We start from the raw sequence: 144,179 nt of genomic DNA on the forward strand, positions 1-144,179 counted from the left end.
TACTGGTAAAGGACTGCACCAGTATATTGTAAAAGAAGTTTCTCATTAAAGAAGAAAGAGACGAATTGCAGCAGGTGGTTTTCACCCACATTGGGTTTCCACCTTATATCATGGTGTTCATGTGTGTGGCTCTTGTGTGATGTTCTGTTCTGTTATACTGCACCTGTTTACTGTTAAATTGCTTAATAATGTTCTGATGCATTTACTGAAGATAAGATTAACTGAATCATAAGATATCTGCATATACGCTAGTTGCTTTAGACACAGTCGCGTGTACACGCGGATTCACTTAACTGAAGTCGCGTATATGTTTCTGAGTTTGAAATTGAAAAGGTTTTATTGATCTGATAATACTGATTCACCCCCCCTCTCAGTATTATTTCCAACACAGGGTCCCATGAATAATTTTGTCTTCAGGAGTTTGATGTAGGAGCAGGAGACTTGGAGGTAAAATCTTCAAACTTATTCCAAAAATACAAAAAAATCTACAAGAAAAGGAGTGGGATCCTTTAGCCATCAATTTCCATGTTTTTCTAGTTTAGCATAGAGATAGAATCTAGGAATAAATCATGTTGTAATAAATGTTAATAGTTAAGATATAGTGGAGGTCCTCGAGGATAATACCTCATTCAATAGATGGGATTAGTTAAGCATAGTGGAGGTTCTCGAGGAGGATGTCTCGTAGAGCTGATAGTTGCAATAAATTAAGCCTCTGTTTTAGGCACTGGTTGTTAACACGAACCAGTACATATGTAAGTTTGATGTTGTTGTAAAGGGATTTTGACTGAATGTGTTTATACCATATTGTTGAAGAAAGGAGTAGATATCCTTTTGTATTTTTCGATCCCAGAGAACTTGTGCTCTTTGAAACCCTTTTTATGCATCTGAATGCCTGTTTGGTTGTAAATCTGGTATTATGTGTGTATTCGGCTTTGCTTTTCTTCTGAGCCTTTATAATATTGATTTAGCCTTGTTTTCCAACTAATACTTCGATTTAAGCCTTTGGAGCACGGGTTTCCTTTATATCAGCATGCCTATTTCCCTTATATGCATTGTTGACTTCCACAGGTAGAAACTCTGTTCCGAACTTGAAATATTATTAGACAGGGCCAATACTCATATCGGGTCTACAAGTGTTATCGCATCGCAGTGTTGGAGTGAAGAAGGACTGACCCTTTAAAGTGCCAAAGTCTGAAGTTGCGACATTTAGACCCGAAACCTTATAAGGGTGGTTTAATAACATATCGGGTCTGCGGTTGAATCAGATCGCAAGACCTAAGCAAAAAGAGTTTGGCAGGGGAGTATTGGAATCGCCGATTGCAATTGTCAATAGCTCCATGTGTTATCACATCGAAAGATGTAATGTTGTGTTCCATTCTTTGGGAACTTCCAATAGTGATTGTGATAGTGTATAACGTTTTCCCTTGAAAAGGACCCCCTGATAGTGTATTTCATGTGAAATAGCATTACAACAGTGAAACTCCACTAACAGTACATTTCCGTGTATAATCGCATTATGGTTGTGTGAGACCATCGATAGTGTATTTTATGCACAATTGTGCTAATTCCACCCAAATGCCCTGCCGATTGTGTATTTCGTAATTCCCATGGAATTACAGTTCTGATAGTGGAAAAGAAGCCCGGTTGTGTAATTTGTTCCGATAACAAGGGTTGGGGTGATTATTGGGAAAAGAGTGGTGATAGTGATTAAAAAAGGGGAATTTATGAACAGTCAGTCTAAAATAGATGGCTGATACTCCAGTGCAGGAAGAAGAATGATTTCAGCCAGAATTAGAGAAAATTATGTGAGGATTAGGGCGTTTGTCTATATCACCTGCACCCAGGCCACCAATTAGAAATATTACTTAGAGGGCTACTGCAGGAAGAAATTTCAGACCTTGGAGATCTAAAATTACAGAAATACATCAGATTCAATATCAAGCTCCTACAAAGTGAGAAAAAAGGTGTGTAGTTTTTATTTTTTTTTATTTTTTTCATAAGCTTGGTTTGAAAAATTAGTTTGAAGGAATTCAAAGGGAATGGTGAAGCATTGTTATCAGTAATTAATGCCCCGAAGAAATACAATGGAAACATCTAGTAAGCAACCTGAGAGCTCTAGCATGACTCATGAAGAAGAGGAAGAAATGCAACATGATATATCAAAATTACAAAACCAAGTGCAACAAATGTCACTCGCACAAAAAGTAACAGAATCTAAGATGGATGGTTTAAAGAAAGGCATAGAAGCTAAGATGGATGGTTTAAAGAAAGATGTAGAAGCTAAGATGGATGGTTTAAAGAAAAGCATGGAAGCTAAGATGGATGGTTTGAAGAAAAGCGTAGAGACTATGATGAATGGAGTGGAAGCTAAGATGGACAATTTGAAGACAGATTTGAAGATAGACATGGAAGATTTGAAGACAGGCATGGAAGAATTGTAGATAGATTTGAAGACAGATTTGACAAAGTTTCTACAAGAAATTCTTACTAATGGCGAAAGGGTAGTAAAGGAAACTCATGATGAGAACAAAATAAATGTTAATAATGATTTCATAGACTCTAACATTGGATCGAAGAACCGCCATGTTCCAAAGATCGATATGAGGAAGTTTTATGGCAAGGATCCCGGAACATGGATACTACAGATGGAGCAATTTTTCAATCTCCATAATGTGCAAAGCACACAAAAGGTACGCATTGCAACTTTATATTTGGAACCAAGTCAGTTTGTATGGTATTGATGGCTTTTCTCTTGTAAACAAATTGTCACTTGGGCTATTTTTACAGATGAAATGATAGCACATTATAAGGATACAAAAAGCAACACTTTTTTTAGCCAATTGATAAATCTCAAACAAAAGGGTTCAATGATGGAGCACATTGAGGACTTCCAAAAATTGAATATAAGGGTAAAAGAAATTCCAGAGGAGCATAGGATTGATGTGTTCATAGGAACATTAAAAGATCACATCCAACATGAGGTTTGCCTTTGGGAACTAGATTCATTGGAGAAGGCATTCAGGTTGGCAAGAAAAATGGAAAGTAAAATTATGGCAATAGGAAATCCTACCACTCACAATCATAAAGATGGAAGTGTTTTTTTTTTCCACTGGAAAAATCAGTAATTTCCATTAATAATTTGAAAATTACATATGGTAGATGCCATTGGCATTGCTGTATTTTTCGTACAAAATCACCTCACAGGGTACTACCCCTAGCCATCCACAACCTACAAGGTTGACACCACAACAATGAAAAAAGAGCAAAAGGGCTTTGTTACAGTTGTGATAACAAATACACTAAAGCTCATAAGTGTGCCTAGAAGAAATTATTTTACATAGATTGTGAAGAGGAGGAAGAAAAGGAACAAGAAATGTCAAAAGAAGAGGATATACACCAAGAAAAAAACCTTTGAAAAAGAAGAAATGAATCCGACCATATCTTGTAATGAATTGGCTTGAATTACCACTCCTCAAACTATCAAGATAGAAGGGCATATCAAGAAGAAAAAGGTAATAGTGTTGATTGATTCAGGAAGTGCCCATAATTTTATTCATTGTAAGATAACCAAGGAATTGAATTTCTTCCTATATCTAGCACCAGAGTGTCAAGTGATAGTTGCAAGTGGAGGAACCATAAATTTCTCACGAAAGTGCCATAATATCCAGCTATTCGTGGGAGAATATGTATTGAATAGCCCAATGATTTCCATTCCAATGGGTGGTGCTGATGTTGTACTAGGAGTCCAATGGCTACAATCCTTAGTTACAATAGCTTTTAATTTTCAATAACTTTTCATGAAATTCTCTTTAAAAGGAAAGGAATTTGAATTAAGGGGTATCGCAGGGAAACTGGGAAAGATAATCAGCTCTAACAGAATGAAAAAGCATCTAAAGAAAGAACAATGAGGAATAATTGCACAATTACGTTCACTAGAGGTTCCCACATCGAAATCATCCATTTCTCCAGATCTCCAAAAGGCCTTGGACAATCATTCCAAGGTATTTGAGACTCCCAAAGGCCTCCCACCTATTCATGATCATGATCGTGCTATTAATGATCATGATCATGCTATTAATTTGATTCCAGGAAGTTTTCCTCCAAACATCAGGCCTTACAGATATCCCTATGTCCAAAAAGTGAAATTGAACGTATGGTTGTAGAAATGCTAGAGGCTAGTATAATTAAACCTAGTCCAAGTTCTTTCTCTGCTCCAGTAGTATTGGTTCACAAGAAGGATGGATCATGGCGCATGTGTCCAGAATATAGGGAGCTCAACAAGCTCACTATTATAGATAAATTTCCCATTCCTATCATTGATGAATTATTGGATGAATTGCATGGATCAATTTACTTCACCAAGTTAGATATCCATTCAGGATATCATCAAATCAGAATGAAGATTGAAGACATTCCAAAAACAGCATTTAGAACTTATGAGGGTCATTACAAATTTTTGGTCATGCCTTTTGGCCTTACTAATGCACCATCTACATTTCAAGGTTTGATGAATTCCATTTTCAAACCCTTCCTTAGAAAATATGTGTTAGTATTTTTTGATGATATACTAATCTACAACATGTCTTGGAAGGATCATGTCCAACATGTTGATATGGTGCTCAAACTATTGGAGGAGAAATAATTATATGAAAAATCTCCAAATGTTTCTTTGGAGTACAAGAGGTGGAATATCTGGGTAATATTGTATCTCATGAAGGTGTTAAGGTAGACCCTAGCAAAATTAAAACCACTAAGGAATGGAAAATCTCCACATCCATAAAACATAAACGAGGATTTCTTGGGTTGACAGGGTATTATCGCAAGTTTGTTAAGAATTATAGGAGAATAACAACACCTCTAACAACATTATTGAATAAAGATGCATTTTCATGGACTCCAGAAGCAACAAAGGCCTTTAAACATCTTAAAGAGGCAATGTGCCAAGCACCAATCTTAGCTACACCAGACTTCACAAAAACCTTTACTATGGAATGTGATGCCTTAGGAAATGGAATTGCTATTGTTTTAATGCAAGAAGAAAGACCCATTTCTTTCGACAGACGTCCAATCAAAGGAAAGTATTTACACAAAGCTATTTATGAGAAGGAAATGTTGGCAATACTACATGAACTTAAGAAATGGTGACCCTACCTAATGGGAAGACACTTCAAGGTAAAAGAAGATCATGTTAGTCTTAAATACTTCTTAGAACAAAGATTATCTTCAGAAAAACAACAAAAATGGGTCACAAAGATGTTGGGTTATGACTTTGAAATCATCTACAAAAAAGGGAAGCAAAATGTTGTGGCGGATGCACTTTCAGGAAAGGATGAGGATGTGGAAGAATTTCTTTGCACAATTTCTATTATCCAACCAGATTGGATAAACGAAGCAAGGGATGAATGGAAGAATGATGAGGAAGTGTGGGCACTCATTCAAAAGATACAAAAAGATCCCAGTACATCTAATACATTTAGCTGGAAAAATTATTCATTACAGTACAAGGATCGGTTATAGCTATGTAAGAATTCCCAACTCAAACAAAAGATTCTTATGGAATTGCACACCTCTCCCTTAGGAGGGAACTCAGGATTTCTAAAAACCTACCACAGGGTTAAGAAGGATTTTTTTTGGGATGGCCTTAAATCGTATATTCAAAAGTTTGTGGCGGAATGTTTGGTTTGCCAACAAAATGAATTTGAAGAAGGTTATAGGTGACAAGCTTAAAGAAGGTTATAGGTGACAAGCTTCCAGTTCAAATAATATTGCCAGAACTTGATGAGGAAGAAAAAATCATATTGGAACCTGAAGAAGTATCTCATCAACTAGAAGAACTTACCCGTTGAAGATTCCACATGGGAGGATGAGAATTTTATACAAAAGCATCCAGAACTACTCAAGCGTTGAGAACAACACTTTTTTGAAGGATAGGAGCATGTTAGGTCCCTATAATACTAGTGATTCCCCCATTACTATTGTTGTTGTATCCCTTATTATTATTCTTGTGCCCCTATTTTCCCCATATTGTTATTATTGTGCCCCATAGAATCCCTCTATTGTTATTTTTGTGCCTTTATATTATTATTGTTAGGTCGGCTTGGTTATATTTTGACCCCTTAGACTCATATATATAGAAAGGAGGTTTTGTAATTTGAATCATCCAAGAATTGTTCATTTGTGTAATATAAAGGAGGTTTCCCCCTTGAAGAGGCTTATTTCTAAGGTGTTGATCTATCTTTTCTATCTTTTTTTGAGCTGGTTTCATAACACATACATTGTATTCATTGTAAAAGGAGGTTCCCCTTGAGAATGGATTGTAAGTTCCAGTCATACAATACAGCCATGATCAACCACTAGTTCTGATAGTGGGACATTACAGTTACTGTCGCCTGCTCCTCCAAAGAGATATACTAGCTCTGCACAATGGATAAGCCAAGGCTCGTTACAATAATGTCCAAGCTTTCTCTAACATACTCCTATTGGAATCTTGGTTGACCAAAATCCTTTACAATGAGTTATGAGGGACTATTTATAGCAAAGGGTGGGATGGCCCTTGACATTCCCCTTTGTGACTGTTTACCTATCCTCATGACTCTTTATCATCTCTATTACTATTACATCTAAATATCAACACTTCAACATACACTTGACAAGACATCACATAAAATGTACACATGTACCCATGTGAGACAAAATAGGCTTGAGCAAGCCATGCAAGACATCACTATGACTCCGAAAACTATGGAAAGACCAGCTCTTCGACATCCTCATGGTGGCTAGCAGTAGCAAATTGATGCCAAGCTTGGTAGTCTGTGACGACATCCGCATACTCTAAGTTGAAATCTTTCTGGAAACAAACTCTTGCCTCCATAGCATCCGGGTACACTGCTCGAGCTCCTCTATCCAACTCATCTGATAACATGCACATCATTGGCTTGAGTGTGACTAGACAAGGAACATATTGAGGGATGGTGTCTACACTGATCACCAAATCTGGGCTAGTGGCTATGCACATCAACTCGTCAAAGTACGAATCAAGCTCTAGTTGGACCTGTTCCTTTGTCTTTTCCTGGGTGAGTATCCAAATACATGGGATCGCATGTGTGCACACAACAACATCCATACTCCTAAATACCCATGCATGGGAACCCTTTAGACTAGTGATAAAGCTGTGGAAGATCTTCATAGTTCCGGATCTGATTCCGAATGCGTGACTTCAGGTCAAACACTCTGGGCTTTATCATCTTGGGCAAGTGTTACGGGGCTCCCATATATCTCATTATCCATGTTTGCATGTAATGAATAGAAACATGCACGTTCAACAAGATACGTGCTCTCCTCACACATCGTTGTTCCGAGCCGTTGAGATGGACAACTTCCTTATGCATGGTACCAAACTCAGACTATAATGCCCACATGACTATGTTAAGGGAAAATACTTCATCTAGTATTTCCTTCTTCAACTCTCCTTGGGTGTACGTTGTAACCAATTCTCCTCCCCACTTGGCCATATATAACTCCTTCGCCCTTCGCTCGCTCTCACCTATCAAGAAGAAAACACTCGAGCTAGTGGCTTCAGCATATGCTCGGTAGCCTCGGCCAATGCTGTTAGACGCATGTGCATGTCAGACATGACCACTCATTCCTCAAACTGCATTGGAGATGTGTGATCATCTAGAGTCAACACTCTACAAAATTGCACAACTCTATTATCTCTCCCTCTGAATTGTCTCCAAGGATTTCAGTGTCTCCTTGGTTGCTTGCGACTTGCTCCGCTTCTAGATCCAGTGAAGCTGGTGGGTCGACCTCTTAGTGGTGATGCATGAGGTCGATGTCTTGCTCTGACTCCTACTACTCCATGTCCATATCCATCTGCTCAAGTGCTTGTTCAATCTCTTGAGAGAAGGTCGTGCTACTGTGGTTTCTCACCCTGTTTGCTTGGTGTCAGTTGTTCAGATCAGTTGACTACCCGTACAGCTGTAGTTTCATCTATCTATACATGTTGTGCCCCCCGTTGTACATGTTCCTGTTGTGCTTCCTTCTCTTGTCTTTGCAACTCCTGTTCCTTCTAGAGTTTCTCCTTCAACTCAAGCAACTCCTCTATTTCCTCCATTCTCTATTTTTCTCTCTACCTTTACATGTTCCTCCTATCACGTTGTTGCCTCCATTGCCAAAGCTACTTTCTACACAAGTGGGTCTACTTGGAACTTGCAGCTTTGCTCTACCTCCACGCTATCGACAATCTTCCTCTTGCCTTTGTCACATGCTAGTATGTTTACCTCTGTTGTTTCTGCTATTAGTTCTCTCTTGGATGTTGCTTCGATAACCATTCTACAGTGATTTTGGCTAGTTGATTGGGACTAGAGAAGCTGTGACAATATCTCTATGCATCCTCCTCTGCCCAATGACATGCCCTATGGATCCACTAAAATTGTACTCTCGCACAGTGATCTTTTAAAAAACAATAAAGGTCGTATGGATTATAGCTTTGGGCATCGAATGGATATTTCTTTATCTCCTCTGCTTCAATATCCAAATGCTTGAAATTCCATATCTCGTATAACCTGATCCAGAATGGAAGAGCGGGCCAAGGTGCCTTCTTCTTCCAGTGCAGCCTAGATGACAGTCCTGCCGAGATGTGGTATGATACTTCTTGCATGACGAGCTTGTCCAAGGCAAACCTCGATAGGACATGCGGAGGCTTCTCCGCATTGTACATTTGTATGAATGTGTCAAATTGGGAGGCATACCAATATGCTATAACGATCAGTGCCTCCATTGCTTCCTTTGACATGCAAGGTTGATCCTGCTCAAATATCACCTTGTACACTAGGGTGACAAAATCATCGGACTGCTCATGTGATAACTCCTATGAAGTTGCATTCAGAAAAATTTTACAATAAGTGTTCATAGGGGTCTTTGCCAATGTCCATGCCCATTTCAAGCCCAAGAACTCCTAACGGGCACAGATTGCATCCAAGATGTAAGCAGACATGTAGATTTCAGCTTACTAACCTTTTGGTTGTTGTCGAGCTCTTGTTACCTATTCCTTTAGCCGATGAGCCAACATGTCAGACCAGTTTCATGCTTTGCCTTCACTGGGCAGTTGGTCTAATGTGATCACCCAAATATACAGGAAGGTTTCCCTACTCTCTTGGCCATACAGCCGAAGTGCAAATATGACCAAGTATTGGTACGCCTTCTGCAATATCTTCGTCTTGTAGACCTAGTTGCATGTCATCCTGAATTTGGTTAGCTCCTTTACCCGATTCTTCAAGGTACCCCTGGATTTGGCATTTCTTCTGGGTATGCAGAAGGGTGTCTCCATGGTGAACACTGGCTTCAGCATATGATACATATGTTCATAATGCTATGCCGTAAGGGTAGAAATCTCCATCCTGCTGACATTGCTCAGTGTCATCGTCTCGGGGTCAGTGTGTGAGATGATCCAATGTATCATGTCCATGCATGGGAACACTAGATACCTGCATGCAATCCGGTACAAGACAAACTTGTGAATGTTCACATAGACTTGGTGTTCTTTGAGGTCTTCCAGAAATGTGCCTGCAAATGCATCGTTGACCTCTTGCCATTTCATCTTGATGTCCTTGTCTACAATTAGCTTGGTGTCTTCGTAGATCAACAAACTTGTAGACACTCGCTCAATTGCTACTCCAATTGTCCTTCCGTCAGTGTCCTTTGATCCTTCTCTCTTAGAGGCCATTGATCCTAAATTTCTGAGCAAAGGATGGACACCTAGTAGATTTGGAGACATGGTGACATGCATGGCAATAAATATTTCAGCTAAAAGCAAAGAAAACTTGAGGAATGACATGCAACATAACTAGGGATTGACTCGCAAGGATTGTGCAATTTTTACTAGGAGGCCAGGAGACTGGCTACCGAAACTACACAAAAGGCAGTTCAGATTATTGGGAGGCTAGATGGTTGATAGAATTGTGCACTGCACAATCTAGACTGGCCTGTTGGCTAATAGGATTGCGTAATGTGCAATTACAGCTAGCAAGGGTTGCAGGACCAGTGACTACATTGCACAATTTCTTGGGCTAGCAGTCATTGCCTCTTAGAATTTTGCAATGCAATATTGGAGGACAATCACTAGGAATAAATGCGCATTTTCTAAGAGGAAGGAATAGGCTTCCCTCTCAGGATTGCACAATGTTGTCATGATGAGGCGGAGTTCGGGCCAAGGCTGCCTAGACCCGCCGACAAGTAACTGAAAGAAAATGTGGATGTGAATGCATAGCAATACTGAGTGTAAGTAGGAGTGAATTATCGTGCATGAAAACAGTGAATGCAAGATTCAGAAAATGGAACAACATGCATGTGCATGAGGCGAGTTGTCGAATCGACGACTGTTTGTGAAAAACAGTGTCATGCATGCTTCAGCAGTGAGTTGCTAACGAAAACTGAAACAATGGTAGTAGAAGCTAATATGGATGTAAATGACAAGAAGCATTCACATAAATCAAACGGACAACACTCACACAAGTTAAAAAACAAAAAGCGACAGAAATGCTATAAAACACAAGTTAAGCGAACTTACCCATAAATAGCTGAGCTAGATTTGTCGTAGACTCTTGGATGTACTGTGGGATGTTAGAGCTCCAAGATCGATGTGAAGAAGTGAGCTCTAAAGTGTCAAATAAATAAGTTTTAGGATCATGATGCGCATGCCACGAATCTAGGAAAAAGCGAAACTTGGAGGAAAGTTTCTAAAACAATCTTTGCATGTAACCTCTGGCTGCGAAAAATAGCTCCCTAAATCTATGGATGCTTTTTGCATGTTGCTTTTTCTATTTCAAGAAAAATCATCCCATGCATGCAAGTCAAGTTTTCTTGATCCCGGGTGGAACCGGTCAACCCGATGGCACATGCAACCGCCTACTTTTTTGAGGGGAAAACTTGTGCATTTCTTGGAGGGAGCTGGGTTGGTTGCCCAAAGGGATTGTGCAATTTATGGGTTAAGCAATTGACTACTGGCCAAAATTGCACATTTTCTGGGCTGAGCAGTCCTATTGGGTTAGATTTCACAGTTTTCTTTAGGAAGGTTGACACACAGGATTGCACAGTTTTCTAAGCCGGACAGGCTGCCAGTCAGGATTGTACAATTTCTGGAGGGAAGCTTGGTTCCCCTCTAGAATGTCGCAATTTCTTGAGGGATATGCTCAGCCTACAACTGAACCAAGTCTGAGGAAATAACCTATGAGGGGGATGCAACGAGCTATTGTGCCTAGGCTTTCATCTTGCTAGAAAACAACTGAAGCTCATGTACTTGACAGTGCAAGACATGCTGCTGAGGATGGTTGGTAGGGATGCTCCAAAATAAAGCTAAGGCAAAATTTTGGAGGGTGGTTGTAACCGCTAAAACAAGCACTGAAAAATTTGCTCATAGATAACCTTACCATCCTTAATCTGATGGGAAAACTAAAATTGCAAATAAATGTTTAGAAGGATATTTATGTTGCTTTGAATCTAATAAATAGATAATGTGTCAAATGGTTTCCATTGGAAGAATATTGGTACAACACATTCTTCTATACTTCATAAAAAATGTTAAGATATATGAGATATTATGGATATCATCCTCTATCCATCGCATCACCCTTAAATGGGACTATAAAAGCTTAATCGGTAGAGTACCACATACAACAACAAGAGCTTTTCAAAGTATTGAAAGGTAATTTGGTTATAGAACAAAATAGGACGAGACAGCAAGCAGATCAATATGACAATGAAATGGAATTTGAAGTTGGGAATGGGGTATTTGTGAGACTACAATCATATAAATAGATGTCCCTCAAGAAACAAAAGAAGGACAGTATATTGAAAATGAGGTAATATGGACCCTTTAAGGTTTACATAGGATTGGAAGTATGGATTACAAATTGGGTTTGCCTCCATCTTCCCATGTACATCCATTAAATGTTTCTTGGTTAAGCGAGGTAATTGATGACACGATCAGAGTCCAAACCATTTTACCAAAGATTAAATAAAAAATAGAAAATGAAACTGGAACGGAAAATAATCTTGGGAATGTGGATTATTAAGCAGCTAAGAAATCGAGAAATTATTAAGTAGACCAACAAAAAGAAAAAACTACTAGTGGAATACATGACATGGGAAGATGAGTTGTTCATGTATAAACACTTGTCGAGATTCAAGTATTTCAGACAACACTTGTTTGAAGGGGAGTGTTATGTTAAGCACTATATAAGCCTCATGTTAACTCTAAAACCCCTTACTAAGCCCTATATATTGAATTATTACATTTCTATTGTTATATTGTTGTGTAAGTTAATACCTTTCATGGTCTCATTTTATTATAATTGTACCCTTTGTATCCTATATATATATATATATGTATACACACACTAGGGAGACATGGTCCTAGAATCATCAAATCTTGTCACATACTATTAGGACCCTATAATACTAGTGATTCCCCCATTACTATTGCCGTTATATCCCTTATTGTTATTGTTGTGCCTCTATTGTCCCCATATTGTTGTTATTGTGCCCCATAGAATCCCTCTATTATTATTTTTGTGCCTTTATATTATTATTGTTACGTCGGCTTGGTTATATTGTGAACCCTTAGACTCCTATATATAGAAAGGAGGATTTTTCATTTGAATCATCCAAGAATTGTTTACTTGTGTAATGTAAAGGAGTTTTCCCCCTCAAAGAGGCTTATTTCTAAGGCGTTGATCTATCTTTTGTATCTTTTTGTGAGCTGGTTTCATAACATTTGGTATTAGAGCTTTGGATTCTAGGGTTTTGCTGCTCCAAACATATCATCGTGAAATTTTTGCTATAACTTGTTTTCTGTGACGTTTCAGAAGCTAAAAACAAAACCCATTTGAGAAGAAATCCCATTGAACCTTGGATCCAAATTTCATATCTTGTGTCGCTATATTATGGGAGATATGATCTGAGAAAGTTAGGGCTTTTGCAAGCTCCAGAATTTCATCTAAAACAAGTCATCATAGAATTTGCGCTATAACTCTTTCACTACAAAGTTTCAGAAGCTAAAAAAAAAAAACAATTTGAGAAGAAATCAGTCTAAACCGTATCTTTGAATTTTAGATCTAGTCTCGCTATATTTTTGAATATATAATCTGAGGAAGTTAGGGTTTTTGGAGACCCCCAAATTACATTCCAAACAGGCCACCTTGGGAAAATCGTCATAACATTCTCTTTGAGCATCAGATTGAATTTTCATAAGAAGTTAGAGAAACAGAACGAACTGTAATTTTTTGGATACCATTTTTAGATCCTAAGGTTGAAACAGTGACCCGTAGCATGTCATGCAAGTTCACTCTACTGAACAAGTCTATACTCAGGTCATCATGGGAGATTTGGCATAACTCTTCATTGGAGAATCCAATCTTGATCAGACTTGTGGAGTTAGTGATGATGGAGCAAGAGACTTGGAGGGAAAATCTTCACACTTATTCCAAAAATACAAAAAAATATACAAGCAATGGAGTGGGATCCTTTAGCCATCAATTTCCATGTTTTTCTAGACTTTTAGCATAGAGATAGAATCTAGGGATAAATCATGTTGTAATAAATGTTAATAGTTAAGCTATATTGGAGGTTCTCAAGGAGAATACCTCATTGAGTAGATAGGATTAGTTAAGCATAGTGGAGGTTCTCGAGGAGGATGTCTTGCAAAACTGATAGTTGCAATAAATTAAGCCTCTATTTTAGGAGTTGGTTGTTAACACGAACCAATACATATGTAAGTTTGATGTTGTTGTAAAGGGATTTTGACCGAATGTGTTTATGTTGTATTGCTAAAGAGAGGAGCAGATATCTCTGTGTATTGGTCAATCCTGGAGAACTTGTGCTCTTTGAAACCCTTTCTATGCATCTGAATGCTTGTTTGGTTGTAAATTTGGTATTATGCGTATATTCAGCTTTGCTTTTCTTATGAGCCTTTATAATAGTGATTTGGCCTTGTTTTCCAACTAATACTTAGATTTAAGCCTTTGGTGTGGGTTTCCTTTATATTGGCATGCCCTGTTTCCCTTATATGCATTGTTGAGTTGCACAGGCGAAAACTTTGCTTTACACTAGAAAACCGTGAAAAACCTTAGCCGAAATTGAGTTCCGGACATGAAATCTTATTAAACAGGGCCAATACTCATATCAGCTTTGCAAGTGTTATCGCATCGTAGTGTTGGAGCGAAGAGGGACTGGCCCTTTAAAGTACCGAAGTCCGAAGTTGCGACATTCGAACCCAAAACATTATAACGGTGGTTTTATAACATATCGGGTCTATGGTTTAATCGAATCGCAAGACCTAAGCGGAAGGAGTTTGGCAGGGGAGTATTGGAATTGCTGATTGCGATTGTCGATAGCTCCACGTGTTATCACATTGGAAGGTGTAATGTTGTGTTTTGTTCTTTGGGAACTGTCGATAGCAATTATGATACTGTATAATGTTTTCCCTTGAAAAAGACCCACCGATAGTGTGTTTCAAGTGAAACAGAATTACGAAAGTGAAACTCCGCTGATAGTGCATTTCCGTGTATAATCGCATTATGGTTGTGTGAGACCACCAATAGTGTATTTTATGCACAATTGTGCCAATTCCACCCAAATGCCCTGTCGATAGTGTATTTCGTAATTCCCATGGAATTACAGTTCCGATAGTGGCAAAGAATCCCAGTTGTGTAATTTGTTCCCGATATCAAGGGTTGGGGTGATTATTGGGAAAAGAGTGGTGATAGTGATTAAAAAAGGGGAATTTATGAACAGTTAGTCTAAAATAGATGATTGATACTCCAGTGGAGGAAGAAGAGTGGTTTCAGCCAGAATTATAGGAAATTATATCAGGATTAGGGCATTTGTCTATATCACCTGCACCCAGGCCACCACTAGTGGTATGAAAGCAACCTTTTGACACTGAATTGAATCTGAGAAGCAAAATAAAGAAAGCTAATATGGCTTTCAAAGTTGGACGATAACGTGGTAGAAGAGGATGGCCAGTTGCAAATGTTGAAGTGATGGAAGTTGTGCAACAGATGCAAACGAGGTTGGAGGCATTAACAGTAGGGAGAAATATAGATGATGGAGATGTTAGTGAGCCTGAGGTTGAAGATGAAGGAGAGGAGGAAGATATAGCAGTTACTCCTGAGATGAGATTCTTCCAGTTAGTGTTGAGATCCACAGCTAAGGGAAAGACTGAGGTTTCAATATATGAAGAAGGACTGAATCCAGAAGAATTAATAGACTGGATTAATGGCATGGTGAAATTCTTTGACTATAAAGAAGCAGAAGATGAGAAAAAAGTAAAGTTTGTTATCACTTAGCTAAACGGACATGCAGCATTTTGGTGGGATGTTGTGCAGGTATAAAGAAAGAGACTTGGCAAGCAACCTATCAAAAATTGGAGCAGGATGGTAGGAAAGCTAAGAGGTAAGTTTCTACCAAGTAATTATCAGCAAACCTTGTTCAAACAGATGCAAAATCTTAGACAAAGGTCTATGAGAGTGAAAGAATACACAGAGGAATTCTACAAGGTAAGCATAAGAGTTGGACAAACTCAAGATATAGATGAGAAGGTGGCTAGATATGTGAATGGCCTTAGGATGGACATTCAAGATGAAATAAGTATATTGTCTCCTAAAACAGTAGAGGAAGCTTATCAGATGGTACTGAAAGCTGAAGAAAAACTCATGAGGAAGCAATCTGCCAGAGGGAGAGGTACTTTCCAAGGAAGGGGAAGTCAAGGTGGTAGAGGAAGATCTACAGCACCTAAAGATGGAGCTAGCAGTAGCTCAACCCAGCATGGTGATGCAAGTGGCAGAGGGAGTTTTTCTAGAGGAAGAGGAGGTAGAGGAAGAGGAAGAGAAGTAATATTTTACAGATGTAACAAACTGGGACACAAAGCTTTTGAGTGCCCAGAGAATGCAAGAACAAATCAGAGGAATGTAATTGTTGCTCAAGTTGAGGGAGAAGCAACAGCAACAACAGTGGCAGAAGAAGAAAATATACCAGAAAGAGGAAAATCTTTGGTAATCAATAAAGTCTTTCTCAAGCGAGCAAAGGAGATAGTTGAACCATCACAAAGAAAGACCTTGTTCAGAACAGTGTGTAAGGTTCAAGGGAAATGCTGTCAGATGATCATTGATAGTGGCAGCACTGATAATTTGGTCTCTATAGAAGTGGTGGAGAAATTAAAGCTGAAGACAATGAAACATCCAAAACCTTACAAGGTGTCATGGTTACAAAATGGACATTAGTTGTTAGTGAATGAACAATTTGAAGTGGAGTTGTAGTTGGGAAAATATAAGGAAAAAATTGTATGTGATGTGATGCCAATGGATGTGTGTCACATATTGCTTCGAAGACCTTGGTAATATGACAGAGGAGCTATGCATGATGGGAAAAGAAACACCCACAAGTTTGGTAAAGATGGTATCAATCATATGTTGCTGCCTATAAAAGAAGAAGATGTATCAGGAAAGAAAAATGATCCAAAAACTCTATTACTTGGAGGAAAGGAATACTAGCAAATTGAAGAGAATGAAGTAAATTTTGCTGTAATTTGCAATCCCAAGGTAATAATGACTTCCACTAAAGTTTCTGATTTACCCATTGAAATTCAATAAATGTTGGATAACTATTGTGATATGATTGTTGATGATTTGCCTAATGAGTTTCCACCCACTAGCAAAATCAGCCATCATATAGATTTGATTCTTGGAGCAAATCTACCTAACAAAGTAGCTTACAGAATGACTCCTACAGAAAATGAAGAGGTTAGGAAGTAGGTGCAGGAACTGCTTGGCAAAGGACTGATCAGAGAAAGCTTGAGTCCTTGTGCAGTACCAACAGTGTTGAGTCCAAAGAAAGATGAAGGCTAGAGAATGTGTATATATTCAAGAGCCTTCAATAAAATCAAAATTAGGTACAGATTTCCTTCACCTAGGATTGAAGATTTAATGGATTGCTTGAGTGGGGCAAAGTGTTTTTCAAAACTAGATCTTAAAAGTGGGTATCATCAGATAAGGATAAGAGAAGGGGATGAGTGGAAAACTACCTTTAAGACAAATGAGAGATTGTATGAGTGAAGAGTAATGCCTTTTGGGTTGTCAAATTCTCCGAGTACATTTATGAGACTCATGAATGAAGTTCTTAAATAACTTATTCGTAAATCTGTAATAGTATATCTAGACGATATATTAGTTTATAGCAGGTCTAAGGAGGAGCACATAAGGCATCTGAATTATGTCTTACAAAGGCTACAGCAAGAGAAATTACTGCTGAATTTGAAGAAGTGTTCATTCATGAAAAAAGAGCTAGTGTACTTGGGTTTTGTTATTTCTACTGAAGGGCTGAAGATGTTTCCAGAAAAGATCAAGGCAATCATGGAGTGGCCTTCCTCAAAAAGTGTTTTTGAGGTAAGAAGTTTTCATGGCCTTGCTAGCTTTTATATAAAATTCATAAATAATTTTAGTAAGATCAATGCACCTATTATTGAGACCATAAAGAAGGATAAACAACCATTTAGATGGACTGCTAAAGCATAAAATAATTTTTAGCTACTAAAGAAGAATATCACTGAAAGGCCTATTTTGGTTCTACCTAATTTTAGTAAGCCTTTCCAGGTGAAATGTGATTCTAGTAGAGAAGCTATTGGAGGTGTCTTAAGTCAGGAAGACAGACCTATAGCTTATTTTAGTGAAAATTTGAATGATTCAAAGAAGAAGTATTCTTGTTATGATAAGGAGTTCTATGCAGTTGTGCAGTCATTGAAGAAGTGGAGACATTATCTGATATCAAAGGAGTTCATACTTTATTCAGATAACCATGCACTACAGTATATTATGCAGAAGCCAAAACTTAGCTAGAAACATGCTAAATGGTTAGAGTATCTTCAAGGTTTCCATTTTGTCTTGACACACATAAATGGCCAATCAAATAAAGTTGCAGATGCCTTAAGCGAGAGAAATGTATTACTTCAAGAGAGTCAAATTCAAGTGTTAGGTTTTGATTTTCTTAAAGAATTATATGAGACAGATCGAGATTTTAAAGAGGCATTTAAAGCTTGTAAGAATCTTGTTTTGATGGATAGGAGTAAATGGTTGGATTATTTCTTACAAGATGGACTGTTGTTTAATAGAAATTAGTTGTGCATACCAAACCATTCTATGAGGGAGGACTTAATCAAAGAGAAACATAGTGGTGGACTTGCAGGACATTTTGGTATAGAGAAGACTTATGAACAGTTAAACAGATTTTATTTCTGGCCAAAAATGAGATTAGATGTGGAAAAGCATGTGAGAACTTCTAAAATCTGTCAATATGCAAAGGGAAGAATCCAAAACATAGGTTTGTATGTTCCATTACCAATTCCAGATAGGCCTTGGCATATGGTAAGTATGGATTTTGTTTCGAGCTTACCAAAGACTCAAAGGGGTAATGATTCAATTTTTGTTGTAGTGGACAGATTTTCAAAAATGGCACATTTTATTCCATGTTATAAAACTAGTGTTGCTACTCACATTGCTAATTTGTTTTTCAAGGATATAGTAATATTGCATGGGTTGCCTAAGAGTATTGTCTCAGACCGAGATTCCAAATTTGTTGGACATATTTTCAAAAATGGCACACTTTATTCCATGTTATAAAACTAGTGATGCAACTCACATTGCTAATTTGTTTTTCAAGAAGATAGCAGGACTACATGGGTTTCCTAAGAGTATTGTATCAGACAAAGATTCCAAATTTATTGGACATTTCTGGAGGACATTATGGAAGAAGTTTGGAACTAAACTAAGTTTTAGTTCTGCCTATCATCCACAAACTAATGGACAGACTGAAGTTGTGAACAAGAGTTTAGGCAATCTTTTCAAGAGTTTTACTGCAGAAAATCCAAAACAGTGGGATCAAGTGTTGGCACAAGCTAAATATGCATATAATGACTTACCTAACAGGAGTACAGGACAAATTCCATTCCATATAGTCTATGTAATGCATCCAAGAGGAGTATCTGAGTTAAGAAACTTGGGAAGAGATGAGATGAGAAGTGCAAAAGGAGAAGATTTTGTTTCCGAAATGCAAGCAATACATGAACAAGTGAAACAATAGCTGCAGGATATCAACATCACATACAAGACCAGAGAAGACATGAGAAGAAGAGAGGTGAACCTTGAAGTTGGAGATTTGGTTTTAGCACACCTCAGAAAGGAAAGATTTCCAAAAAGGGAGTATAATAAATTAAAGTTCAAGAAAATTGGACCATGCAGAGTATTAAGAAATTTTTTTTCAAATGCATATGAAATTGAATTACCCCTTGATGTTGGAATATCTGCAATTTTCAATGTTGCAGACCTGTACAAGTATGAAGGTGAAACTACAGATGATACAGCACAAGATCAAGAGACACAAGAGATTGACTGGGTAAAATAGTTACCTATGCAAAAGAGTTACAACCAGAAAGGATTTTAAACAAGAAAGTGTTCAAGAAAACCATAGGACAGGAGTACTTTTAGCATTTGGTCAAATGGAAGGATTAGCCAACTACTGAAGCTACTTGGGTAGCAGAAATCATGCTACAGAAGCTAGGTAGTTCTGTAGAAGAGCTCACGGACAGGAGCCCATGAAGAATTTTTTCCTCAAGACTCTGATGCAGGAGCACGGGACTTGGAGGGAAAATCTTCAAACTTATTCCAAAAATACAAAAAAAATCTACAAGCAAAGAAGTGGGATCCTTTAACCATCAATTTCCATGTTTTTCTAGTTTAGCATAGAGATAGAATCTAGGAATAAATCATGTTGTAATAAATGTTAATAGTTAATCTATAATGGAGGTTCTCGAGGAGAATACCTCATTGAATAGATAGGATTAGTTAAGCATAGTGGAGGTTCTCGAGGAGGATGTCTCACAAAAATGATATTTGCAATAAATTAAGCCTCTGTTTTAGGAATTGGTTGTTAACACGAACCAGTACATATGTAAGTTTGATGCTATTGTAAAGGGATTTTGACCGAATGTGTTTGTGATGTATTGCTGAAGAAAGGAGCATATATCTCTATGTATTGGTCGATCCCGGAGAACTTGTGCTCTTTGAAACCCTTTTTATGCATCTGAATGCCTGTTTGGTTATAAATCTGGTATTATGCATGTATTCATCTTTGATTTTATTCTGAGCCTTTATATTAGTGACTTGGCCTTGTTTTCCAACTAATACTTCTATTTAAGCCTTTGGAGTGGGTTTCCTTTATATCGACATGCCATGTTTCCCTTATATGCATTGTTGAGTTCCGCAGGCGGAAACTCTGTTTTACACTGGAAAACCATGAAAAACCTTAGTCGGAATTGAGTTCCAGACATGAAATATTATTAAACGGGGCCAATAATCATATCATGTATACAAGTGTTATCGCGTCACAGTGTTGCAGCGAAGAGGGACTGACCCTTTAAAGTGTCGAAGTCCAAAGTTGCGACATTCGGACCCGAAACCTTATAAGGGCAGTTCTGTAGAAGAGCTCATGGACAGGGGCCCATGAATAATTTTGTCTTCAGGAGTTTGTTGCAGGAGCAGGAGACTTGGAGGTAAAATCTTCAAACTTATTCCAAAAATACAAAAAAAACTACAAGAAAAGGAGTGGGATCCTTTAGCCATCAATTTCCATGTTTTTCTAGTTTAGCATAGAGATAGAATCAAGGAATAAATCATGTTGTAATAAATGTTCATAGTTACGATATAGTGGAGGTCCTCGAGGAGAATACCTCATTGAATAGATGGGATTAGTTAAGCATAGTGGAGGTTCTCGAGGAGGATGTCTCGTAGAGCTGATAGTTGCAATAAATTAAGCCTCTTTTTTAGGAACTGGTTGTTAACACGAACTAGTACATATGTAAGTTTGATGTTGTTGTAAAGGGATTTTGACTGAATGTGTTTATAATATATTGTTGAAGAAAGGAGTAGATATCTTTTTGTATTTTTCGATCCCAGAGAGCTTGTGCTCTCTGAAACCCTTTTTATGCATCTAAATGCCTATTTGGTTGTAAATATGGTATTATGCATGTATTCGGCTTTGCTTTTCTTCTGAGACTTTATAATAGTGATTTAGCCTTGTTTTCCAACTAATACTTCGATTTAAGCCTTTGGAGCATGGGTTTCCTTTATATCGGCATGCCTATTTCCCTTATATGCATTGTTGACTTCCGCAGGTAGAAACTCTGTTTTACACTGGAAAACCGTGAAAAACCTTCACTGAAATTGAGTTCTGGACTTGAAATATTATTAGACAGGGCCAATACTCATATCGGGTCTACAAGTGTTATCGCATCGCAGTGTTGGAGTGAAGAAGGACTAACCCTTTAAAGTGCCAAAGTCTGAAGTTGCGACATTTAGACCCGAAACCTTATAAGGGTGGTTTAATAACATATCGGGTCTGTGGTTGAATCGGATCGCAAGACCTAAGCAGAAAGAGTTTGGCAGGGGAGTATTGGAATCGCCGATTGCAATTTCCAATAGCTCCATGTGTTATCACATCGGAAGATGTAATGTTGTGTTCCATTCTTTCGGAACTGCCAATAGTGATTGCGATAGTGTATAACATTTTCCCTTGAAAAGGACCCGTCGATAGTGTATTTCATGTGAAATAGCATTACAGCAGTGAAACTCCACTAACAGTACATTTCCGTGTATAATCGCATTATGGTTGTGTGAGACCACCGATAGTGTATTTTATGCACAATTGTGCTAATTCCACCCAAATGCCCTGCCGATTGTGTATTTCGTAATTCCCATGGAATTACAGTTCTGATAGTGGAAAAGAAGCCCGGTTGTGTAATTTTTTCTGATAACAAGGGTTGGGGTGATTATTGGGAAAAGAGTGGTGATAGTGATTAAAAAAGGGGAATTTATGAACAGTCAGTTTAAAATAGATGACAGATACTCCAGTGCAGGAAGAAGAACGATTTCAGCCAGAATTAGAGAAAATTATGTGAGGATTAGGGCATTTGTCTATATCACCTGCACCCAGGCCACCAATTAGAAATATTACTTAGAGGGCTACTGCAGGAAGAAATTTCAGACCTTGGAGATCTAAAATTACAAAAATACATCAGATTCAATATCAAGCTCCTACAAAGTGAGAAAAAAGGTGTGTAGTTTTTATTTTTTTTATTTTTTTCATAAGCTTGGTTTGAAAAATTAGTTTGAAGGAATTCAAAGGGAATGGTGAAGCATTGTTATCAGTAATTAATGCCTCGAAGAAATACAATGGAAATATCTAGTAAGCAACCTGAGAGCTCTAGCATGACTCATGAAGAAGAGGAAGAAATGCAACATGACATATCAAAATTACAAAACCAAGTGCAACAAATGTCACTAAGGTAGACCCTAGAAAAATTAAAACCACTAAGGAATGGAAAATCTCCACATCCATAAAACATCAACGAGGATTTCTTTGGTTGACAGGGTATTATCGCAAGTTTGTTAAGAATTATAGGAGAATAACAGCACCTCTAACAACATTATTGAATAAAGATGCATTTTCATGGACTCTAGAAGCAACGAAGGCCTTTAAATATCTTAAAGAGGCAATGTGCCAAGCACCAATCTTAGCTACACCAGACTTCACAAAAACCTTTACTATGGAATGTGATGCCTTAGGAAATGGAATTGTTGTTGTTTTAATGCAAGAAGAAAGACCCATTTCTTTCGACAGACATCCAATCAAAGGAAAGTATTTACACAAAGCTATTTATGAGAAGGAAATGTTGGCAATACTACATGAACTTAAGAAATGGTGACCCTACCTAATGGGAAGACACTTCAAGGTAAAATCAGATCATGTTAGTCTTAAATACTTCTTAGAACAAAGATTATCTTCAGAAAAACAACAAAAATGGGTCACAAAGATGTTGGGTTATGACTTTGAAATCATCTACAAAAAAGGGAAGCAAAATGTTGTGGCGGATGCACTTTCAGGAAAGGATGAGGATGTGGAAGCATTTCTTTGCACCATTTCTATTATCCAACCAGATTGGATAAACGAAGCAAGGGATGAATGGAAGAATGATGAGGAAGTGTGGGCACTCATTCAAAAGATACAAAAAGACCCCAGTACATCTAATACATTTAGCTAGAAAAATGATTCGTTACGGTACAAGGATCGGTTATAGCTATGTAAGAATTCACAACTCAAACAAAAGATTCTCAGGGAATTGCACACCTCTCCCTTAGGAGGGCACTCAGGATTTCCAAAAACCTACCACAGGGTTAAGAAGGATTTTTTTTGGGATGGCCTTAAATCGTATATTCAAAAGTTTGTAGCGGAATGTTTGGTTTGCCAATAAAATAAATTTGAAACAATTAAGACACTAGGACTATTACAACCTTTATCCATTCCAAGCCAATGTTGGGAGGAGGTTTCAATGGATTTTATCACAGGTTTACCCAAGTCTGAAGGAAAGAGTGTTATCATGGTGGTAGTTGACAGACTTACCAAGTATGCACACTTTTGTGCATTATCTCATCCATTTAAAGTGAGTACAGTTTCTACTGCATTTATCGAAACAATTCAAAAGCTACATGGAAATCCAAAGATTATTGTAAGTGACAGAGATCCCATTTTCACCGGAAATTTTTGGACATAATTATTTTCTTGTATTGGTACTCAGTTAGCTCATAGCTCATCTTATCATCCTCAATCTGATGGGCAAACTGAGATAGTAAACAAATGTTTGGAAGGATATCTATGTTGCTTTGTATCTGATAAATAGACACAATGGGTCAAATGATTACCTCTGGCTGAATGGTGGTATAACACTTCCTTCCATACTACAACAAAAATGACCCCATTTATGGCACATTATGGATATCATCCACCATCCATCACAACATATTTAAGAGAAAATTCTAAGCTTCAAGCAGTGGAAGATCACATCGAGCATCAGCAACAAGTTCTCCAAATATTAAAGGATAACCTCATCTTAGCATAGAATAGAATGAAACAGCAGGTAGATCAACATCATAGTGAAAGGTGATTGGGTATTATTACGGCTACAACCTATAAACAAATTTCCCTCAAGTAAGCTAAGAAGGATAATAAGTTATCACCAAAGTATTATGGTCCGTACAAGGTGTTGCAAAAGATAAGTACTATGGCGTACAAATTGGAGCTTCCTGCATCTTCCCAAGTGCACCCAGTTTTCCATGTTTCATGCTTAAAGAAGGTTATAGGTGACAAGCTTCCAGTTCAAATAATATTGCCAGAACTTGATGAGGAAGGAAAAATCATATTGGAACCTAAAGAAGTCAAAGAAACAAGAACTCGACAGCTACAAAATCGATCAATTTCAGAGTATCTCATCAACTAGAAGAACTTACCCATTGAAGATTCCACATGGGAGGATGAGAATTTTATACAGAAGCATCCAGAACTACTCAAGCTTTGACAACAAAAAGTTTTTGAAGGATAGGAGCATGTTAGGTCCCTATAATACTAGTGATTCCCCATAGAATCCCTCTATTGTTATTTTTGCGCCTTTATATTATTATTTTTAGGTCGGCTTGGTTATATTTTGACCCCTTAGACTCATATATATAGAAAGGAGGTTTTGTCATTTGAATCATCCAAGAATTGTTCATTTGTGTAATATAAAGGAGGTTTCCCCCTCGAAGAGGCTTATTTCTAAGGTGTTGATCTATCTTTTCTATCTTTTTGTGAGCTGGTTTCATAACACATACATTGTATTCATTGTAAAAGGAGGTTCCCCTTGAGAATGGATTGTAATTATTGGTTTCTTATCTTCTCTAAGGTGTATGGTTCATGACAATCTCAAAGACAACAATTAGGTAGTTTTGCAATGAAGAATGTAAAATTGCATATAAAAGAGTGTTTAAATGTAATTTCACTTGTTAATCTCCTTTGGATTAAGTTTATTTTTATATTAATATTATTTAATAAATTTTCTAAAAAATAATTACACTGTAATACATTCCTCTGGGGAGAACTCCCCTTCTATGCCACCTGTATCTTTCTCTGTCATTCATTTGGGCATTAGACAATTGAAATAGCTTAGGCCATTAGATTGATTTGACTGGTGTTAGTTATGAAATCCTCCCTTGCACAACCTGTCACAAACGACTCTAAAAATTAGCAATTGGGGTAATTAAATGTGAGATTCAAGTCGGGGGTTCTCAGGTTCTCTGGTAATTTCTATCTAAAACACTTTAATTAACTTGCAGTCAAAGCAATGGCCATTTCTCTGCAACCTGAAGGTTGTAGAAGAAAAAAATAAAATTGCTACTAAGTCGAGAAGGGTAGTTGTGATGGGAATGGGAGTGGCCACAATCGAGATACTTTCTACAAGAATCTTCTTCAGGGACAGAGTGATATCAGTGAAATTGAGACCTTTGATTTCTCAAACTTTCCAACTGTAATTATTTCTACATTTTTGTTTCTCTCGTTTGCTGCTTATAGACTAAGTTATGCTACTAATAAACTGAGTGACATTGAGCCATTGATAGTCTTATATAACCTATATGAACCATGTTGGAAAATATCTAAAGATATATTATAGTTCAGTGGGTGGCCAGTCAAATGAACATGATCATAGTCTTTTATTGGAAACCATATCACTAGTTCAAATTGATTGAATTTCTGACACTGTGTTGTCATTAAAAGTAGTATCAAATCTAGATTTACTTTTCCAAATTTAGGTTGCAAGAAAAAGGAGTATTAAATATAGATCCACTTGATACAAAAGGAAGACATCTCCAAACTGGTTACAGGTGTTTGTTGAAATTTAATATCACTTTTCCAGGTATATGGCCTATGATATTCATTGGAATATCTTAGTTTTGTTCTCTAGAGAATAGTTGGTGAAATAAAGTCATTTTCCACAGATGGTTGGTTTGCACCAAAATTTTCAAGACACATGGATAAATTCATGATTTACTTGCTTACTACTGGAAATAAGGCAGTAGCAGATGGTGGAATGAATGAAGATGTCCTTAAAGAATTAGACAAAGAAAAGTGTGGGGTTGTAATTGGTTCTTCATTAGGTGGAATGAAGGTAATATTACAATGTTGTTATTTTGGAAGGCAATAATGTTGGAAACATAAAATAAGGCACATACTTCTTTGATGTTCTATAAAGTTGTAATTTGTAAGGTAGATAGATTTTGGATAGTTAAAGGTACGTTTAGGTCCATGATCATGGCATAGACTATCTTGGTGCAGGTTACGTGTACTTATACACTAGTTGCTTATCTATCAATATTACATCATGTTTTCAATGATGCATTAGAAGAATTAAGAATTTCATACAGGAAAATGAACCCATTCTGCGTACCATTTACAACAACAAATATGGGATCCACAATTATGGCCATGGATTTGGTTTGTCAAAAACTTTGGATACATTTCCAATAATGTTTGGAATCGGATAAAGTTGATACACACTTATTATTTACATGTTGAATGCCCCTATTGCAGTGATGGATGGGTTCAAACTATTCCATGTCCACTTCTCGTGCTACAAGAAATTTTTGCATCATAAGTGTTGCAAATCGTATTTTGCATGGTGAAGTTATAAGCTATTTGAACTTTGCAATCCACTGCATTTGTTTTTGCAAAAAATATATTAATTTCCTTGTATAGGGCCTGATCTTATTTCTTATCAAATCACTCCATGCATAGGATTTCATGCTCTCTGGTGGCTCTGATGCTGCAATTATTCCAATTGGGAAGTTTAGATGGGATTTATTATCAAACCCACTATTCTGCCTTTTTCTTAAATAGTTCATGATTATCTTCATGTTTATGTGGTTACCTATTATTTGTCAGATGTTTTATGAGAATTAAGCTTATTCTAACCAACTATGAGTGATTAAGTCTTGAGTGTTTTTTTTAAGCATTTTCTTCCAATAAATATCATATAATGTGTGATACCAGGCTCGAGAGGAAAGTGTCTCTCCATGTGTTTGAATTACCTCATGGTATATAATGACAAAGCTCATGATTTGTGTTATTCATTTTGAAATATATACCAGCTATTTGTGATGAATTTTAGCATGTGTAATTGTTACTTTCCAATATGTACTTTAAATTCACTTAATTGGTGTCTAATTGCTTTTGAATGAAAACTATTATTTGATCTTGAAGTGGAGCTCATATGTGATTGTTACAAGTGTGGGAGGATTTTTAGCTTGAAGAGTATTATCACAAAGAAATGAAGATCCTACAAAAGCATCTCATCCCTGGGATGTGGTATTGTTATTTTCTTGTTCCTTCTATATTTTGTATTTTGTAACTTGTGAATCGATTATTATAATATATATTGTCTTGTCTTTTCTTCCATGGATATGTATTGTCTTGTTATTCTATAAATTAAAAATTTAAATACAATTTCCAAGTTATTGATATATCATATAATATTTTACCTTATATTATCGTGATGGATTTGTTATGGGAGAGGGAGCAGGAGTTCTTCTCTAAAAGCATTAGAACATGCAAAGGTACAACATTTTGTAAGAGAGGAAATTGAACAAGTAATCTAGCTTGTGTAAACAATTTGTATTTTAATATTAGCATTATATAATTTGGAGTTTGGACTTTTTAATATTTTACCAAAAAAGGGGAGCAAAGATCTATGCATAGTTTCTTGGAGGAAGTTCTACTTCTGATGCATATCATATGACAAATCCTCATCCAGAAGGTATAGGATGTCAAACACTTACTTCAATGTTCATAATCCTCCTGTTAAATTGCATTCTTATTGACCTAATCGGATATTTTTAGGTACTGGAGTTATTTTATGAATGGAAAATTCTTTGTGTCAAGCTTGGGTAGGAAGAGAAAATGTTAATTATGTCAATTCTCATGCAAAGTCAACTAAAGATGGCAATTTGAAAGAGTATTGTTGAGCTCCAAAACTGCCCTATCCTTAGCAACTTTTCTCATACATTCTTCTTTGCTTTTCCATGAAAAATGCATACTTATCATCAATCACCATTATACATTGCCTCAAGGAGAACATTTTAGTGATTTACATGTTATAATTTTATGTTTGTTGTTTGAATAAGTTTTTGTCTTTTAGCTACGGAACATAGCCACATTCTACAGCTAATCGGCTGTTCCGCAGCTACTTCCACGCTTTTATAGGTTCCAGGTATCAAGAGGGAAAAATGACTACATGGGCAGCTTGGAAAACATCATGGCATGGATCATGTCCTATTCACCTGGCCTAGGTTGACATGGAAGACTCCAGTCAAAGGGAAGTGAAACATAGAAACCTAAGGCAAACAGGACTCTGTTTTATACACGTTTCTCAGTGATGGGATCCAAAGCAGTTTCCTAAGGCCACGGACTTCATCAACCACTTGTGCGAACTGAATCCAAAAACCATTACCTTAGATTTATGTCTCCAAGAAATAAGGAAGAGGATTCCGTGTACTTGTCTACCTACATGTTTTGTTGTAGCTTATTTTTCTCCTTAAAACAGTTGTATAATTTCTCTATAAATACCTATGTGAAGAACACAGAACCAGTTTGATTTGGCTCATGAGTTAAGTTCATATTACCGCTTTGTAATTTTGAGAATTCATTCTCTATTTTTAATATGAAGACTATGTGTTTCATGGATACCTGAAAGCGTTTGTTGGAGTGTTGATTAAGTACATTTAACCTCAGCAGTTGCAGAGGGCCCCTGCACTGGCTAAGGTTACATTTCATTTTTGTTTTGTCTTTCATAGTTGAACTGTAAATTCACTGTGTTTTTCCATGATGTTTATAACCATTTTCTAACTTTGTTCATAATGTAGTTTTTTTCATCTTCTTACTAACGCAGAATAGTTTTATTTATGTTCAATATAGTTCTTTTGTTCACTTCCTTTTAGTTTCTTATCAGTAGCTTTAAGTTGAGTTCAGTAGTGTAGAGTAATTTATTTCATTTGTTGTTCTTTAGTCTTTAAGTCTTTAGTTAGAACTGATCAGTGCCATTATTGTTTTGTCATTTTATTACTAGTTTAGTGATTCATATTGTAAGTGAATATTTCCAAAAAACCCTTCTGGTTGATGGTTCATCTTAAACCAAGTGGTTGGACATTTCATTTATGGAATGAATCTTCTCCTACATTTTTGTATTTATTTTCTATTAGAATGATGAATTACGAAGTTCCTCACAATGTTATCATAAGGAGGTTGTTCTCCCAAAATTTTGTAGCAGAGTAACAAAGCACTTCATCTAGTTTTCCATAGTAGACTAGTTGCAATTTCATTTTCAATCTTAGTTTTTCATTTAGTTTTGTTGCAATTTCATTTTCAGTTTTTGATTAAGTTTTTATTCTGCCATAGACTAATCAATAGTTGTAATCTCACTTTCAGTATTTAATTTCAGTTCTGTATTCGTAATAGATAGTTGCAATTTCGCTTTTAAGTCCTTTTAGTTCATGATTTGGAACAATAATAAGAGCAGGAATAGAAACTCTGTTTTCATTTTCTTGGTTAAAACTGTACTTCCAAATCTGGCTTAAAGCACTTTTAGTCCTCATTTCATTTCTCTAGATTCTTAGCAGCAGTAGATTTAAGATTTTGTTAAGTACATTGCAAAACATTAGGAATTAAAAGATCAAATCCCAGAACAACATAAAACTCAAAAACAGTGAGGGAAGAAGGGTCATCTAGCACATATAGTGCACTACACTTCGTTATTTTATGATACCCAGATTGATAATTTATGTAGAGAAATTTAGGACACTAAATTGACCAAACATTTTTGTGTCGTTGCCAGGGAAGTGTAACTAGGTAGCCTTATCTCTTACATTCATAAAAAAAAAAAAAAAAAACAACAACAACAACAAAATAATACAATGACATGCATAGGGAAAGAGACTCTATGGGTAGATTTATAGCTAGGGGTAGAAGTTCGATTCCTACAACTCCACCTACTCCACCAAGAGTTAGAAAAGACACACCTCCATCCCAGACTCATACTCCCATTGATAGGATTCTTGGAATTCAAGGGGCAGAAACTCAATCAAAAGATTCTCTTACATCATCTACCAAAATAGTCCTAGGAGAGAAAAATTTTGAAACTCCAACAACAGGGATAAACGTTTTCACCTCCACAAGGGAGCCTATTGTAGTTGAAGAATTAGGAATACCTGGTGAGGAAGAAAAAGTAGAAACTCTCTCTCATAGTCCATTAATAGAAGAACCAGAGGAAGAGGGAATAACCTTGCAGGTTGAGCCCTATACTAACTCAGAAGAAACTATAATGGTAGAAGAAGAACAAGATGGAGAATTCTCACTATTTGGAGGAGGGGGTAGAGGGAGAGGTAGAGGAAACAATGGAGGAGGTAGAGGTAATAATGGAGGAGGCAGAGGAAATAGGGAAGTAGATAACTCATTTGGATTCCCTATAGTGGATGAAGAAACACATACCACAATGAAAAACATCTCACCATCTGTCCTCCCAAACTTTTATGGGTTGAGAAGTGAGGACCCTAAAACATTTTTGTTTGAGTTGGAAGTCTTGTGTAGAACCTATGACTATCTAGAAGACTCTCAAAAAATCAAATTTTTTCTCTCAACACTAAAATGGGCTGCTTTGAAATGGTTCATGGGGTTAGCCACTCAATCCATTAGAACATGGAATGACATGAAACGGGAATTTTTGGATAGATACTTGGATTGTTGTATGCCTACCAATCATAAAGATGAGGTGTTCAAAATGATGAAATAAGAGGATGAAAATTTAGAAGATTTGCTTGAGAGATTAAACTATAATTTGAAAAGAGCAAAGATGAAAAATTTAGATGAATAAACTTTGAAAGCTCTTTTGTTAAAGGCCATTAGAGATGAATGGATAGATATCCTTAACATGATGGGGAAGGGAGATATCTCTGAACTCCCATTGAGTGACATAACAGAACTCTGTGTTCATCTCTCAAGAGGGAAATCTAAAACAGGTAAAGGGCCGAGAGATCCTTCTCTTGTTAGAGCAAACAAATCTGCAACTGGATCTGTAAGTAGGGAAAAAATTGGCAATATGCTTGATGAGTTTAAAACTGACATTTTAGGGAGCCTTAGTGAGCAACTAGACACCCTTAAAATTCAAAACAAGCAGAAAACAGAGGCTGATGCTTTAGCCATTTTTTGTCCAAAATGCAGAAAGAAACATGCTCTAAGGGAATTCCCTTTAGATGCAAAAATTGTAGAAACTTGTATGATTTGTTCAAAAAGTCATGAGACCAAGGATTTTCCTTCAATCCCAGGTCTTAAGGTTGTCTTTCAAGAGGAAACAGTCCCAAATCCTATAGAATCTCTTTGTTTTGTTGCAAGAAGACCTTGGCAGGGGCCACAAAATCAAGGATTTAACAATCCAATGTATCTTCAACCCCCACCAAACTGGAATTCTTGGCAGCAACCTTGGCCTCAACCTCAATCTTAGTATCAATCTCAACCGTGGGCACAAGGGGTACAAAATCCTTATGGGAGGTTTGCTCAATATTATCAATACCCTCCATCCTATCAGAATTATCCTCCCCAGAAAATTAGCAACAAAATCAATAGCCACAACTTCAAAATCAGAACCCTCAACTTTCATTATTCTTTCCACAACAACCTCCACAACAAAGTCAAAATCCTCAACTCTTACTGCCATTTCAGCAGAAACCAAATCAGCTACTTTCCCAACCATTCCCAAACCCCAATAATAAAAACCCTTAGAATGCTTACATGGTAGAAGGACAACAATTTCCAACTTACATGATTACTCCTCTAGTTTTTAATGATGTTCAACTTAGATCTGGTAGGATATTAGAAAAGGAAAAACCTTCTATAGTTATTCAAGAACAAGACACTTCTGAGGAGGATTCTCTGAAAGTCAATATAAGTTTTGAGGGAACATCCCTCCGAAACCAAAATATTGAAAAAGAAAAACAAAAAGAATCAATAAACACAACTCCTATTATTGAGCAACTAGCTTCTACTTCTACACCTTCTTTTCCTAAGAGATTACAAATTGATAGAGGAGTAGAAAAATAGATCTTGTTGCCCAATTATGATTTTCTAGGTGAATTGAAGAATTTTTGTATCAAAATTCCTTTGTTACAAGCCATTAAAGAAATTCAAATTCTAGCCAAGACAATAAAGGAGTTGAGCATCAAAATACCAGGAAGAAAACCAAGAGAAACAAAAGGAATTCACCTGGTAGGAAAGATAGTGGACATCATGATGGGAAAGATTTCCATGCAGAAATATGTGGATTCGGGAAGTCCAATTTTCAAGACATGTATAAATGGAATTGAAATTCCAAATACATTGATTGACGTAGGGGCAGCAATAAACATTATGGGTGGACAAACTATGGAGCAGCTTAAACTTCCTAACCTTCTTTACACACCTACCTTACTGCAACTTGCAGATAGATCAGTAATCAAACTAGATGGTGTGCTAGAAGATATTTCAGTCTCCTTAGATTCTTGGGAAATCTTGTTGATTTTATGATTTTAACTCCCAAGAATAATCTAGGAGGACACCCACTCATATTAGGAAGAAATTGGTTGGCCACAACTAATGCTTTTATTTGTTGTAGATCTGGTGACATGTATATTTCTGATGGTAATTCAACAAAGAAATTTACTTTGTATCCTCCAGCAAAAGCAATAACAGAAATAGATAACAAGGAATGGATTGATGATGAAGATGATATTCAACCTCTCTTTTCTATGTCATAAATTAGTGAAGATAGTCAAATTTTGAACACATTGGAAAACTTTGAAACATCTTCAGAATATGATCATGCACAATTCCAAGAAAAATCTAATGTTGAATACTTGTCATCTAGGTAGATGTCTCTCTATTCTATGGAAGAGTTTGGTAGCTCTACAATTCAAATTTTTCCAGTTAGGACATTGGACATAAACAAAAACTTAGAGAAACTACAACAAGAAGAGCTAACCAAAATATTACAAAAACATTCTGCTGCATTTGCATGGGAGTACACCGACATGAAAGGTATTGATCCTAAGACTTGTATCCATCATATCTATATTGAGGAAAATAGTAGACCAATCAGACAACCTCAAAGAAGAATGAATCCAAATCTTAGGGAAATTGTGAAAGAAGAGCTCCAAAAATTACTCAATGTAAACTTCATTTACCCAATTTCAGATAGCCAATGGGTTTCTCCTTTGGTAATTGTGCCTAAAAAGAATGGTAAATGGAGGGTGTGCATTGATTACCGAGAATTGAATAAAGCAACCTTGAAATATCACTTTCCTTTGCCCTTTATAGATCAAGTGTTAGATACATTAGCAGGTAAAAAGTATTTCTCATTCTTGGATGGTTTTAGTGGTTATAATCAAATTCAAGTAGCACCTAAGGATTAGGATAAAACCACATTTACTTGTCCATGGGGAACTTTTGCCTACCTAGTGCTTCGTTTTGGGTTATGTAATGCACCTGCAAGATTCCAAAGAGTAGTACTAGGAATTTTTTCTGATCTAATACATGATTTTGTAGAAGTGTATATGGATGATTTTACAGTTTATGGTAACACATTTGAAGAAACTTTGGAAAAATTGGAAAAATTCCTTAAAATATGTAAAGAAACAAACCTTTCACTAAGCCATGAAATTTTTTTTATGAGGTTTACATAAGGTATTGTTTTAGGACATCACATTTCGGGAGAAGAGATTAAAGTTGACAAGTCTAAAGTTGAAGTTATCTCTAAATTGTCAATTCCAAATTACCAAAAGGATGTTAGAAGTTTTCTAGGATTTACAGGATATTATAGAAGATTTATAGAAAACTTCACTAAAATAGCATCTCCACTCTTCAAATTGCTTACAAAGGATTGTGAATTCCAGTGGAATCTTGATTGCCAACTAGCATTTGAAACCTTGAAAGAAAAAATATCTGAAGCACCGATTTTAAGAGGTCCAAATTGGAAACTTCCTTTCCATATTTCTATAGATGCTTCAGATACAGCTTTGGGATCTGTATTGGGACAAAAAGATTTGATTCCTTATGCCATTTACTATACAAGTAAAAATTTGACTCCCACTGAGTTGAATTATACTGTGACTTGTTAGCACCTAAATCTACCCTACGCTAAAGGAAGGCAAAATTCAAGGTAACCACAAACCACGCCCAGTTTGGTAGCTAGCCCTACCAGAACAGGAGAGGGCTCTCTCTGAGTCACGCTCCGTGAATAGATAAGCAAAAAATGGTCTGAGATGACTTACAATGAAATATTGATCTTAGGCTAGTAAGTGAATATGGATACAAGAAACAATTTTTATGAATGACCGAGCTTCTGGGATGGTATGGGACTAATGATCAGCAAAGAACAGAGAATTTAATACAAAGGCACAGATTACTTCGTGAGGCAAGGCAGGCGGAAAGTGTAGCAATTTAGTTTGGAATAACGCGGAACGGAGAGATTGCTGAGGAGTGTGAAAATGGCATAGGAACATGAATCCTTTTCAACAGAAGAACACTGAACATGAAATTTTCCCACAGGCAAAGCAATAAAATTGAATTCTACCTAATCTCACTCAGAAAATTTCACTGGAAATGAACATGATTTGAATTATAAAACATAATGAAATACATATGAAAACATAAGAGACACATTTTCTACACTCACAACCACAAGAATCTCATGAAACAGAGCCGCTGCCTTTCATTAATTCTCTGTCAAAAATACACAGTGAAGAAACAGAGTTTCTTTCCCACAGTCTCCCAGAAGTTACAAACCAACCAACCCTATGCAAATAGCTTACATACAAAAAATAGAATGTGCCATGAAGAGATAGAACGCCCAAGGGTTGGGGAGTTACTCAAATCATTACAAAATGGAGATGAAGAGCCAACCATCAGCTACAGGTGCAGCGCTACAAACATGACATTTGGCTTGGGTGACCGTTTGCCTTCCTTCGCCACGTGGATAGAAGTCCATCTGGAAAGAAAATGCTTCAAATGCCACCTTTTGTGCCAAAAAACCAAAGTGTAGATGAGCAGGCCCACTTGGAGAAGTCGCGAATCGAAATTTTGCGAAACAGAAGCAAATTTGGCAATTTTTCCTCTGTGCGCCGCGCCATTTTCTCTGTGCGTTGCGCTACTTTGGGGCCTGTTTTGGGGCACTTGCAGGTGTCCAAAATGTTCCCAAGTGGTCTTGTTGAAAATCCTGTCCTATCTACTTTCTAACCCAACTGGAATTTATGAATTTTGTGCTCATTTGCACCTCCAAATCTTCATTCTCCCAAGACTGCTTCCTGTGTGTCAAAAAAGGGGCAGAGAGGCCATTTTTTGGGTGTTTTTGACCTCCTAGAGACTCAGATCTTGCCCAAATTTATTTTTCGGGCACCAATAGTGGTGATTTTCCATGCTGAATCAAAAAATGCAAACCATTCCTCATTTGGAGCTATAGATTTTTACCGTCGTGCCGCACAGGGAGAAAAACCCTGTATTTTGCCAAAAAATTTGTCATGTGACCCAAAATGCCCCAAAAATGCTCCAAATTCCTTGTCCAGGCACCAATAGTCATGATTTTTCGTGCTGAATCCAAAAATGTAAACCTTTCTTCATTTGTAGCTCCCAATTTTTAGCGCCGCACCAGTGCGCGGTGCACAGGGAAGTGGCGCGACGCACTGGGCTTGAGGCGCAGCGCATATAGCCTGTGCGTAGCGGTTTTTGCAGGAGACTTTTGGAGGCCTTCCTGGTGTCCAAATTGGGCATAGGATAGCACGTTGAAAAGGTATTTGAGTCTAATTTCTAACCCAACTAGAATTTTTCAATTTGAAGTTCATTTCCCTATCGAAAATCAAATCTCCCAAGACTGGTCAAAATGTGCCAAATGAGGTTGCCTAAAGGCAGAGTGCTGTTACAGTCAAATTTTAAATGCCTTCCTCAACTCCAAATTGAGCTCATGATAGCTCATGGAAAATATCTTTGTGTCTAGTTATAATTTGACTCATCAAGAAAGTCATTTGGCCAACTGAGCTAGGAGAAAATTTGATTTTCCCAAGGTCACTTCAGAGGTGCATCAATTCTCCCGAGGCAACTATATTTTTGACATTTCTCCAAAACCATGACACCTGTGTAAAAAGTGAATGAGGTTTTTCTTCCTTGGAATTTTTTGGACAAAAAAAGCTCTCCGTTTTCCCAAATTCATCTTTTATTGCTCAGAAACATCATTTGAGTGAAACCTATCCCGATGTGTGGAACAAGGGATTTATCGAAATGAAGTGAAATAAAGGGGATAGGGAGCTTCTAAATTCTTTAGGAAATTGCAGGAAGTAGGGAGGGATGTTTGGAAGTAGGGGAAAGTGAAATCTCAGAGATTGAGTGAGGGGAAGGGGTCCAAAAAGGCAAAACACAGGCCTAGCCTAGAAAATTTCCAAGTTGTAGCAAGAAACTAGGGTTTGTGCGAAAATGAGGAATTTGGGGGATTTTAGTGATGGGAAGTGTTTAATAAGGTACATTATGGATAGGGGAAGGTTTATGAACATCAGGATACAAATTTTTCTGATGATTTGACCATCTAAGAGAAATTAGCTTCAAAACGCTAGGAGAGGGAAATGAACCTTGCCTAGGCGCAACTAAAGCATGAACAAGGTGTAAAATGACCCACTGGAACTTGACATGATGATGAAAACCCTTTGAATGATGGTACACTCAGTTGAATGGTGACATGGAACGTCATTTGGACAACTTTGACAAGGGTAAAATCAAACCCTAGACCTAATGCCTAGTGACCAAATTTTGCTTGAAGACTCACTGAAATGACAAAATTTGACCTTGACACCTTAAAATCACTTTGTAAGAGCATGTTTGATCACTGGAGGAAGGCTACAAAGACTGACACTAACATTGGCTCCAATGGGGATGGCAGCTCCAGCTCCTTGGAGGTGCCAAGAACTGCAGATCTTTGGGTGAGCAGACAGTGCCTTCGTCCATTAGACTATGGAGCCAAAACACGGAAACTGACATTATGCAGACGAACTCTGACTAAAGACTCAAACTGAAAACCATAATAAAACTAGACATGACTAAATCCTAACTAACAAACTGAAAAGATGCTCATATTTGAGCTTATTCAGCAAACCTACCCTAATTACTCTTTCCACCACTCGGCCAAGTGAGATGGAATAGCCAATGCAACCAGGTAAGCGTTATGGCTGATATTTGGTTTCTCCCCAAATGCTTTCTGATGTGCAGGAAAAGGGAAGAATTGAAAGGCAGCTCCCATGGAAACTTGGAATCAAGTTCACTGCTGACAAACATGCAAAGCATGAATTGACTGGATGACTTCAAGAATACTGCAAAAGGATCTTCATAAGCATCGCCATTGATTTCCATTAACACATTACTGCTCTGGTCCAAGTAATCTTCATAGCTGGATATTAAACTTTTCCTCACATCTGCACTATCTTTCTCTGATGATTGCAACAAGCGGTCAAAAGGATCCTGAATTTCGTGAAGAACCAAACTCTGTTGTTGATTCCAAACAGAACCAAAGCCTCCTTTATCAATATCCTCATATGACTGCAAACTTTGGTATGGGCTATGAAATGAGCAATCTGTTAAATAAGACAATGAAGGTGACCCTTGAAACAGATGATTATCAACATTCTCTTTTGTCTCCTAGTTGGCTGATGGAGAAGAAGTTTTACAGCAAACAAAATCTAACACATGAGCAAAAGGATCATCAAAAACTTGAGGAGACTACTGCGATGTATCTATTGAAACTGTATGACATCCTATTGGTTGTTCATCCTTTTCTTTAGAGATATTACGAAGATTCTGCCTTATAAATTGAAATGCTTCGTAACACAAGGGTACAGAATCCTCTTGCATCATTAAATCATGTATTTCGGCTGCCTCACCTTCATCTGTAATCTGACCTTGAATTGTGTTTGGTGGCTGCAAATCTGGTTCTGTATCCAAAATGATTTCATCAATCATTTCAGGGGAAGATTTCTTATTAACGACCTGCTCAAAAATTTCGCCATCTGTTTCATCTTCAACATTAAAACTGAGAGATTGTTGATTTCCTACAAGCATTTCGTTTGAAGATTTACTATGCAATTTACCCCGCAAAAACTGAAATGATTCAAAACAGAGAGGTAAGGAATATTCTTGTATCGTTTGATCATATAAGCTAGCTTCTATGTCTTCATGTGCAACATGACTATTAATGGCATTTGGGGGCTGGAACTCTGCATATAAGAAGTCTGGAACAAAATTTTCATCTCCCTCAAGAGGATCCAAATCAAGATTTGTCAATAGCTGATGTCTAATTGCATGGAAATTATCTCTAATGAACTGACATGAATCAAAGTACAAAGGCAAAGATCCTTCACTTACCTCAAAATCTGCTGCACTTTCCTCATCGTTTCCATAGCTGATATGCCTTAGTTGATCATTGTACTCGCGCTGTTGTAAGCAAACTTCCTCATCCCATAAACTGGCTGCTGATTTGTCTGCAAGATTAGCTTCTGTTTGGAGAGCATAATCATCATCATCATACTGATCAAACTGAGGAAAATCATCAATATAAAACATGTCATCAAGCATACATGTCATATCAACAGGTCTTTCTTCTCCAATATGATCTACAAAAAAATCCTTATGACTACTAAGATAAGAAACAAAATGTTTTGGATTAGCCACTTGTTCATGAACGCCATTTTCATTTTTGCAGTCATTTTCCTCACCATCTCTTCTACTGCACTCACCAAAATGTCAAGATTTTCCTCTGAAGGTGTAGTTTTCTCTGGATCCACATTTTTCATCTCTTCTTCTTTCAACCTTGCCCTTCTGATCAACAAATGAGCCTCTACATTTATTGCATTGTTTTGCATCTCTTCAAGTGTTGTGACATTCTTTTCTCTTAGTTGAAACTCCATTTCCGGATCAAAGGCACCCAGGTGGTGTAAGAGGGAAGATCCAAGAGGGGGTCTTATATCAACCGGCATTGAATAATAAACTTGATTAAATCTGGCTGAAAACTATTGTACTATCTCTCTTGGTAGTCTCTTCAGCTGATTATACTCTTCTATGATAAGGAAAAGGTTCTGTCCGATCCTCCACCTGTCAAGAAAAATTTTGATGAACTGTTGTAAATCTATGATGCTCTCGTCGGGCAGGGCTTTGAACCAACTCTTGACTTTGCCTTGCAAAGAAAGAGCAAAAAGCCTTATACTAACATCTCCTTCATTAATTTCAAAAAGGTCTAGAAAAGTCTCAACATTCTGCACATGTTGCTCAGCATTGACATTCTTACATTCACCATCGAATCTTGGCAAGTATAGATCATAATTTTTGGGGAAAGCATGAAGAACAGAAGGTAAAACAAGAGGTTTATACCTATCTGGGATTATAACAGCTGTAGGGATATGTACAAGAGCTATGGGATCAGTTTTTTTTTCTTTAGGCTCATCACTTTGTAGAGAATCATCATAAGATGTAGGAAAAGTAAGGAGGCCAGGATCAAAGGGAAATTCATTATTTACACTTTTTGAATAGATCGAGTGAAGATTTTGATTACCTTTATCATACAACAAGTTCTGAAAAACTTTTAGGGCAGCTTCAAGAACAGTGAAGAAGTAATTTACAAGAAAGCAGAGTAGAACCTGAATACCATTCCACTTTGGATACCCGAACTTTGTGTAAGATCCTTCCATTTTCCTAGAGAAAGTGTTAGTCCTCCAGTGGAGTCACCATGAAGCACCGATTGCTAGATTCTTCAGTGAATGGAGTCGCCAGGTGAATGATTTCAATCGTCTTCTTATGTCTGATCGTTTTTCACCATCAACCATCAGATCTGAGCTTGATAGATGTACTGGGGCAAAACAATCTTCAAGCAAACCATTTTTTCCCCAGTGGAGTTGCCACTATGTTAGCACCTAAATCTGCCCTAGGCTGAAGGAAGGCAAAATTCAGGGTAACCACAAACCACGCTCAGTCTGGTAGCTAGCCCTACTAGAACAGGAGAGGGCTCTCTCCGAGTCACGCTCAGTGAATAGATAAGCAAAAAATGGTCTGAGATGACTTACAATGAAATATTGATCTTAGGCTAGTAAGTGAATATGGATACAAGAAACAATTTTTATGAATGACCGAGCTTCTGGGATGGTATGGGACCAACGGTCAGCAAAGAACAGAGAATTTAATACAAAGGCACAGATTACTTTGTGAGGCAAGGTAGGTGGAAAGTGTAGCAATTTAGTTTGGAATAACGCGGAACGGAGAGATTGCTGAGGAGTGTGAAAAGGGCATAGGAACATGAATCCTTTTCAACAGAAGAAGAACACTGAACATGAAATTTTCCCATAGGCAGAGCAATAAAATTGAATTCTACCTAATCTCACTCAGAAAATTTCACTGGAAATGAACATGATTTGAATTATGAAACATAACGAAATACATATGAAACATAAGAGACACATTTGCTACACTCACAACCATAAGAATCTCATGAAACAGAGCCGCTGCCTTTCATTAATTCTCTGTCAAAAATACACAGTGAAGAAACAGAGTTTCTTTCCCACAGTCTCCCAGAAGTTACAAACCAACAAACCCTTTGCAAATAGCTTACATACAATATATAGAATGTGCCATGAAGAGATAGAACCCCCAAGGGTTGGGGAGTTACTCGAATCATTACAAAATGGAGATGAAGAGCCAACCATTAGCTACAGGTGCAGCGCTACAAACATGACATTTGGCTTGGGTGACAGTTTGCCTTCCTTCGCCACTTGGATAGAAGTCCATCTGGAAAGAAAATGCTTTAAATGCTGCCTTTGGTGCCAAAAAACTGAAGTGTAGGTGAGCGGGCCCACTTGAAGAAGTCACGAATCGAAATTTCGCGAAACGGAAGCAAATTTGGCAATTTTTCCTCTGTGCACTGCGCCATTTTCTCTATGCATCGCGCTACTTTGGGGCCTGTTTTGGGATACTTACAGTGTCTAAAATGTGCCCAAGTGGGCTTGTTGGAAATCCTATCCTGTCTACTTTCTAACCCAACTAGAATTTCTGAATTTGGTGCTCATTTTCCCCTCCAAATCTTCATTCTCCCAAGAATGCTTCCTGTGTGTCAAAAAAGAGGCAGAGAGGCCATTTTTTGGGTGTTTTTGACCTCCTGGAGACTTAGATCTCGCCCAAATTTATTGTCCGGGAACTAGTAGTCATGATTTTCCATGCTGAATCCAAAAATGCAAACCATTCCTCATTTGGAGCTTTAGATTTTTAGCGTCGCGCTAGTGGCGCGGCGCACGGGGAGAAAAACCCTGTATTTTGCCCAAAAATTTGTCATGTGACCCAAAATGCCCCAAAAATGCTCCAAATTTCTTTTCCGGGCACCAGTAGTCATGATTTTTCATGCTGAATACAAAAATGTAAACCTTTATTCATTTGGAGCTCCCAATTTTTAGCACCGCGCACTGGGAAGTGGCGCGGCGCACTGGGCTTGAGGCGCAGCGCATATAGCCTGTGTATAGTGGTTTTTGCAGGAGATGTTTGGAGGCCTTCCCGGTGTCCAAACTAGGCGCAGGATAGCTCGTTGGAAATTTTTTTGAGTCTACTTTCCAACTCAACTAGAATTTTTCAATTTCGAGTTCATTTGCCCTATCAAAAATCAAATCTCTCAAGACTGCTCAAAATGTGTCAAATGAGGCTGCCTAAAGGCAAAGTGCTGTTACAGTCAACATTTGAATGCCTTCATCAATTCCAAATTGAGCTCATGATAGCTCATTGGAAATCTCTTTGTGTCTAGTTATCATTTCACTCATCAAGTCATTTGGCGAACTGAACTAGGAGAAAATATGATTTTCCCAAGGTCACTTTAGAGGTGCATGAATTCTTCCGAGGCAACTATATTTTTGACATTTCTCCAAAACAATGACACCTGTGTAAAAAGTGAAGGACATTTTTCTTCCTTGGCATGTTTTGGACAAAAACCTCTCTCATTTTTTCCAAATTCATATTTTATTGCTCAGAAACATCATTTGGGTGAAACCTATCCCGATGTGTGGAACAAGGGATTTGTCGAAATGAAGTGAAATGAAGGGGATAGGGAGCTTCTAAATTCTTGAGGAAATTTTTTGAAGTAGGGAGGGATGTTCGAAAGTAGGGGAAAGTGAAATATCAGAGATTGAGTGAGGGGAAGGGGTCCAAAAAGGAAAAACACAGGCCTAGCCTAGAAAATTGCCAAGTTGTAGCAAGAAACTAGGGTTTGTGCGAAAATGAGGAATTTGGGGGATTTTAGTGATGGGAAGTGTTTAATAAGGTACATTATGGATAGGGGAAGGTGTATTAACATCAGGATACAATTTTTTCTGCTGATTTGACCATCCAAGAGAAATTAGCTTCAAAACCCTAGGAGAGGGAAATGAACCTTGCCTAGGCGCAACTGAAGCATGAACAAGGTGTAAAATGACCCAGTGGAACTTGACATGATGATGACAACCCTTTGAATGATGGTACACTCAGTTTAATGGTGACATGGAACGTCATTTGGACAACTTTGACAAGGGTAAAATCAAACCCTAGACCTAATGCCTAGTGACCAAATTTTGCTTGAAGACTCACTGAAATGACAAAATTTGACCTTGACACCTTAAAATCACTTTGTAAGAGCATGTTTGATCACTGGAGGAAGGCTGCAAAGACTAACACTAACATGACTGAAAAAGAATTCTTAGCTATTGTTCATGCAATTAACAAGTTCAAATACTATATAATAGGCTATGAAACCTTTGTTCATACAGATCACTCTGCAATTAGATATTTGATGAATAAACCTATTACTAATGGTAGAGTTACCATATGGCTTTTAATTTTACAATAATTCAACATTACTATGCTAAATAGACCTATGAAATGAAACATAGTTGCTGATTTCTTGTCCAGGATTCAGAATATCAAAGAAGACTCTCTGATTGATGATAAGTTTCCTGATGAATATCTCTTTGTAGTAACTACTCAAACTCCTTAGTTTGCAGATGTTGCTAATTACTTGGTTACAGGGAAGTTACCTTGACATTTGTTTCCTAGAGAGAAAACAAAGATTATTCAAGAAAGTGCAAGATATTCATAGATCACTAACGAATTGTATAAAACAGGGCCAAATCTTATGATCAGAAGGTGTGTCAGGGAAGAAGAGATGCTTGATATTCTCAAAGCATGTCATGATGAGTCGTGTGGTGGACACTTTGCTAACAAGAGGATAGCCTATAAAATCCTTTCTTTATTATATTATTGGCCATCCATCTTCAAAGATGCTAAATAATATGTCAGAAGGTGCTACAGTTGCCAAAGAGTACGGAAACCTGCTCCCTCAAATGAAATGCCATTACAAACTCAGGTACTTATCGAACCCTTTGAAAAGTGGGCTTTAGACTTTATTGGACCAAATAATCCTCCATCTAAGTAGAAAAAGTATATATTGGTATGCACTGAATATGTTACCAAATGGGTAGAAGCCAAAGCTTTGCTCTTTGCTAACGAAAAAATTGTAGTTAATTTTATTTTTGAGGACATCTTCACTCGTTTTGGTGTTCCAAGAGAAATTGTGATAGATCAGGGATCTCAATTCACATCCAACATGATGGAGAAGCTTATTGAGGAATACAAGATCAAGCATAGGAAATCTACTCCTTACCATCCACAAGAAAATGGTCAAGTGGAGTCTAGAAATAAAGTGATTGAATGAATCCTCACCAAGACTGTACATCTACATAGAAGAGATTGGGCAGAAAGGCTTCTTGAAGCCTTATGGGCCTATAGAACTACATGGAGGAACACAACTAGACATACACCCTATGAACTTGTTTATGGGAAGCAAGTCTTGTTCCCTATAGAGTTCCAAGTCAAAACTTTCAAGATGGCAGTTCAATTGGGGATGGATTTATCAGAAGCTCAAAGACATAGATTGGAGCAATTAAATGAACTTGATGAAATCAGACAAGAGGCTGTTCAAAGAACTGGTCTAGTCCAGCAACAGAGGGCTAAATGGCATGACAAATAGATCAAGGACAAGAATTTTTAAGAGGGAGATTGGGCACTGTTATTTGATTCAAAGTTTAAATATTTTTAAGGGAAGTTTCAAACTCATTGGCTTGGGCCATATGAGATTGAAATTTTTTTCAATAATGGAGCAGTAAGGATTAGAACAATAGATGAAAGTCAAACTCCTCTCCTTGTGAATGGTCATAGATTGAAAATTTATGAAAAACCAATCTCAAAGGAGGAGTTCATCAAGATCTTTCAGAACAATTCTAAAATGAAGTTGGTGAAGAAGAATCCTTCTTATCCACCAACTTAGTCTTTGTTTTTTCTATCTAAAAAATAAAAACAAAAAAATAAAATAAAATAAAAAATAAAAAAATTAATTGTATAAGGTTGAAAAGCAATCACTCATTGGCATGCTTATACAGAAAATACAGGGTGAAAATTAGAAGCTTCTGACACTCTATATTTTCGATTTCCTTTTCTGAAAAGAAAAATGGTGACTCACTCTGCATTCTGCAAAATTCATTGTTTCATCTCATTTCACTTTGTTTTACTTTTACAATTGCACTTCACTCCACTGCCATATTTCAACAATAAATTTTTCCTTTTCCAAAATTTCTTTCATCTCCATTTTCATTTATCATCTTGTCATATTTTCACTCACACGGCAATTTCCATTTCATTCATTCATAAGTCATATTTTACTCTTTGTTTTACATTCTGCAGCTGACTCCATTCCATAGCTGATCCTGTTCTGCAGCCAATCTGATTCTGAAGCAACAGTTTGATTATCAATCCAATCACAAAGAGGCTAGTTCATAATAAAATCTCATATGCAGGTAATTGAAGAGAAAACAACTTTGAAGACCAGTCACACCTAAAGCACCTGTGGAAGCAAACATCAAGATATTAGCAAGAAAAATGTATGGTTCCAAAGGTAAAAACAAAAACTTATTTGAAAAAGCAATACAAAAAAATAAGTTTGTATAACTTGTATGATCACATGTCTCCTTGATTAATCATTATGAGATTTGACTGCCATGATGACTTAGCCACACCTTCCGTCTTCAATACCAAACGGTCCAATGATGTCTTCATAACTAATCTTCATTTTTAACTCCATGACTCGTACTTAACTAGACTTATATAGCCACACCTGTTAACGGTTAGATTAACGACGTGACCTATCTATATACGACTCTTCAAAACCCTAATTGTTCATTTATTACACCAAGTTTTTCTCTCATACTTCCGCAGCCTTTTTGTGCATACAGTCATTTTGTTTTTCACATAGCTTACATGTATAGCTACTCTGTTTCCATATATTTTGTATATACAGTCATTTTATTCACAGTCATCCTGCCTCCATATACATTTTCATTCTATTTCCGTATCCATAATCATTCTATTTCTATCCACCTAGTTGTTCCATTTTCATATACACAGTCCTCTTTATGTAGTCACTCCATTTCTCAAACAGTGAAGGGAATTTTGAAGAGTAGCTAAGAATAGAGGTGATGGGGCTCATTGTTAGAACTAAACCCATACGAGTGAAGTACATGGAGGGTTATCCGCAGCTGAAAGGAATGTTACAAAAGGCTGGTTGGTTGAGTTTTATTGAAAAATTCAATGGTTACCATAAGGAAATCACCAAATCCTTTGCCAGGTCATTTGATGGAATGGACGTGGAAATAGGTGACATCAAATTTGTAGTTACCGAGTCTTTTATAGCTGAAGCAACAGAACTTCTAAGGCTAGGAGAAAGGTGGTTTAAGAACAAAGAGTTCCATGATGAATCCTAGAAGGTCATTCTCAAAAATCCAGGTATGGACACTTATGTTTTTAGAATAGGGATTCCAATCTCTGCACTTAAAAACAAATGGAGTAGCACGTTGTTAATTTTGCAAAATTTTATTACATGCGAAGGGAGGTTTGGTTCTATGTATGTATATCACATATGGCTGTTAATGAATTTTCTGGAAGATGGAACCCTTAATCTACCCTTTTTCCTATTGAATAGTCTGAGAAGAATGGCAACTAATGTTTAGAAGAAATTTGACTCAATTTAAACCACTCTATATCACCATGAACTAGTGAATATTTTAGTTGAATTTCATTTGAGAAGTGTAGGGGACACATGGGAGGACTTTTTGGTAAGGAACTTCTTCCAAGATGCTCTAGAATTGCTTGAGGGAAGTTCTATAAAAAGAAGTATGAGAAGGAAGACCAGTCTCACCATTCAAAACACCCCTGAAACTTAGCACAGAAAAATGATGAAGAAGAGCCAATCTCTGAGAAATTAACAGAGATCAAAAAGAAGACTAAGCAAAGGAGAAAAATTAAAGAAAAGGTTGAAGAAATCCATAAGGATATTCCTAAACCTTCATCACCTATGGAGGATGAACAACTGCCTTCTGAGAGACTAATCAAAATCATAGAAAAAATCAAGAAGGATAGGGAGAAAGGAAAGAGGAAACAGGTTACAGAAGAACAGATCATAGGCTCCAAAAACTTGAGGAGGAGTTCTAGACTCCGGGGCAAAGTAAAGAAAATGAAATCAAAAGAAACCCAGTCTATAGATTTAGAGGGAGAAACTCCAACTCAGTCCCCTGACAATATTCCATATGAGCAAAGCCCACAGAACACTCCTCCACATAACTTTGAGGGCAACCCAAGAAGAGTTTCTCCTAGCATTGATCCAGTCCAATAGAAAATCTATGACTACATAGAGTCATTGGAGAAAAAGAGTACATCAGTAGACCCAAGGGCTTCATCTAATCCAGAGCAGCCTGCCACCTCACAAGAAACTTTAACTAGCTCACTTGAACAAGAGATCTATGAGCTAGAAGCTCTGAATAGGCACATCCAAAGAGAAAATGAAGCCTTCAAAGAAAAGAACAAGTTGGATAAGATTATCCATGATAAAACTATGCTTCACTTGGGTTTATGGCACAAGAAGAACAGAAAACTAAAAAGGAAGAATAAGAAGCTAAACAGGGCACTTATTAACCTCAAGTACAAATTTCTCATGAGGAAGCCAAGGACGACAGTTGGTGCAAAGAAAGGCAAGAAGAGGAAGTTGGATGTTTTGGCTGAAGTCTCAGAAAAAATGCAGTAGGAGGAGGAAGTTCACAATTTTGATTGCATGGGGACATGCAATAATCTTGTAGCGGGCGTATGTTGAGCTCCAAGACTACCCTTTACTTAACAACTTTTCTCATACATTCTTCTTTGCTTTTCCATGAAAAATGTATCCTTATCATCAATCACCTTTATACATTGCCTCAAGGAGAACATTTTAGTGATTTACATGTTATACTTTTATGTTTTTTGTTTGAATAAGTTTTTGTCTTTTAGCTACGGAATGCAACCACATTCTGCAGCTAATCGGCCGTTCCACAGCTACTTCCATGCTTTTACAGGTTCCAGGTGTCAAGAGGGAAAAATGACTACATGGGTAGCTTGGAAAACATCAAGGCATGGATTGTGTCCTATTCACCTGGCCCAGGTCGACAAGAAAGACTCCGGTCAATGGGAAGTCCAACATAGAAACCTAAGATAAACAGGACTCTATTTTATACACATTTCTCAGTGATGGGATCCAAAGTAGCTTTCTGAGGCCACAGACCTCATCAGCCACTTGTGCAAACTGAATCCAACAACCATTACCTTAGATTTATATCTCCAGCAACTAAGGAATAGGATTCAGTGTACCTGTCTGCCTACGTGTTTTGTTGTAGCTTATTTTTCTCCTTAAAACAAATGTATAATTTCTCTATAAATACCTGTGTGAAGAAGCAGAACCAATTTGATTTGGCTCATGTGTTAGTTCAGATGATCACTTTGTAATTTTGAGAACTCATTCTTTGTTTTTAATATGAAGACTGTGTGTTTCATGGGTACCTGAAAGCGTTTGTTGGAGTGTTGATTAAGTACATTTAACCTCAGCAGCTGCAAAGGGCCCCTACGCTGGCTAAGGTTACATTTCATTTTTGTTTTGTCTTTCATAGTTGAACTATAAATTCACTGTGTTTTTCCATGATGTTTATAACCATTTTCTAACTTTGTTCATAATGCAGTTTTTGTCATCTTCTTACTAACACAGAATAGTTTTATTTCAGTTCAGTATAGTTCTTTTGTTCATTTCTTTTTAGTTTCTTATCAGTAGCTTTAAGTTGAGTTCAGTAGTGTAGAGTAATTTATTTCATTTGTTGTTCTTTAGTCTTTAAGTCTTTAGTTAGAACTGATCAGTGCCATTACTGTTTTGTCATTTTATTACTAGTTTAGTGACTCATATTGTAAGTGAATATTTCTAAAAAGCCCTTCTGGTTGATGGTTCATCTTAAACCAAGTGGTTGGATATTTCATTTATGTAATGAGTCTTCTCCTGCATTTTTGTATTTATTTTCTATTAGAATGATGAAGTACGAAATTCCTCAAAATGTTATCACAAGGAGGTTGTTCTCCCAAAATTGTGTAGCAGAGTAACAAAGCACTTCATCTAGTTTTCCATAGTAGATTAGTTGCAATTTCATTTTCAATCTTAGTTTTTCATTTAGTTTTGTCGCAATTTCATTTTCAGTTTTTCATTAAGTTTTGATTCTGCCATAAACTAATCAGTGGTTGTAATCTCACTTTCAGTATTTAATTTCAGTTCTGTTTTCATAATAGATAGTTGCAATTTCATTTTTAAGTCCTTTTAGTTCATGATTTGGAACAATAATAAGAGCAGGAATAGAAACTCTGTTTTCATTTTCTTGGTTAAAACTGTACTTCCAAATCTTGCTTAAAGCAATTTTAGTCCTCATTTCATTTCTCTAGATCCTTAGCAGCAGTACGTTTAAGATTTTGTTAAGTACATTGCAAAACATTAGGAATTAAAAGATCAAACCCCAAAAACAACATAAAACTCAAAAACAGTGAGGGAAGAAGGGTCATCTAGCACATATAGTGCACTACACTTCATCAGTTTACGATACCTAGATTGATAATTTATGTAGAGAAATTTAGGACACTAAATTCAACAAACAAGTACCAAGCCTTCATTCATTATTTTGGATAAAAGTGTAATTTACTTATCTTAATGTTACACAGTAATTTGTCACCGACCCCGCATTCCCTGATCCAAGACACTGTCAATCCATGTTATTGGCATCTGCTTTGTGTCATGTAGCAAATTATGTGTCAATGTCTTCCTTGTCATCTAAGGAAGAATACCTAAGCTCGTTACTCCTACAGCAGACCATTTTTTACCTATGTTTTTGGGTCATTGCGGGTCAGCAGTTGTTCCACCCACGAAGATGGCCAAGATTGAACTAGCCCTAGCGAAGTCATCACTTTGTCTCTGTGTTGCACTCATGATGAGCTACTTTTGGCGAGTTTTTTAAACAAATCGTCGAAGCTTCAAAGTGTAACAGCTTCATGGGTGGTCCTAGGGTTGGTTGTTGGATTAGATGAGCTCGCCTCTCTCCTTTGGGATGGTTGTTCCACCTTTTGTTCAGCCTCTCAAAGGGATAAGCTCTTTCTCCCATCTCTCATGGAAGCTCCTCCTCCTATAAATACTTCCTCCATGGCTGAGATCAATTAGCTTCAGAGTTCAAGAGTTCAATAGTAAAAGTAGAGAGTTTTGCTAGAGTGTGGAAGTAACCTCTTATGTAACTCAGCCTGGGATAGTTTTTAGTGGAGTTGGCTCGATTGTAAGTGTGTTCTAGCATCAACCTTTTGGGTAGGAGAGAGAGTTATTCGTCCTTTTGGGAGATAGTTCATGAGTGAATGCTTGCAGAGACATGCTGACAGGACCCTTCAAGGAAACTTACGACGTCAAGGCTTGGTTGTAAGTTTTACTTATGTTTATATTAATACAAATCAATGGCTTATTTCCTATATCTTATGTTGAATTTCATATTGATAGCTTAAAGCTCCTTGACTCTTTAAATAGATCGTTTTTGTCATATTCTATTATGTTCATGGTTGTTCTCTGTATGTTTTTTTTAGGTACAAGCGCTTAGAAGAACTAGAGCTGGAGAAACACAACAGGGACTTCATCAAATGATGATTTTAAGGTAAGCCTTCATGACATCAACTATTTAAAGAAATTTTCCTTGGTATTGTCTTTGCTATGACTAGACCCACTCCAGGGCTAGAGGCGTTGCCTCTGTCTGCATAGGAAACTTGCCTGCATCACAAGTTGGCGACCATACAGGGGAGCCTTTGTCTTTTGTCTCTTGATTTAATTTTGTTTTCTTGTTTATTGTCTCCTTTACTTTTGGGTTGAATTCTCTATATTATAGGTTGTTTGACTACTCCTGGTAGTCTTCCAACTATAATAAGTGATAGGTCTGGCCTTTCCTCAACTGAATTTTGAATTTTTTCCTTTGATTTAGGGTCATCGTTGTTTATTTTATGACAGTGACAAAGATATTCGTATTTACACTATCTGATTAGTTTTGCCTTCTATTGTTTGGCGCGATTAAATCACCTCATAGTTGCGAAGATCTCTAGAATTAGCTCGACGCTATTAACTGGTGTACTTCCACGATGAAGTCGCAAACTGGCTAGTTAGGGAGGTGTGACATTTCATTGTCGGTGCATGTTGTCAGTTTTATGCTCGCGAATATTCCTGTAGGTTTCAATTTTGAAGTTTTGTTTGTTGATTGGCCAGTGCGTCCTATCCTTTTGAGCTTGTCTTCTGCCTATTTACTGTGTGTCAAATTGTTGATTTCTAAAATATTTGACTCTAGGGTTCATTCCCTTGAAACTTCTCCTTTTGTATTGTTTGACCTGTTTAACTTAGGGTTTCTTGAGGCATTAGCTTTTCTTGGATGACTTGTTTGTTTGGACCTTTGAGTTGTGTTTAGAATGATCCCTTGCTTTGTTTGAGGCATTTCCCTATTCGTTGTTCTTTCATCTTCCTGATTGGTACGTGATGTTTGGTTATCAAACTTGCAAGTCTTGTTTGTTTGGTTTCCTTCCATCACTTTGGCATAGATCACATTACTTCCTGGTCAGTGAGAAAGTTTTCCAGTTTTTGCAAAAAGAAACATATTCTTGGTTTTGAGTCTTTGATTCGTTTTAGAGCAGAATGTTTCTCTTTACTTATTAAATGATTTCATTTGAAAAGGGCTTAAAACTAACATTGTTTTGAGTTCTGCATTTGGTTGTTTGTAATTTATTTGAAAAATCAAAATATCACATTCATATTGCATTAGGAAATGAAAACAATATTTTGCATTAGCAAATTATTGACATTCAAAAGTTGAGAAGCAAAGGATGTATTTTCCATTTTCTTAAGTAGATTGCTTACAAGTTAGTGAAAGTTAGAAGCATTTCATTCTTACATTTTCTTGCTTGTTCCTTTGATTAATTGGAAATGAACCTCTCACTTCTCTTTAGTTAGTTTTTGATTGAAAAGAAATGGCTTCTTTACTCATCTAGTTGCATTCTAGGAGTTTTTGAAGATACATTCAGTAGGGCCTTGAAACTGAGATTTAATTCAAGATTAACTGCTAAAAGTTATTGAATTAATCTAAAAATGCATTGGAACATAATGCTTATATCTATAGGTCTAGGCTAGAGACGTGTTAACATCGTTAAACCTAGTGGTTGTTGTTTTCACTAAATTTGGGTGATTCCTCCTTTTGTGATTTGATAAGTACTAGTACGGACTTGTGTTCCATGTACCGTCATGTATATGATGGGAGACCCCATTAGGTTGCAATCTTGTTATCTATAGGAAGCTGAGTCTACCGCCTTACGAATTGTAACGCACTGACAAAAACATTCTGGAAGATTAGCTGTCGTACGGGAAGTCCTTGGTCATTTCTCTTTCAGTTTATTACCAAGGTGTATATGCAGTTTTACGATCTCTCTGGTAAACCTTTTGCCTAGAGTTCTAGAGTAGTCACTTTCATTCCTTTTCAACTTTTTAAGAGTAAAAAGATCATCGGAGCACTTGTCATTTCAGGCTCATTAAACTTCGAAGGAGACTAAAGTCATCTTTTGTCATTTTTCTCGACTCTATAAACATGAAAAGGCAAAGTTTTGTTCCAGTGTCATGAAATTTATTTCCCCGCGATAAAATCCTACCTGTTAATTTTGGTGACATCGTGATTTATATCCTTGGAAGGAATTTAAAGCCCTCTTAATTAAATCTTCTCTCCTGGTCTTTTGAGTTTAGGCCATCCTGGGGGACTCATCTGTTCTATCGTCTTTACCAAGTGACAAAGAGCCTTATTCCCCTATCTCTTCTGAGGTATCATCCGTTAGTGGTGCTCTTTCTATTGAAGTGTTCAACCTCTTACCTATCGAGCTCTGAGTGAGGAAACTTTTGATATCAATTAGACTACTCCCAACTTTTGGGGATTTTTAAATGAGGATGTTCCTTCTACTCCCCCTGGTGCTTTGATTCCTATGGCTTCTTCTGATATGCATGAGTCAAGTCTTGTTAGTAGTCAAGAAAGCCTTGTGTCGATTGGTGAACATCAATTTCCTCTAGAAGTTTTCCCTTTCCACACCTCTCCAGATGTTTCATTACCGCTTCACTATCATGCCCTCGCTGACATACTTGGTGCTACATCTCTACACCCGAGCTCTATATGGTCTCATACAATGGTTCTAACTTCAATACCATTCACGTCCACTTAGTTTGCCGTGACATCCATTCCTCAGATGCAGGGTACATCTGTTCCATTGATGCCCACCGTTTATGTGGCATCTGTGGCTCCTCTTGTTAGTGCAATTACCACATCCTCGGTGGTCACTGCTGTTATTGGGATATCTTCTGGACCGCTTGGCAGTGGTCCTTCACCTATGGCATCCGGAGTCAGTCAACGAACAGGTAATGTACCTATCTCCTCAAATCGCATTCCAGGGGGATTGTCGTATGATCAATATCTATTTTCTCTTCAAAATCCAACTTATAACCCTTTAGGTTCTCAGCAAATGTTCGTTTTGCATAACCCACCACACTATTACGATCATTGTGGAGCTCATATTTATTATACTGGATCTCTTCCTTAGACGACTCCAATTGACAGTCAAATTCCACCTTAAGTTTCCTAGAATCACACTACTTACCATGGCTCCCAAGGACAACCCTTTCAGGGACAACCTTTTGCCTCAGTAGTGATCCAAATCGGATCCATAAACGACTGTCAAAGAACACTGAATGTATTGGGACAAAACAAATCCTTGAAGAATCCAAAACAGCAATTGGAAACACCCTGAACCAGTGGCCATGGCAGCCGGCGCGGAACAATGAGGACCTCGATCAAAGCGCGCTGACCAAGGCCCATGGAGACTGCGCATGAGGTCGATGTAGCCCCTGGGAGCCCCGGAACGGGAAAAGGAGATGATTTTCGATGCGCTATTAGCGCCTAACGCTAATTGTTAGGTAAACTTGACTGGGGATAGAGTCAAATTTGACTAGGTTAAATAGTGATGGTTTTGGGGCACATGGTATTGTGCCCTCTTAGTATTCTGCCCGTGGTATTATATGTAATGGGGCTTATAAAAGGCTGGAAGGAATTCATTGTAATGCAAGATTTGGAGGTGAGCAGTGAAAGCTCACTTGGTCAAATTGGCCAGGGTTTTGGCCAATGCTAATGAGATCTTATTAGGTTGGGTTTTTCCCCGGATTTGGGGTTTTCCTAGATAAACATTTGTGTTTATGTGTTTATGGTTGTTGTTGGTTATTTTTATATTTATTCCTCTCAATAATTATTTATGTTATGTAGTAAATCTCTTAACACTAATCGTGCATCGCTGGGCAAACAGGGTTGAAATGGAGGGACCTTAAGCCCTTGGTCACGTTGGGAGCTGGAGAACCACGGGCGAAGAGACGAAAAGCGACGACGTACCAAGGTGGGACCCACGACCTGGAAACCGGCGGTTTTGATCGAGGCGCCCTTGAATGGTAAGAGGTTTTGGAGGAGAGCGGAGCGATCCCATTCAGCGATCGACGCATGGCAGCAGAGGTGAGAGAAAAACCGCCGTGGCCGCGTGTTATCGATCAAGCAAGGTAACCACGCTCGACGTGCGTATGACGTCGAATCTTGAGGAGCCCAGATCGAACGACTAAGATTGTGCCCGATAGACAGAAGCGAAATCGACAGGGAATTAAGCCGCAATTTAAGGGGATTTTGAATCCATTGACCGCCACGGTGGAGAAAGAATGTATCCACGACATAACCGAAGAAAATGAATCAACAAGCAGGCTAGCACTATTCCGATGGGGATGCATGGCTACTTCCCGAGCGTTCATGCTGACGCTGAATAGGGAACTCTGAGCACGCAGGCGGTAGGTGAATCGATGTAGGCGGGAGAGGAACCGAACAGGCATGGACATCAAATGGCTAAAGCCATGAACAGAGATAGTCAAATGGAGATTGAGAGAGGAGGAATAGAGAGGTGTCTCAGAGACCAAGAGAGATAGTGAACAGTGAACCCTGAGAGGAGGACTGAACATAGAGAACAGTAAAGCCAAGCAGAGGAGACAAAGGGCCAAGCTGACCACAGGCAGCGTCGAGCACCAGAGAGCTTGAAGATTCAAACCTTCCCATAGAGGAATCTGTCCAAATTGGGCATCACAGTTGGCTCTTTCCACTGTAGACCGAGGATCACAGAGCTGGTAGGAAGGAAAAGAGTCTGTGAACTTTGAGTGGCTTAGGGAATCCAAGAACCACCCTACCAAGCAAAATTTGCTTCAAGAGAACTCACATTGAGTCCATGTATTGTAATTTCTCTGCTGTAAGACACAATAAAACAAGGCCAGCACTGAATCTGGACCGAAGATGTAGCCCTAAAGAATAGGGTGAGCTCCTTATTAAAAGTTATTTGTGTCTTTGTGTTGCTTACTGTATCTCTCTGCTGTATTTCCACTTATTTTCTTGTGTATTGGCAATCTGATCGATCCGTTGTTTCAATAACCCAGAACACACACACCATCACATGGGTTTGTAATACCTTTTCGTTAAATAAATCTTCAACTGAGGTCACTCATAGGGTGATTATCAGATCAAGTGGTATCAGAGGTCTAGGCTGTAAGGTTAGAGAAGCTTGTGTTGGTTTAGCTGTGAATGCTCACTAGATCAAAGCTCAAATTAGGAGAAGGAGAGTTGGTGGAAACTAATCCTGAAATTGGGAGAGTCTATTCTCGAAAGACAAAGTCAGAAGAAGGTTCTATAGGGCCAGACCCTCAATTCATAGAAATTTTCCTAGCTGTAAAGTCTATGGTAGAAGAAATGTATAGGGACTTTAGAAAGCACAAGGGTGAAGATTCATCAGGCTCTAAGAAAGATAAAGAAGAAGATGAATCTCATTCCCATGACCACTCCATAGGAAATGGAAAAAAGAAAGCTTCCCTACACCTCCTAATAGCCCTATGCAAAATGAGAAAGCATCTTTGATTAAGTTAGATGTTAAATTTGATTTGCCTATATATGATGGAGAGATAAATGCTGAAAAGTTGGACAATTGGATTAGACAAATTGATGTGTATTGCAGAGTACAAAATATAGACTCAGACAAGAGCAAGATTCAGCTGGCAAGCCTTCGCCTAGGGGGCACTGCCTTGGTTTGGTGGGAAGGCAGAACCCAAGCTGATATGAGGAAGCATGGTAAGACCATCTCTGTCTGGAGTGAATTTGTTACTACAATAAAAAAGCAGTTCTATCCATTGGCCTACATGCAACAAGCCATGATGAGTTGGCAAACTCTTCAGTAGTTGAAAGGGCAAAGTGTACAAGGGTATACTCAAGAGTTCAGAAAGAGAGCATTGATGTTGGGTATTTCATTAGACTCACCAGAAACTCTTTTGAAGTACATTGGTGGTCTACACAGCCACATGAGGCATACCATCCTCATGTTTAATCCCACTAATATAGATGAGGTATCTATACAAGCTACTCATCTAGAAGCTAGAGGAAAGAATGGAAATCCAGAAGTTGGGGGACCATCCCAACCCACTGTAAGCAAGAGCAAGGAGAAAAGAAAGCAAAAGTGGAAAGCAAGGAAGGCTAACACTGCACAGAAAGGCAAAGCTTCATGCACTCACTGTAAAAAGGAGGGTCATGATGATGAGCACTGTTGGATTCTGCATCCAGAGCTGAGACCTAAGAAGTCCAAGGGCAAGAAGAAGAAGACTGTTGTGGCTATTCAGAAAGATTTGGGGTCAGACTCGGGAGATGAAACAATCATTGCAGCCACAGGTATAAAAGGCAAGAATTCTGAAGCATCTACTAGTAATTTTGTTCAATCTGTTATTGATGAAGAACATGAGAGAAAAGGACATGAGATTTTCCATATTCGAGTTGTTTCCAAAAATCAAAATATTGATACTTTGTTTGATAGTGGCTCACAAGTAAATCTGATTTCTAAAGCAATTATAAAGAAATTGGGATTAGCAACTACACCTCATAAGAAGCCATACCCATTAGGATGGTTGAATGATAAAGCACAACTACAAGTGACCAGACAGTGCAAACTCAAGTTTTCTTTTGGGTCAGCATGTGTAGATGAGGTTGAGTTAGATGTAATTCCTTTGGATATATATGGAATTGTTTTAGGAAGTCCTTACTTGTATGATAGAAAGGCTATTTTCTATAGAGCTGAGAACAAGTATCTACTTGTTAAAGATGGAATCGAATACTTTGTAAGAGCTCATAAGCTCAAGAATAATTATACTCTCATAAACTCAGGACAGATGAAAAGAATGATAAATTCCTGCAAACAGTTCTTACTAATGGTTGGAAAGGAAAAGAAAACTGATAAAACCAATGTATTTGAGGGCTGTAATTTTGATCAGCAAGCTGATATAGAAAAGATTGTTTCAGAGTATGATGTCTTGTTTGAAGAACCTCAAGGTCTGCCACCCAAAAAGGGAATAGTGCATGATATTATTTTGCAGCAATATGTTCCTTTGACTAACATTGGGATGTACAAGTTATCTACTTTAGAGAATGCTGAAATCAAGAAGCAGGTGCAGGAGTTTCATGAGAAAGGGTTCATTAGGCCTAGCACATCACCATGTGGGTCACCAATCGTTTTGGTGAGAAAGAAAGATGGCTCGTGCAGAATGTGAATTGATTATCGAGCACTGAATAAAACAACAATAAAAAATTGTTATCCCCTTCCTCGCATAGATGATCTTTTAGATCAACTGAAGGAAGCTGTTTATTTCACCAAGCTGGATTTCCACAGTGGATACCATCAGGTCAGAGTTGTAGAGCAAGATGCATGGAAGAATGCTTTGAAAACAAAGCAGGGATTGTATGAATGGCTGGTTATGCCTTTTGGCTTCACTAATTCCCTTGCTACTTTCATGAGATTAATGAATGATGTACTCAGACCTTTTCTTGATGATTTTGTTATTGTGTATCTGGATGACATTCTGATTTTTAGTAAAACGTGGGAAGAACATTTAAAGCATGTTAAGTAGACATTAGATGTTTTGAAAAGAGAAAAAATTTATGTTAAACTCTCCAAATGTGAATTTAGCAAAACCTCTCTAAATTATTTGGGTCATATAGTAGGGGGAGGTGAATTGAAAATAGATCCCTCTAAAGTGGCAGTCATTGTAAACTGGCCTAAACCCAAGTCTGCTACAGAAGTGAGAAGCTTCTTAGGAGCAGCACAGTATTGGAGGAAGTTCATTTCAAATTTTTCCTCAATTGCAGCTCCCTTACATGCTTTGACAGGATTGAACAAGGTGTTTCAGTGGGGAGGCAAATAGCAAAAAGCCTTCGACACCTTGAAAGAAAAAATTAGTACAGCACCTGTACTAGCACTGCCAGATCTACAAAGACCATTTGAGATCCAAATTGATGCCAGTGACTATGCCATGGGAGCAGTGTTGACACAGCATGGTAAACCCATATGTTATCATTCTGAGACTTTTAATTCTGTAGTAGTCAACTATCCTACATATGCTAAGGAATTGTATGCATTAGTTCAGAGTGTGAAAAAGTGGAAACATTACTTAATGGGCAAAGAAATAGTAATACATACTGATCATCAGCCACTTCAATACCTACACTCCCAAACTAAGTTACAACAATCAAGACATTACAGATGGATGTGTTTTCTACAATAGTTTCCTTTATTCATCATATATAAAAAGGGCATACATAACAAGGTTGCAGACATGTTATCTAGACCCATTATAAAGGCATCTACCATACTTAAGCATAATTTTGTGCTGCATAAAATCTACATAGAACAGTATGCTCAGGATATGGACTTTAAAGATGTATATGTAACTTTGAGTCAAGGAAAAAGAGTAGAAGAATTGGACTGTCATGTGAAGGACCGACTCTTATATCATTGTGGGAAACTCTGCATTCCACAAACTGAGAGAGCAAAGATAATTAGGGAAGCACACACTTCTCTGATATCAGGTCACTTTAGGGTAAGTAAAACAGTTGCACAGCTGCAAAGGTTCTGTTATTGGCCAAGAATGAGTGAGATAGTTTCTAGATATGTAAAGTGGTGTGCTATGTGTGCTAAAAGCAAGCCCAGCAACAGAAAACTAGGCTTATACACTCCCTTGCCAATTCCTTCTCACCCTTGGGAAAGAATTTCCATGGATTTTGTTGGAGGACTACCTAAATCTAGGAAAGGTCATGATTATCTATATGTTGTTGTGGATAGGTTCAGGAAAATGTGTATTTTGATACCTTGTGGTAAACAGATTACAGCTAAACAAATTGCAAAATTATTCTTTGAACATGTATGGGTTCATTTCAGATTACCCACTTCTATTGTATCTGATCAAGACACTCGATTTGTGGGGAATCTTTGGTCAAGTCTGTGGGAACTAATGGACACCAAATTAAAGAAAAGCACAGCTTTTCATCCACAAACAAATGGCCAGACAGAAGTAGTTAACAAGACAGTGATCCAGTTACTGAGAGGATATTGCAGCAAACACCCTAAGCTTTGGGATGAACACTTGTGTTATGTGCAGCATGCTTACCCAGAGATATCCTTTCGAGACCTGCTTTGGTTTCATACCAAGGTCTCCCTTGGATTTTGTCTTTGCTAAAGATACCATGGTTGATAGACACAGTGATGTGGACAGGGAAACTAGGTTCATTGAACAGATCCAGGAGATCCACCAGGCAGTACAGGAATAGCTGGAAAAGAGCCAGGCCAAGTACAAGGCTAGGCATGATAAGCATCGGATGGAGCATAGTTTTCAAGTTGGAGACCAAGTCTGGCTGTGTATCAGCAAGAACAAGATGCAAGGTGAAGGTATGAAGCTAAAACCTATCAGGTATGGACCCTTCAGGATACTTGAGAAGATTGGTGAAAATGCTTTTCGCCTTGATCTGCTAGCTTACATGCACATCTACTCAGTCGTGAACGTAGATTGCTTGAGGTTGTTTGAACCTTCAATGGTTGAGGACCCTGAAGAGCAGAGTCAATTGCCTTCTGTTGATGACCTGCTACCTGAATATCTTAATGAGTTGCAGCAAGATACAGTGTTGGATAGGAAGGTAAGGATGATGCGTAGTGTACAGGTGGAATACCTCAGGATTCGACTTAAAGGTTCGAAGCCGAGCAGTGCGAAGTGGATTGAGATTTGACAAGTGAGACAGCAGTTGCCTCACTTAGTCGATGCTTGAAGAAAACCAACTTTTGGTGGTCCAAAAGCTTTTCAGTAGGGAGGCCGTGATCCAAATCAGATCCATAAATTATTGTCAAAGAACACTGACTGTATCGGGACGAAACAAATCCTTGAAGAATCCAAAACAGCAATCGGAAACACCCTGAACCAGTGGCCATGGCAGCCGACATGGAATGACGAGGACCTCGGTCAAAGCACGCTGACCGAGGCCCATGGAGACTGCGCAAGAGGTCAATGTAGCCCTAGGAGACCCGGAATGGGAAAAGGAGTTGATTTTCGATGCGCGATTAGCGCCTAGTCGCGCATCGCTAGGCAAACAGGGCTGAAATGGAGGGACATTAAGCCCTTGGTCATGATGGGAGCCAGAGAAGCATGGGCGGAGAGATGAAAAGCACCAACGTACCAAGGTGGGACCCATGACCTGGAAACCGGCAGTTTTGATCAGGGCGCCCTTGAACGGTAAGAGGTTTTGGAGGAGAGCAGAGCGATCCCATTCAGCGATCGACTCTTGGCAGTGGAGGTGAGAGAAAAACCGCCATGATCGCGCGTTATCGATTGAGCAAGTCAACCACGCTCAACGTGTGTATGACGTTGGATCCTAAGGAGCCCAAATCAGACGGCTGAGATTGTGCCCGATAGACAGAAGTGGAATCGACAGGGAATTAAGCTGCAATTTAAGGGGATTTGGAATCCGTTGACCGCCACGGTGGAGAAAGAATGTATCCACGACATAACCAAAGAAAACGAATCGACGAGCAGGCTGGCACTGTTCTGATGGGGACGCATGGCTACTTCCCGATCATTCATGCTGACACCGAACAGTGAACTCCGAGCACGCAGGCGGTAGGCGAATCGACATAGGCAGGAGAGGAACCAAACAGGCATGGACATCGAATGGCTAAAGCCATGAACAAAGATAGTCGAATGGAGATTGAGAGAGGAGGAATAGAGAGGAGTCTAAGTGACCAAGAGAGACAGTGAACAGTGAACCCTGAGAGGAGGACTGAACACAGAGAATAGTAAAGCCAACCAGAGGAGACAGAGGGCCGAGCTAACCACAGGTGGCGTCGAGCACCAGAGAGCTTGAAGATTCAAGCCTTCCCATAGAGGAATCTGTCCAAATTGAGCATCACAGTTGGCTCTTTCCACTGTAGACCGAGGGTCACAGAGCTGGTAGGAAGGAAAAGAGTCTGTGAACTTTGAGTGGCTTGGGGAATCCAAGAACCACCCTACCAAGAAAATTTTGCTTCAGGAGAACTCACATTGAGTCCCTGTATTATAATTTCTCTGTTGTAGGACACAATAAAACAATGCCACCACTGAAGCTGGAATGGAGATGCAGCCCTGGAGAATAGGGTGAACTACTTATTAAAAGTTGTTTGTGTCTTTGTGTTGCTTACTGTATCTCTCTGCTGTCTTTCCACTTATTTTCTGTGTATTGGCAATCTGATCGATCTGTTGTTTCAATAACACAGGATACACACACCATCACATGGGTCTGTAATACCTTTTTGTTAAATAAATCTTCAACTGAGGTCACTCATAGGGTGATTATCAAATCAAGTAGGACAGTCTTATTTTCAGCAAGGGCAACCTTTGGGCTCGCAAGGAAAACCCTTTCAGGGAAAACCTTTAGTCCAAACAGGTTCATCCTTTACTTATTCAGGATAACCTCCTTTATCTCAAGGACAACCTTTTGGTCAGTTAGGTGAGCCTTAGTTCCAACAAGGCAAACCTGCTGCTCAGTAAGGACAACCTTCTCGTCAGTTAGGTCAGCCCCAGTTCCAACAAGGCCAACCTGCTTTTCAGGAAGGACAACCTTCTAGTCAATTAGGTTAGCCACAGTTCCAACAAGGCCAACTTGCTGCTCAACAAGGACAACCTTTTGGTCAGGTCAATCCATCTATTAGTCAATCTGGTGTTCAAATGCAACTTGGACCTCAAGCTCAAGCTGGTCCCCAACCTCAACCCAGTCCCCAAGCTCAATTTGGATTCCAAGCTCAACCTGTTTATCAGATACAACCTAGGCCCCAGGCACAGTTTGGCTTCAGTTTCAGTTCGGTCCTCAAGTACCTCAGCAACCCCAAGGACAACCTCACGGTAATCCATATCAAAAATATCAACAACCTCAAGTTAATCCTTATTAGAATTTTCAGTAGCCATATGCTGCTCCTATTGGTCAAGCTGGTCATCAATGGTTTTCTGGAGGTCAAAATCTAGGTCGACAACCAGGGTATAGTTTCAATCCGCCACTATAACCCTTATGGACAAAATCCTCCGAGACAAGATCCATGGAGTAACCAAGGCCCTGGTTGGAACCCAACGTTGGTCCTTATCAAAGACCCATGTTGTCTTTCAATCCTCAGTTACCCTTTCTTGCGACTTTGGAACTGCCCATTCTGTCGAAGTTGACAAATGATCCTATACTTCATAATCCATATTGGCCACCTATTCCAACCAAGATCCCTGGTGACTGTCCTAAGTTTGAAGGAAAGTTCGGAGACAACCTCCAGGCACATGTCATGACTTATCACCTTTGGTGTTCATCCAATTCCTGACTTGATGATTCTATTTGTCTCCGTCTTTTCCAAAGGACTCTTACTAGTTCCACTGCAAAGTGGTACATTGAACTCACTCGTGGGACTTTCCAAGATTTTAATTCTCTTGCGATGGCATTCCTTACGAATTTTCAGTTATCGATTCACTATGAAACGGGAATGCATCTTCTTACCTCTCTGAATTAGGACATGGCTATTCACATCTCTGATCATATTCATGAATGGAGAAGGCATTGCCATTTGATCAAGTTTTGGATTCCTGATCAGCTGTTAACTGATTGGTTCACTACATCTTTTGTTGGTCCAATAGCCAGAGATATTGCTATGGGGGCATGCGTTACTGAAGAGCAAGCCATTTCACGTGCTCAATATCTTGATTTGGTATATTCCCAATCTAGCACGCTTTATGATATTTTTCCCAATGCTTCGCAACCTAGAACTTCTAAAGCTTTGCGACACCTTCTATCGATGGTGTTATTGGTTGCGTCGCTGAGTCTTCTCAAAAGTCTTCCATGACTCCTGTGAAGCAGAAATCCAATGTTCTTACTGAAACTGCTTCTCTATCTCCATCCAATCCTAGGAAAACCTCAAAAGTTAACATCATCCAGTCCACCATGGCAGAGAAAACCTCGAGGGGTAAGAAAAAAGGGAAAGGTAAAAATAAATCTGACACACTGAAGCAAGAACCTCCTAAGACTCCTACTGATGATGGTTCTAAATGCAAACATAAGTATCCTTGTCTTATCTGTGATGATGATCACTTCACTAAGGACTATCCTCAGTAGTCTGAAGTAATTCATTTGCTTAAGGGGACTTCAAGGATTCCTATTGGGCTTAAAGAAACTTTTCCTTCCCAGTAAACTCAAATGGTGGACTAGCCTTATCCTCTTCCTCATCTGGTTACTAGGTCTTTATGACTGGGACTATTCCTATTCACATATCTACTCGATCAAAAGATTATGCTCCTCCAGCCAGGAAAGAACCTAAAGTCCCTTCTAGTGTTCCCCCATCCAATTCTAGCCCTCTTCATATTGAAAGGCCTAGTAATGGGTCCGTCATTCGACTGCCTGTTAAAGGAGTTCTCCGGAAACCCTCCTATAATCCCAATGCTCATGCAGTGTAGCACTATAGTATTGTCGAAGATCTAGCCCAAGCTCCTTCAGCTATGTCCGCATTGGAGATTATCTAGATTTGTCCTCCCCAACGGAAGTCATTACTATCTACCATCGGCGGAATTGATCTGACTGATTTCGAGTTAATTACTTTTTATCTTGAAAATCATGTGCCACGTTTGCCTCACCAGATCGATTTTCTCATCCAGGTTGTTATTAACTCAAATATTATTCATCGTACTATTATCGATGAAGGAGCCTCGACTTACATCATGTCTATTTCTTATTGGAAAGCCATTGGTTCTCCATCTTTGAGTCAATCTTCGAATACCCTGGAGGCATTTGATGGAAGAGACTCTCGTCCGTTTGGTATTGTCCCGAGCTTTCCTATCACCATGGAAGGTGAGATAGTCAACGTCGAAGTAGAGGTTCTTGACGCCAATCTGACTTACAACCTTCTACTGGGTCGAAGTTAGATGTATTCTATGCATGCTGTTGCTTCTTCGATGTTCCGTGTTCTCTGTTTTCCACACTAGGGAAAAATTGTTATGGCCAATCAGTTGTCCTTCTTTGCTTCCTCTTCCTCGGAAGGCAATGTTCCATAGGTTGAGCATACCAGTATTCCTTATGAGAGTGTGGGTGTCAGGCTCTTTAAAGCTCCTGCCCTCATGGGTGTTTTTCTGCTCCCACCTCCTAATGTCACCTCCGTCAATATGATATCTGTTAACCCTGATCCTTGGGTGCTTCCTCCCCTCGATCAGGTACATTATTGGGGTGATATTATGCCGTTTAGCCCTGCTAAGCTTAACTATGTTGAAATCGTCTCGGCTTCAGCTTCTTATTCTGAATCTACTCCTTCGAGTAGATCTCTTGACACGTATGTGCAATCCCCTTGGATTGGAGATGTCACTTTCCTAATCCTTTGCAAGAGACATTTCTTTATGATGAGGCTATTCTTGGAACTTTTCCTTTTAAGGATCCTCCTTGGGATGATAGTCATCATAATTCCTCATTTCTTCCTAGCTTTTGGGTGATGACTGCCTATCTCGACAATTTTGCTTCCCATGTTCCTTCTTAATTACTTCAGACGCACATCTTAACTCATGAGGTATTTTCTGAAGGGAATATTGGAAATATCATGCAAACCATGCATATCGACATCTCTGTTAAATCGGGGGTTGTCAAAAATATTCATATTGGTATAACTTGTTCTCCCGAGGAGATCAAGATTTACACTAGTCTCATTCAAGAGTTTTGCGACGTGTTCGCCTGGTCGTATGAAGAAATGCCTGGTATAGATCCAAGTATTTTGGTGCATGAGATACCTAAGTATCTTGTTGCAAAACCAATTCGTCAACGTTTACGTCCCGTGCACCCAAGAAAGGAAACTACCATTAAGGGAGAGGTTGAAAAACTTCTCAAGGCTGGGTTCATTTATCCTATTCCACTGATAGATTGGGTCTCTAACATCATCCCTGTGACTAAAAAGCAAGGCATTATTAGAGTTTGTGTTGATTATCATGATATCAATCACGCAAGTCCAAAAGATAACTACTCCACTCCATTTATTAACCAGATTATTGATGACTATGCTGGGAGTGAGCTATTCTCTTTTATGGACAGGTTCTCTGGCTATAACCAGATTAATATTTTACCTGCTGCTCAACACAAGACTTCTTTTATCTGTCTGTGGGGTACTTTTGCTTATAAAAAGCTCCCTTTTGGTCTGAAGACTGCTGGTGTGACTTTCCAAAGAGCAATGATCTATGATTTTCATGATACTAGACACATTTTTCAACCTTATCCGAATGGTCTTCCTGCTCATTCAGCTAAACACTCGGACCACCCAGACCACCTCCATTAGATTTTTCTTCACTGTAGATATTATAACATTCGTCTTAATCCACACAAATGTGTCTTCTGCATTGAGTCTGGTAGACTCCTTGGGTTTATCGTTTCTAAGGAGGGTATTCATCTCGATCCACTCAAGGTCGAAGCTATTTTGAATCTCCCACCTCCTGCTACTTTACACCATTGCAGAGTTTGCAAGCGAAGGCTAATTTGTTGCGTTGTTTCATTCCTAACTACGCCGAGGTCACTAAAGGTTATATGCATCTACTTAAGCATGACATTCCATTCATTTAGGATGAAATTGCCCAAAAATCATTTGAGAAACTCAAGAACCTTCTTATTCCCACTTCGCTGATGCGTCAACCTAACTATCACCATGATTACTCACTTTACCTAGCTACCGCTGATAGTACCATTAGCATCGTTCTGGTATAGGACGATGATGATGGTTTCGAGCATGTCATATATTATCTTAGCTGCAACCTTATTGACACTAAGACACTCTATGCTTATGTCGAGAAGTTGGCCTTGGAAGCCGTTCAAGCTGTTCAACATTTTCGTCATTACATTTTATTGTGTACCACAACCTTGATTTCTGATTGCAACCCGATGACATATATTCTGTCACATCAATTGCTAGAGGGAAAATAGTCCATGTGGATTGTTATCCTCCATGAGTTTGATTTGGATTTCACTAAGGCGAAATCTAAGAGGTCACTAGTTTTTGCTCAGTTGATTTGCTCCTTACCATCTGCTTCTGATCCCTCTCGGATAGAGGACTGCATTCCAGACGATATGCTTTTCTTGATTAGTACCATCGATCCCTGGTATGGTGACATCATTTTTTACCTCCAGATGTCTTCATTTCATGCTGACTTGTCTAAGGATGCTCGGTGACGCATTCGCCATCATTCTCAGCCATATCGTATTATTGGAGACATATTATACCTCTTCGGAGTTGATTCTATTCTCTGCCATTGTTTAACCTTCGAGGAAGCTGAGAAAGTCTAAAATGACTGTCACTCTGGTGCCTGTGGCAGTCATATGTCTGGTTATTTCAATGCTCAAAAAATTCTTCGTGCTGGTTATTTTTGGCCATCCATTTTCAAGGATTTCATTCTTGCCATCCATTCATGTCATGTGTAACAAAACTACCAGCACAAAATGCACGCGTCACCTTCTCTCTTATATCATGTCATTACCATTGGCCCTTTTGCAAAGTGGGGCATTGATTTTATGACCTGTAACCCTCGCTCGGCCAGGGGGCATGGGTATATCATCATTGTTGTTGATTACTTTACGAAATGGGCCGAAGCAATGCCTACATTGACAAATGATGGTAAGACAACTACTCAATTTTTATTCAATCACGTGATTGCCAGGTTTGGATTCCCTCAGGCCATCGTTATAGATCATGGCTCTAATTTTTGCAGTTACATGATGGCCGAGTTGACATCTAAGTTGGGCTTGCATCACGATAGTTCGACGCCATATTACCCCCAGTCCAATGGCCAAGTCGAAGCAGTAAACAAAGTGTTGGTTACCATGCTTTGGCGTAGCATTGGAATGCATAAGTCTAATTAGCATTTGATGTTGTTTTCAGCTCTATGGGCCTACCGAACCTTGGTTAAGGATGCTACCGTATTTACACCATTTCAGCTTGCTTATGGTCTAGAAGCTACCCTTCTGACTGAATGTGAAATTCCTTCTCTTAAATTAGCTATCGAATTACTGTCGAATACCACTCAGGTGGAGGAGCATCTTCTTTACTTAGAATGACTTGATGAGACTCGTTGACTTGTTTCATTGGTCATTGAAGCACAGAAGAAGCGAGTCAAAGCTCACTTTGATCAGACGGTCAACCCACATTCCTTCATTGAAGGGGATTTAGTCTTGTTGTATGATCAAGCTCATGAGAAGTTGGGGGTAGGAAAATTCGAACCCATGTGGCAAGGTCCCTACATTGTAAAATGTGTTTTTCAAAAAGGTGCCTATGTGTTGATTGATTATGAAGGAAATCCTTTAGATAAGCCCCGAAATGAGATTTATCTCAAGAAGTATTATGCATGAGTCTTTCGTGCATTACTGTGTACATAAGTGTGTGTTCCTTTTTGTACATGTTTGGCCTGGTGTGTAAGCATTTTTTGCTTACTGTGTCCTTTTGATTCTTATGCAAATGTTTGTCGCACCTTATATCGGTTTCCCTGATCGTGCCTGTCACAGTACTCAGAATCTTTCCTCCGCAGCGTGGGTTATCTATGATCCTCACGGTGAGTGGGTAGATCTTCAACGTGTTTATATAGGATGCACTACAAACAATTTTGTTGAATATAGTGCAGTTATTGAGCTATTGACTGAGGATGTTTCCATCAACATTCATGCCTTGATCGTAAATCTAAATTCACAACTTGTTGTTCTTCAGCTCAACAGGCATTATTCCGTTAGAAACCCTTAGATTTTAAGGTTGTATTTATGTGTTCATTTACTGGAAAGGAATTTTGATTACATTACATATCAACATATTCCTAGAAGACTAAATACATTAACAGACACATTGGCAAATCATGTGTTAGACAAACATTTACGGAATTTGTAAAGGCAAACATTGAGACATAATAAGTTGATACAGAAAAACATAGGTATGTATATATATCATGTTTTGCACATCGTAGTGCTAAAAAAATATGTGTTTAGGTTACATCATGAGACAACATGTCTCTCAAAATTGTAGAAAATAAACCTAGGAGTCTAATTTGTGTGATGCTCTCTGTAGCACACCACTAGTTAGACAACACGTCTAAGCAATCAGTCGATCCTATTCGACACCCCTGATGTGTGTCGTTAGTACTGTTGGGGGACATCCTTGAATCCCTCATAATCTAGGATCCCCTCTATCAAGCCCTCCAGGTCACGGGAAATATTATCCTCCACGTCTCCGCCAAGAGGGGGCATCTCGAACTCCCTCTCGAATCTCCGAGCAATGGGAGACATGCCTATAGGTCTTTTAGGTCCCACATCTGCAAGATTGAAACATAATGATCTGGACATATATAAATGACAAAAATTTACAAAACTCTTTAAAAATAAAAAATAAGTTTGTTACCTCTATCATCCCAGTGTTCCCCAAGAGGGAGTATTAGGTCTGGATCACCTCTGAAGTTAGTCCCGGCATATGGCCAGTCCTCTACCACAATGAGTTGGCGATTTAGCCACTCGAAGAACTCTGGCCTCCACGACATGTGTTGACCGCCGCCTCCTCGAGGCATCAACATAGCCCAGCAAGTGATCCATGGCTCCCATGGTGGTGGCCTAGCCACAACCACTTCCTACCTCTGAAAGATAGGAAGTAATTCTAGGATGAACGGTATGAGGATAGAACCACAACCAAATTGTTTGGTATCACCGCATCAGCATTTTGTCAATTGCCTTTTGAGGTTGTCTGATACCGCCTCTGCCCAGTTGAATACAGTGGGGTTTAAGTAGTCTGCTGCCAGTCGGAGTTGGGTCTTGGTGGCCTCATGCGGGGCCTGCGAACCAGCTGCTCTGGTGATGGTGGATAGGAGGACTCGTAGTGACAGGTCAGCCACTGTTGCGATCTTCAGCTTGCCTCCTTTGTCTGATTTCTGAGCCTCAGGACACATTCTTCCGATGAGCATGTCCATCGTCTCTCCTGTGATCTGAGTCCCTGTCATTCAAGGTCTTTCTCCCCTCCGTGATAACCCTGTCAAGAAATAGATATCAGTGGCATCGATTTCTAATTCCTGTCCCCGAATGTTGAATCTCCCTTCATTTGGATCCCATGCTCCAACAAGGTACTAGAGTAGATCGGGTTGTGCTCTTAGGCACAACACCATGAAGAACTTTAGGAGCCCGCAATTCCTGAGCACATCCAAACAATTTGGATCCCCCAAGGCTAACTCATCATCGTTGCTATGTTCTCGCTCTTTCCATTCGATCACCATGATTTTCTCCCTGCAAACACACAAACATTTAATTGTAAATGCCATAATTGTGCTGAAAACCCCATGAAATTGCTTAAAATATGGAAGATTTTTGTTCTTGGCGCTCGTCGCACTTGTTTTTCAAATAGGTGCGATGAGCCTGAATCCGCGATTCAGAAAATTTGGGCTCTTTGTGACCATTTGGTGTACAGTCATGACGAGCCTATTTTTCCACTGCTGGAAACTCCGGCTCTTCACAGTCCCAAGCTGGGAACCTACAACGACCGCCGCGGACATTTCCATTCAAAAATTCTCCTAAATTATGACTAAAATTGTCAAAAACAAGATCTATTGCCTCTAAAACGTAGGATAAAAGGTATGGTGCCTACCTAGAACAAGCAGATTTGCGAGTAAGCTTTTGAAACTCCTGCAATCTATCGCCGAAATCGCAACTGCACAAGGGTAAATTTTTCCACTCCAACGTAAAAGTAAAAAAGTGAATTGCTTTTTACCAATTAACCCTTTTATAAGCTCTTTTTCGCTAATTAGGGTTTTAGGTTAGGGTTTTAGGTCTATTTTTGAATATTTTATGCGTATTAATGTCAAAAACATATCTTACACTTGCTTTTTGCGTAGCTATAGGTTCCAAATACTCTGGTGATGATGATTTATATGTTTTATTTTATGCCTTTTCAGACTCGATAAAAACATGAAAAGGTCACTTCTTTTACTCTTGAAACATGAAAAGATTACCAAGCTCTTGTCAATTTGAACTCGTTAAAGGCTGTGAAGCGTCATCTACCCAATATAAGTTTACCCCTTTTACGGACTGAGATCGATTACTTACAGAAAAGGTATACATTGATCTATCATGGTCAATAGGTTCCCTTGGGTATTGTTTTGTACCTTTTCAGATTCGAGGGACAAATTTACGAAAAGGGACCTCCAGAGTTTTCTTTTTAGTGTCTTTTTCAAACTCTCTAAACATGAAAAAAACTCTATGTCGGACTCATTAAACCCTGACAACATTGGACTTGTCATCGTGACGAGATTGAGCTTCTCCTTCCTAGGGCTCGTTAAAATTTACTAAGTTGGATTTGTCCAAAGGACAAACTTATATTACAAGCATATGCTATCCCCTTCAAACTTGTGTTTCAAAAATAATTGGGGTACTTGCCAGAAGTGGTGAGGGGAAATTTGGAAGTATTTTGTTGGTTGTATTAATTGTTACAGTAGCTTGTCGCTCTCAAACATTGACACTCTTTTTGCTTCATGTCGAGTTGGGATATCCTCACTTTATTGTTGGCCTTTCGAGTTTTGGGTTATCATTTGCCTAATTCCATCTTATCCTTGCTGCATCATCATGATCTTTGATCCCTTGGTACCAAAATGCTACCAAACATGGGAGTCATGTCACCAATATGTTCAAGAGATTAATCATTCTGCAGTTTGTATTCTTACATGCCTTCCTCAGATTCTCTATCTCATCCACATTCATCTTGTTCCTTTGTCTCGCGTCGCTGATGTACGAAACATTATGGCCTTCCTTTGACCAATCACTTCCTGTTGACTTTAGCTCATTATCCAGGAAGTTGATCTAGAGACTCCTTTTTGGTACCTTAGATCTTGCATGCCTTAATGGCAAGTTCTTCGCATTGGATGACAGGCTTTCATTATTGGCCTTCAATCGGATGATTTCTTGGGTGTTCGACTTCAGCTCATTCTTCACACTTCATGGATTGTACTAGCAGTACCTCGAGAACCATTAACATCACTAATGGTCTCTCTCACACTTGTTAATGGTTTACACCATTGACCAGTAATCAAGTGATTTTCTAGTATGCGTGACTTCAGCACATTTATTTGCATCTTAGAATTTGTACCATGATCGGGTTGGGATTCAAGACCCTGGGCTCAGATTACACAAGTCCAGGTTGCACGGATTGGTTCGTGATTGTATATATGACTCTTTTGATTGGATGGCTATGACTATACCTGACTCTTTTATATGGTCCTTTTGATTGGATGGTTTCATCCATACCACAGACCTTTTATGTTTATCTTCTGGATGGCTACGCCCATGCCTTATGCACATGTGTTTAATTTCACTATGTACTCATGTATTAGAGATATCAGTTGTACTTGTGTTTGCAGGTTCTCCACGATGGTGTTCTGTTTCAGTTATGGATTCATAAATAATTTCACCCCTCCCACTCTCTCGGCCTTCATGCTTTAGGGGGCATATGTTACACAATAATTTGTCACCGACCCTGCAATCCCTGATCCTGAACACTATCAGTCTGTGTTATTGACATCTACCTTGTGTCATGTTGCAAATTATGTGCCAATGTCGTCCTTGTCATCTCAGGAAGAATACCTTAGTTCATTACTCCTGGAGCAGACCCTTTTTTACCTATGCTTTTGGGTCATCACGAGTCAGCAATTGTTCCGCTCGTGAAGATGGCCACGATTGAACTCGCCTTAGCAAAGTTGTCACTTTGTCTCTATGTTGCACTCATGATGAGCTACTTTTGGCAAGTTTTTTAAACAAATCGTCGAAGCTTCGAAGTGTAACAACTTCATGGGCAGTCTTAGGGTTGGTTGTTGGATCAGATGAGCTCGCCTCTCTCATTTGTGATGGTTGTTCCACCTTTTGTGCAACCTCTCAAAGGGATAAGATCTTTCTCCCATCCCTAATGGAAGGTCCTCCTCCTATAAATACCTCCTCCATGGCTGAGATCAGCTAGCTTCAGAGTTCAAGTGTTCAATAGTAAAAGTACAGAGTTTTGCTATAGTGTGAAAGTAGCCTCTTATGTAACTTAGCCTGGGATAGTTTTGAGTGGAGTTGGCTTGATTGTAAGAGTGTTCTAGCATCAACCTTTTAGGTAGGAGAGAGATTTATTCGTCCTTTTGGGAGACAGTTCATGAGTAAATACTTACAGAGACATGCTCACAGGACCCTTCAAGGAGACATACGACGTCAAGGCTTGGTTGTAAGTTTTACCTCAGTTTATATTAATACAAATCAATGGCTTATTTCCTATATCTTATGTCGAATTGCATAATGATAGCTTGAAGCTCCTTGACTCTTTAAGTAGATTGTTTTTGTCGTATTCTATTATTTTCATGGTTGTTCTTTGTATGTTGTTTTTAGGTACAAGTCATTAGAAGAACGAGAGCTGGAGTAACACAACAGGGACTTCATCAAACGAAAATTTGAAGGTAAGCCTTCATGACATCAACTATTTAAGGAAATTTGCTTTGGTATTGTCTTTGCTGTGACTAGACTCACTCTAGGGCTAAAGGGGTTGCCTATGTCCACAAAGGGAACTTGCCTGCATCACACTTAGTTTTTTTAAGTTTGTTCTCCTTTTACTTTGTTGCCCATGTGTTCACCGTTTAACAAGCATTTTAACTCAACTTGAATTCTACAAAAGCAATGATTCAGCACTTGCTCAAGGAATTTGGTGATGTAGAAGTTGTAGCAACTGTCCAGGTAAATGAGCTTGCCTTCAGCCATTTATATTTGGTGCAATAAATTCAAGGATAAGATAGTCATGTCTGGTTAAAAATTTTCAATGCAACATTTAATTTAATGGGTATAATATTCAAAGTCAAGTGGAAATACAACCAATAACCACTCCAAGGCAATTCTTCTTGCATCAAGGGATACTTGTTCTCCATGGAAAATCAATGCCAATAGACTACAGGCCATCATGCGCATAGTATACCTCATACTATCTCGTAGAGACTGCTATGTTTGCATCCATCACTTATAATCTGTAGTGGCATTATTGTTCATTGTTAGCGCATAAAATTGGTTGTTGGATGGATTCGTGGGCCTGAATCCTCATTTTGATATGCATGTATGAATTTAATATGAGGAAAACAAAAGATATCTTCTATCAAACAAAGAGGTGAATTTATAATCTTTTCCTAAAGAGATTCTATGTGAGACAATGTTTGTCATTATTAAGAGCTTTTTCTCTTGTTTTTTTTTGCAGAAGGTTGGTTGGGTTGAGGGACATGTGTATGATTACCATGATCTCCTTTGCTTTAAATTTTTTATTTTATGTTTCTTTTTGGAAGGTAAATTTCTTTTGCAACCTTTTATAGAAAACTGAAACATGAGTCAACGGATCCTATCTCAAGTGGTTTGGTGTTAAATTTGTTTACCTAACTGCATGGGACATGTTGTAACTTGCATGTTTGTGATATTTATGAATAGTTGTACCTATTGTAATAGTGGCAGCTCATATTTTGAAGTTTACTGATTCCCCAGAGAGTCTCATTACTGTTAAGAAAAATAAAAATAAAACCAAAATACGAAAATCATTTATTATATTAGAATGTTGTATCTATTGCTAAGAACATTATACAAAAAGATAGATTATGAGTTTCAGAGCCCAAAACTAAACAACTCTCTGATATTACATGACAAAACTTGTAACAGAGTACAAAATAGACATTGCAGATTTTCCTGCAAGTGGTCTTTTTGACAAAAACATCTAAGATCCTCATGATTCTAAAAACAATTATGGTTAGCAAAAGACATGAAGACTATTTCGCTTCTTCCTAACCAACATCTGCAAGAGGAGAATGCTTTGCTGCTTGATATCTATTAGTTCTTTTAGCTGGTGAACCATCTCTTCTACATTGAAGTCAGCTCAAGCATAATTAACTGAGACTTTGTTGTTTGATGTTGAGGAGAGGGAGTCCTTTCAAAGATGAGTGCCAAATTCTGCAACATACTATATTAGACTTCCAAATTGTCAAGCCTTTGTTTTTGTTGAATTAGAAAATTCACTATAGATGCATGTTGAGAGACAAAGAGAACAATGAAGTCATGTTAGATTGAATATATTCCTTATGTCTCCTTCGAGTCTTTTTATATTCCACTGCCTCTTTATTTTCCATATCTGTGCTCAAGGCCCTAAATTCTCGCATCCAAACCATGATGAAAAATACAATTTCAGAATGAGAGACATGGTTCAAGAGAAATAAGAATAAGGCTGCAGACAGCTTGTGCATCCTAAACATAGGAAAAAAAACTAGGACAAGAGACCCTTCACCATGAAATCCTCAAGAAATGCCCTGCAACAAGTAGTGTAGATGGAACACACACAAGAAAGGGAAAGCTCGGGAGAAAGAGAGTTGAGAGACCACTCTCTTCCAAATCCATTACAAACTAAATTCACTAGAACCAGAGAACCAAACCCAAAATGTTGAAGCCAAAACGATCACCTTTACTACAATCCTTTGCAATATTCTTGAACTTTAAATAAAATAACCAGGGTCCTAGACAAATTACAATGAAATTAGTTACAAGGGGACCTGATGCTTGAAGGTCCCAACCTTATGTGTTTCCAATTCCTTTTCTTCCATATACCATTATCCCACAACCAAAAAATTTTCATTCTAAATCATTCAGTAAATAAGGTTCTTGTTAAGTCTTTCATGTGCGAGAGTTTCTCATCTAAATCTAATGGAGTTGGTATGTTTGATACTTAATCACGAGGGTAGTAAATGTAGATTGATGTGTGAATTTAATCCAATACCTTAGTAGGTGTTGCATGGTGAGTGCACCCAAGTTTTTCCAAGCCCACCTTTGGTTAGTTCAGTGGCCTCCTTGACCTAAAGATCAACCTCTACATTGAGATCTTGCTTCACATGGTAGAATAAAATTTTTCTTAATTTTCTTGCCTCCATTTTAGTTCAAGCTTTCAAGCTATGATTACAACAATCTCTCTATCCACTAATGACATTTTCCGAAGCATTTCTCTAATGATCACTAAGGAATCACCTGAGGTAATCAATGATATTACCTTAGCTTCCTTTGCTAAATGGAGAACCCTAAAAAAGGCATAGGTTTCTGCTAGATTGTTTGTTGTTACCCCAATGCACCAAGCATATGATGCTACTTTTTCCCTCTGGGATTATAGAGTATCCCCTTGCACCTGCCACCCCTTTTATTTTTAATGGAAATGGGGTGTGATTTGAACAACTTATGTGATCACGGGTCATGACTTGTGTGACTATTGTGCTGAACTATGATAATCATGTTGGAATGTTTGAAGTCTACTACAATAGAATATAAGTTTGTAGGATGCATGTAGCTATTGCAAGTACAAATTATTTTGCTATATGATACTTGGGTGGAAAGGAGAACTCTTGAAAGTTGGCCTTTTGAATTTACAGGTTGTTCATCTAAAATGTATAAGTCATTCTAGTAAAATGTTGGAACAGATGTCAAAGAAACTCCTATCTATTTCTCATAAATATAAAAAATAAGTTACTTCTTCATTCCATTTGATTTTCCAAATTCAAATGGTATTTTGTATCCATGATTGTTACATAAATTGCATAAGTGTAAACTTGAAACCATTTATTTCTGAGTTCCAATATATTGGTCAACTTTACACCTAGTTTGTTCTTGACGGCATGATTAACATATGCTTGTATGTTTGTGTATGATAATTATTCTACCAAACTAGATTTTGCAGACCATTTGCATAGGATGGGTTCATCCTACTATCAACCTAGAAAATCCATAAACAGATGTGGTAAGTAGACTCGAATTTTCTTTGTTTTGTTGTATGTTGAATTTTAACATATAGAAAATACTTAAGCATAAAAAAATTCAAAGTTCTCTTTAGTTTTTTGTTCTTCATATCATGGACATGTTTGTACAACTTGACTGATTCTAAAAAATTGTTTGCCAGGATATGAAATTCATTGTTGGACCAAAAAAGGAGAGATTAGACATTAAAGTTGCTTTATCCAATTCTTTTGGATTTGGAGGTCACAATTCCTCTCTAGTTGTTTCTCCTTATGAATAATGTAATGAAAACTAACATTTTCCTTGATAATTTTATCATATTATATGCTCAAGGATGGAATTGGTTTGGCCTTCAGCTTGGATTGTACTGAAATGTCCAATGGGATATCTATTGAATCATTACTGCTATTTCATGATGAATCCATTTTTTGCATTTACAAGGCATTTGTATATCCATTTGAAGAATTTCACACTTAAAACTATTGCGTATATGTCAAATCACATGAGAAAAAAAATACAAGAAAAGAAATTAAAATGAATTCGCTTAAAGATAACAAAATGTAGATACTCCTTGTGTTCTCAAGGGAAATACAAAATTAGTGGTGGTTAGATGTTGGTAGATCACTTCTCTCAACAACAGTATACTTGCAAATGCTTTTCCCCTTAGCTTTGTTTCCTGGACATAAAATATATAATATTAGTATTATTTTAGAACACAAATTGACTGACCAATATGAAATTCCCACAAGATGATAAATCAAGTTACATTCACTGAGAATGCAATGTCTCATCACTTTGAATACGGTGACTGAAGTTGTGCTTGAAGAAAAAAATTTCCAAACATTACTTCATATTAAAAAGTGAAACATTATCGGCAAAAAAGAAGAGTGATTGTACTCTTGGTTGAATGATTTGATTTCAAAGGCAACAATTGTGCTAGCACAAAGCATCATGATAATAATTATGACAACAACTCTAGTGATAACAGGTAATGATAATATTACCCAGATAAACCAATGGTTGGAACGATCACCACACATTTTCTAACTACATAAAATGAATTGTGTGACCTTGAAATTTCCAAGCAAGTTAGTTTTTTATGTGGCTTTATTTAGAGTTTGATTGATATTTTAGATCAAAAACAAGTTGGAAACAAATTTTGAGTCTAATGTACTTTATAACTAAACATTGTTTCATGGTACAATTATGTCAACACTTCAAATGCATTTCATTTGGAGTGGACAGAGGGCCTCTGATCAGTCTTAGCATTTGCATGGAATTGATTGGATATACATTCAAGAAAACATTTTCATCAATGTGCATGCATATGATGGCCATTTTAAGATCTTTGTGAACTCCTATGCAAAATAAAATAAAAAATGTATCTCATTGAGAAGATATGCATTCTCACATTCTCAGTAGTGATTTGTAGAGTGTGAAGTTACCAATAGAGAAATTACAAGATCATGTGACAAAGTTTAACTTTTAAGCTGTGTGGAAAGGTCTTGTGAGACCTATGAGGGAATTTTTTGTGGAAATTCTTGTTGTGAAGTTAATAATATTATAAATGAACAAAACAAGTGGAAACAAGGAGGCATTGCCTCATAAGCTGTAAGAAATTGTAGCTATACTATGGAAATAAAACCAAATGTACAGAGGAAAAGTATCTTTTTCACATAGCAATAAATACAACTAGAGGTGTTAGTTTAGCTATTAAACTTTATTCCTTTTCATTTCTAAAATGAAGCACATGATCTCTAGTGTATGGAAGGATATTTAATTGCAAATGTCCTAGAATGACTTCAATTCCGTTTAGCCTTAGATATGGTTGTTGTCTCTGCAACATACTGTATTAGACTTCCAAATTGTCAAGCCTTTGTTTTTGTTGAATCAGAAAATTCACTATAGATGCATGTTGAGAGACAAAGAGCACAATGAAGTCATGTTAGATTGAATATATTCCTTATGTCTCCTTAGAGTCTTTTTTTATTCCACTGCCTCTTTATTTTCCATATCTGTGCTCAAGGCCCCAAATTCTGCCAACCAAACCATGATGAAAAATACAATTTCAGAATGAGAGACATGGTTCAAGAGAAATAAGAATAAGGCTAGAGACAGCTTGTGCATCCTCAACATAGGACAAAAAACTAGGACAAGAGACCCTTCACCATGAAATCCTCAAGAAATGCCCTGCAACAAGTAGTCTAGATGGAACACACAGAAAAAAGGGAAAGCCTAAGAGAAAGAGAGTTGAGAGACCACTCTCTTCCAAATCCATTACAAACTAAATTCACTAGAACCAGAGAACCAAACCCAAAATGTTGAAGCCAAAATGATCACCTTTACTACAATCCTTTGCAATATTATTGAAATTTAAATAAAATAACCAGGGTCCTAGACAAATTACAAAGAAATTAGTTACGAGGGGACCTGATGCTTGAAGGTCCCAACCTTATGTGTTTCCAATTCCTTTTCTTCCATATGCCATTATCCCACAACCGACAAATTTTCATTCTAAATCATTCAGTAAATAAGGTTCTTGTTAAGTCTTTCATGTGAGAGAGTCTCTCATCTGAATCTAATGGAGTTGGTATGTTTGATACTAAATCACGAGGGTAGTAAATGTAGATTGATGTGTGAATTTAATCCAATACCTTAGTAGGTGTTGCATGGTGAGTGCACCCAAGTTTTTTCAAGCCCACCTTTGGTTAGTTCAGTGGCCTCCTTGACCTAAAGATCAACCTCTACATTGAGATCTTGCTTCACATGGTAGAATGAAATTTTTCTTAATTTTCTTGCCTCCTTTTTAGTTCAAGCTTTCAAGCTATGATTACAAAAATCTCTCTATCCACTAATGACATTTTCCAAAGCATTTCTCTAATGATCACTAAGGAATCACCTGAGGTAATCAATGATATTACCTTAGCTTCCTTTGCTAAATGGAGAACCCTAAAAAAGGCATATGTTGCTGCCAGATTGTTTGGTGCTACCTGAATGCACCAAGCATATGATGCTACTTTTTCCCTCTAGGATTATAGAGTATCTGTTATAGACAATTTTGTGCCTTACAGCAACAAGCATGAATTGTCAATAATCCAAGGGATCCAAAGTTCCCTAAACATGATGTTCCTACCCCTAGAGGAACAAGGTCAGCAAACCAACAGCTCCAGATCAGTTCTCCACCTGAAAACACTCAAAAACAAGCAATCCTGAAATCAAAGCAGGTGCTCCACTAGGTTTCTGCGTTGAAACTCAGTTGCTCCATGGTGTACCTGCGTTGCAAAGCAAGTGGGACAAAGGCCACCTGCGCTGAGCGAGATGGGACAAGTGGCACAATGAGTCATTGCTCTGGAATCTTCCAAAAATGACACTTGGATCAGGTATTTCGCCTTGTGATGAGTCAGAGGCTCTGTTTCTCCAAGTGGAAGCAAGGTTCTCTAAGTGGACTCAAGAACTGAAGATCAACTAAAGATTAACTGAAGAGAGAGAGGACACAAGGCAGCTACACATCAGTTGCAAGCTGACTCATCCTTTCTCAATTCATCTATATATTGAGCTCTCTCCTATGAGCTCAGGAGGCTGGAATTTGGAGCAAAGTAATGATATGCTGTTGGTTTCACTATAGAGCTATTGGGTGATTGTTTGAGAGAGGTGAAGAGGAGAAATTCTTTCTGCTGGGAGGTGTTGCTGGATTGGAGCCTTCAATGGTTGTAATACTCTCAGAACCTTTACTTCTTCATTAATAAAAGCTACTGAGGTTCTTCTATGTGCTCTTGTTTCAATAATATATTGTGATAATTGCATGTTTGGTTTACACTAATCCTTGAACCAGTTATGATTGCATGCTTCTTGTAGTTTCCTTCTTTGTTATTTTGCAGGATCTCATTGTAGCTGGGCCAACAAAAGAGCAAGGAGCTGGGAGCAAGCAGCCAAAGAGAAGAGTTTGGATTTGACATTAAGCGCAAGGCAACGATTAGTGCATTTCTCCATTCTCTTTTGCTTTCATAAAGAAGTAAACCTTAAGTAGTTTATTTTATAGTTGTTGCTAAGGTACTATCACCCTTAGAGTGGGATAGGGTCATCCGAGTCGGATACTTTTCCCTACAACAAACTGGCGACTCTGCTGGGGATCATATCCGTTTGATTGTGTTTGTAGTATTTTGCTATTCATTTCCTGAACAAAAGAGTACCAAATCGAAAAGCTTTTGACTATATCAAAAGCGAAGTAGAGGGCAGCTACTCTAGCTCATTTCTGAGCAAGTTCATGATTTGAAGAGCTGATCTACAAGGATCCTTGTAAGCTCTTAGTGATAGCTTTTCACCTTCCTAATCATCCCTTTGAGTGTGCTTGACTGATTGTTTCTGATTTGAGCAAAAACTGTGCATTTTTGAGAAAATTATGACCCGGAAACTGTGAAAACGCAAGTTTCGTTTTCCAAAGCAGGTAGTACACAGGCTACCTGCTTTGCAACGCAGGTCCCGAAGGGGCTACCTGCGCTGAGAGCCAGACTGGCTGTGCAGCACCTGCGTTGGCCCAATTTTGCCTAGTGCATTTGGGGTTTCCTCACTTTCTCCTGCCTGTTTTCACTTAGATTTTGCTGCTAGGTGTCAGTCTTGTACCTGTTCTGAAACCAATATTACTTGCCATCATTCTGCCTCTGTTATATAATGAAATTGTACTTGTTCTTTGTATTTCTTACTCATTTACAATTTCCCATATCGAAGAGTAAACTAGTCTTGCTTTTGGCCTCTTAGATCTGAACCTGTGTTAGGCATTTTGCTGGTCTAAAGAGTTAGCTTGTTTGCTGTCCATAGCTAATTAGTCATTTTACTTTCGTCAGTATGGTTTGATTTCATGCATTTCCAGTGATTAAGCAAGTGAATCTTAAGGTGTCTTTTGATTTTGGACAAACTTGTTTGTTTTCGCTTTAAATCGAAATCAAAGTTATATAACGACTTTCTTTTTGTAACCCATCAACATTAAGAAAAGGAAAAGAAAATACATGCATTGTGCATTTTGCATTTGAAAAAGTTTGCATGATGATTTAGGAGAAAGTGCATTAGTTTGTGCTGTATGAACTGTGTGAAAAGAATTTGCCTTTCTTCTCCCTCAGTAGTTAAGATTTTCATCAGTCAAAAAGATTTGAAAAAGCTTGCTTCTCATCTTAGGCTGCATTTAGGAATTTGTCATATACATCTCGTGGTGAACCTTGAAAGGCAAACTTTAAAAAGATCAACTTAAAATATACTGAATGAACCTAACAACGCATTGTAACATAACGCAAACATCTAGAGGTCTAGGTAGAGACGTGTTCCGGCGTCGTTAAACATAGTGACTGTCGATCTCTACGAAGGTGGGTGATTCCTCCTGAGAGTCGGTGGCACTAATACGGACTTGTGCTCCCACGTACCATCGCGTATATATTGGGAGATCCCTATAGGCAATTATCCTTTATCCATAGGAAGCCGTGTCGGCCGCCCTACTAATCGCGATGCAGTGAACACAGCATTCACGAAGATCGACCACCCGTACCATAAAACGTATTCTGTGGTTTCGCGAAAGGTTTGGCACACCCTCTGCCTAGATCTCCAGAGCAGTTTCTTTTGGCCCTTTTCAAACTCTATAACTGAAAAGGTCCAACCGAGCATTTGTCACTTCAGGCTCGTTAATACATCGAAGGAGACTAGAGTCATCTTTAGCTTTTTCTCGACTCTTAAAACATGAAAAAGAAAAGTTATGTTTAAAAGCGTCTAATAAAATTCATTCAAATCGGAAACACAAATTTTCCCCTTTATATTTTAGTTGATCGAGTAATCTGCAATCGTGGAAGAAAGTCAATTGAATATCCGTCGTTCTCGGAGGCTTGCGAGTCAACCATCTTTGTCTCCGGAATCGAAAACAATCTAGGCAAAGCGAACTCGTCGAACCAGTTCAAAATCTCCTTTAAAAGTTAGAACAAGTGTTCCAACAACATCTGAGATTCTGGTCACTCCAAACATTTCTGGAAACCCTGCCTCCATAGAAGAAGTTCAACCGCCACAGAGGGACAGTAATATTGATCCTAGTCTGGGGGCAAATACTTGTATGACTGAACCAGTTCCATCTGTAACCGGTCCAGAGAGTTTTGTTCCTCAAACATCTGTCGCTGTCGATCCAACCCCTTCTTCGGCACCGGAAATCTTTTACGGACCTGACGGTCTTCCTCTTCCACCTGGTCTGATTGCGATAGAGGAAATTATAGAGGAACCGCAAGTATCCACTCCGATTCAATTTGGAGTAGGGGTCACTCTATTTCCTGCTACAACAGAAGTTTGTCCATCACCAGTGGAAGTTCCTGTAGAATCACTAGGCGATCAATTGGATAGACTAAAAATGTCTGAACAATCGTTGACATCTAGGACTGTGTCAAATGACACGGCGACGACAGAATTACCTGCCGCAAATCCAACAATGTTCGCCGGCATACCATCTGTCCCAACTAGCTCTCAATCGCTAGAAGGAGTCCACCAAGAGACTATCTCGACAGTATGGTCTGTTCCTGTTTGTTCCGGAGTAATGTCTGGTAACTCTCATGGTGAGACTCATCAAATTGACCCTTTTGGGAATCTAATTAGGCCATCCAGTCCTCCAGGACAATCAATTGCCTTGAGTTCTAGATTGCTACCGTATGGGGGGTAGTATGCCCTTTCATTACCCCCTCCGGGAGGGTACCCATACGGGAGTTCTCAACCTTATTCAAGTTATGGTGGAATTGCAATGAGTAGTTGGGTACCTATGCTATCCCAGCCACCAAGAGTTGTATATTCTATGCAACAGTGTGTACCTGTGACAAACATCCCAACTACACCGGCTATTGTGACCGTGTCGCAAGTTCAAACAATACCTGTTGTGTGTCAACCTCAGATTTCTCAGGTTCTCATGCAACAACCCCTTGACCCTGCGACCCAACCACAATCACCTACTGGTGGGGCAACACAAGTACAGTCGGGTACAACTACCCCACATCTTGGTCCAATGGTTAGTATAGCGCAACAACCCATGGTGTCGCAACCGTGGATAGTGCAATACCAACAACGGCAATTCCAACAAGTGTACCAGGGTTCTGAACAGCGAATCTTTGCGAATACGGGACAACCATATATTCAAAATGGTCAAAATCAACCACTTTATAGTGGTCAAGTCCATCAACCGTATCAATCATACCAACATCAACTCCATTATGCTGGTATGCAAAGACCAACTATTCAGGCGATTCCATCGTATCCTGGTTACGCTTCACCTAACTTGAATCAACAGTTACCATTCGTGGTGACTTTAGAGTTGCCTGATTTATATCGGTTAACCAATGATCCAATTGCTTACGCCCCATGGTGGCCAGTGATTCCGCACAAACTTCCATCCGACATTCCTAAATTCAATGGAAATCCAGGTGAAGACCCGTCGAATCATGTGATGACATTTCATCTATGGTGTTCGTCGAACACTTTGAATGACGATTCGATAAGGCTTCGCCTCTTTCAGAGGACATTGACAGGTCCAGCGGCAAAATGGTATATAGAATTGCGTAGAGCTTCGTTCGACAATTTTAGCTCCCTTGCCACGACATTCTTAACCCACTTTCAATTACCAATAAGGTATGAAACGGGAATAGAGATATTGACCAACTTCAAACAGACAACCGCAACTCATATATCAGATCATATACATGAGTGGTGACGTCGACGAAGAATGGTTAAAACATACGTTCCTGATCAGCTTTTAGCTGAGTGGTTTATAAAGGCGTTACCTCCGGCCATAACGGAAGATGTGGCAAAGGGAGGAGTCGTAACAGAAGAGCAGGTTATCGCTCGTGCACGATATTTGGACTTAGTATATACTCAGTCCGGCACGCTCTATGACAAAATACCAGACGCCCCTAGACCAGAGTTTTCAATCCCTCCTCCTCCTAAATCAAATAGTGACTCTCATGCCGGTGATGGCGTGATTGGCACGGCAAACACGAATCCGAAAAAGACCCATCAAAAGAAGGCCCGTAAGGATTCGAATCAAAATGCGCATGAAGAAGTTCTTGCTTCGGAAGTAAATGCCGTATCGACAGATAAGGGCAAAGAAACCAATCAACCAGGAAGCAAGAAGAAACAAAACCAGGGGAAGAAGAATAAACAAGGTGAGTCATCTCCTAAGAAAAATTCTTCAAACCCTCCTGGGAATAGGAAACGGTATCCATGTCAAATATGCGATGACAAAGATCACAACACTAAGGATTGCCCATTCAAAGCTGAGCTAAAGAGGTTCTTTAAAAGTCCTCATACCTCAACTGTGTCAAGTGATCAATTTCCTAACCCAGGTCAAAATCTGGTTGATAGTGGAAACGCTTCCCCATCTCAAGTGCTTATGTTGTCGGTTTCAAAACAGCAAAATGATGCTTTGATTTCGACAAGGAACAAAGATTACGGGAACCCACAGGTGTCGAACGATAAAGGTAAAGATCAACCTAGCAGTTCGACAACAACTTCGGCAGAAGTTGTACCCCCCATCACACATGAATTAACAATAAAACCGCCAAAGGGAGTAGTGCACAAGTCGACCTTTAATCCTCGTGCCAGAGCGGCACAGCATTATAACATAGTGGAAGATTTGGCGCAATCGCCATCTGCTATGTCGACTCTTGAGGTACTACAACATTGCCCATCCCAAAGGCAGGCATTGTTATCAGCAATTGGTGGGGTGGATCCTAAAGATTCCAATCTAGTGTCCTTTGATCACAAAGGTTATGATCCTCAGTTACCAGCTCAACTAGCTTTCCTTGTCCAAGTGAAAGCCCTCAACAAAACAGTTCATAGAACGATTATCGATGAGGGAGCATCGACATGTATTATGTTGATGAGTTGCTGGAAGACTTTAGGATCTCCAACCTTGTCGCAATCATCGACAACATTAAAAGCATTCGACGGAAGGATATATACCCCTTACGGTATCCTTAGTAACCTGAAAGTTGAACTAGGGGGAAAAACAGTAGAAATAGATGTTGAAGTCATTGATGGCAATCTTGACTATAGCATCCTACTGGGAAGACCATGGATTTATGCCATGCAAGCTGTTGTGTCGACTTATTTTAGGAAGATCGCATTCCCCTTTGAAGGAGGGATTACGGTCGTCGATCAACAAAACTTCCTCCCTAATGGTTCACAAGTTACAGGAAGCGTTCCCATGATCCATGGCAGCGACCGGTCGATTCAAGATATTGGAGTAGGTCTGTTGAAAGATCCCACTATGATGGGAACTTTCGCGCTACCACCTCCTATCTGCATAGGAAATGTACCATTTGTAGCAACATGCAATATGGTATCCACCTTGAAAGTCACAGAAGGCAGAGTCGCTATGGATCATTCGATGGTTTTGCCACCAAGCCCCATTGAAATATTGTAGCAATCAATGTTTCAGGCCTGGGAGGCGAACCCCAATCAGCGCTCATCGAGCGTTTGGGTAGATAGATCTAGAGAAAATGGTACCCCATTAGATCCTTGGTCGAAAGTACATGGGACTGACGAAGGAATCTTACAATCAATGATGATTGAGGGGGCACCATGGAATGATCACCACCATCGTTCCCTTCTTCCAGAATACGAAGAAGATACTCAGAAAGATCTTTACCACCCTTCAGTCTTTGAATTCCTAACAAATACTGTAAACACGGTGGATTCCGAGCGAAACTTATCAAATATTGAAGAGACTATAGCCATAAATATCTCGACAAAACCTGATGTTGTAGAGAATATTCATGTTGGCAAAGGTTGTTCCCCTTCAAAACTGGAAATATATAACGCTCTCTTTCGCGAATTTAGAGATGTCTTTGCTTGGTCATATGATGAAATGCCAGGCATCGACTCGAGTATCATTGAACATGAAATTAAAATGTATCCTGATGTCAAACCAGTAAGACAACGGCTTCGACAGGTGCACCCTAAGAAAGCCGCTGCCATTAAAGCAGAAGTTGAGAAACTTCTCCATGCTAGATTCATCTACCTGGTTCCTCTAACCGATTGGGTATCGAATATTGTCCCTGTTATGAAAAAACAAGGGACGATAAGAGTGTGCGTCGATTATAGGGATGTAAACCAAGCTTGTCCGAAGGTCAACTACCCTATGCCCTTCATCGACCAGATAATTGATGAATGTGCCGGATGTGAAATCTTTTCCTTTATGGATGGATTTTCCGGGTATAATCAAATAAATATCCGCCCACAGGACCAGTCAAAGACTGCATTTATATGTCCGTGGGGCACGTTCGCTTATCGAAAATTACCCTTTGGCTTGAAGAACGCAGGGGAAACTTTTCAGAGGGCTATGAATTACGCCTTCCATGACATCAAGAGCATTGTTCAACCATATCTCGACGATCTTCCGGCTCATTCGCGAAAGCGGACTGATCATCCGCAGCATTTAAGAGCGATATTTCTACGTTGCCGACACTACAAGATAAGACTCAACCCTTACAAATGTGTGTTTTGCGTCGGTTCTGGTCGTTTACTTGGCTTTGTAGTCTCTAAAGATGGGATTCGTCTCGACCCCTGTAAGGTTCAAGCAATCATTAATTTGCCTCCACCTTCGAATTTGCTTCAGATTCAGAAACTCCAAGGGAAAGCAAACTTTCTGAGGAGGTTCATTCCAAATTACGCAGAACTTGCTAAAGGTTATACACATCTTTTGAAAAAGGATGTACCCTTCGATTGGGACCAGGTTGCGCAAGCTTCCTTTGACGCTTTGAAAGAGTCTCTAGTAAAAGCATCATTAATGTACGCCCCAGATTATCTTAGGGATTTTAACCTGTATCTAGCTGCGGCAGATACAACCATTGCGATGGTTTTAGTACAAGAAATCGATGGAGTTGAACATCCTGTCTATTATTTAAGTAAAAACTTAAATGATACAGAAAGTAAATATTCTTACGTTGAAAAGCTAGCGCTCGCTGCTGTTCAAGCGGTACAGAGGTTTCGACATTATATCCGCTTTAGGAAAACTACCATTCTGTCAGATTGCAACCCCATGACTTATATACTGTCGCGACAGTTGCTGGGGGGCAAATATTCCAAATGGATAGCGATCCTTCAAGAGTTTGATCTAGAATTTGTGAAATCCAAGTCAAAGAAAGCTCTGGTATTCGCAGAATTATTATGCGATCTCCCATCATCGTCCAACGACGAAACTTCCAAGGAGTCAATAGTGGACGAGACTTTATTTCTGATATCTGCAAGCGATGAATGGTATGGAGATATAATTATCTATCTCCAAACCCAAAAGTTTCGGCCTGACACCTCGCACTCTGAACAGAAACGTATACGATACCAAGCAAAAGACTACATGATCGTCGGTGATACTCTTTACCGTCGTGGTATCGATACCGTTCTGAGGAGGTGTCTCACCCATGAGGAAGCCGAAAAAGCCCTGAATGAGTGTCATTCAGGCGCGTGTGGGGGGCATCAATCAGGTTTCGCTACAGCCCAAAAGATATTAAGAGCAGGATATTTTTGGCCAACAATGTTCAAAGATTACATAATCACAGTCCGAAGTTGTCATTCCTGCCAAATCTTTGATAGCAAAACCAGAAGACCACCCGCACTGCTGCAACCAATAGTTGCGGCTGGGCCTTTCGCCAATTGGGGCATCGATTTCATGCAATGTAACCCCACCTCGACCGGGGGGCATGGGTATATTATAGTCGCTGTTGACTATTTTACCAAATGGGCCGAGGCGATGCCTACATTGGACAATACTAGTGAAACAGCTGCCCTTTTCTTTTTCAATCATGTAGTCGCCAGGTTCGGTGTACCCCAGGCTATAGTTACAGATCATGGATCGCATTTCCGCAATCACATGATGGTCGAATTAGCTGCCAAACTAGGGCTATCTCACGACAGCTCTACTCCGTATTATCCACAAGCCAACGGACAAGTTGAAGCAATCAACAAGGTCCTGAAGCGTATGTTGCAGAGGATGATCGGAGTTCATAAAAGAAGATGGCACCTAATCCTGTATGCAGCCTTGTGGGCCTACCGAACCTTGGTAAGAAACGCGACCGGTTTCACACCTTTCCAATTGGTGTACGGTCTAGAAGCAGTCTTACCGATCCAGTGTGAAATTTCGTCGCTTAAACTCGCAATTGATCTCCTCCCCGGAACTTCGGAAGAAGAGGCTCATTTCTTGGAATTAATCCAATTGGATGAAACCCGTCGTGATGCCGCTTTGGCTAACGAAGCCCATAAGAAACGAGTCAAGGCTCAGTTCGACAAAAATGTCAAACCCCGTGTCTTCTCAGAAGGTGATTTGGTCTTGCTTTATGACCAAGAATCCGATAAATTAGGAGCAGGAAAATTCAATTCCTTATGGATGGGCCCCTATATTGTTAAAAGAGTGTTAGCAAAAGGAGCCTACGAGTTAATAGATTACGACGGAATTCCACTGGCGCAGCCCCGAAACGGGTTGTACCTCAAGCGTTACTATGCTTAAATAGTAACCTGCATGCTTTTGTTGTATTTTGTTTTCGCCAAATTTCTTGTTCTAGTTGAGTGATTCCCCTTTTCATTCATTGCAGATGTCAAACCTTATGGAGACATGTGTTGGGTATGCCGACGGAGCGAGTCGTAGTTCGCAGGAACCTATCCTCCGCAGCATGGGCCATTTTTGATCCAAGTGGCGAGTTAGTAAGTTTCAGAGGTGTATGTATTGGGCAATCAACGAATAACATCGCTAAGTATAGCGCGTTGATAGAACTACTCTCTGATACCATTACACGAGGCATACGCCGACTAATTGTCAGGCTAGACTCACAGCTCGTAATACTACAACTCAATGGTATATATTATGTCCGTAACCCAGCTATTTATCGCATGTTCCTAAGAGTAAAGATCTTGGAAAGACGATTTGATTCAATTCAATATCAACATATTTCAAGAAATCAAAACACATTAACTGACTCATTGGCAAACTATGTGTTAGATAGACATTTGCAACATTTATAAAGGACACATCATAAAAAGTGTACATATGAATCATCCAAATCAACCAGAATAAGACTCGAAAATCAAAATATATATATAAGCTGTTCATAAAGTTCATACATAATGTTCTGTAACCAAGACAAAATTGGTCATATGACCTAAAAACTCAAAATGCTAGGGGGCACCCTAGCCTAGTGATGCTCCTGATAGTAAGCCACAGTCTGTACGATCGTGCGCAGAAGACAGGTCCATCATCTAGGCACACCGATAGTATGCTGCTGCATCGGTAAAGGTAACTCGTCAATCTGTACATCCGGAAGACCACGGGTAAGGTTCTCAACCTGCCCCTGCACAGCTGTAAGGGTCTCAGTATCGCTAAGATCACGGATAATAACCCTCCGAGCAGGTTCCTCTGTCGGAGCAGTAACAGGTGGTCTCGGACGAACTGCCGGACGAACAGGACCGACATCTGCAAGCATACATGAGTTCAATTAAAGTCTTGATAGAATAAAGCACAAGAACATTATAAATGAAAACAATGAACAGTAATATGGTTGAAGTTCTTACCAGTAGCATCCCACTGAGCACCGTCTGGCAGTACCATATCCGGATCACCCCGGAAATCCATACCAACATATGGGTACTCGGAAAAAGACATCTCCTGGCGATCGAACCACCTGAAGAAAGCAGCATTGAAAGAAATCTGGGATTGACCTGCATGTCTGGACATGTGATCAACCCATCGCTGCATACGTGGCTCGGTAGGAGAAGGCACTCCGAGATCAATGTACTGAGGTTGCATCAGAGGGATCTTCTCCAACGCGAAGGCAGTCAGAATCGAACCAAAACCAAAGTTCTTCAGCTTCCCGTCCTTCACCTTGTTCAATTGATTTTTCATCTGACTAAGCACTGCATCACTCCAGTTGAAGATCTTCGGTTGGAGACATTCCAAGGCGTGCTGCATATGAGACCTGTTGGCAACATGTAAAGATGCGCTACCGGCCATCCTACCAAGAGTATACAGAATGGACCTGAGAGGCCTACTAGTAACATCACGGATAACCACCTTGCCGTCTCTGCTCGGCTGGGACCCCTCCCTGCAATACTGGCGGACATAATCTCTCACGGAATCATTCCCCCGAACTGTACCTGATAAAGAAATAGGGGCACCCCGCCTTGACAAGCCAGTCAAGAAGTAAATATCTGTCATAGTCAATGGAATAGGTTTGTTCCTGATCTGGAATACTTGGTTAACAGGATCCCAAGCATCAAGCAAGTACTGCAGTAGTGAAAACTGTGCTCTCATGCTAGAGATACGGAAAAACTTCAGTAAACCACAGTCTCGTAATGCGCCCACCGTAACAGGATCATGAAGGGCAATCATATCTTCTTCTTCATGTTCTCGTTCTCACCATGTTAGGGCCATCTTGTTCAAGAATCCCTGCAAGACAAACAAGAGAATGAGTCAGCTCCTGAAATTGATGAAAAACTGGCGAAAATTTCATCAAAATCTGTAAAAAATTGTTGCTTTTATGCCCCAAAGCAGGTGCCCAGTGTACTGCCTGCGTTGGGGGACAAGCTGCCTTCAAGCAGTTTGGATCCCAACGCAGTTTTCGAATGGGGAACCTGCGTTGATCAGAGGGCACCCTGGCAAAACCCCAGAGGCTCAATAGAACAACAAAACAGGCATAAAACAGGAAAATGAAACCATGAAAATGAAGAGCTAAGGTTTAGCTCCCACCTGGTCCAAACGGCGCCGAAAATCGTCCGCAGAATCTCCCGGAATCAGCTGATGAAAATCGAGGGGAAAGAGGCTCCTCCAAAGCTCCAACAAGCAAAATGTAAATGAAATGGTAAAATGAGAGGTAAAAACCCTTTTTATTTGCTTTCTTACGTAATTCAAGGTAAATATTAATGTGTTAATCTCATTTTCAAGTAAATATTACTCATTTCTAACTAGTTTGTTGCAGCAATTTGAAAATACAGTGCTATCAATGAAAGAGAGAAGCTAATTATGGTAAAAATCAAAAAGTAAACCATATAATTGAGCAGTTTTAGCAATGTTCATGCTCGTTAAAAAATAAACGCGAGAATCGAGCAGTTTTTGTGTAGAGTTCATGCTCGTTAAAAAATAAACATAAATTGTGAGCAATCTTTCCCTAGCAGTTCAAGCTCACTCAGAAAAAATGAACCGGTAAATAACCATTGAGAAAAGTAACCTTTGAAAGCCATATTAAAAGCCCTTGGTCGTGTTTATATGCCATCACCTCCATCCATTCATTTTGGCCAATCGTTCATCTCCATATGTGTGTTTACCCATTTTGAGGAACAGCTGCGAAGAGTGATTTCACTTAGCCATCCTTGTGACACTGCCGTGATTGGAAAATTCCAACCTGTACCTGGAATCTGCTGCTATCCCTGTTTATCACTCGTTCCTCAAAAGACGAGTCTTCTTTGAGCTCTTTTCACTGACTCGTAAAATATGAAAAGTTTGCCGAGTTTTGGCCTTCCAGCTCGTTAAAAGGACCGGAAGAGCTATCCCTCCTCTAGATTTTAATCTTTTTGGACCTGAGGGATTATTGCACAAAAAGATCGAGCGCTTGTTTTGTTCGGCTCGTTAAAGAAATCGAAAATTCATCCCTTCTGTATGGTTTTATACTTTTTCGGACTTAAGGGATTAGAATACGAAAAAGGAATTTTGGAGTTAACTTTCCGTACCTTTTCAGACTCTCTAAAAATGAAAAGGACCGAGTTTTCCTTGTCGTTAGACTCGTTAAAATGATTAAATAGTGACAAACTTGTCTTTAGACGAGAACGAGTTTCCCTATCGCTAGGCTCGTTAAAACATAGCGATGGGCTTGCCCGAAGGGCAGGTTATAGAACAAGCATATGTTATCCTCCTCAAGCTTGACAAAAATAAAGAGGTACTGGTCAGCAATGACTGGGGAAAAATTGGGAGAACCTCACAGCATTAATGGTAGCAAATCGCTCTTGAACATGACACTTTGTCCTCCGTATCACATCGGGTTGGGTTGTTTCATTCACCGGTCTCATAACCATGGTCCTCGCCACACCATCCACAATTGGGGTAATGCTACCAATCCATCACATCAGTGTCGTTATATGTTCAAGAGATGTGGTTCTGCAAAGAGTCAACCGTGTCCCATCCACTGCCATACATTATCCTTCATCCACTTCATGACCGCCACCCTGAATCATACATCACAGTTTGTTTTCACCTCATCACAATCACTAGCTCCGTTCCGTGTCACTGATGTGGGATTCATTAAGGCCCTCCTTTGATGGATCGCTCCTTGTCGACATCAACTCATTATCCAAGGAGTTGATCTAGGAACACCCCCTTCAGTACTTTGAAGCTTGCATGCCTCAATGGCAAGTTTCTCACTTCCGGCGATAGGTATACATCAATGACCTTCGACCAGAAGATTTTGCATGGTGGTCGACGCCAAGTCCTTTATTCCCGCCATGTGAATTGTACTGCCGTACCTTGAGGGTCATCATCCTTATCGGTGATTCCTCTCGCGCTTGTTAACGGTTTACATCATTGACCGGTAATCAAGCGATGTCTTTCCATGTTCGACTTCAAAAAATTCTCACATGGATCGACTTGTACATCGAGTGAAGATCGGAAGAGATTGAAGACCCCGGATCTAGTTTCATCCATACGGGCTGCGATATATATTCAGGACATAAAGACATTTGATATGTACATCATTACAGCAGATGATCATCCTTCTCAAAGGATGATAATTTCAGCAGAGAATTATCAGTCTACAATCAGACGATCGTCTGTTCTATGTACCAAAATGTATTTATAAAGATGAGCATGGGAATGCCCGCCTCAGCTAGATCATGAAAATGTATGAAAAATAATGTATTGTATTGTATCTTATTACAGGACACTTCTCAGTAGATTGAATGAACTTCGGATCCTCTCAATAAAGCATTTCACCCGATAAACGACCTCATACTTTAGGGGGCATCTGTTATAGACAATTTTGTGCCTTACAGCAACAAGCATGAATTGTCAATAATCCAAGGGATCTAAAGTTCCCTAAACATGATGTTCCTACCCCTAGAGGAACAAGGTCAGCAAACCAACAGCTCTCAGATCAGTTCTCCACCTGAAAACACTCAAAAACAAGCAATCCTGAAATCAAAGCAGGTGCTCCACTAGGTTTCTGCGCTGAAACTCAGTTGCTCCATGGTGTACCTGCGTTTCAAAGCAAGTGGGACAAAGGCCACCTGCGCTGAGCGAGATGGGACAAGTGGCACAATGAGTCATTGCTCTGGAATCTTCCAAAAATGACACTTGGATCAGGTATTTCGCCTTGTGATGAGTCAGAGGCTCTGTTTCTCCAAGTGGAAGCAAGGTTCTCCAAGTGGACTCAAGAACTGAAGATCAACTAAAGATTAACTGAAGAGAGAGAGGACACAAGGCAGCTACACATCAGTTGCAAGCTGACTCATCCTTTCTCAATTCATCTATATATTGAGCTCTCTCCTATGAGCTCAGGAGGCTGGAATTTGGAGCAAAGTAATGATATGCTGTTGGTTTCACTATAGAGCTATTGGGTGATTGTTTGAGAGAGGTGAAGAGGAGAAATTCTTTCTGCTGGGAGGTGTTGCTGGATTGGAGCCTTCAATGGTTGTAATACTCTCAGAACCTTTACTTCTTCATTAATAAAAGCTACTGAGGTTCTTCTATGTGCTCTTGTTTCAATAATATATTGTGATAATTGCATGTTTGGTTTACACTAATCCTTGAACCAGTTATGATTGCATGCTTCTTGTAGTTTCCTTCTTTGTTATTTTGCAGGATCTCATTGTAGCTGGGCCAACAAAAGAGCAAGGAGCTGGGAGCAAGCAGCCAAAGAGAAGAGTTTGGATTCGACATTAAGCGCAAGGCAACGGTTAGTGCATTTCTCCATTCTCTTTTGCTTTCATAAAGAAGTAAACCTTAAGTAGTTTATTTTACAGTTGTTGCTAAGGTACTATCACCCTTAGAGTGGGATAGGGTCATCCGAGTCGGATACTTTTCCCTACAACAGTATCCCCTTTCACCTACCACCCCTTTTATTTTTAATGGAAATGGGGTGGGATTTGATCAACTTATGTGATCATGGGTCGTGACTTGTGTGACTATTGTGCTGAACTATGATAATCATGTTGGAATGTTTGAAGTCTACTACAATAGAATATAAGTTTGTAGGATGCATGTAGCTATTGCAAGTAAAAAATGTTTTGCTATATGATACTTGGGTGGAAAGGATAACTCTTGAAAGTTGGACTTTTGAATTTACAAGTTGTTCATCTAAAAGGTATAAGTCATTCTAGTAAAATGCTGGAACAGATGTCAAAAAAACTCCTATCTATTTCTCATAAATATAAAAAATAAGTTACTTCTTCGTTCCATTTGATTTTCCAAATTCAAATTCTATTTTGTATCCATGATTGTTACATAAATTGCATAAGTGTAAACTTGAAACCATTTATTTTTGAGTTCCAATATATTGGTCAGCTTTACACATAGTTTGTTCTTGACGGCATGATTAACATATGCTTGTATGTTTGTGTATGATAATTATTCTACCAAACTAGATTTTGCAGGCCATTCGCATAGGATGGGTTCATCCTACTATCAACCTAGAAAATCCAGAAAAAGATGTGGTAAGTAGACTCGAATTTTCTTTGTTTTGTTGTATGTGGAATTTTAACATATAGAAAATACTTAAGTATAAAAAAAATCAAAGTTCTCTTTAGTTTCTGGTTCTTCCTTCATATCATGGATACGTTTGTACAACTTGACTGATTCTGAAAAATTGTTTGTCAGGATATGAAATTCATTGTTGGACCAAAAAAGGAGAGATTAGACATTAAAGTTGCTTTATCCAATTCTTTTGGATTTGGAGGTCACAATTCCTCTCTCGTTTTTTCTCCTTATGAAGAATGTAATGAAAACTAACATTTTCCTTGATAATTTTATCATGTTATATGCTCAAGGTTGGAAGTGGTTTGGCCTTCAGCTTGGATTGTACTGAAATGTCCAATGGGATATCTATTCAATCATTACTGTTATTTCATGGTGAATCCATTTTTTGCATTTACAAGGCATTTGTATATCCATTTGAAGAATTTCACACCTAAAACTATTGCGTATATGTCAAATCACAAGAGAAAAACAAATATAAGCAAAGAAATTAAAATGAATTTGCTTAAAGATAACAAAATGCAGATACTCCTTGTGTTCTCAAGGGAAATACAAAATTAGTGGTGGTTATATGTTGGTAGATCACTTCTCTCAACAACAGTATACTTGCAAATGCTTTTCCCCTTAGCTTTGTTTCCTAGACATAAAATATATAATATTAGTATTATTTTAGAACAGAAATTGACTGACCAATATGAAATTCCCACAAGATGATAAATCAAGTTACATTCACTGAGAATGCAATGTCTCATCACTTTGAATTCGATGACTGAAGTTGTGCTTGAAGAAAAAATTTGCCAAACATTACTTGATATTAAACAGTGAAACATTATCAGCAAAAAAGAAGAGTGATTGTACTCTTGGTTGAATGATTTGATTTCAAAGGCAACAATTGTGCTAGCACAAAGCATCATGATAATAATGATGACAACAACTCTAGCGATAACAGGTAATGATAATATTACCCAGATAAACCAATGGTTGGAATGATCACCACACATTTTCTAACTACATAAAATGAATTGTGTGACCTTCAAATTTCCAAGCAACTTAGTTTTTTATGTGGCTTTATTTAGAGTTTAATTGATATTTTAGATCAAAAACAAGTTGGAAACAAATTTTGAGTCTAATGTACTTTATAACTAAACATTGTTTCATGGTACAATTATGTCAACACTTCAAATGCATTTCGTTTGGAGTGGACAAAGGGCCTCTGATCAGTCTTAGCATTTGCATGGAATTGATTGGATATACATTCAAGAAAACATTTTCATCAATGTGCATGCATATGATGGCCATTTTAAGACCTTTGTGAACTCCAATGCAAAATAAAATAAAAAATGTATCTCATTGAGAAGATATGCATTCTCACATTCTCAGTAGTGATTTGTAGAGTGTGAAGTTACCAATAAAGAAATTACAAGCTCATCTGACAAAGTTTAACTTTTAAGCTATGTGGAAAGGTCTTGTGAGATCTATGAGGGCATTTTTTGAGGAAATTCTTGTTGTGAAGTTAATAATATTATATTAATATGAACAAAACAAGTACAAACAAGGAGGCATTGCCTCATAAGCTATAAGAAATTGTAGCTATACTCTAGAAATAAAACCAAATGTACAAAGGAAGAGTATCTTTTTCACATAGCAATAAATACAACTAGAGGTGTTAGTTTAGCTATTCAACTTTATTTCTTTTCATTTCTAAAATGAAGCACATGATCTCTAGTGTATAGAAGGATATTTAATTGCAAATGCCCTAGAATGATTTCAATTCCATTTAGACTTAGATATGGTTGTTGCTTCATTGATACATATAGGGGACATTGAGAGAGCATAATTGTGTCAATATTGTGTGCTTTCTCAATTTGGTGACTCCCTTTTAATTTTTTTTAACTTTGGGTTCACTACTCGTGATCGATACTACATCTGCGGAAAACCCACCCGTGTCTAGGTGAGTTGGTTATCTTTCAAGTAGAAATGACTCCCAAAGAGAAAGCATGTCAATGTCAGTGGGACTGGAACCCAGGTGGGGAGGATAATAGTGGATCCTCCCTACCACTTGAGCTACACCCACTTGACGACTCCCTTTCATATTAATAAGGAGCCTTATTAATTTGTGCTTAGTGCAATGTTCATATTGTAATAAATATTGATGTAAAGGTCTAATGGGGAGATATATGTTCAAGATAGAACAAAAAGCAGGCAAAGGATATGTGAGTTTTATGTGTCAAATAGATAGATTAGGCATGTGAATGGTTAAAATATACAGAGCCATCATCAAATGTTAACTTTATATTATACTTTGTATAAGCTTGGACTTATTTGTATTAATATTCTCACTCTTGTTTTGCCTCATATCATCTTTGATATTGTGCTTTAATGTTGTCAATGACATACTTTAATATAACATGGTATTAGAGTTAGTTGTGGCATTATCGAGGGAATATTTACGCTAAGAAAAGAATGAGAGCCCAGGTATTGAATGCTTATTTTTATTTTCCAAATTTGCTGAGGTAATTTGTATAATAGTTCTCTGGACAATGTTGCTTTACGTGAGTATGTTGGAGATTTTAGTTCTATTATTGGAAGGTTTGTTGGCATTTTTTATTCTGTTGCTAGAGCTTCGTTTATGCAAAACAAAAAATTGTGTTAGTGTTGCAGAGAACTAAAAAGAGAAGAAGAAAAACAGATACCTGAGGAGGTAATTACAATCACATGTGAAACTTGTATGAGTCATAGAAAGTGAGGATGGTATTTTTACAATCAAGTTGAGTGTTCGATCTTCTCAAGTTTGAATTGTATGATGTTGTCTTGAAACAATTTGAAGACATTATAAGACAAATCACAGATCTATACAATAGAATGAAATATGAGGTGGGACAACAAGCATTAGAGTGAGGATAAACATGGAAGGATGTAGTAGATTGTGCCAGCGGAGTGGGATTGCCAGATAAAGGGAAATGCTAGAGGCAAAGCATGACATAACCCAAAAATGAGGGACAAAACAAGAAGAGTAGATGTTGGAAGGGTAAAATCTGCATTTTTATGTAGTAAACACAGAGGAACAGAGGTTATGGAAAACACAGTAGTTAACAAGGAATGTTCAGTGGCCTGAGTAGATGCAAAGCTTGGTTGTTTGTGATTCAAAGAGGAACAAGGGTAACACAAATGTGGGAGAGGAAAAGACATTCATGAGAGCATGGATAAACAATTTTTCTCTCTTTCTTTTGTAAGGTTTATAGTTAAAAAAACTTAATCATTAGAGCCATGGTGCTTCCTACGAGCTATATATCTAGTGTTGTCCTCATATTTAGCCTTAGATAAGCACGAAAATCCTATTCATTCTCTAAATTGATTAGTGCTTATAACCAGTGGCAGTCTCATACTTTGGGAGCTACAAAGGGCCATGACACTAAAAAATAATTATGGGGTAGCACTCATCCTTTCATTCTTTAAATTTAGTAGTGTTCATAATCAATGGAAGTCTTGTACTTTGGGAACTACAAAGGGCCACGACAGTAAAAATAATTACAGGGGAGCACTCTTTTGCAGTCTTGCATACATTGTTTCTTGTACAAGATGTGCAAAATGTACAACAACTCAAAGTCATCCATGGCCATTATACTCTTTTCTGGGAATAGATTAAAACAATTGGAAAAATTTTGACACCACGAGCAAGGCATACAAAATTCTCTTTAGGAAAATATTTTTTTATTGGTTCTACTGATGATCACTACCTATTTGACATCAACTTTTCAAATAGTACCTTCTGTCCATACCTCTGCTGATAAATACAATTTCAAGCCTATTGAAGAGAAGATATTTGAAGCCAAGATGACTAATGTTTTCATTCTCTTCTGATAAAATCATTATTATTCATCAAACCTGCATACGCATTACATTCACAGTTATAGACACAGAGCAAGCTATCATAATTAGCTCGATTGTTCAACCTATGAGTGTTAATCTCCGACCTTTGTTGTGTCAACATATACTATGCATCCTCTGTTGTGTGTCAAAATATATTATGCATCCTCTGTCACGAGACAAATCAAATATAGAGTTTGTAGGCAAAAGATTTGACAACATATACTCATATGACCTAGATGTTGTGACTGTCAATTAATCCATTTGACTTGCAAGATTTAGTCCATTTGACTTGCAAGATTTAGTTGTTGCCAAAGTAGGGATATTTAGAGGAAACCTTGTGTCAAGCCAAAACATGGTATTATGTAATATTTTCAGATTAATTTGAGGTCTTTTTTGTAAATTAATAGTTTGTTTATGGCAAATGTTAAGTACACTGAACACTTGTCAATTTGTCAATTTGCAAGCAAAACTGAAAAATAGCTCTTTCTTAAATATCTTTGTTATCTTTGAGTGGATTATGACATTAATAAACTTTGAAGCCAAAGACTCGTAAGTATTAGCATCACAAGGTATCCATGTTGCCCAAATTTTTGGAATGAAAAACTTCACCATTACACCTTTCAAACTATAGTTCCTTCAACTAACAACCTTCATCAATGCTAGTCTTCCTTATGCTACACCCTTAGGGCATTCCCTTTACAACATAAAATGCAATTGCTACCTAAGCTATTGTTACCCTTTGATCACACCACACCTATTCTATTGATTTCGATTCCGTTTCTAATGGCGAGTTTCATTTACATATCTAGCTTTGCGTGCATATTGACAAAATCTGAATATTTTGTAAAGTAACCATTCAATCAAAAGAGCGTGAAATTATTACTTTGGAGCACAACTAATTATCTAAACCACCACAATCGTATCAATCCACTTAAACAAAACGTTAGTATTTTGTGGAGCATCACTCCAATTAAACAAATCTGTTACTTTGCAGAGCATTGCCATGGCTTTCGAGCAGCATAACCGACTTCACAGATAAACCTACGGAGTGTTAAAATTTTGAAATTAGTTGATTCATTCGGAGTAAAATGTGGCGATCCAAATTTTATTTTCATTGGTTATGAGCTGAATTAAAATTATAAATCTTGTTGATGCAAATAAGTTTACCATCAAATTTTCAAGTCTCTCCTATAGTGGAAGTGGAGAATCCATCAATTTTTGAAATCTCTCCTATATTGGAAGTGGAGAATCCGTAAGTTTTAATATTTTCAATTTCGCCACTAAGATATATCTATGTGGTAAAAACGTTGGAGCTTAGCATCCAAAAATTGCAACCAAGAAGTCACTAATTGGATTTGGACATATTGAATGAGTTTTTATAAATTTAAGTCGCCATAGAAGTTAAATCAATCAACCGTCCAAGACGTAGGAAAAGACTCTGTTAGGGGTTCCGTAGTCCAATTCGACAGGATAGTGATTAATAACATCAACCTGGATTCGCAGGGCCCCCGACCTTACAACGAAGGATTTACTTTTCCGGAGAAGCGGGCTGTTGACGAGCATTGGGGATTACAAATCTCAGTTTGTACGATATGGCTCTTCGGGGTTTTGGCTACGAACAACAGCACTAGGGCTGCTACGAACAGCTAGATTGTAATCTATGTGTTAAAATGCGCTGTTTGCTACATTCAAGAAACCCACCACCAATTGTACCTCGGCAATGTGAATTCAGCCATCGAGGCGTCAGCTAGTAACTGCGTTTTCTGGGGCGTATAGCACTCAGTCAGAAAGGGTAAGCAGAAGGTGCGTATAGCACTCACTCAGAAGGTGGACCTCTGACTGATTCAAAACCGTAGTCACTGCCATGGTATTTTCTTAAAGCTCAAGGATGGGTCGCTAAAAAAACGTTGCAGCTTTCTAATCTGAAGTCGCCCATATCATTTACTTCAAAATCGGCCAGATTTACGGGTTTGCAAGTCACAAGTAAGTTGCCTTCTTCGCTCAGTTTCAATCTCATTCATCTCTTCTACAAGGGGGTTGTTTTTTTCTTTCTTTCCAGTATTTGTTTTCTGTGAAATAGATGTTGTGAGTTCATTCACGGGCTTGTTAAGATGGATGTCTCTGAGGTCCCTTCTCTCACAGAAAATTTAATAGGAGAGTAGTATATCATGCCGGGTTAAGAGGAGAGTAGTAATTATTTACCAAACTGCATTTCTCTTTAAAAAATTAGTTATTCACGTAGGGGTGGGGTTTACGTGTTGTATTTAGTCTCTGATGTGGACAGTAATGTGAATTGTGAATCGAATTTTTTAAGATGATGACATCATAGGTTCATATATTTAGGGTATCGTGAAAATGATTAGTCAACAAAGGTGACATGGAGATGATGGGGTGATTCCCTCGCAGATTTCAGAGTTTGCTTAATCTCAGCATTTCTCCGTTTCATGGTTTTAGGTATAATGTATTCCAAATATGTGGACAAAGGGCAATCACAATAGTGGAAAGGATGGACAAAGGGCAATCACATTAGTTGAAAGGATACACATGTTTTAAAAAATATTTAAACGTTATTACTATTTATTATTCAAATAGTTCAAATAGTTGATAATATGTTGAAAGTGAAGTTGCAGGGATTTAAGTGATCATTGTTATTAGTCCCTGCCATCTGGCATTCGGCAGGGACTATAGTAATCGAACAGGTCCCTGCTAGCATTAGTTCTTAGTTCTTAGCCCGGTGTTATTCGCTGTTTATCATAAAGTTTGCAAATGCCCTGTGCGACGATGTGCCGAGATAACCTAAGTTTCATTTCCACCTGACGCTTCGCCATCTTATTTGGCCTCTTCCCGAGGCGGAAGAGGCTCGATCATAGCTTAAATTGCCTTTATGCCCAGTGCATTATCCCTAACCGTCAACGGTCTGGTTTTAATGTTAACATTAATTCCATTAATTCGTATTATCTGCAGGGGTATGCTAAGGTTTCGTAAGGTTTGGTGTTAAGCTGCAGGTGTCCGTGGATGCCGGCAGGTGTCATGAACCTGCTCTGCCTCTGTACCGGCTCGTTACGCTCTGCACCGACTCGTTATATATCAGCTTCGCAACCCAAGTATTCATTCATCAACCAACAACAGCAGCTGAGAACCATGGAACGCTTGTGAGCTATTAATTTTTAGACATACCAGGTAATGCTTTCTCTCATTTTCATTCTCACTTGTTTTAGACATCTTCTGTATGGATGCTTTTGTATCAGATGACAAGCTGCACATGAATCAGCAGTAAATTTATGAATCAACAGTAAATTTATATCTTACCTTTGTTGCAGGCTCTTTTTTGCAGGCTTCTTTTCGCAGAGGCATTCTCTTCCTATCTTTGTTGCAGGCTCTTTTTGCAGGCTTCTTTTCGCAGGTAATACCTGTCCTTTTCCAGCTTCTGTCCTTTTCCTTTTTTCTCATAGTGGTCAGCAAACCAAAATCAAAGCTTCTAATTCAATCTTACATTGTTCCGGCAACTCTGGTGTTGATGTGAGTTTTCTTGTCATCGAATAGCCTAGCCAACCCAATCTGCGATCTTAGGGTTCAGAGAGTCATCCATCAGAATGTTACTGGCTTTGAATGAGCAGAAAATGAAAATTTTCAATTCAGAGTATCTGATGCACTTACCTAATAAAGCTTGATCGAGACTCTTGTTCTCCAAGTACTCAAAGACCAAGAGCGTCACTGCCACCATTTCACCATAGGCAGATAGGCCTGGGACCAGAGAGATGCTGCCCGGCCCACCCACGAAGCTTCCTGTCTCTTTCTTGTGCCCACTCTTTCTTCTGCCTGCACCCTGCCTCTTGCTTGGATTCCTCTGACTTTTGTATACCGCCCATTTAAGCTACAAAAGCACAAAACCGCTTGTATTCCTGTGAATTTTGTATACCGCCTAATCTTTTGTAGAAGCCTTGAGCTGCGATTCAATGACGGTGGATTTGAAGATGAAACAGGTCTTTTTAAAGGATTCAGTATATACTGCAATGGCATGAACAAGATGAATTAGAGGGAGATAAGAATTGATAACTTCAGCAATCAGTTTTGTGCATTCGGTTACATTCTCATTGCCAATAAAGCTTATCCGTTACAGAGTTTCATATCAGAACTGGACATGAAAAGAATAGACAAATCCATGTAAATCCTACTGGTTTCGCGATTCAAGGGAACTCAAAGATCTTTCAACACCTGAATCTAAGCAATGGAGGAACGTGAAAAATACTAAAACAAAAGATGCAAAATCAAAATGCAGTTTAGTGACAGAAGTCATACTTCTCCTTGATCTCCTTTGTAAGGAAGGTAAATTCTTAGTAGGCACTGGAGCTGGAAGGCTTGTTTCTTTGTAAATTTTCTGATGGCGATCAGTAGACTTAGGAGAAACACCAGAATTGTGGTTGAAGCTCCACTCTCGGCAGCTTGCACATACATCTGTTTCATGAAACAGTAATGAGCTACAAATATAAAATAAGACTTCCAAGAGCCAAACTACATGGTCGTTACCTGAACAAATACCATCATCAGAAGACATATGAGAAAGAGTTTGCTTGCAGAAGCCATGGGAGCTGCTGACACACGAATACAAGAAAAGAGAAGCCTTCGTTCTCTGCATGGGCACTGTGCCTCTCCTTCCAACACCTGTCGTTGGAAACACTCAGTTAAGAGAAGCCTTCGTTCTTTGCATGGGCACTGTGCCTCTCCTTCCAACACCTGTCGTTGGAAACACTCAGTTTTAATCATATCTTGCAAACGCGTTTCGTGGAGTTCTTCGACGGTTGGAATCGTATGCAACGCTCTGAGTTCTTTAAGATATTATTATTGGGTTATTGTAACATATAATTGATTTTTTGTGATTAATTTCACGTTCATTAACTTAACATGGAGATTGACATGTAAACAATCAAATTACTAAACGAATAAATCAACAGAAGTATTTATATCATGTGACAAAGAAGTATATGCCCATGATAGTCATAGCGTACATACATCTGTTTCATGAAACAGGCGTTTCGTGGAGTTCTTCGACGGTTGGAATCGTATGCAACGCTCTGAGTTCTTTAAGATATTATTATTGGGTTATTGTAACATATAATTGATTTTTTGGCATTGAAGATTCTGTGTCTAGCTCTCAAACTCAAAAAGAGAGGCTGCAATTTTAAAAAAAGCAGTGACTAATATTGCAAGCAATTGCAGGAGTATCGCTCATGCTGAACGACAACCTGCATGTATACCAAATGGTGTATGCTTCTGAGCTGAGATTTGTCAGCCTGTGAAGGATTTCGTGGCACTGAACTCTGTAGTTACCCCTTTGAAGAAGAGAGGCTTGATACCCGCATACGACGCTTTGAGTCTTGTCTGAAAATCCGAAGGCACGTCAACATAAAGCTGCAAAGATACGACTCACAACAAAGCCTCATATAATAATACATTTAGATGGCAGAAGCATTTCATTCTTGTGAAGACGATGAGAAAATATGGTTTAGCCTCGACGCAGATTTTAAGCTTCCTGGTTTACAACATTGTGATACAAAATCTCATTGAAGGTGAGAAAATAATCTTGTATGGAATCCTGTATTTCCCTTGAAGGAGACGGAAGAAGATTCGTGAGCCTAGCCATTTCATGGTTAAGCAAGAGGTAACTCATGATTTGATAAGCAGATGCTTCTCTTAAAACCAATGGCAACGCAACTCGCATCATCAATGAGTGACCAGTGTGACTCCTCTGTTTATACTTCTTTGCTAAGCCCTTGCAGATGGTAAACGCGTCCATGCCCACATGGCTCAGACGAGATTTCAGGCAGACATCTCTATAGAAAACACGCTGCTCAACATGTCCTTGATTAAGCATGCAGATCTCATGTGCCCGGGAGTCAGTAGACCTTAAATGTTAACTTGATGCAGGGACTCGCTGCCTCGCAGCTGCCCTTGTTTATTATTCAAATAGTTCACAGTTTGTTGAAAGTGAAGTTGCAGGGATTTAAGTGATCTTGTTATTAAAGAAAGATATGATCCTGAGACGTGGTTGTGGTGAAAATAAATTACAAATAAGTGGTTAAATATGAAATTAAATATGAAATTAATGTTTAAGAAATACGTATTTGGTAGATTGTTTTATATATGTGTATGTGGGGTGAAATATATCTACGAAATATATGGTTAAAATAAATTATATAGAAGTGGTTAAATATGAAATTAATGTTTAAGAAATATGTATATGGTAGATTATTCTATATATGTATATACGTTTTAGTTTTTGAGGGATTATCTATTCACAATAAGGAGGTTCAAAGTTATTATATTAAAGTTTCTTTTTAATGATTCTTCTTAATTATTGTAGACAAATTTATTTGATGCACACATTTATTATATAATGTTTTTTTCTTATAGTTGATATGATGATGATTGATGTCTATTAAATGATGATGGCTATTAAGAATGAAATAGTTTATCAGAGGTATAAGGTAAGAGTTTATTTGGAATTCTATGAAGTTTTATTTCTATGCTCAAAAAACATTAAAATAAGTTTTTCAAAATTACCATATTTTTGTTAAATTAAAATGTTAAATATTGGTAGTGACACAAATATTTTGTAATTTAGATGTAATATGAATATAAGATATACAATCTAAAAAGAAAGGTGATTTTCATCTTCAACCATTATATTGTCACAAAACGTAGCATTTCTTAGGAATTGACCAATGCCCAGATACACTATGTAACTCATGAGAATTTCTTCGTTTGTTAACAATATTTAATTTCTTCTTTGCACTAGCCAAAAACTTGACATACTTTGGATTTTAGAGATTTGCATTGATCCCCTCATAATATATTATTTTTCATCCTTCATTTATTCTTTTCTCAAATCTGTAATTTCCTTTGAGCTTGTGATGCATATCAATTCCAAGATATTTACATTAAAGAACTTCCTAAGTTGTTGTCATATATGAATGTATCATATACATGTGATCTTTCTAGATTTGATTATCATTAATTTTTATTTATTACTATTAACAATTAAACATATCTTGACATAGAAATATTTAAGGATTCTTAGTTGCTTGTCAAGATTATAAGGACTCATTTTCAAAAGAACAACATCATGAATATAAAGGAGAGGAGTTATTACTACACGAGTAAGTAAGCATGAAGCTTATACAACTTACATATTCCAAACATTATTCTAGTTTATAAATCTATAAACTAAATAGAGGAGGTGACAACAGACAATCTTGGTTGACTTAAATACTCTAGTTAAATTTTAATGTACAACTCTTGGTTTTCTTAATCTTGGTAATCATATTCTCATACAACCTTATCACAACAAACCTCGACTCAAGAGGAACCACGGTCTCTTCCAACCTCTTCCATAGGTTTGTAGTGGGACTAGTGTCAAAAGCTTTTCCAAAGTCAATGAAATAACAAAAGAGATAAGTAGAGATTGATACTTAGTGATATCTCCCAAATCCAATTTGGTCTTTTACTCTTTTATAATGACTTTAAAATCATAAGACAATTTCCTTTCCAAAATAATTATGTAAAATTTGAATAAAATTAGGCTAATCATAATGTTCATCTAAAATTTACAAAAACCTTTATTCACAAAGCTTCTATATCTAAAAGAAAAGAATAAATTAATTGAAAGCAATGATAAAAAAATATAATAATTTTTTCCCCAATTATCATCATTGTCAAAAATAGATGAATAATTATTATTAAATAAACATGTAGTTTATTCTTATTATTTTTTATATTTCTGTAAAATATATGGTCTATTAAATTATATAATATATTATATTTTGAAAATAACAAAATTTTATTAATTAAAATAATTTTTTATAAAACTTATATAGTCAAATTGCCATGAAAAGGTCATTTAGGTTAAAGATAACTGGGATCTCTCAATCACCGTTTCTTAGAAAACAAATTTTTGAGAGGGGAGAATTTGACACAAGATTGATGGATTGAATTCTACGATTCTTAATATATTGAAAGTTAAAATCTAGTTATATTACTTATTTTATTATGTAATTTGTTAAGTTTTATATATGTATTTTTTAAGGGGTGGATTTCGAGAGTAAGAGGCAAGTATTTTTTTAATTTTGATGGTGTATCAAAAGGAAATTCAAAGGTGGCAACAAGGGAAGGGGTTTTGATGGCTATAAAAAACAAAGTTTTAGGATATTTATGGGTATAGGGAAATAGATATGGTTTACTCTAAGGCATTTTTTTTTTTGGTTGTGTTAGGTGACTCTCTTTTGATAATTCAATATTTCGTGAAAGGATTTTCCCTCAGAGACAAAGAACTAGATAATATATTGAATCAAATTAAGAAGGTATCAAATGATATTCCAAACATGAGTTTCAAGCACATTCTTTGCGATAATAACAAGTTTGCAATTTCAAGTTTGGAGAGTTGATTGTTAACAGTGAATGAATAGAATCTTTCATCCCATAGTGAATTAATTATGAATCCTAAGCTCAAATATCAAAACATTTTGGGGGTTTGCTAGTGAAAGTGGTTCCAGGGAAATGTGTTTTAGTCAAGGATTATATATTGAAGTAGGTTATATGCATTGAAATTTTGTTTAAATTTTGGGTTCTATTAGAAGTTATTCACCTCCAAAGATGTGTATATATACTTATTTTCAGTTGTATTTCTATTGGGAGACAGATTTTGGTTAAGTAGATTCTAGATGATATTGAAGATGGAAGAATATCATAATGTAACTCTCAATGTACAATTGCGATCGAGACATAGATCTTGCAATTAATACAGATATTCTCATTTTCATAAATAAAATAAAAAATATAGAAAATTGATTTCATTTTGTTTTCTTAGCTAACCCATAAGAGGATTTGAACTCCTGAACTTTTTTAGCAAGAAGTGCCTTCACAACACACTCATATTATTAAAAATAAAAAATAATATGTAATTATATAATTTATTTAAGTATAATTTCACAATAAATACACAGATAAACTGATATTTAATATTATAAATTATTATATTATTTGGCTTTCATACTGATATTTAAGATTAAAAGTAATATTAAAAAAATAATAAAGATTTTTATTTTGAAAGTTTATTTAAAAAAATTATGAATAAAAATATATAATATATACTATTTCTTTTTAATTTAAATAATATGAATACAAGTAAATTATTTTAATAAACAATAATTCTTTTAAAATAAATAACATAAATTTAAGGAATTTATTTCTTCAAAAATATAAGAAATATGTGTAAATTGAGAACATTTAGTGGTGAGAATTAATTCTACAGTAGTCATTTTTCGTGGACTTCGAGTTTATAACAAGACTCATCATCACAAGGATTATCTAAACGTAGACACAAAAATAACTACTATGGAATTAATTGCGAGCACTAAAGATACTTAAAATACCCACCACATAAATATTTAAACAATTATGTGTACATTTGAGACACTCGTAAAAATTTCATGAATTCATGTTATGGTTTTTAACTTTATTTAATTTTTATGAACTCTAGGAACTAACTACGGTATAAGTGGAAAGACCCAATAAATATAGTAACTCGGACTTGGTTAAGTTTTTTTAAATATTAAAAGAAAGTTTTAATATTTGTAACTGGATAAAGAAAACTCTCCAGACAATTAGGCCAGTTGGATCTTTCCCTTCATTAGAAAAGGGTAGTTCGAAAGAACACAAACTCGCTTTTTTGGGAAAAATGGAAAGAAGCCGGAGGAGTAAAGAAGGAAAAGGAAGAGGAAACTGTAACGTGACACAGGATGTTGTGCAGGTTAGTGGAATATTGTTGTTCTCACGAGTTATTGAGATGGATTTTGGCCAATGGAACCCTAGAAGAATCCTTACAAGTTGAGACTCTAGACTAGACCAAGGGGTCTTGAGGTTTAGAGGTCAGACAACTCAGGATTGAACATAAAACTGTCTAGATGAGTGGAGGCTCGGGGGTGTCACGAATTTCTGGTTATTCCAAACAAAATACAGTGGAAAAATCCTCTGTTTCCACTGTTGGGAATTTTCTGATAAATTCTGAAACAACAAAAAAAATATGAACAGAGAGTAATACTTTGTTTTCAGTATTTCTGATAATTCAAGAACACAAAAATCGAGCATAAAATAATACTCTACTTTGCCTCAGGATCAAAAATTGATCAAAATAATACTCTGTTTCAATACAGTGAAAGTAGAAAAAAATCGCTTTGCTGTAACTGGTGTTGCAGCAACGCAGTTTTTTCAGTTGCTGTAACTTGTGTTGCAGCAACGCTGTTTGTGGTGTTGCAGCAACGTAAATTTTTTATGTCAAGTATTTTTTGAGTTACGGTGTAACAACAACGGTGATTTGACGTCAACCACTTTTTTTGACTTTTGGTGTAACAGCAACGGGGATTTTTTTGACGTCAAGTATTTTTCGAGTTACGGTGTAACAGCAATAGGCAAAAAGAAACTTCTATTTATAAAAAATAAACTAAGTGAAAAAAAATTTAAGTGTTCCTCACATAGAGGGATTTCCACAACTCCTATTACAAAACATCTTCCTCTTAACAGAGGGATTTACCAATCTATGCTAAAGAGCATCTTCCTCTTTAACAGAGGGATTTACCAGTCTATGCTGAAAAGCATCTTCCTCTTGATAGAAGGATTCACCAAACACTATGCTTAAAAAGCACCTTCCTCTTGACAGAGAGATTCACCAAGGAACACTTCTGTTCCACACAAATAACATTTACCTCTTAACAGAGGAATTCCAACATGCCTGCTTCAGAGGCACTTCAATCTGTCCAAATTGACATTGCTGTGTCTGCTTGATATTTTACACTGCCGTGTGTAAAACTTTCAATACATTTATGCTGCTGCATATACAGCTGTCTTAGCACTGCTTGTCTCAGCAACTCTCTCTCTCAGCACTGTTGTCTCAGCACTGTGTCTCAGTACTGCTGTTTCAGCATCTCTGTCTCAGCACTCTGTTTCAGCAACTCTATCTTAGCACTGCTGTTTCAGCACTGATGTTTCTACCGTTTCTCACAGCAAACAATCTCAAAACAAAAAACATTCAAATCTGCACTGCTGTGCATTTCACTGTTCTGGAAATATTTTTCTTCACGCTGCTGCGTGCTCTCATCTTCTCTCTATATATTTCCCATGTTTCTATTTCTATTTCTGTTTCTGCTTCTATTCTTTCTTCACTGTTGTGTCCGCATTTTATAGTGCGGGAAAAGGTCATCACCGCTTTAACTTTCTGCTGTACTATGCTGCTCATAATGAATAAAATCTGATCTTTCTGACATTCTGTTGTGCTTCTTGAGTCGGTTATGTGGAAACCCATAACTGATAAATGTTGCGTCGGCTCGAGGCTGGTTCTTTTCTGTTTCAGCCGTTCTGCTCATTAATACAGTTGTTGAGAAGTAATGGTGTAGTGCTGGATCTGATCTTTCCTCCTTCGGGAACTCAAAAATAATTAAAGAGTGAAAAGATGGTAATGGCGGTGGCTTAAAAGATCAGGAATAAATGTGGGGTGCCGGATCAGGACAAATGAATAAAATAGCTGCTGCTGTTCAACTGTTCACTGCAGTTCTACCGCAGATACGCCGACTCTTTTGTAAGTCCTCTATTGCGGCTCGCTGATGCGATATCGACGATCACTCATCGGCGATGTCCCGCATCGCTGCTACTGCACAGCAGTTGGAATTAATATTCCTACAGGGGGGAGACTCGACGTCATTGCCAACCGTGATTGCCAACCTCACGGTTGGGTGGAAAGACTCTCTAAGTCACCAAGGAAAACAAATAAGTACATTTACATGTTAAAATAATGATTTAGTTCTTCTTGTTTTTAGTACTTGTGGAAGATACAGTACTTGAAGAGAAACTAACAATGTTGTATATACCCTTAAAACACATTTGCATGAAATGACAGAAAATATTACACTATATGATTGAAAAATTTTAGATAAGGTATGAAAGAAGAAGTAGAACCAGAAAACAATATTGATCATAATTTGTATCATGGAGTGAATCATATGCCACAGGAAATGATCATAATATAAGAAAGATATTTTTGATAAAAAAATAACTTAGTTAGTTCGATTAAGAAGTACTTGGAAACTTAATTATCATAACTCCCTATTATAAATACCAACTGTCATTTTTTCTTGATATTGTATGGTAAGAACAAAATGAAATAAAGGGATTGGTTACTCGAGTGAAGGTCGAGAGACCTTATGTAGACCGTCCAACCCCAGGTACCTGTGTCTTATCCTTGGGTTGCAGAGGAAACTGACAAGGGAGCCAGTTACCTCGCAATCGGGATGACGAAGTTGTATTTAATCATTTAGAAAATTATCAAGTAAGAAATTACTATTGTACTCATTCCTATTGATATTTGGAATGGAAATACGCACACAGAAATGCCATTATAAGTAAATGCCTTGGAAAGGGTTGGCATACAAATTTCCAGATCTACATATATAAATAAATAACATTGTAGAAAGTAAAAGAAATCAAACTAATAGTTATATCAATTATATCGGTCCCTGGAAAAAGGCATGTGTGTACATAACAACTACACATTCTTAAAAATAATTATAGAGTGCCCGTTGGCTCTTGAAGGTATGCCTGGTTACAGACAGCGAGCATTGGTATGCAAATAAGACATATTCAAGGAAGTGTAAGCAACCTTCGTACACAGTAAATAGACCAAAATGTAAATAAATCATGAGTGATCGAATAGAAAACAACGTCATTCCACGAATTATTACTAAGAAAGCCGCAGAGGGCATGTGAAACCCAATAATGTGATTATCATTATAAACTCGAAAGGAAACTGTTACAGTTACCATTTTGTCCATCAAAGATTAGATGTAAATAAGTGCGAACTATGATAATTTCAAGATTGAAAACATTGTCTATTGGATCTAGTAAACATATGCACGAAGCAGGCTTTAGCCAGCTCTAATTCACAACACCGAGGCGCCACTTGTGGCTATAAATATACCATAACAAGATGCAATATCTCAAACAATTCTCTAAGAAATAATTATTGATGAACAAGGAAACCAGTTAATCTTAATTATAAACTACAGTATAATTTAACTGTTAAATAAAACTTCAACCCATCAGGGTTACACAGTAGGAAATGTCTACATTGAGGTTAAGACCTCCAAAACAAATAAAAGAAAAGATAAACCCTCAGCACTAGCAAGCGGGAGGGTCGTGAGCCTAACTGCTAGAAAAAATTACAGCGAACCAGATAAGAGGGTTTGGGTCAGTCCACAACTCTATCAATATACCGAGAACATAAACCCATAACTTCTAAGGGTTTCTTCAAATTTACTCTTTGAGAGCCATAGTCCTCCGAGGACCAAGAGAAAAGTATACTAGGGAGCCACAAGGAAAATGGGGTAGCTCGATTACCAACCTAGAGGTGGAGAATAGTTGCTCCCATACTGGCCCTTGGAGTTAAGAACCTTGACCATTGCTCTGAAGCCCCAATGATGAGCTTGCACAAGGGAAAAAACAAAACATTAGCATTTGATACATTCCACCGGTGACATGAAGGAAAATAATGAACAATGGACTAGTGAGGGTCTTACCAGAGGTTTCCGTGAAGGAAGTGGCCAAATAGAGGCAACCTCAACGCTATGCATCAGGCATAAATAATGTTGAGCAAGAAATAATAGGAAGACACCACCATAAACCATAGTTGCAAATTTTTGAACGTATTTCACTCCCAGAAAGCAACAAGAAACAATGAGTTGCAGAGTTAGGTTCCTTGGCAAGAAGGGATGAGAATGAGGGTGGTCTAAAACAAACTCGGTAGGCGGTAACACTAAATATCCATCTTTCCCTCTCGATCGTATGGTATACCTTGCATGAAAACCAACACAGGATAGTTGCCAAGCGGAGGTTGGATTGGTATGCATCTGGAGGTGCACCTCGAGGGTACGAGGACCACCCAATGTAAATTTATTAGCACATATATAAAGGTTGGACCTTATGCTAATCATGAATATAAACCCAACACATAAACCAACATCAGAATCATAATCTATGTCATGGTTAAAATAATTGATGGTTTTGTACCATAGATAGGATGTACATTACTTCATCAATATTTTCCTATTAAATGGTTAGTACAAATGCGATAATTAATCCCAGTCTTATGTTTGAATAAGCTTGTATTATAGGCTGGATGCATTAGATAAATAATAAATGATTTATTATTTATTTATTATCTTGTATTTGTGTTAAGTAGGTGTGACAAGTGGTATCAGAGCCTAGTGTTCAACACTGTCGCCAAGTAGGGTGAACTAAAAAAAATCAGAATATTTTTATTGGGCATAGAGAGTGAAAGATGCTGAGTGGAAGTGATTCTCGAGCAAGAGCTCACATACCTTATATGGAAACCCACCCGGAAATGTGGGTACAGTTGGGAGAGGAATATTGACGGGAAAATGCAGCCTTATTGGAGACAATTCCAGCAACTACGTAGAGAAATGATGAACCCGGGAGATGATAATGAAAGGCTGTGATAGGAGCAAGAAAGGATCCTAAAAAGTTTTTCAAATCGACAAAATCATCAGAGACCCAACCCCAATGCCAGAAAGGGGGATCACACAAAAACATTTCATCATGAAGAGTATAATGATGAATCAAAAGGGAGACATAATGATGAAGAAAGGAAACCGGATAATGGCTCTTTTGGCAAAGGACCTAAGAAGAAAAAAACAAAGTTGCAAGAAGAATTAAAAAAAATAAGACCTTTAGTATATGATGTGGAAGCGGAGGAAGTTTCTGAAGCTTGGTTAATCAAAATGAATAACTACTTCCAAGTAAACAAGTATGACAATAATATGAAAGCCCGATTGGATATTTTTTAGCTACAAGGGATTGCCACTCTATGGTGGGAGGAGGTCAAAGTTGTTCGAAGCATTCATGATCAAGACGTTACATGGAACGAGTTCCAGAAGTATTTTAACGATAAATATCTGACTGGACGTTTTTATGATGAGAAAGCCGGAGAATTCCATGATTTAAGGTTGGGCCCATTAACTATTAATGAGATTATTATGAAATTTACATCATTGTTGAGATATGTACCATACCTTTGGAGGAAAAAGATAAGATACAATGCTTCATCAGAAGCTTTCCCCCTTTTATGAAGGAGAAATTAGAATTCAATTACCTAAAAACGATGGATGAGGGCATTTGGAAGGCCCAAATTTTCTACAATCAAATGAAACAGAAAGGGGAAGGTAACAAAGGAGGGATAAATAGAAAAGGGAAAAGGAATTTCCATAATTTTCAAGGGGAAAGGGCCCCAAATACTAAAAACATGAGTCAGAAAATGCAGACTCAAGTGGCTGGGAGAAATCAGCCGAGAATAGGACAACCAATTGGGAATAAACAATTAGAATTGGCAAGTCGACCAGAAGACAATAAACAACCAACCCCTCCTTTACAATGTTTGGGCTAGAGAGAACCTCATTACTTTAAAAATTTCCCACACCTCACTTGTAATGAACACGTTGCCAATATTCAAGAAGCTTCCATGGTTGGAGATGTAGCCAAGAATATTCCACGATTAGCACAACTTTAGATGATGGCCAGGTGGAATATCAACCAACAATGATAGAAATGGAAGGTAAACTGTCTAAACATTATGTTTCCATTTTAATTGATCTAGGTGCAAGTTTGAGCTACATTAGCCCAAAACTAGTAGAATTATGTAACTTACAGAAAATAAGATTTAAAACCTCTTGGCTAGTGCAATTGGCTACTAGAGTCAAACGAAGGGTTGTTGCTAAGGTGGTAAACTATGTCCTTGAGGAAACTGGACAAAAAATCATGGTTGATTTGAACATTCTGCCTTTGGATGCATATGACATACTGGTTGGAATGGATTGGTTAGAGAAACACTGGTCAATAGTAGACTGTAAAGAGAAAACTGTGAGCTTCCTTGGAGAGAACGATGAAAGACAAGAAATTTAAGGAATAAAGAAGCCTATCAAATTGCAGTCTATCACTGCCAACCAATTGGGAAAATGCATTCGGAATTGTTTTCAAATTTATGTGGTCCAGGTAGGTTATACAAATTCTAAACATAAAATAGCCATGCTGGAGAATGTGCAAATAATTCAGGAGTTTGCTGAAGTATTTCCAGAGGAAATACCTTGGATTCCACAGAAAAGGAACATTTACTTCACTATAATGTTGATTCCAGGAGTAAGCCCCATGTCTAGAACACCATTTTGAATCAGTGTGCTGGAATTAACAGAACTTAAGATGCGGTTAAAATAACTCCTTGATAAGGGGTATATATGCCCAAGTGTGTCACCTTGGGGAGCCCATGTGTTATTTGTGAGAAAAAAATATGGCACACTGCGATTGTGCATCGACTATAGACAATTGAATAAGCTAACCATCAAAAATAAATACCCACTGCCAAGGATTGATGATATGTTTGATCAAGTTAAAGGGGCCAAGGTGTTTTCTAAAATTGATTTAAGATCTAGATATCATCAAATACGAATTAAGGAGGAAGATATTTGTAAGACAACATTCAGGACCTGGTACAGACACTATGATTTTGTAGTCTCACCTTTTGGGCTTACAAATGCTCCTGCCACATTTATGAGCTTAATGAACGGTAAATTGCATTCTTATTTGCGCAAATTGATCCTAATCTTTATTGATGACATTCTCATATACTCCAAAAACATGGAGGACCATGAGAAGCATCTACGAATCATATTGCAAACCTTATAGGATAACCGGCTATATGAAAAATACAGTAAGTGTGATTTTTATAAAGACCAGATCCAGTATCTAGGACACATTATATCAGTAGAAGGAATTGCAGTGGGTTGTGAAAAGATCAAGAACATTATGGAATGGCCCATCCCTAGGAATGTTGTCAATATTCGGTCCTTCATGGGGTTACCTGTATAATACCACCAGTTTATTGCAGGATTTTCTAAAATTTCCCACTCAATCACCTCCTTACAGAAGAAAGGGAATAATTTAAAATGAACGACATAGTTTAAGCAAAGTTTTGAACGTCTAAAGTAGCTAATGACTTTTTCTCCTATTTTGAAGGTAGAAGACCTAGAAAAAGAATTCATTGTCTGTACAAATGTCTACGAGGGAGGTGTTGCGGGGGTATTAATACAAGATGGAAAATTCATAGCGTATGAATCTCGTAAACTAAAGGACCATGAGTAGTGATATTCTGCCTATGATTTCGAACTAACTGTGGTAGTGCATGCCTTAAAGGTATGGTGACATTACTTGTTGGGTAAGAAATTTTTGTTAATGACAGACCATAGTAATTTAATAAATTTCTTTACCCAATTGCATCTCAATGCTCGTTAAGTTAGATGGAATTCTTTTGTAAGTGAATTAGATTTTGATATTAAACATCTTAAAGGAAAGGAGAACCGAGTGGTTGATGCACTAAGTAGGAAATTATATTGTATATATGAAATCCAATACAGTCAGGTGGAATTAATTTTTTTGGAGAAAATAGAGGAGGCTACCCACAATGATCCTGAATATAAATTCCTATGGCAGCAAGCCAAGAAAGCATAGGAAATGGGGAAACCGTATGATTATGGTTTGAACGGTGAAGGGTTTATAACCTTTAAAGGAAGAATATATGTTCCTAACCAAATTTTTGTTAAACAATTTATGTTAGATGAGTTTCATAGGAGTCCATATGCGGCTCACCTCGGTTATCAAAAATTGTTTACTGCGATTAAAAAGAATTTCTTTTGGCCTGGGATGAGAAGAGATATCATCAAATATCTGGTGAAATGCTTGGAATGCCAACAAGTTAAGGTAGAACACCAGCACCCTGCAAGATTGCTTCATCCCCTTCCCATTCCTGAGTGGAAATGGGATACCATCACACTGGATTTTATAACCAGACTACCCAAAACCAGAAAATTGAATGATTTCATTATGGTAGTGGTAGATAAGTTAAGTAAAACAACTCACTTTATACCTGTGAAATCCACATATAAAACTGTTGAAATTGCTGATATTTTCATGAAAGAAGTATTTCGAATCCATGGCATACCAAGGGTAGTGATCTCAGATAGAGATGTAAAATTTACCTTTGCCTTTTGGAAAGCTCTATTTACAGGATTGGGAACTCAAATCTAGTTTAGTACTGCATATCATCCCCAAACTAATGGGCATAAAGAATAGGTGAATCAGGTGCTAGAAGATATGCTAACGATGTATGTAATGCAACAACCAACTAAGTGGGAAGAATATCTCCACTTAATTGAGTTTGCTTATAATAATGTCTACCATGAGTTTTTAGGAATGAGCTCCTTTGAGGTATTACATGGAAGAAAATGTAGAGTGCCTATGAATTGGAATAATCTTGTAGATAAATTGATATTAGGACTTGACGTACTCATTGAAATGGAGAAAATAGTCAGAAGGGTGCGTTAGAACCTAAAGGTTGCCCAAGACAAACAAAAGATTTATGCAGACAAGAAAAGGAGTTACCAGGAGTTCCAGGTGGGGGACCATGTTTACTTACGGATTAAGCCAAAAAGAAGTACACTACAGTGGGGCAACCACACTAAAGTGTCACCCAGATACTGTGGGCCTTTCCAAATTTTGGAAAGAATTGGATATGTGGCTTATTCGTTAGCATGAGCTGCTCACATCAGGATCCATGATGTGTTCCATGTGTCATTATTAAAGCGTTATGTTTACGATTCTAAACATGTGATTAGTTGGCAATATATGCAGATAATTATTTAGTGGATTATTTTTTGTTAGAAAAAAACATCGCAGATGATATTCATAATTACCATATACTTTTGGCGCAGGTTGAACAGGATGGAGAACTATTGGTAGAACATCTGCGCATTCTAGAGTGGAGAGAAACAACACTACAGAAGTGATCTATCACCTAGGTTAAGGTGAAATGGAAGCACTTCGGCTTGGACGAAGCTACCTAGGAGGATAAGGAATTTATGTAACGAGCATACCCATATTTGATTAAACAGTTTGAAATAAACACCACGAACGATGTTTTGTCTGGGGGGGAATATGTGATGCCCGTGAGACTTTCATGAATTCATGTTATGGTTTTTAACTTTATATACTTTTTATGAACTCTGGGAACTAACTACGGTCTAAGTGGAAAGACCCAATAAATGTAGTAACTCAGACTTGGTTAAGTTTTTTTAAATATTAAAAGAAAGTTTTAATATGTGTATCTAAATAAATAAAACTCTATAGATAGTTAATCCAATTAGATCTCTTTCCCTTCATTAGAAAAGGGTAGTTCCAAGGAAGGCAAACTCTCTTTTTTGGAAAAAAAGGAAAGGAGTCGGAGGAGCAGAGAAGGAAAGGAAGAGGAAATTGTAACCTGACATATGACGTTGTGCAGGTTAGTGGAATACTGTTGTTCTAGTGAGTCCTTGAGTTGGATTTTGGCTAGTGGAACCCTTGAAGAATCCTTACAAGTTGGGAATCTAGACTCGACCAAGGGGTCTCGAGGTTTGGAGGTCAGACAACTTAGAATTGAACCTAAAACTATCTGGATGAGTGGAGGTTTGGGGGGAAACTAGGTGTCATTTCCAACCTCACGGTTGGGTGGAGAGAATCCCTAAGTCACTAAGGAAAATAGATAAGTACATTTACATGATAAAATAATGATTTAGTTCTTCTTATTTGTACAAAATTAGTACTTGTCGAAGCTAGAGTACCTAAAGAGAAACCGATATTGTTGTATATACTATTAAAACACATTTGCATGAAATGACAGAAAATATTACACTATTTTACACTATTTGATTGCAGTATTTTAAATAAGGTATGAAAGAAGAACTAGAAGTAGAAAATAATATTGAGCATAATCTGTATCATGGAGTGAATCACATGCCACGGGAAATTATCATAATATAAGAAAGATATTATTGATACAAAAGAACTTAGTTATTTTGGTTAAAAAGTACCTGAAACTTAATTATCATAACTCCCTATTATAAATACCAAATGTTTTTTTTTCTTGATATTATATGGTAAGAACAAAATGAAATAAACGGATTGGTTAGTCGGGTGAAGGTGAGGAGACTTTTTGTAGACCGTCCAACCTCGGCTACCTGTGTCTTAGCCTTACCTGTGTCTTAGCCTTGGGCTATAGAAGCAATTGAGAGGGGAGCCAATTTCCTCACAATCGGGATTGTGGAGTTGTACTCAATCATTTAGAACATTATCGAGTAAGAAATTATTGCTGTACTCATTCCTACCAATATTTTGAATGGAAATACAAACACATAAATTCCATTATAAGTAAATGCCTTGGGAAGGGCTGACATACAAATTTCTAGATGTACATATATAAACAAATAACTTTGTAGAAAGTAAAAGCAATCGAACTAACCATTATATCAGTACGTGGAAAAAAGGAATGCGTGTACATAACAACTACATAATTCTTAAAAATAATTATAGAGTGTGTGTTGTCTCTTGAAGGTATGCCTGGTTATAGGAAGCTAGCATTGGTATGCAAATAAAACATACTCGAGGAAGCCTGAGCAACCTTCGTACATAATAAACAATCTATAATCTAAATGAATCATGAGGGATCGAAAAGAAAAGAATGCCATCCTAGGAAATATTACTAAGAAATCGGCGAAGGGAATGTGAGACCAAATAATGTGATTATGATTATAAATTGGAAAGGAAACTGTTACAATTACCATTTTTTCCATCCAAGATAAGATGTAAACAAGTGTGAACTATAATAATTTCAAGATTGAAAATATTGTCTATTGGATCTAGTGAACAAGTGTGTCGAGCATGCTTTAGCCAACTCTAATTCACAACACTGAGGCACCACTTGTGGCTATAAATATATCATAACGAGATGCAATATCTCAAACGGTTCTCTAAGCAGTAATTACTCATGAACATGGAAGCCAGTTAATCTTAATTACAAACTGTAGTATAATTTAACTATTAAATAAAACTTCAACCCATCAGGGTTACATAGTAGGAAATGTCTACATTGAGGTTAAGACCTCCAAAACAAACAAAACAAAAGATAAACCCTCAACACTTTCAAGCGAGATGGTCGTGAGCCTAACCCTTAGGAAAACTTACAACGCACCAGATAAGAGTGTTTGGATCAATCCGCAACTCCATCAATATTCCGAGAATATAAACCCAAAACCTCTAAGGGTTTCTCCAAAATGGCTCGTCAAGAACCATAGTCCTCCAAGGACGAACATAAAAGTCTACTAGGGAGCCACAAGGAAAACAAGGTAGCTTGATTACCAACCTGGAGGTGGAGAATCGTTGCTCCTCTACCTGCCCATGGAGTTAAGAACCTTGAACATTGCTCTGAAGCCTCGGTTATGAGTCTGAATAGCGGAAACACAAAACATTAGGATTTGATACATTCCACCGGTGACATGAAAGCAAATAAGGAACAATGGATGAGTGAGGGTCTTACTAGAGGTTGTCGTGAACGAAGTGGCCAAACGAAGGCAGCCTGAACGCTACGCATCGGGCATAAACAATGTCGAGCATGAAATAATAGGAAGACACCACCATAAACCATAGTGGCAACATTTTTGAACCTATTTCACCAACGGAAAGCAGTAATAAACATAGAGTTGCAGAGCTAGGTTCCCTGGAGAGAAGGAATGAGAATTTGGGCAGTCTACAACAAAATGGGTAGGCAGTTACCCTAAACCCCCATATTTGCCTCTCGACTGTTGGATATACCATGCATGAAAACCAACACGAGATAGATGCCAAGTGGAGGTTGGATTGTTATGCCAAGGGTATGAGGACCACCCAATGTAAATTAATTAGCACATATATAAAGGTTGGACCTAATTCTAATCACAAATATAAACCCATCACATAAATCAACATCAGAATCGTAATCTCCATCATCGTTAAAACTGTTGATGAAAATTTTAAGGATGGAAAATTATCTTGAAGTTTAAAAATATTGGCGAATCCCACTAGTCCCTAATATGTAAACTATAAAGTGTTTATTAATGGATTTGTAAAATTATTCAAATTTATAATGATTTTATATATATTCTCTATATAATGCTGGCGATTTTTAAAGTAAAATAATTTTATATTGTAAAATTTGGGCAAATCATTTTTAGAAAAAATGGAAATTGGTGAATTTGGTTTTCGGAAAAATCATGGAAAATTAGCCCACAGGAGAATATTAGCCCCTAAAATTTTCCATGACCATCGATAGGATATAGATTAATTCATCAATATTTACCTATTAAATAGTTATACAAATAAAGTAATTAATCTTAGTTTTATGTTTGAATAAGCTTGCACTATACACTAGATGCATTAAATAGATAATAAATGATTTTTATTTATTTATTATCTTGTACTTGTGTTAAATAAGTGTGACAATATAGTTTTTAAAAAACATATGTATTAAATTCTATAATAAATTTAACTCAAATCCTTTAATCTTTATTTAGTTAACATATTTTATTGTACATAATATTGTTCTAACATATTTAACATGTTTCTTACAATTTGAATACAAGTCTTCATCAAATTTATCATAGATTTCCTCCCCAATATGTTCTTTCTCATTTTTAACCCTTTAAATATATCCCTATCATTTTAATAATATTTATTATAGATTTCTCATAGCTTATAAGTTTTCAATATCCTACCAATAGTTTTGATTTAAGTTATTTAATATATTTGGCAGTTTGAAATATCCTAATCAATCCATTATTGTATTATTCTTTTTATACAACATAATCTCTGGAATTTATTTCTCTTTAACTTTCAACACTATTTGAAAATTCAATAATATGGAAAAACCTTATTCCTAAATATCCAATTTCCGCAAATTCTTGAAAATTATCAGCCATTCCAAATTAATTTTGGTAACCATTTATCCATATTAATTTGATAATGATTTATTGATTGAGACTATCTTTTCCTTCTTAAAATTAACTCCAATCCCCGGTCTGGTAACTATTTATCATTGGAGACGACTATTATCAATCCTAATAACTATTTAAGTCGTGACTATATTTGCTTTGTTGATCTGATAATCACCCTATGAGTGACCTCAGTTAAAGATTTCTTGAATAAAGGTATTACAGACTCATGTGCTGGTGTGTGTGTCTATGTTATTGAAGCAACAAATCAATCAAATTGCCAATACATAGACAATTGAAATGGAAAGACAGCAGAGAAATACAGTAAGCAAATACAAGAACACAAGAAATTAATAAGGAGTTCACCCTATTCTCCAGGGCTACATCTCTGGTCCAGCTCTTAGTGGTGGCCTTATTTTATTGTGTCTTAAGAAGAGAATTACAATGTAGGGACTCAATGTGAGTCTCCTGAAAGGAAATTTACTTGGCAGGGTGGTTCTTGGATTCCCCAAGCCACTGGAGTGCACAGACTCGTTTGCCTACCAGCTCTGTGACCTTCTGGTCTACGATGCAGAGAGCCCAATGTGGTGTTCAGTCCAAACAGGTCCTCTCTAGGATGGCTTGAATCTCTCAAGCTCTCTGGTGCTCGATGTTGCCTCTAGTCAGCTCGGCCCTCTGTCTTCTGTTCTGCTTTTGCTTACTGTCTTCTTCTCTGTGTTCCGTCCTCCTCTCGGGGTTCTAGTCTCTCTGTTTCTCGAGGTTCTCTGTCCCTCTCTCTTCTTATGTCTTCTGTCTCTGTTCATGGCTTTAAGGCCATTCATTCCCATGTCTATTCAGTTCCTTCGTCAAATCACCTTCTGCAGCTGCACTTGGAGTTCCCTGTTCAGCGTCATCATCAAGCTCACAGGGAGTGGCCACATGTCCTCTTGTAATGCGCTAGCCTGCTTCGTCGGTTGAATTCTTCGATTACGTTGTGGAATGAGTCTTCCTCCACTATGGCGGTCAAATGGACCTCAAATCTTTACAAATCGCAGCTTAATTCCTCATCGATTCCACTTCCCCATCGGGCACGATCTTAGTCGTCTTATCTGGATCCCCCAGATCCAACGCCATTCGCTCATTTCACGTTGTTGACTTGCTCGACCGTTAGCGCGCAATGAGTGGTGGTTTTCTCTCTCCTCCGCTTTCCACGCGTCAATCGTTGAGTGGGATCACTCCGCTTCCATCCAAAACCACTTACCGTTCAAGGAGCACCTGATCGATACCACCGGTTTCGAAGCGGGTCCCGCCTTTGTCCTTTAGCTCTTTTTTTCCGCCTTTTGGCCTTCGGTTCTCTGGCTTTCCACACGACCAAGTGCTTGGGGCTTCTCCATTTCGAGCCTTTTTGCCCAGCGATGCACGATTAATCGCGCAACAAAATTCACCTCCGTTTCCTGATCTGGGCCTCCCAGGGCCTAATTCAGCCTCCCGCGCAGTCTTCATGGGCCTCGGTCAGCGCGCTTTGACCGGGGTCCTCATCATTCCACGCTGGTTGCCATTGCAACTGGTTAAGGGTGCTTTTTATCGCTGTTCCCGAACTCTTTGATGTTCGTCCCGACCTGATACAATCATGGTTCCTTTGATAGTTCTTTATGGATCCAATTCGGATCAAGCCCTTCCCACTGAAAAAGCTTTTGGACCATCAAAAGTTGGTTTTTAAGCATCGAATAAGTGAGAGTATTGCTGTCTCACTTGTCCAATCTCAATCCACTTTGCACTGCTTGGCTTTGAACCTTTGAGCCCAATCCTAAGGTACTCCACATCTCCCCTACTCGTCGTCCTCACCTTCCTATCCAACACTGTGTCTTCCTGCAATTCATTAAGATATTCAGGTAGTAGGTCATCGATGGAAGGTAATTGACTGTGCTCTTCAGGGTCCTCAATCATTGAAGGTTCAAACAATCTTAAGCAATCTGCATTTATGATTGAGTAGATGTGCATGTAAGCTGGTAGATCAAGGCGAAAAGAATTTTCACCAATCTTCTCAAGTATCCTAAAGGGTCCATACCTGATAGGCTTTAGCTTTTTACCTTCACCTTGCATCCTGTCCTTGCTGATATACAGCCAGACCTAGTCACCAACTTGGAAACTATGCTCCATCCGATGCTTGTCATGCCTAGCCTTGTATTTGGCTTGGCTCTTTTCCAGCTGTTCTTGTAGTACCTGGTGGATCTCCTAGATCTGTTCAATGAACCTAGTTGCCTTATCCACATCACTGTGTCCATCAACCATGGTATCTTTACCAAAGACAAAATCCAAAGGAGACCTTGGTGTGAAACCAAAACAGGTCTGAAAAGGAGATCTCTGTGTAGAAGAATGCTTTGCTTTGTTGTAAGCATGTTGCACATAGTGCAAATGTTCATCCCAAAGCTTAGGATGTTTGCTGCAATATCCTCTCAGTAACTGGATCACTGTCCTGTTAACTACTTCTGTTTGGCCATCTGTTTGTGGATGAATGTTGTGCTTTTCTTCAGTTTGGTGTCCATTGGTTCCCACAAACTTGACCAAAACTTCCCCACAAATCGGGTATTTCAATCAGATACAATGGAAGTGGGTAATCCAAAATGAACCCATACATGTTCAAAGAACAATTTTGCAGTCCGTTCAGTTGTAATCTATTTATTACAAGGTATCAAAATACACATTTTGCTGAACCTATCCACAACAACATATAGATAATCATGACATTTCCTAGATTTAGGCAGTCCTCCAACAAAATCCATGGAAACACTTTCCCAAGGGTGAGAAGGAAATGGCAATGGAGTGTACGAACCTAGTTTTCTGTTACTGTGCTTGCTTTTAGCACACATAGCACACCCTCTTACATATCTAGAAACTGTCTCATTCATTTTTGGCCAATAACAAAACCTTTGCAGTTGTGCAACTGTTTTACTTACCCCAAAGTGACCTGATATCAGAGAAGTGTGTGCTTCCCTAATTATCTTTACTCTCACAGTTTGTGGAATGCAAAGTTTCCCACAGTGATATAAGAGTCAGTCCTTCAAATGATAGTCCAATTTTTCTACTATTTTTCCTTGACTCAAAGTTGCATATACATCTTTAAAGTCCATATCTTGAGCATATTGTTCAATTTAACTTTCATGTAGTACAGAATTATGCTTAAGTATGGTAGATGCATTTATAATGGGTCTAGATAACATGTCTGCAACCTTGTTATGTATGCCCTTTTTATATCTGATGACTAAATGAAATTGTTGTAGAAAACCCATCCATCTGTAATGTCTTGATTGCTGCAACTTAGTTTGGGAGTGAAAATATTGAAGGGGTTGATGATTAGTATGTATTACTGTCTCTTTGCCCATTAAGTAATGTTTCCATTTTTTCACACTCTGAACTAATGCATACAATTCTTTATCATATGTAGGATAGTTAACTACTGCAGGATTAAAAGTCTCAGAATGATAACATATGGGTTTATCGTGCTGTGTCAACACTGCTCCCATGGCTTAGTCCCTAACATCAGTTTGGATCTCAAATGATCTTTGTAGATCTAGCAGTGCTAGTACAGGTGCTGTACTAATCTTTTCTTTCAAGGTGTCGAAGTCTTTATGATGTTTGCATCCCCACTGAAACACCTTATTCAATCCTGTTAAAGCATGTAAGGGAGCTGCAATTGAGGAAAAGTTAGAAATGAACTTCCTCCAATATTGTGCTACTCCTAAGAAGCTTCTCGCTTTTGTAGTAGACCTGGGTTTAGGCTAGTTCACAATGACTGCCACTTTAGAGGGGTCAATTTTCAATTCACCTCCCCCTACTATATGACCAAGTAGTTTAGAGATGTTTTGTCAAATTCACATTTTGAGAGTTTAACATAAATTTTTTCTCTTTTAAAAACATCTAATGTCTCCCTAACATGCTTTAAATGTTCTTCCCACGTTTTACTAAAAATCAGAATGTCATCCAGATACACAATAACAAAATCATCAAGAAAAGGTATGAGTACATCATTCATTACTCTCATGAAAGTAGTAGGAGCATTGGTCAAGCCAAAAGGCATAACCAACCATTCATACAATCCTTGCTTTGTTTTGAAAGCAGTCTTCCATGCATCTTGCTCTGCAACTCTGACCTGATGGTATCCACTGTGCAAATCTAGCTTGGTGAAATAAACAACTTCCTTCAATTGATCTAGAAGATCATCTATGCGAGGAAGGGGATAACGATTTTTAATTGTTATCTTATTCAACGCTCGGTAATAAATGCACATTCTCCACGAGCCATCTTTCTTTCTCACCAAAACGATTGGTGACCCACATGGTGATGTGCTAGGCCTGATGAATCCCTTCTCGAGCAACTCCTACACCTGCTTCTTGATTTTAGCATTCTCTAAAGCAGACAACCTATACATTCCAATGTTAGGCAATGGAACATCTTGCTGCAAAATAATGTCATGTGCTATTCCCTTTTTTAGTGGCAGACCTTTAGGTTCTTGAAATAAGACATCATACTCTGAAACAACCTTTTCTATATCAGCTTGTTGTTCAGCATTACAGCCCTCAAATACATTTGTTTTATCAGGTTTCTTTTCCTTTACAACCATCAGTAATAATTGTTGCATGAATTTATCATTCTTTTCATCTGCCCTGAGTTTATGAGAGTATAATTATTCTTGAGCTTATGAGCTCTTACAAAGTATTCGATTCCATATTTAACAAGTAGATGTTCTCAGCTCTATAGAAAATAGCCTTTCTATCATACAAGTAAGGGCTTCCTAAAACAATTCCACATATATCCAAAGGAATTATGTCTAACTCAACCTCATCTACAAATGCTGACCCAAAAGAAAACTTGAGTTTGCACTATCTAGTCACTTGTAGTTGTGCTTTATCATTCAGCCATCCTAATGGATATGGTTTCTTCTGAGGTGTATTTACTAATCCCAATTTCTTTACAATTGCTTCAGAAATTAAATTTACTTGTGAGCCACTATCAAGCAAAGTATCAATATTTTGATTTTTGGAAAAAACTCGAATATGGAAAAGCTAATGTCTTTTTCTTTCATTTTCTTCATCAATAACAGATTGAGTAGAATTAATAGTAGATGCTTTAGAATTCTTACCTTTTATACTTGTGGCCGCAATAGTTGTTTCATCTCCTGAGTCTGACCCCAAATCTTTCTGAATAGCTGCAACAGTCTTCTTCTTCTTGCCCTCGAACTTCTTAGGTCTCAGCTCTGGATGCAGAATCCAACAGTGCTCACCATCATGCCCATCCTTTTTACAGTGAGTGCATGAAGCTTTGATTTTCTATGCAGTGTTAGCCTTCCTTGCTTTCCACTTCTGCTTTCTTTTCTCCTTGCTCTTGCTTACAGTGGGTTGGAATGGTCCCCCAACTTCTGGATTTCCATTCTTTTCTCTAGCTTCTAGATGAGTAGCTTGTATAGATACCTCATCTATACTAGTGGGATTGAACATGAGGATGGTATGCCTCATGTAGCTATGTAGACCAGCAATGTACTTCAAAAGAGTCTCTGGTGAGTCTAATGAGATACCCAACATCAATGCTCTCTTTCTAAATTCTTAATTATACCCTTGCACACTTTGCCCTTTCAACTGTCGAAGAGTTTTCCAACTCATCATGGCTTGTTGCATGTAGGCCAATGGATAAAACTACCTTTTAATTGCAACAATAAACTCACTCCAGATAGAGATAGTATTACCATGTCTTTTCATATCAACTTGAGCTCTGCCTTCCCACCAAACCAAGGCAGTGCCTCCTAGGCATAGGCTTGCCAGCTGAATCTTGCTCTTGTCTGAGTCTATGTTCTGTACTCTGCAATACACATCAATTTGTCTAATTCAATTGTCCATCTTTTCAGCATTTAGCTCTCCATCATATATAGGCAAATCAAATTTAACATCTAACTTGATCAAAGATGCTTTCTTATTATGCACAGGGCTATTAGGAGGTGTGAGAAAGCTTTCCTCTTTCCCCTTTCCTATGGAGTGGTCATGGAAGTGAGACTCATCCTCTTCTTTATCTTGCTTAGAACCTGATGAATCTTCAACCTTATGCTTTCTAAAGTCCTTATACATTTCTTCTATCATAGACTTTATAGATAGGAAACTTTCTATGAATTGAGGGTCTGGCCCCACAGAACCTTCCTCTGACATTGTCTTCCGAGGATAGACTCTCCCAATTTCAGGATTAGTTTCCACCAGCTCTCCTTCTCCTAATTTGAGCTTTGATCTAGTGAGCATTCAACAGCTAAACCAACACAAGCTTGTCTAACCTTACAGCCTAAAGCTCTAATACCACTTGATCTAATAATCACCTTATGAGTGACCTCAGTTAAAGATTTATTGAATAAAGGTATTACAGACTCATGTTCTGGTGTGTACGTCTATGTTATTGAAGCAACGGATCGATCAGATTGCCAATACACAGACAATTGAAATGGAAAGACAACAAAGAAATACAATAAGCAAATACAAGAACACAAGAAATTAATAAGGAGTTCACCCTATTATCTAGGGCTACATCTCTGGTCCAGCTCTCAGTGGTGGCCTTATTTTGTTGTGTCTTAAGCAGAGAATTACAATGCAGGGACTCAATATGAGTCTCCTAAATGGAAATTTTTACTTGGCAGGGTGGTTTTTGGATTCCCCAAGCCACTGGAGTGCACAGACTCGTTTGCCTACCAGCTCTGTGACCTTCTGGTCTACAATGGAGAGATCACAATATGGTGCTCAGTCTGGACAAATCCTCTCTAGGATGGCTTGAATCTCTCAAGCTCTCTGGTGCCTGATGCTGCCTCTGGTCAGCTCGGCCCTCTATCTTCATTCTGTTTTTGCTTTATTGTCTTCTTCTCTATGTTTCATCCTCCTCTTGAGGTTCTGGTCTCTCTGTCTCTCAGGGTTCTCTGTCCCTCTCTCTTCTTGTGTCTTCTGTCTCTGTTCATGGCTTTAAGGCCATTCGTTCCCATGTCTGTTCCGTCGAATCATCCTCTGCAGCTGCGCTTGGAGTTCCCTGTTCAGCGTCATCATCAGGCTCACAGGAAGTGGCCACATGTCCTCCTGTAATGTGCCAGCCTGCTTTGTCGGTTGAATTCTTCAGTTACATCGTGGAATGAATCTTCCTCCACTGTGGCGGTCAAACGGACCTCAAATCTTTACAAACCGTGGCTTAATTCCTCGTCGATTCTGCTTTCCCATCGGGCGCGATCTCAGCTGTCCGATCTAGATTCCCGAGATCCAACGCCATTCACCCATTTCGCGCGGTTGACTTGCTCGACTGTTAGCACGTGATGAGCAGCGATTTTCTCTCTCCTCCACTTGCCACGCGTCAATCGCTGAGTGGGATTACTCTGCTTCCATCCAAAACCGCTTACCGTTCAAGGAGCCCCTGATCGATACCGCCAGTTTTGGAGTGGGTCCCGCCTTTGTCCTTTAGCTCTTTTTTTCCGCCTTTTGGCTTTCGGTTCTCCGGCTTTCCACACGACCAAGTGCTTGGGGCTTCTCCATTTTGATCCTTTTCGCCCAGCGATGCGCGATTAATCGCACATCAAAATCCACCTTCATTTCCCGATCCGAGCCTCCTAGGGGCTAATTCAGCCTCCCGCGCAGTCTCCATGGGCCTCGGTCAGTGCGCTTTGACCGGGGTCCTCGGCGTTCCACGCTAGCTGCCATTGCCACTGGTTCAGGGTGTTTTTGGTCACTGTTCCCGAACTCTTTGATGCTCGTCCCGACCTGATACAGTCATGGTTCCTTTGACAGTTCTTTATGGATCCAATTCAGATCATTTGTAATACTCACCATCCATGTTATATCTCAAAGGATGAAAATAATTGTACATAATAACATTCTTATAGACTCTCTCCTAATATTGATACAATTTTATTAATCGATTGGATTAATATAGACTTTGCTCATAACATCGATACAATTTAATTATTCGATTGGTTTTATATATTTTTATTAAAAAATATTTTATATAAATAAAATTTATAATTAAGATAGAAGGTAGGTATAACTTTTGCTTTTAAAGAATAATTGAAATATAGTATGTATGGTAAGTATAATTTTTTTTTTTTTTTTTTTTTTTTTTTTTTTTTTTTAGGAGGCGACGGTGAGAGTTTCAAACTAGGGTTCACGGGTGTGCAGGCCTGACAGAGTCGACGGTGTCAGGGATCGGCCCCTGTGACGAGGGACGGAAGCCGTAGACAGGGTTTCGGCCTTTCTGTCCACAACGACTCTTAACCCAGGTATTTCTTTAGAAAACCACGTTTTAAATCTAGCTGATAAATACTGATCGGGATGGACGAGACTGGGGGGGGGGTGCAAACCCCTCCTTCAGAAATGTAGTGATGGGTGAAACCAGTGCAGAAGGAAACCTCAATGGAAACAAGGAAAACATAGCCCCGGTAATGGGCAATATCTGGCAAAAGAGGATGAAAGGTAAATGCCTTCCTCGAGCTCAGAAAAAACCTAGGTATATCATACCCTTTAATAAACTGGAGGAATACAATAGCTATATGAAGGACCATGCATTAATCTGCAAATTTATTGGCTACTGGCCTTCAGAAAAGGAGCTGAACAGATGGATAGAACTGCGATGGAAACCCCGAGGCCATATAGATCTGAAACTAGGAGCGAAGGGTTTCTTTACGGCCGTATTCACGAATCTGGAAGATAAGAACAGAATTTTTGAGGAAGGGCCGTACTTCCTGAATAATGCTGGTCTGTTTATGAAACACTGGGAGGAGCGGTATAACCCTGAAAAAGAAAAGTTAATGGATGCTCCGGTATGGGTTAGGCTGTTTGGGTTACCGGATGAGTTCTGGGACCCGGAAATCTTGGAAGGTATTGGAAACTCAATAGGTAGTTTCGTGAAGACTGTAGAGGCCACAAGAAGAGGGAAGTACAATGCCTTTGCTAGAATTTGTGTCTTCATGAACTTAGCTGAACCTCTCCCGGAAAATATTGACCTGGAATACCATGATGAAGTCTGGACGCAAGCGCTCGACTATGAACACATCCCCTTCCGTTGCCGGAAATGTCATGAATATGGCCACTTATTTAGGAACTGTCCATTGAACAAAGAGGAAGGAGAGAGGCCAGGAAAAGATAGAGCAGCAGATAGAGAGGAAGGCTTTCAACAAGTCTTTAGAAAGAAGCGACCAAATAAGGAAAACCTGAAACCCAAAACGCAAGAAACCCCCAGCACTATCAAAAGCCAAAATAAGTTCCAGGTATTGCAAGATAATGCGGAAGGGTTCGAAGTAAATCTGAATGACGATGAAGAGCCAGAGAACTCGCCAATGGAGGTTGCCCGAGAAGAGAAAGAGAAAACAGAAAGTACATACAAACCAAACAAGGAACAAACAGAGGAAAAAGAGACAGAGGAAACAATGGAGTCGCACATGGAAGTTGAAAACCAAATGGAAAATGAGGCTGAAGAGGAAAAGTTAATGAAGAGACTGCTACAGGAGTGGAAGTATTTAGATAGCAGATTTATACCGGAGAAACAAAAACAGTTATTCAAAGAGGCCTTCCAGAAATACAAGGAACGGAAGGAGGAAAACATGGAGGAACAAATTGCAGAGGCTGGGGAACAGCAGAAAGAAATACAGGAAATGGGAAATTTGGGAAAAAGCAGCAGGAAAAGAGGCCGGAGAACGCTAAATGAAACTATACAGTCAGTGGGTGAAACACTGATCAACTCTGGTAAAGTGATACCTCTGTCAGAGGTATTTTTCCCCGCCCTCCAAAAGTTTTAAATGATTGTTGTTAGTTGGAATATTAGGGGCCTACACAGTAAGGGGAAGCAAAGATATTTGAGAGATAAACTCAAAAAAGAAAAACCCAGCATTATAATACTGCAGGAGACTAAAATTGAGGCAAACCAGTTAGAAGAAATAATTGAGAGAAATAGATTGAATTACAAAGTCATGGGACAGGATGCCATAGGCGCGGCTGGAGGATTAGCAATATTGTGGAACCCAAATGAGGTACTTCTGGAAAAATGGACTAGCATGCATGGAATCTTAACCGGGATGGGAAGGATAGTGGGGACCAAGGAAACTGTAGCCGTCACAGGGGTATATGGACCCACAAACCCTGCTGAAAAAGAAAACTTTATCAACAGTCTAAAAGCGACCCGACAACATTTTTCTGGACAACCTTGGATCATTGGAGGAGATTTTAATCTCATCCGATCCCTGGACGAGAAAAAAGGGGGAGTCCGAAGGCTGGATCAATTCATGAATAAGTTCAATGAACTGATAGAAGATCTACGAGTAGTGGACATGAAAACCATCAATGGAATCTATACATGGAATAACCGAAGAGGAGGTAAGAATCAAATTGCTACAAAACTAGATAGATTTTTAATATCTGAAGATATCCTGAACAGGGATATCTTTGTCGAAGCCAAGATCATCCCCTCTTTGGGCTCAGATCACTGGCCAATCCAATTGGAAGTGGACATTAAAAAGATCCAGGGTAAGAGACCGTTTCGTTTCGAAGCATTCTGGTTAAGGGATCCGAACTTCATCAAAAAGGCAGAGGAATGGTGGAACCAAAGCCGAGTGCAGGGTAGAGGAAGGATGCACACGTTTCATCTAAAGCTGAAAGACTTGAAGATAAAGATTAAGAAGTGGAACAAAGACGAATTTGGCAATATCATAGAAGACAAGCAAAAATTGGAAAAGGAAATGGAGGATATCCAACAGAAAATAATTGTGGAAGGCAGGACTGAGGAAAGCATCGCCACAGAAGGGGCTCTACTGGGCAAAATGGAGGAAAGAAGAAAACAAGAGGAAATCCTATGGAGGCAGAAATCTAGAGTTAAGTGGCTGCGCGAAGGGGAAAGAAACACGAAGTTTTTTCATCAGGCAATGGTTAAGCACAGACAGGGGAATAGAATTCTCTCCATTAAAAGGAATAATGGTACAAGGGTTGTAGAACAAAAGGAAATCGAGCAAACTTTAGTCGAGCATCATAGAGGAATTCTCTCCGAACCCCAAGTAGATAGAGAGAGAGCTATACAGGAAATCTGCACTGCTATTCCCAGACTAGTTACGGAGGATCAGAACAAAGCCTTAATGAGAATGGTTACCTTGGAGGAACTGGAGGAGACAGTGAAATCAATGCGGAAAGGTACAGCGCCAGGCCCGGACGGCTTTACAGTCGATTTTTACCAAGCTGGCTGGCATTTTCTTGGGAAGGAAATACTAGAGTTGGTAGAAGAATCAAGGGTGCAACAGAAGGTATGGCCAGCTCTTAACTCAACCTTCTTTACTCTAATTCCTAAGGGTGAAAACATGGAGGATGCTAATGGCTTTAGACCAATAGCTCTCTGCAATGTAATATATAAGATCATAACTTCTCTTATTGCCAGACGATTAAAACCCTTGCTAGGGAGCTTAATATCGGCGGAGCAAACTGGTTTTGTGGAGGGGAGACAGATCTTGGATGGTTTAGTTGTCTCTCAAGAAGTCATCCACTCCCTCAAAGATAAAAAACGGAAAGGAATGATGATTAAGCTTGATTTATCCAAAGCCTATGATAGGCTCAACTGGAGATATCTTGAGAGAGTGCTTGCATGCTTCGGCTTCCACAAGAGATGGATTACTTGGATCCATGATCTCATCTCGTCTCCAAACTTTTCAATTTTAGTCAATGGAAACCCATCGAATACGTTTAATGCCTCCAGAGGTATTCGTCAAGGGGATCCACTGTCTCCTTTCCTGTTCATTGTGGCAGCAGAGGGTCTAGGAAGGTATATTACTAAGGAAAAAGTAGCCAACATATTAAAAGGCCTTCGCTTATGGGGAGACAGACTCCCCCTCACGCATCAACAATTTGTTGACGATATAATGCTCTTTGGGGAGCCAACTGTTAGGGAAGTCAGACATCTGAAGAAAATCCTTGACCTGTTTGCTGAAGCATCGGGACTAGAAATTAACAGGGAGAAATCATGTGTTTTTATCTTCAACACGGTGGATCAAGTGAAGACTCATCTCATCAGAATTCTTGGCTTCAAAAAGGGTGAACTCCCTACCAAGTATTTGGGGAACATGTTAGACTTCACGACAAAAAGATTGAAAAACTGGCAAGGAATCTTAGACAGAATGAGGAAAAAAGTCTCGAGCTGGGCTTTCAGGGTCCTGAATATTGCGGGCAGAATTGTTTTAGCTAAATCAGTATTACAGGCTATACCTATTTACCCCCTATCAATAATGGCGGCCCCGAAAGGAGTTTATGGGAAGATAAGAGAAATCATCAGAAATTTCATTTGGCGAGGGACGGAGGAAAAAAGGAAATGGGCCCTGGTGGCCTGGAATCAAATTACAGAGAGAAAAGAGAAAGGTGGATTGGGATTAAAAGACCCAGAACTGCTTAATCAAACCCTGGGAGCTAAACTCTGGTGGAGGTGGGTACAAGGGGGAAACGACCTCTGGAAATCAATATGGAGAACAAAATATAGAATGTCAGACTCTCAGTTAGATATTCTAAGGCAAGAGGAAATGCCTCGCGGATCTGCGGTGTGGGAGCTGGCCAGCCAGAATAGAGACATTGTTAAGCAACATGCTTTCTGGGAAATCAGAGGAGGCAATGAGGCTCACTTCTGGGATGACAAATGGCAGCAAAGGGAAAGATTGACAAATATACAGAGCCTTCAATCAATTAGGGATAGTATTGAGGGGAATAGATCAAGTGTCAAGGATTATTGGAAACCTGTCACCATGAATGACTGTTGGAGATCATGGCAGGATCCCACAGAGTGGGATCAAAGCCTCAATCCAGACCTACAGATAGCTTTCAAAAAGGAAATGGATTCACGGAAAATCAGGGTAAGGGAAGGAAAAGATATACTACGCTGGGGTAACACCATGAAAGGACTTTTCTCAGTAAAGGAAGCCTACTATCTCGCAAATCCCCTCAATATCAATGACGGACATCAGGGATGGAGGAAAATTTGGGACCTAAACTGGTGGCCCAAAGTAACCATTTTTGCTTGGATCGCTTTGAAAAATAAAATTCTTACTTGGGACTGCATCCGGAAATGGGGATTCTCGGGACCGTCGCGCTGCTACCTGTGTAACAAACAAGAAGAAAGTAGAGATCATATCATGATTCAATGCCCGTTTATCAAACATCTATGGTCTTGCGTCAAACATACCTTTAATAAACATGGGGTGGAGATTAGCGATTTCAACGAACTGGTTCTTCATTGGAAAGAGGAAACATTCAAATGCAGAGTCATACAGAGAGCTTGGAATCTTGCTTCAGGTTTTGTAATATGGCTGGTATGGAAGGAACGTAATGCTAGAATCTTTAAAAGCATTAATAAAGAGCCGGAGAAAATTTGGGACCAGGTGACAGAGGCTCTACGAGAAACCATTCTAGTAGAGAGATGGCAGGATGAAGATTGGAAAGCAGATTTAGAAGAACAGGAAATTTTACGCAGACTAAATCTGAAATTGGAAATGGTGCAACACCAATTCAGAAAAGGGCAGAACATGCAGACTAAAAGCCCAGACAAGTTCACTTATCCCAGGGATCAATTCGTCAAGCTAAATTTCGATGGGGCCTCTAAGGGTAATCCTGGAGATGCAGGGTTTGGGGGTATATTCCGTGACAGTAGCAAACAAGTAAGATGGATATATGCCGACTGGGGAGGCAATATGACTAACAATGAGGCAGAATTCTGGGCGCTCCACACTGGACTGAGAATAGCTATCAGAAATGGGTACTCTAACTTAGAAATTTCGGGGGATTCCCAAATTGCCATTGAAATGGTCAAGAAGCTCAGGAATGGCAAAGGATGGGACAAGGTGACTAAGAGCTGGCGCACAGCAGGTATCATTCAGGAGATAGAGGGTATGATCAAAAGAATAGATTACTGCATCTTCAAGCATGTCCGAAGAAATGGTAATCAACCCGCCGACTGGCTGGCCAACTGGGGCAGCAAAGGACAACAGAGCAAGATTGATAGCCAATGGAGGAATTCGGCGGCTAACAGGGAATGGAAAGATCTAAACACGCTCATTAAGGCCGATCATGATAGCGCCATCGGGGATTACACTCAGATTAATGAAGGACATCAGTAAACGGCAGAGACACGATCGAACTACAGCCGAAGTTCGATTGCTGAAGGTGACGGTGTTATCGGGGAACACACTTCAATTAATGCAAGATAGGACCAATTGGCAAAGTTATGATCGAACCATGACCAAAGCTCGATTACATCAGGTGCTAAATGGCATACCAATACACACAATGATGAAGCACGATGTGAAAGAAGGTACAGTGGCGGCAGAGGGGATGAGTACCAAGGAATTCGCAGTCGATGCGGTCATTAAGACGCATTGGATGAACGGAGAAATTAACGAGGTGCCCGGACACAGAGAAGCAAATATGAGTATAGATGGAACGTTTGGCGATAGTGGAGTACGGGATCCAGATAGGGCGAGGCTGAGAACCCAAATCTGGACACCATTATATATTCACCACAATAGAAACAGGCAAATTATAGAGAACGGGAGTCAGGGAAACAACCACCTTTACGGGATAATTCGGAATTGTCTGCAGAGTCTCCATCGGAGGCAGTCGAAGAAAGGAAGTATTATGAGAAGAAGGAGCGGCGAAGCTGTAAGAGAGATGGAGCCCCGTCCGAGAGGCCGTGAAGCAAGGGAGCGGAAGGAAATTGAGGAAGAACGGGAGCAAGGAAGGGGCAAAGGCCTCCTAAATCGGGATCCCCCAATCACAATTTGGGATACAGAGGATGACTCAGACGGAGATGACGAAGGCGGCTCTGGAAAAAGACCCAAGGAAACACAAAGGAGGAGTTATCAGGGCAGTACGCCCCAAACGGAGATGAAACCGCCCAGGCAGCCAGTTTCTGAGGAAAAACGCTCGGGGCTCCGGAAGAGGGGTCGACCACCGAGCAGCGGACAAAGCAGAACGAGGAAGGAGGAGGGAGACTGCGGAAAGACCGAGTTTGAGGTTGGCGAAAACTCGGGCAGACGGCAACAGCGACAAACAAAGCAGAAAAGGACTGTCATGCACCAGATACGAACGGCAGAAAGGGCGTTTCAGAACAATGCAGACCCCGATATTCGCAAAATTATGCAATTTTTGGAGGAGGAGGCCATCCAAGAACAATCAGCAGACGAAATGGAGGAGTGGGCTTCAATCCTCCATGACCCGGGACATACTCGTGGGCGCAGGACCCTGTTTAAACAATCCCTCCATATGTATTGGGTTATGAAAGGCCTGATGGCGAAGGCCCTGGAACAGGTAGCCAAAGAAATGGCGGATCTGCTCCAGAAAAAACCAGAGATGAGCAGGGAGCTAACCCATATTCGCAGAACCCAGTCACAGCAAGAGGAGAAACTGGACGAGATACTCTGCCTACTGAAGGGCGAGCGTCAAGACCCGGTTCAGGAAGATGGTGTGGAGCACCCCGCGCAAGGAGACGACCGCCCGGTGGACACGGCAAATGCATGAAGACAGATATGTTTAGTTTGACTACTGATGGTCCCGATTTTGTTTATAGCGTTTTAAATGAATAGTAGATATAATAACATAGTTCTGAATAGGGTTTACTGTAAATTTCAAAACAGTTATGCTGTGCTGGCTACTTTGGTTAGACGGAGAGCCTATTACTTTTGGGCTGGATTGAAAAATTATAGATGGGTTTACCCGGTTTCCCCTTGAGGGCGGGCATCTATGGTTTGAACGATGTATCTTTTGTTAAAAATTTTCAGAAATAGAATGAGTACTACCGGAGCTTACAAAAAAAAAAAGTATAATTTTTTTTAGATAATTTAATAAAAGCCTATATTATTTTGTGGGGTATTATCTTAATTCATATATTTCATTTAAAGCATTTTCCTATTATAAGTACCTATAAGACACATACAAAGGTTAAATATCTCAACATAAAAGTCATTCTTAACATATTTAAAGCTTTGCTTGAAAAAATAAACTACAAAATTTAACTAATTAATGAGAAAATATTTTTAATTAATAAACAACTCGTCAACCAACCAATTTCTTAATCGTAATGCTCTACTTTTGTATTTAATAACTTTTATTTTTTTTAATAAATAACTATTTTAAATAACTTTGAAATTATAATTATGAACAAAAAATTATTATAAATTCTAATATTATGTAGACTATTTTTTTTTAATTTAATATATACATTGGTCAAATTTAAAAAATAAAAAAATAAATAACTTTTATTTAAAAAAATTATATCTAAAATTAAACTAAACGAATAAAATTATATTAAAAATCACCTATAAATTATTTTCTTTAAAAACTATAAAAGAAAATTAAAAAATCACAAACCAAAGAGCAAAGTACAAAATAATTTATAAAATACAATTATTTTATAAATTATTTTCATGTTAATATTATAAAGTATCAATAATATCAATATCATGATAAAAGTATGAATAAACATTATTATTTTAATATGGTTAGCCTTAATGTTCAATGTCTGATTTTTTTAATTTTAGGGTTTATGTGTTTATTGTTTTGTGCTTTCTCTTGAACTATTTAAAAATATTAAAATAACAATTTAATATTAAAATAACAATTGTTATTAATAAAATGTTGTCATCAAGTTAACTTATTTCTTTTATAATTAATTCATATTTTCTATTTTTTCTATTTTCCCCTATTTTATCAGTAAAATGTTGCTCAAGTTAATTTTTTTTAATATCAAACTCCTACTACTACCATTTTTTCCCTTTTATAGATCTATTCCTCGTGAAATCTATACTACCACTACACATTTTCCCATTTTAATAAATCTATTCCCTGTGAAATCTATGCTTAGAAAAGAGATATAAAACGACTTTCTATTAAATCCAAAGTCATTTACCGTCTCAAAAGTTATAGGCAGATTTCTGCAGACCGTTCCGTTGGTCGCAAATCTGCGTGGGTCTCTCACGTGCTTATTACAGATCACGTATAGATCAAATCAGATCGCCTCCTCTGTTACATCATGGCCCGTGCTTCTAGCTCTTAGTGGGTTTTCATTATGTGTCTCCGCGAGTGTCAGTGCTCCTACCTGTGCACAACCTTGTCTCCTACGGGCTGCGCCATATCTCCCATACGGGCTGCATTACAACGATTATTTATAGCTTCATCAAGAAGAGGCTCGACAACGACGTGACCTACCAGTTTGTAGCTCTCTTCGGGAACTCGTCGCTAGGGTTAGGGTACAACGTGGTGTTCACCAAAGCGCACCACGCCCGGGCGATCCCCTCTGTTTCCGCCTGCGCCGATGGCATTTTTTTTTACCTCTAGTGAAGTCCCTGTAGATGACCATCCGAGTTCATGCTTGACCGATGGTTTTGTGTATTTATAAGAACAACAAGGGAAGCTGCGAGGCAGCAAGTCCCTGCATTGAACACTTTTGCACAGAACGCGTGAAAACTGTTTGCAAAGATTTTACATGTGGAGCAGTGAATCAGAAAATATTTTACAAGAATATGATTTTCTGCAGTGAAGCATTTGATGTATTCTGGAGAGCCAAAAGACAAAGATCTGAGCTGTTAAAGGATGATGATACCTAACAGATATAGTCGGCTCTTGTGAACCAGCAGCATAATGTTCTGCGCGGGTTCCATTACCATGCCTAATCGCCACTGCCGCAATAGCCAAAATCTTTGTTGAGCAGCAAAGGTGCCGCTCTCTGTGTTATAAGTCGCCAGCATAGACCCATCTTTGGACGTGTAGAAAATTGTGTCGCCATCTGTAGTGGAGTGGAATGGTCGGCTGAATAATCCATAGCTGACATCTGGACACCGTCGTACAGTCCATTCGCCTGTAGCGGAGCTGTAAACAAGAGCGTGCACCATATTCGATCTCAGTTCTCCCCACACCATCACTTTAAATTTGGCGGCGTCTACAACCAGGTGGATGGACACCGATGACTGCGCAGCTGTACTAGTTGTGGAGTTGTTCTGCTCGAGTTTTTTCTTCAAACACGATTGAAGCCAAAGGCGCCCATTTCCTTGTATCTTAGTTAAGGGAGTTAACACGTCAATATGCTTAATTGATTTAAGCTAGAGTGCACGAGAGGAGTAGTCAATCATAACATTGGGTTGTTGCGATAAGTTCAATTTAATTTATGATAGACTTTTTTTTAAGTTTATTAAAAAGTTAATACAGTTCTTAAATTTCTGGGAAGATGATATTGATTGACACGTTTTTTTCCAGAAAAGTAAGACAAACACCACTATAACCGTTGCATTGCATGGTTTCCACTTGTGGTTTTTCCTTTACTTACTCACATTCTAAGAGATACTTTCAATGTTGGTTATACAATTTTCTTAATGTCATGTTGTCTTCAGACAAACCGCAGTGGGACCGCATCTCACAACGATCTGTTAGCAAACATTTTTGCTATTCAATAACGCCATCGCCTGTCCTTTGCAAGCATTATGAGGTGTTTTACAAGAAAAAGAATAATAAATACAGAGCGGTCGTAGAAATTTCTCCATAAGATCACAGAATCTGAAGCATTGAAGTGACCCACAGTGAGGCCAAATTCACTAGTCCAGGAGGTTGAATTGCACAGGAAAAATATTAAAATTTATGAGCGCTAAGTTGGGGGTTCCTTTGGTGCCAATGGGTCAGTTAACAGGATGTGGTTCACACTAAACATTCCAGATTTCCACTACCAGCCGCAGATCTATTTACCATACTGGATGATACAAGCTAAAAAAACATTTCTATGTGCAGGTACAGCTTCATTTGTGCAGAAATTTGCATTTGGTGCAGAAACAAAGAAGGTTATTCTTGAGTTCCGGAACCTGGTTGCTTCGATGGGTTTCTTGGTTGAGCTGAGATTGGGTAAGTTTGGATTGGTATTTGGTTTGTAACTTTGCAGATTTACTTCTACCATAAAGTAAATAACAATTACTTTTGTGTTGAAACTTCACATTTTGGAGACTTGTATCTATTTGAAAGTCAAATAAATCCTGATATTAATGCTGTCTACTAGAAATCTATTCACTCTCTTGAATGCTGCCATACTGGGCAGGTAAATGCCTGGCTTGTTGACAAGGATGCAGAGGCCAAAAAATGCTTGTCGAGGAAGCTGTCTCAGCTCTCATTTTTAACTTGAAAATTCTCCCAAATATGTATATTTACAGTTTTAATGTATGCGGTATACATTATTAACTTCGTATGAAGTTCAGTTTTTATTAACTAACTTCGTATGAAATTCAGTTTTTATTAACTTGTGGGTTAAAATTTGGAACGAATTTTGGATGAGAGGAGTGTGAACAATTTAAAATATTTGACAAATGTTACCCATTTCCTTGTATCTTAGTTAAGGGAGTTAACACGTCGCTATGCTTAATTGATTTGCTTAATTGATTTAAGCTGGAGTGCACGAGAGGAGTAGTGCAATCATAACATTGGGTTGTTGCCATAAGTTCAATTTAATTTATGATAGACTTTTTTTTAGTTTATCAAAAAGTTAATGCAGTTTCTTAAATTTCGGGGAAGATGATATTGATTGACACGTTTTTTCCGGAAAAGTAAGACAAACACCACCATAAAGGTTGCATTGCATGGTTGCCACTTGTGGCTTTTCCTTCACTTACATTCTAAGAGATACTTTCAATGTTGGTTATACAATTTTTTTATACAGTTTTCTTAATGTCATGTTGCCTTCAGACAAACCGCAGCTCCCACTGGTTCAATGGCATCTCAGAACGATCTGTTAGCAAACATTTTTGCTATTCAATAACGCCATCACCTTTCTTTCGCAAGCATATGGTTATGAGGTGTTTTACAAGAGAAAAAATAATAGATACAGAGCAGTGGTAGAAATTTCTCCATAAGATCACAGAATCTGAAGCATTGAAGTGACCCACAGTGAGGCCAAATTCACTAGTCCAGGAGGTTGAATTGCACAGGAAAAATATTAAAATTTATGAGCGCTAAGTTGGGGGTTTCTTTGGTGCCAATGGCTCAGTTAACACGATGTGGTTCAAACTAAACCTTCCAGATTTCCACTACCAGCCGCAGATCTATTTACCATACTGGATGATGCAAGCGAAAAAACATTTCTATGTGCAGGTACAGCTTCATTTGTGCAGAAATTTGTATTTGGTGCAGAAACAAAGAAGGTTATTCTTGAGTTCAGGAACCTGGTTGCTTCCATGGGTTTCTTGGTTGAGCTGAGACTGGTAAGTTTGGATTGGTATTTGGTTTGTAACTTTGCAGATTTACTTCTACCATGAAGTAAATAACAATTACTTTTGTGTTGAAACTTCACTTTTTGGAGACTTGTATCTATTTGAAAGTCAAATAAATCCTGATATTAATGCTGTCTACTAGAAATCTATTCATTCTCTTGAATGCTGCCATACTGGGCAGGTAAATGCCTGGCTTGTTGACAAGGATGCAGAGGCTCTTCGCTGCCAAAAAATGCTTGTTGACGAAGAGGAAGCTGCTGAGAGAAAGTAATATGCCAAACATGCTTACATACATTGGTAAGATATATTTTCAATATTTGAATGTGTAAACCTCAGCTTTTTTGTTTTGTTTCCTTCAGGCGGGCAGAGCTTCTTGAAAGGAAACCCCTTAAGAAAGCGAAACTATAGGTAAGTAAATCTAAAAGGAAACTCATTTAAACGCTGTAGGAATTAAATGTAGATCCCAATTTTATTAAATATTAAAATTTAAAACTTCTTTCTTTCACAGCTGCTTACTGCTTCTACTAAGCCGTCTAGCAGATAAGCTGCTTACTGCTTCTACTAAGCCGTCTAGCGGATGAGATATGGGCTTGCTGAGAGCATATGAAAGGAGATAAAAAAAATAATAATTCGGGAGATATACCTGAAGGTTTAGCGAAGGCAGGGCGGCAGCGGGTCGTATCTGTGGAGATGCTTATACTGTATCATTTGCCTTAAAGAGTTTTGTCCAGTTCGGTGCCCGGCATAAGTCCTAGCGAAGCGTCCCGGCCCTGCCTGTAAGCAAGGTAAAGTCATATAGCAGTTCCTACAAAGAATAAGGCGAGTGTTACATATTCTGTACTTGAGTCATTAGTAACAGCTCCAAGATTGCTTCTGTAATAAAATGAATTACTCTGCCTTCGTGTTATCTCTGGTTTATGGGCAGAATATTTCCGCGATAATGGAATGCACGCATTGATAATCTATGATGATCTTAGCAAACAGGCGGTGGCATAGTAAACAGGCAGGCGTACATGCAGTGGCGGTGCATGCAGTGGCAAGCTGGCAGCTGTTGTACACATGGCAAGTTCAATGCAGACCCAATATAACATTTGATATCTGTTCAACTATGAAACTAATGATAGCATTAGTTTTCATTACTTTCAAATTTGCGAAATAAGTACAGATAATGTATGGTTTTTGCCTCTACACTTAGTGAAGAGGCCAAATAAGATGGCAAAACTATATGCCTCTGGAAACTTTGCTTTATATAAAATAGTAAAACCATATGCCTTTGAAAACTTTGGTTTAAAAGTCGCAGCGACTAATAACAAACAAGTGAATTAATGTTATAACATCGCAAATCGATTACTATAGTCCCTGGCCATTGCCAGATGGCAGGGACTAATAAGAAGATAATCGTTCTAACCGACCGAGTTGGAAGAATTAGAAGCAGCGAACCGTAACTGTTCTCAACATAAAGATATTCATAAGGGATATCGATGTGTTGTGGCCAAGCTCCGCCCATCTCTGTTTGCGAGTTTGCGACAAGTGATTTTCTGATACTAGCGCGACATAACCCTGGGATCCATCTTGCAAGACCTTCCCCGTTTTAGATCTGTATCTTGGAAGCATTTTGAACTTCGGACGCTGCAAGGGTTATTGCACATTTACTTTTATGATTAGTCTTGTTTTGGGTGTGTTTTGGGTGCCTTCGAGTTAGTGCTGAGCGTCTTTTTATCTTTGTTTTGTGTGTTTTATTTGATAATAATGTTTACATCAGTATATAAATAAGATTGAGAAATTTTTCTAACAATATTTTTCTTATTTAAAATATGTTAGATTTTATGAACACTATTTATATAACATATATATAACTATTATAATAAAATAATACTAACTACTTTTGTGTGTAATATATCCACCCTCTACAAATTCTTTTTACCAATTCTTTCCTGTTATATAAATTCTTTTTACCAATTCTTTCTTGTTATATAAACTGTTTATATAGAGTTGACTCCTTCCAGAATTCCTTTTACCAATTCTTTCTTATAAATTGTTTATATAGAGTTGACTCCTTCCAGAGAGATATATGGAGACTTTATTTTATGTACATAAGTTAAGGGTAAATATTATTGTGAATTTCTTTCTTGGTATCAAAGCCTATTGACTACGTCCAGGGAGAGATTTTATTTTCTGTACATAGATTAAGGGTAGGACATATTATTGTGTGTGAGTTTTGGTGTTCCGTATTTGTCAAACAAGCTCGGCCGCCTGGTGAATGTATATACGCAGAAAAGAAAAAGCGATCACTGTTACTCGCACAGCCTGGGGCATCCTCGCTCTCCTCAGTGCATACGAGGTCACAGCTAAGAAGTCGTAGAACATATACTCAATAACCTTTGTTCGGTAAACGCTTGCGCTGAGCGGTGATTTTTTTTGCCATGAATGTCATTCGGTAGCGGTAAACGCCTGCTTCCATGGATTTCATTCGGTAGCGGAGACGACTGTCCTTTCCAGAGAATTTCTCTGCCCGTCTTGGTATCAGACTGTACATCAGGTCTAAGACTCTTCAAAAAGTTGAGAGCATAGCGAATTATAAGATCCGAAGGTTTGACTTTCATGTCATTTACAAGCAGGTCTAAGGTAAGGTCTGCATAAAAGAGTTGTAGCGTTGGTTTCCTGTCCAAGGAGAACCTGTAGGGTAGCCAGACACCGCTCAGCCGCAGTGGACATTGTTCGCTAATAAA

The 144,179-nt window shown here is 38.4% G+C and overlaps 1 protein-coding gene, 1 long non-coding RNA gene and 1 pseudogene across 2 annotated transcripts; all 3 read left to right on the forward strand.

The window, feature by feature from the left end:
• The first annotated feature begins 25,255 nt into the window (after positions 1-25,255).
• On the forward strand, positions 25,256-75,954 carry LOC149182542 (3-oxoacyl-[acyl-carrier-protein] synthase II, chloroplastic-like; annotated as a pseudogene).
• Positions 75,955-129,579: 53,625 nt separating this feature from the next.
• Positions 129,580-135,330, forward strand: LOC149182543 (uncharacterized). Its single transcript, XM_089414591.1, has 2 exons — positions 129,580-130,962; positions 131,098-135,330. Exons 1-2 carry the CDS (start codon positions 129,580-129,582, stop codon positions 135,328-135,330), a joined length of 5,616 nt encoding a protein of 1,871 aa, XP_089270717.1.
• Positions 135,331-140,790: 5,460 nt separating this feature from the next.
• LOC149182544 (uncharacterized) lies at positions 140,791-141,859 on the forward strand. The gene is made up of 3 exons (XR_016257629.1): positions 140,791-141,441; positions 141,632-141,717; positions 141,810-141,859. It is a non-coding gene; the product is annotated as an uncharacterized LOC149182544 (long non-coding RNA).
• The last annotated feature ends 2,320 nt before the right edge of the window (positions 141,860-144,179 follow it).

The sequence above is a fragment of the Pinus tabuliformis genome, chromosome 3_2 (assembly GCF_031772625.1).
Source record: "Pinus tabuliformis cultivar Carrire ecotype Pingquan chromosome 3_2, CPIR1, whole genome shotgun sequence".
NCBI classification, from domain to species: Eukaryota; Viridiplantae; Streptophyta; class Pinopsida; order Pinales; family Pinaceae; genus Pinus; species Pinus tabuliformis.

Coding starts and splice junctions, on each gene's coding strand:
- LOC149182543 (XM_089414591.1), top strand. CDS start 129,580: ATGGGTGAAACCAGTGCAGAAGGAAACCTCAATGGAAACAAGGAAAAC. Junction 130,963..131,097: donor AAGTGATACCTCTGTCAGAG/GTATTTTTCCCC, acceptor ATAATACTGCAG/GAGACTAAAATTGAGGCAAA.